Source organism: Triturus cristatus, chromosome 8 (genome assembly GCF_964204655.1).
Source record: "Triturus cristatus chromosome 8, aTriCri1.1, whole genome shotgun sequence".
Classification (NCBI taxonomy): Eukaryota; Metazoa; Chordata; class Amphibia; order Caudata; family Salamandridae; genus Triturus; species Triturus cristatus.
Genome location: NC_140591.1, coordinates 1,526,007,722 through 1,526,151,900, shown reverse-complemented (window position 1 = coordinate 1,526,151,900; position 144,179 = coordinate 1,526,007,722). Strand labels below are relative to the sequence as shown.

General features: G+C 45.7%; 1 protein-coding gene across 2 annotated transcripts; it reads left to right on the top strand.

Annotated features, from left to right (window-relative positions):
* The first annotated feature begins 49,175 nt into the window (after positions 1 to 49,175).
* LOC146806060 (chymotrypsinogen A-like) lies at positions 49,176 to 116,173 on the top strand. Of its 2 annotated transcripts, none has more exons than XM_085623366.1 (7): positions 49,176 to 49,313; positions 49,925 to 50,028; positions 86,614 to 86,660; positions 91,890 to 91,968; positions 94,089 to 94,269; positions 109,885 to 110,018; positions 115,847 to 116,173. In XM_085623366.1, exons 1-7 carry the CDS (start codon positions 49,262 to 49,264, stop codon positions 116,006 to 116,008), a joined length of 759 nt encoding a protein of 252 aa, XP_085479492.1. In that variant the 5' UTR covers positions 49,176 to 49,261; the 3' UTR covers positions 116,009 to 116,173. The 2 variants fall into 2 exon arrangements, with proteins under 2 accessions (XP_085479492.1, XP_085479491.1); XM_085623365.1 differs by having other exon boundaries at positions 86,614 to 86,693.
* The last annotated feature ends 28,006 nt before the right edge of the window (positions 116,174 to 144,179 follow it).

Below are 144,179 nucleotides of genomic sequence, written 5' to 3'. Positions count from 1 at the left end.
TAAGCCATGTATTCACTATGATACACTTAATCAGTCAGTTACACAATCAATTTTTCAAAAACAAATCATCCAGTTAGACACTTATATACCCATTTATTCTTCCATCGACCTTGAGATATACATATATAAAACATATTTAATTTTCAGAAAAACACACATTCACTGGATGATGTCATCAGTGATGTCATCAGTGATGTCATTTGAGATGTCATCAGTGATGTCATGAGTGATGTCACTGACCATGTCATGAGTGATGTAATATGTGACGTCATCAGCAGTGCATTGCGGGCGCGCGAGTTATAGTTAGCTGCACTAACTATAACGGGGGAATTTCAATGGTTTTGTACAAGTGAAAAGTCCAGCGAACCATAACACCTCTGAAACCTATGGTTTTTTCAGTGAATTTCTGAGGTTTTTTAAATGCTAATTCCTAACTATAACGTGCCTGAAACCTATGGTTTTTTCTGTGAATTTCAAAGGTCTTTTAAATGCTAATTTCTAACTATGCCTACAGAGATAGGACATGTGAAGAAAGAAGAAAGAATGGACAGAAAGAAAAAACAAGAAGTGCATAAAGAAGCAACAGAAGTCCTCAAAGACGAAGACAAGTGCAGGAAGAAGGATAACATGCAGAAAGAACAAAAAGAAGAGCTAACTGAGTCTGACTAACCAGTCCTAGAGCCAGTTCTATGTTAAAAGACACTTAGAATACAGTGAAAACACCTACATACACTAGGGAACATTATGCGTTGGGGTCCCCCTGTGATTAGCATGACCTCCTCTGTAAGCCCCTAGTATATAATAGGGCAGGGGGATTAAAACCACCTCTTAAAACAGGCCACAGGGCGTTTTTGCACACGTTAACTCAGGCCCCGTCCCCTCCCTTCACCACTGTGTAAACATGCCCTGTGTCCGTTTTTAGTTGGTAGATTAAGTTCATTTGAATCCTGAGGGTCCCTAGGGTCCAACTAGCCCACTAGGTACCTCCATTAAGTGCCACAGAGCTGCGTTGCAGAGAGGTGTAAAAAGTGGCACGGCCTGGACCACCTCTCTGCAATACAGCTCAGTGGCGCTTACTGGAAGCACTTGGTGGGCTAGTTAGCCCCCAGGTGCCCTCAGTATTGAAGGGAAATTATATCCCCAATTTAAAACGTGCCATAGTGCGTGTTTGCACACGTCACCTCAGGCCCCGTCCCCTCCCTTCACCACTGTGTAAACGCGCCCTGTGGCTGTTCTAAGTTGAGAGATTAAGTCCCCTTGAATCCTAAGGGTCCCTAGGGTCAAACTAGACCACTAGGTACCTCCAGTAAGCGCCACAGAGCTGCGTTGCAGAGAGGTGTAAAAAGGGGCTTGGCCTCAGAACACCTGTCTGCAGCGCAGCTCCCTGGCGCATACTGGAGATGCCCTTTGGGCTAGTTGGCCCTCAGGGACCCTCAGTATTAAAGAGGAATTAATTCCCCAACTTACAACTCGCCAGGGGGCGCGTTTGCAGAGTGCTGCAAGGAGGGGGCGTGGCCTCCGGCACGATGCCAGTCTTTTATTTATTTTAATTTTTTAAGAAGGGGGGCTGTGTGGTTCCCCTTCTTATTCTAATGTATTGGCCCTGATGACCCCATCCCCCAGGGCCTGTCTCCTAATTATATTTTTTTGACCCCAATCCCCAGGGCCGGCCACTGTTTTTTATTATTTAAAAAAAATATATATTTATAGACACACCTAGGACATGCTGGACAAACCGTACGTACCTATCACCATGACGATTTGCGCGATATTCATTAAAAGGCGACTATGCATACAATGAATCCACGTGGAATGTATTTACACCACTAGTGAAGCTCTGACATGTCTGATGCCCTACCGTGCCTAATCCCGGTAGACACCCTTGTCGTTTATTTATACAAACATGGGTATCTATTGACGGGCACATTTAATACACATGCACACCAAGCCATTCAAAGGGGATTCGACAAAAATTCGACCAAAACTATGCAAGAAACCCCCCTCACGGTTAATAAAACACACATCCACTGCCAGATGTGTAATACTTTTAATTTTACTCTCTGTAAAGGGGACGAACGTCACTTGAGAGTCACAGCGCACTCCTGGCAGAGCCCAATGCTGTGTTACACCCACCATTGCCTGCTGAGTGCCACACACCTCTGTGTTGTATTTCACTAGCTAGTGCATATGCTATGACACTCTCTAGCCCATGTGCACTGTAACACCACCCCGTGAATATGTCATGCCACACTTGTCTTCGCGCGTGCCTTCCTCGATGCCTATGTTATAACGCACAGTGCTATGCCATACATATTACAATCTGGGATCCATATCTTTGTCACAGTGCATATGCAACGTTACACTCCCCAGCACATATTTTATATTACAACTTTAGAGACTAGTTCGGTTACACAACACTGCCCTGTGCATATTACACTCCAAGGCGCATATCGCATAGCACGCGCTAGAGCCTGTGCTATCTTGCGCTCTCCAATGAATCTGTCATTGCGCACAATGTATTGCATATTATATTTCATGCCCGGTTCATCTTATATCACACTTTTTGGTGCATAGTTTATACCATACACTATATCTAGTTTTCATTTTCAATCGTGCTCTCAGGACTATGTTCTATATAACACTGTGTTCACCTACCCTTTTCACGGGCATTACATTTTGCGATAGGGGGTGGAGGGTCAGGGGGTGTTTCTGCCAAGTGAGCCCGGAGTCACAGTCACAAATGTCCTCTTCTTCCTGAATAAAAGTGAGATTATGCTGCATTCTTGTTCATATTTTAAGTAGTTCGCACAGACACACTCTTTAAAAACAATATAGTTCCTAATACCCGCCTTCTCTGAACAGTTAGCTTGCTGCCCCATCCCCCTCCTCCCTATCCTCTGTTGTGTGAATCCATGGACTAGCCTCCTCCCTCCTGCCATGCATGGTGTGATGTGCTGCCACTGCCCTCAATTTAGTATGATGTACCAGTCCACTCCTCCTGCCCTCCATTGCCCAATTCTATGCCCTATCATGGACCTCCTGCTTAAACTCTGTGCTTAGCTTGCTGCCCCTATTCTCCTTCCCCCTGCCCTCCGATGTCTTTGTGCATGCCCCTGCTCCATCCTTTTTGCCCACCATGTTCCATGGACCTGCCACTCCTATCTACTCTGAGTGTTCTGTTGAGCTGCCACTCCCCTCCCACCTGCCTAGCATTGTCAGATGACTGTAACCTGTCCCTGCCACCTCCACCCTGCCTGTCAAAAATGCCATGCCCCTATCCTCTTCCTCCTGTCCTGCATGGTCCATTGTACTGCCACACCCTTCTGCCCTCCCTGGTCTGTTGTGCTGCAACTGCTCCTCCTGCCTGCCCCGTGCGGTCTGTTGTGAGGCCCCTTCCCCTGAACTTTCTTGTCTGTGCACAGGTCCTGACCCTCCCTTCTATCCTCCATCGTCCTTTGTGCATGGCCCTGCGCCCTCCTTCTTGCCCATCATAGCCATTGTGCTGCCACTAACCCTCCCACTTGCCATGCATGGTCTTCTGTGCTGCCATGGCCCCTCCCACCTTCCCTGTGTGGTCAGTTAGCTGCCCCTGACCCCCTCCCACCTTCCCTCCATGGTCTGTGTGTATGCCATCACAGTCTCACTGTTGCTGTTCATGGTGTGTCTTGCTTCTAGTGCCCATCCTGCCTGACCTCCATGGCTATCTTGCTGCTCCTGCCCTGCCCCCTTGCCCCCAGCCCTCTGTTTACATGTGCAGACCCCTACTCCCTCCCTCCTGGCTTGTCTGTTCCATTGTAATGCCCCTGATCCGTCCCTCCTGCCCTTTATGGTCGGTTATGCTGCAGCTTTCTCTCCTGTCTGTCCATTATGGTCAGCTAGCTACCATTGCCTCTTGCCCCTATGTTCTCTGTTGTCCATGTGCATGGTCCTGTCCCCTCCTTCTTGTTTTCTATGGATTGTTGTGCTGCACTCCCGTCCCGCATGCCCTGTGTGGTGTATTGTGCTGCTGCAAACCCTGATGCCTGCCCTGCAGGGTCAGTTTGGTGCACCTCTCCATGTCCCTCCTGTCCTCTGTTATCCAAGTCCATGTCCCTACCCCATTTCCTTCCATGATCCAATGTACCATACTTGCGAACATTTTGAGCTTGGTAAGAGGGAGATTTTGAAAAAAAAACTGGGGTATTGATTTTCCCCTTTGAGTTACATTGAAAAAGAGGAGATTGTAGACAGGAGACAGATAAAATAAAGCCCATTTGAGCTTAAAAACATTGGACGTTTCCTGGCTGAATCGGGTCTGTTGGCATGTATGGTTGTACTACCATTGCCTCTTCCTTCTGCCCACAATGGTCTATTACATTGCCACAGCCTCTCTTGCAAGTCCTGTATTGTTGGTTTGTTGCCCCTGCCCCCCTTTCCACTGCCCTCCATAGTCTGCTGTGCTGCCACGGCCCTTCCTGCCTGCTCAGTGTGGTTAAATTGTTGCCTTTGGACCCTCCTACCTGCCTTCAATTTTCAGAGTCCGTGCCCCTGGCCTCTGCCTCTCAACAGTATCCTAATGAACAACTAGATTGCTAACATTCTATATTTAGTACAAAAGTGTGGAACGCCTGACGTCATCTTGATGTAATCAAAACTGTAATACCTAGAGCATTTCCTTTAGAAATCACATATATGAGAAGCTCTTATTGGCATCAAAATTATGGTTAGTGCTCTAAAAGACTAAAATAAGGACATATTTTCTGAGTTTTCAAATAGCGACAAAGCACTTTTAAATTATTTGTTATCTTTATGTTTTTTTATCCAGTTGACCACTTGATTAAATGTTGCACTTAGGGGAGAGGATGTGGTGTTACTTCCAGAACTGCAGACTTTGCAACTGGGGAACCAGGTTGGAGTTTCTGCTTCAGCTCGACATTCTGTGATTCTGGTCAAATCACTTAGTCTCCCCATGTCTACAACCAAAATTAATTTGTTCTTGTGTGATGTAACCAATGCTCATGTAAAGCACTCTAATACCTGACAAGTCTGCACTATATAACACTGCAAAAACACAAAATAATAAGTGTTTTGCACACTTCTGTCATTGGGCTATATTTGGGCTATATTTGGGCTACATCTGGGTGATTTTGGGCTACATTTGGGCTCTTTTGTCTCCGGTGGCCATCTTGGGAGATTTATTTGTTATGAAGTTTCCTAATTTCCTCATGTACTGCAGTCTCCTTAGTAGGAAATGCTTTCAGTTTTTTACTTTGATTCCATCATGAAGGTATTCAGATATGTCACACATTTGCCATAAATTCTGAAAGTTAGCACTCTAGTTGCTCATTAGATCACTGTAGTAAAACTACTGTTCACCATGGAAGTCTGCTCCTGGTATTAAAAGTGCATGTTTCAGTCTGCATGTCAGAATTTTTTAATGAAATAGAAGAGGATTTGAGAAGTCACTCAAAATGTGCCATCATTTTCTTTCTTCAGCATTAATCATAATTTCTATGGCAAAATGAACCCCCTCATTGTGTTCCTTTTTAAATTAAATGTTTTAAGTGTTACCAGTTTATTCCAATCAAGATGGCTTCAGGTGTGCCATACTTTTGTCATAATGAAGACAGTAAGCGCTCTAGTTGTTTTTAAGAACACTCTGGGACATTCTGTCATTGGGCTGTACTTGGGCTACATCTGGGTGATATTTGGGCTACATTTGGGCTCTTTTGTCTTTGGTGGCCATCTTGGGAGACTTATTTGTTATGAAGTTTCCTAATTTCCTCATTTACTGCAGTCTCCTCAGTAGGAAATACTTTCAGTTTTTTACTTTGATTCCATCAAGAAGGCATTCAGATGTGTCACACATTTGGCATAAATTCAGAATGTTAGCACTCTTTTTGCTCATTAGATCACTGTAGTAAAGCTACTACTCACCGGGGAAAACTGCTGCTGGTATTGAAAGTGCATGTTTCAGTCTGCATGTCAGAATTTTTTAATGAAATAGAAGAGGATTTGAGAAGTCACTCAAAATGTGCCCTAATTTTTCTTTATGCAGCACTAATCATACTTTTTATGGAAAAATGAACCCCCTCATTTTGTTCCTTTTTAAATTAAATGTTTTAAGAGTTACCACTTTAATCCAAGCAAAATGGCTTCAGGTGTGCCATACGTTTATCATAAGTAGGACTGTTAGCGCTCTAGTTGTTCTTTGGAACACTCTGGGAAGCTGCAGTAGAACACAAAGGAATCAACTGACAGTCTATGCCCTTGTTGGATGTACATGTTTTACTGAGAATGTCAGACTTCATTCTCACATGACTGAGAAAGATAATGTGAATTTACAGAAAATAAGCTCTCAGTTTAGCTTATAGATCACCTTCCAAACCTCTGTGGGAAAAGCATGAGAAAATATTTTTCTCTCAATCATGATATCCCAGCAGAAGGCTTTTTCACATGGTGAAATCACCTTAGAACATACCACAATTCCTAAAATGAGTATGGTACCATCAACAAATGATTTATAATGTAACTAAAGTCTTAAAACCTTCTATTAACTGCAATGCTTTTTAATGAGGTGCTATCATGTAAATTGGTTCCAAGATGGCTGCCAACACTTCTTGGATGAAGTGCTGACAGCCAATCAGATCTCAGGATGAGATGTGTGGTTAGGCTCCGCCCACATATATATATGATTTTACTTTTGATTTTCTCAGGAACTACTGAACAGATTGACACCAGACCTTCAAAAGGCACTTCCCTGAGCTGAGGACTACCTCTCTGCCAAATTTCAAGTAATTCTGTTCAGCCGTTCGGGCTGTACCTTGGACTAAAGGTCCCTATGGAAAATTGCATGGGGAAAACGCGTTTTGGGACCCCCTTTTTTTCTCAGCCCCCGCTTTACGAATCCCCCCGAGACTTTCAGGGTAGGAGCAGAGCGGAGCGCCCCACCTATTTTGAATATTTCGCGAGGAGTCGTCAACCGGCGCCAAAGTTATTCCAAATAGAATGTTGCGCATTTCCTATGGAAACACGGTCCTAACTATAACTATCTACTGGTGACTGCCAGTAGATAATATATATATATATATATATATATATATATATATATATATATATATTACCTACTGGCAGTCGCCAGTAGGTAGTTATAGTTAGGACCACGTTTCCATAGGAAATCTGCAACATTCTATTTTGAATAACTTTTGCGCCGGTCGACGAATCCTCGCGAATTTTTCAAAATAGGTGGGGCGCTACGCTCCGCTCCTACCCTGAAAGTCTCGGGGGGATTCGTCAAGCGGGGGCTGAGATAAAAGGGGGGTCCCAAAACGCGTTTTTCCCATGCATTTTTCCATAGGACCTTTAGACAGGGCTACAGCCCGAACGGCTGAACAGAATTTAATGAAATTTGGCAGAGAGGTAGTCCCCAGGTCAAGGAAGTGCCTTTTGTAGGTTTGGTGTAAATCTGTTCAGTAGATTCTGAGAAAATAGCCTTTAAATCAATATATATATATCTGAGCCAGCTTACGGTGCGCTTACGGTGCGCTTACCGTACGCGTACGGTGACGTGCGCGAGCGCGATTCTGATTGGCCGTTAGATCTTAGTAAACATTCGAATCGGTCTAAACCATTAAGCGGCGGCTGCCATTTTCTCTCTCGGACTCTGACAGGGGGTTGAAAAACAAAGTGAACAAACATGTAAAGGGGCTGTTTAGACAGCTCCCAAGCACCTAGCCATGTCGAGGGAGTCCTCAACGATCCCCCAAGTGAAAAAAAGCAATTCCCCCGTTATAGTTACTGTAGGCAACTATAACTCACGCGACCGTAATCCTCTGCTGATGACATATGTGTCTTTATGAAAAAAAAATATTTGTAATATATGTATAGCTAAAATTTAATGGAAGAAGACATGGGCAAATAAGTGTCTAAATACAGTATTAGCATCAGCAGAGGATTACGGTCGCGTGAGTTATAGTTGCCTACAGTAACTATAACGGGGGAATTTCATTGGTTTTTTATCAGTAAAATGTCCAGCTAACTATAACATGTGTGAAACCTATGGTTTTTTCAGTGAATATATATATATATATATATATACCAGCTCCGACGCTTGCAATCATTATGCACGCTTAGGCACTCACGGGGACTGTTGAAGTAATCTTTTAATAATTAGCAGACGCGTTTCAGCAGTAGCTTTCCTCAGTGCTTTTAAAAGATATGACAATGTCCAAATGCACGGCGCGTCTTTTAAACCCATAAAGTCTCACATGATTGGTGCTTTCAAATGGTGGTAACTGAGGAAGGACTTGAATGAAATTCACCTCCCCAGGCTGCCCTCTCAGCAAGACAATGTTCAAATTTATAATAACTTTGGCCATATCGACCGTTATTGCAAGATAGATGTTCGTTATGCAAAAGTCAAAGTTCTTACTGGTATGGCATGCCTGCTGTTATTCAGAGCATTTCCGATGTTTTCACCACCATATCGCCGTGCATTAAGTCCCCTCGCCAAGCCTCAGTTTGAGAACCAGGATAAATCCGGTGGCAGCAGTAAAATTACTAAGTGCCATGAATTTGAATAATTCACGACCTTTGGTCGACAGAAATCCTTTTGAGACGGTTTAAGCTCCTGTTACACATACAGCTCCAATTTCCACCAAACACAGGATTACGCCGAACTCTTAAGGTGGGTGCCATGAATTGTGAGGATGGAACTCACATTTAAATACCAGCTCCGACGCTTGCAATCATTATGCACGCTTAGGCACTCACGGAGACTGTTGAAGTAATCTTTTAATAATCAGCAGACGCGTTTCAGCAGTAGCTTTCCTCAGTGCCAAATGCACGGCGCGTCTTTTAAACCCATAAAGTCTCACATGATTGGTGCTTTCAAATGGTGGTAACTGAGGAAGGACTTGAATGAAATTCACCTCCCCAGGCTGCCCTCTCAGCAAGACAATGTTCAAATTTATAATAACTTTGGCCATATCGACCGTTATAGTTAGTGCAGGCAACTATAACTCACGCGACCGCAATCCTGTGCTGATGACTTCAGATATTACATCACTGATGACATATGTGTCTTTATGAAAAATAAATATTTGTTGTAATATATGTATAGCTAAAGATTAATGGAAGAAGACATGGGTAAATAAGTGTCTAAATACAGTGATGTAATATCTGACGTCATCAGCAGAGGATTGCGGTCGCGTGAGTTATAGTTGCCTGCACTAACTATAACAGGGGAATTTCATTGGTTTTTTACGAGTGAAATGTCCAGCTAACTATAACATGTGTGAAATCTATGGTTTTTTAAGTGAATATATATATATATATATCTCCAGACCAATCCCGCCTCAGGGCAGAAGTGGGTCTGACACTTGGTCGTGACCACTCCAGGTAAGTTTAATGTGAATTCGGCGAATGCCTTCTTAATTGCCAGCTTCGTGTTTGTACGGTTGAATTTTCGCGGGGCTTTCACATACTGTTTGCTGTCATCCTATTGGCAGTCCCTTTCAGTGAATGTAGGTTGAGTAAACGGTTGATGCAAATAGTAAAGCCCTGAAGATGTCAGCTGCGGGGCCGCCAATTCATTATTGCGCAGTCTTAAATGGCGGTAATTTATCACCTGGAGGTGTCCCGTTCAGCAGAAGTATGCTGCTCTCTCCCAGATACCTCAATCTTGTTTGAGCCGGGGGCGCAGCCGTGCACTTTCAGTACGTTTCCCAAAGAATTGTCGGCCATCGGGCGGAGCTCCAGACAGAGAGGCGTGTCAGTGTACAGCACCCACCACTTCCAAACATCCAAAACCAATCCCGCCTCAGCACAGAAGTGGGTCTGACACTTATTCGGGACCACTCCAAGTAAGTTTAATGCCACCACTTGGTAACTGGTACAAAATCACAATAAAAACACCTGGCAGACGTGTTTCGTCAAATGCCTTCTTCATTGGCAGCTTTGTGTTTGTCCGGTTGAATTTTCGCGAGACTTGCACATACTGTTTGCTGTCATCCTATTGGACCTCATTTGTCCAATCAAAGTGCTGCTGGTAGAGTCTCTGTCACAGTAAGGTTTAAAATGGTTGCTGGTCATTTAAAACCCCTGTATAGTGATAACTGTAAGTCCCCATACATAGCGCATGCAGGCAGTCCCTTTCAGTGAATGTAGGTTGAGTAACCGGTTCATGCATATAGTGATGCTCTGACGATGTCAGCTGCGGGGCCGCGCATTCATATTGCGGAGTCTTTAATGGCAGTAATTTATCACCTGGAAGTGTCCTGTTCAGCAAAAGTAAGCTGCTCTTGCCCCAATACCTCAATCTCTTTTCGGCCGGGGCGGCGCCGCCGTGCACTTTCATATATATGTATTTCATTTATATATATATATTATATAATAAAAGAATGGACCTGCACTTCTCTTGAATCTCATTGCACTTCTCTTGGCTCTTTCTGTGCTTCTATTTCCTCTTTTTGTGCTTCTCTTCCCTCTTTCTGCCTTTCTCTTTCCTCTTGCCTCTTTCTTTACTACTGTTGCCACATTATGTACCTCACTTGCCTCTTTCTGCACTTATCTTGCCTCTTTCTGCACTTCTCTTTGCTCTTTCTGCATTTCACTTGCCTATTTGTTCACCTTACTTGCCTCTTTCTATACCTCTCTTGCCTCTTTCTGCACCTCACTTTCCTCTTTCTGCACTACTTTTGCCTATTTCTGCACTTCTCATGGCTCTTTCTGTACCTCTCTTGCCTCTTTCTGCACCTCATTTGCTTCTTTCTGTACCCCTGTTGCCTCTTTCAGCACCTCAAGTGCCTCTTTTTGCACTTTTCTTGTTATTTTCTGCACCTCTCTTGCCTATTTCTGCACCTTACTTGCCTCTTTCTGTACCACTTGTGCCTCTTTCTGCACCTCACTTCCCTCTTTCTGTACTTCTCCTGCCCCTTTCTGCATATCTTGTGCCTCTTTCTGCACTTCTCTTGCCTCTTTCTGCACTTCTCTTGCCTGTTTCTGCACAAGCCTTGCTTTTTTCTGCACATCTCTTGCATTTTTGTGCACTTCTCTTGCCTGTTTCTGCATTTCGTTTGCCTCATTCTCCACTTCTCTTGCATGTTTCTGTACTTCTCTTGCCTCTTTCCTGCACATTTCTTACTCTTTATGCACCTCTGTTGCTTCTTGCTGCACTTCGCTTGCCTCTTTCTGCACCCTTGTTGCTTCATTCTGCACTTTCCATGCTTCCTTCTGCATCTGTCTTGCTTCTTTCTGCACCCTTGTTGTCTATTTCTGCACTCATCTTCCCTCTTTCTCTACCTTTCTTGCCTGTTTCTGCATGCCTCTTTCTGCACTTTTCTTGCATCCTTCTACACCTCTGTTGCTTCTTTTAGCAATTCTCTGGACTCTTTCTGCATCCTTCACGCCTCTTTCAGCACCTCTGTTGCTTCTTTCTGCCCTTCTCTTGCTTCTTTCTGCACCTATTTTGTAAATTTCTGCATCCCTCATGCCTCTTTCTGCACCGCTCTTCTGTATTTCTCCACCTCTCTTCCTTCTTTCTGAACTTTTCTTGCTTCTTTCTGCACTGCTCTTACTCCTTTCTGCACCCCTGTTCCCTCTTTCTGTACCTTTCTTGCCTGTTTGTGCACCTCTCTTGCCTCTTTCTGTACCCCTCTTTCCTCTTTAAGCACCTCTGTTGTTTCTTTCTACGCTTCTCTTGTTTCTTTCCACATCCCTCTTGCCTCTTTCTGCACTTCTTTTGCCTCTTTCTGTTCCTCTCTTGCTTCTTTCTGCACAATTCTTCCATTTGCTGTACATCTCTTGCCCCTTTCTGTACATCTCTTGCCTCATTCTACACATCTTTTACTTCTTTCTGCACTGCTCTTACCTCTTTCTACACCCCTATTGCCTCTTTGTGCACCTTTTTTGCTTATTTCTGCACTTCACTCTCCTCTTTCTGTACCCTGCTTTCCTATTTTTGCAACTCTGTTGGTTCTTTCTGCACTTCTGTTGCTTCTTTCTACACCTCTGTTGCTTCTTTCAGCAATTCTCTTGCCTCTTTCTGTACTTCTCTTGCTTGTTTCTGCACCTCTCTTGTGTCTTTCTGCACCTCTGTTGCCACTTTCTACACTTCACTTGCTTGTTTCTGCACCTCTCTTGGCACCTCTGTTGCTTTGTTCTGTACTTCTCTTGCCTCTTTCTACACCATTCGTGCCTCTTTCAGCACCTCTGTTACTTCTTTCTGCACTTCTCTTCCTTCTTTCTGCACTCCTCCAGCCTCTTTCTGTACCTTGCTTGTCTCTTTGTGCACCCCTCCTACCTTTTTCTGCACCCCTCTTACTTCTTTTTGCACCTCTGTCGGTTCATTCTGCACTGCTCTTGCCTATTTTGGCACCTCTGTTGCTTCTATCTGCACTTCTCTTGCCTCTTTCTGCACCTCTGGCTTAGAGGTAGTTTAAACCCCCTGCCCTATTATGTACTAGGGCCTTAAGGGGAGCTCATGCCAATCACAGGGGTATCCCAACCCATAGTTACCCTAGTGTATGTAGGTGTTCTCACTGTATTCTAAGAGTCTTTCATCATAGCACTGGCTCCCAGACTGGTTAGTCAGAGTCAGTTATCACCAGTACCAGTCAGCAAAAAGTTGGGGCACAGGATGACTTTGCAACAAGGCCTTTTTCTGCACCTTTGTTGGTTCTTTCTGCATATTTCTTGCTTCTTTCTGCAACTTTCTTTGTCTTTCTGGACTTCTGTTCCCTCTTTCTGCATTTCTCTTGCTTCTTTCTATGCTTTTCTTCCTCTTTCTGAACATGTCCTACCGCTGTAGAAATAGTTAGAAATTATCATTGAAAAACCTTGAAATTCACTGAAAAATACAATAGGTATCAGGGAAATTATAGTTAGAAATTAGAATTTAAAAAACCTTGTAAATTCACAGAAAAAACACAGGTTTCAGGGACATTATAGTTAGTTAGACATTTCACTTGCACAAAACCAGAGAAATGTGTCTGTTATAGTTAGTTCAGCTAACTATAACTCACGCCCCCGCATTGCACTGCTGACGATGTCACATATTACATCATTGATGAAATGGTCAGTGACATCACTGTTGACATCACTGATGACATCTCAAATGACATCACTGATGACATCATCCACATGATAATCTGATGCACCTCCTCATACCCTAATGTAACCTTTGATACACCCACTCTAAAATACAGACTACCATGTTCGAAACCATAGACATACCCATACCAGTTACTACTTATCCACTCATGGATTCCTAGGTTTATACACACATCCACTCATTCACCAATACAGTCACTCATACATGCAGTCACTCATAAATAGGCCTCTTTCTCTATCCCACTTCCCCCTTTCTGCATCTCTCTTGCTTCTTTCTGCACTCCTCATGCCTCTTTCTGCACCCCTCATCCCTCTTTCTGCAGTCCTCTTGCCGCTTTATGCACCTCTGGTGCTTATTTCTGCACTTCTTTTGTTTCCTTCTGCACCCCTCTTGCCTCTTTCTGCACCTCTGTTCCTTCTTTCTGCACTTCTTTTGTTTCTTTCTGCTCCTCTGGCTTCTTTCTGCACCCCTTTTGCCTCTTTCTGCACCCATCTTGCCTCTTTCTGCACCTCTGTTCTTTCTGTCTTCACTTCTTTTGTTTCTTTCTGTAGCTCTCATACTTCTTTTTGCGCCACCTTGCGTCTTTCTCCACCCCTCTTCCCTCTTTCCGGATCCCTGTTGCCCCTTTCTCCACCTCTGTTCCTTCGTCTGCACTGCTTTTGTTTCTTTCTGGACTTCTCTTGCTTCTTTCAGTACTCCTTGTTCCTCTTTCTGCACCCCTCTTACCTCTTACCTTTGTTGCTTCTTTCTGCACTTATTTTGCTTTTTTCTGTACTCCTCATGCCTCCTTCACACCCCTCTTCCCTCTTTCTGTACCCTTCTTGCCTCTTCCTGCACCTCTGTTCTTTCTGCACTTCTTTTGTTTCTTTCTGCACCTCTTGCTTCATTCTGCACCCCTTTTACGTCTTTCTGCACCCCTCTTGCCTCTTTCTGCACCTCTGTTCCTTCTTTCTGCACCTCTGTTCCTTCTTTCTGCACTGCGTTTGTTTCTTTCTGCAGCTCTCATGCTTCTTTCTGCACCCCCTTGCCTCTTTCTCCACCCCACTTCTTTCTGTACTTCTCTTGCCTCTTTCTCCATCCTTCATCCCTCTTTCAGCACCTCTGTTTTTTCTTTCTGCACTTCTCTTGCTTCTTTTTGCACATCTGTCCCTTCTTTCTGCAACCCTTGTGCTTTATTCTGCATCCCTCTTCCCTCTTTCTGCACCCCTCTTGCCTCTTTCTGCACGCCTGTTCCTTCTTTCTGCACTTCTTTTGTTTCTTACTGCACCTCTCTTGTTTATTTATGTATTCCTCTTGCCTTTTTCTCGACCCCACTTCTCTCTTTCTGCATCTCTCTTGCTTCTTTCGGCACCCCTCATGCCTCTTTCTGCACCCATCATCCCTCTTCTTGCAGTACTCTTGCCTCTTTCCATGCCTCTGTTACTTCTTTCTGTACTTATTTTGTTTCTTTCTGCACCCCGCTTGCCTCTTCCTGCACCTCTGTTCCTTCTTTCTGTACTTCTTTTCTTTATTTCTGCAGCTCTTATGCTTCTTTTTGTACCCCTTCCCTCTTTCTCCACCCCTCTCCCCTCTTTGTGAATCCCCTGTTGCCCCTTTCTGCACCTCTGTTACTTTGTACTGCACTTCTTTTGTTTGTTTCTGCATGCCTCTTGCTTCTGTATGCACCCCTCATGCATTTTTCCGCATCCCTCTTACCACTTTGTGCACCCCTCTTGCCTCTTTCTGCACCTTTGTTGCTTCTTTCTGAACTCCTCTTGCTTTTTTCTGTACTCCTCATGCCTCTTTCATACCCCTCTTCCCTCTTTGTGTACCCCTCTTACCTCTTTCTGCATCTCTGTTCTTTTTGTACTTCTTTTGGTTCTTTTTGCACCTCACACTTGTTTCTGCGCCCCTTTTTACCCCTTCTGCACCCCTCTTGCCTCTTTCTGCACCGCTGTTCCTTCTTTCTGCACTGCTTTTGTTTCTTTCTGCAGCTCTCATGCTACTTTCTCCACCCCCTTTCCGATTTTCTCAACCCCCTCTCCCCTCTTTCTGCACTCCTGTGATGCCTTTCTGCACCTCTGTTCCTTCTTTCTGCACTTCTTTTATTTATTTCTACAGGTCTCTTGATTCTTTCTGCACCCCTAGTGCCTCTTTTTACACCCCTCTTCCCTCTTATTGTATCCCTCTTGCCTGTTTCTGTACCTCTGTTGCTTCTTTCTGCATGCCTCTTGCTTCTTTCTGCACCCCTCGTGCCTCTTTCACACCCCTCTTCCCTCTTTCTGTACCACTCTTGCCTCTTTCTGCACCTCTTCTGTTTCTTTCTGCAGCTCTCTTGTTTATTTCTGTATCCCTCTTGCCTCTTTCTCCACCCAACTTCCCCCTTTCTGCATCTCTATTGCTTTTTATGCATTTCTCTTGCTTCTTTCTGCATCTCTCTTGCTTATTTCTGCAACCCTCGTGCCTCTTTCTGCAACCCTCATCCCTCTTTCTGTAGTCCTCTTGCTTCTTTCTGCACCTCTGTTGCTTCTTTCTGTACTTCTTTTGTTTCTTTCTGCACCCCTCTTGCCTCTTTCTGCACCTCTGTTCCTTCTTTTTGCACTTCTTTTGTTTCTTACTGCAGCTCTCATATTTCTTTCTGTACCCCCTTGCCTCGTTCTACATTCCTCTTCCCTATTTCTTCACCCCTGGTGCCTCTTTCTGTACCTTCTGTTCCTTCTTTCTGCACTTCTTTTGTTTCTTTCTGCACATCTCTTGCTTCTTTTTGTAACACTTGTGCCTCTTCCTGCACCTCTCTTTCCTCTTTCTGTACCTCTCTTGCCTCTTTTTGCACCTCTGTTCCTTCTTTCTGTTCTTCTTTTATTTCTTTCGGCATCTCTCTTGCGTTTTTTGCACAATTCATGCCACTTTCTCCACCTCTGTTCTCATTTTTGCATCTCTGTTGCTTCTTTCTGCACTTCTCTTGCCTCTTTCTCTACCCCTCATCCCTCTTTCTGCACCTCTGTTGCTTCTTTCTACAGTTCTCTTGCTTCTTTCTGCACCTTTGTCCCTTCTTTTCACAACGCTTGTGCATCTTTCTGCACCCCTCTTCCCTCTGTCTGCACCTTTCTGGCCTCTTTCTGTACCTTTGTTCCTCTTTTCTTTACTTCTTTTGTTTCTTTCTGCACTCCTATTGACTCTTTCTCCACCTCTGTTGGTTCTTTCTCCACCCCTCTTCCCTCATTCTGCACCTCTTTCTTGCAGTTTTCTTACTTCTTTCTGTACCTCTCATGCCTCTTTCTGTACCCCTTGTGTCTCTGTCTGTTCCCCTCTTCTCTCTTTCTGCACTCCTTTTGCCTCTTTCTCCAAATCTGTTCCTTATTTCTGCACTTCTTTTGTTTCTCTCTGCACCTCTCTTGCTTCTCTCTGCTTCCCTTTTGCCTCTTTCTCCACCCGCTTCCCTCTTTCTGCATCTCTGTTGCTACTTTCTGCACTTTTCTTGCTTCTTTCTACCCCTTGTGCCTCTTTGTGTACCTCTTTTCCCTCTTTCTGCACCTTTCTTGCCTCTCTCTGCACCTCTGTTCCTGCTCTCCACACTTCTTTTGTTTCTTTTGACAGCTCTCTTGCTTCTTTCTACACCCCCTTGCCTCGTTCTCCACCTCTCCTCCCCCTTTCTGCTCGCCTGTTACCTCTTTCTTCTTTTGTTTCTTTCTGTACCTCTTGCTTCTTTCTGCATCCCTTTTGCCTATTTCTGTATCCCGTTTGCTTATTTCTGCACGCCTCTTGCCTCTTTCTGCACCTCTGTTCCTTCTTTCTGCACTTCTTGTGTTTATTTCTGCAGCTCTCTTGCTTCTTTCTGCACCCCTTGCCTCTTCCCCACCCCTCTTTCTTCACCCATATTGCCTCTTTCTGCCCTCTGTTCCTTCTTTCTGCACTTCTTGTGTTTATTTCTGCACCTCTCCTGCTTCTTTCTGCATGCCTCTTGCCACTTTCTCCACCCCGTTCCCTCCCAATTGCATCTCTGTTGCTTCTTTCTGCACTTCTCTTGCCTCTTTCTCCACCCCTCGTCCCTCTTTCTGAACCTATGTTGCTTATTTCTACACTTCAGTTGCTTCTTTCTTCAGTTCTCTTGCTTCTTTCTGCACCTCTGTCCCATCTTTCTGCAACTCGTATGCATCTTTCTGCACCCCTCTTCCCTCTTTCTGCACCTCTCTTGCCTCTTTCTGTACCTCTGTTCCTTCTTTATTGACTTCTTTTGTTTCTTTCTGTATCTCTCTTGCTTCTTTCTACACCCCTCTTGCCTCTTTCTGCACTTCTCCTGCTTCGTCCTGCACTTCTATTGACTCTTTCTGTACCTCTGTTGGTTCTTTCTCCACCCCTCGTCCCTCGTTCTGCAAGTCTATTGCTTCTTTCTGCACTTTTGCTACTTCTTTTTGCACCCCTCGTGCCTCGTTTTGCATCCTTGTGCCTCCTTCTGCACCCCTCTTCTCTCTTTCTGCACTCCTCTTGCCTCTTTCTGCACATCTGTTCCTTGTTTCTGCACTTCTTTTTGTTTCTTTTTGCACATCTCTTACTTCTCTCTGTTTCCATCTAGCCTCTTTCTGCACCCCTTTTCCCTCTTTCTGCATCTCTGTGGCTACTTCCTGCACTTCTCTTGCTTCTTTCTGCACCCCTCATGCCTCTTTCTGCACCCCTTTTAACTTTTTTGCCTCTCTCTGCACTTCGCTTCCTTCTTTCTGTACTTCTTTTGTTGCTTTCTATACCCCTTTTCCTCTTTCTCTGCCCCCTTCCCTTTTTCTGCACACCTGTTGCCTCTTTCTGCACCCCTGTTGCCTCTTTCTGTGCTTCTTTTGTTTCTTTCCATCCCTTGCTTCTTTCTGCTCCTCTTGTGCTTCTTTCTGTACCTCTTGTGCCTCTTTCTTCACCCCTTCCCTCTTTTTGCACCTCTGTTGCTTCTTTCAGCATTACTCTTGCCTCTTTCTGCACTTCTCTTGCTTGTTTCTGTACCTTTCTTGCGTCTTTCTGCACCTCTGTTGCCTCTTTCTACACCTCACTCGCTTCTTTATGAACCCCTCTTGCCTCTTTCTGCACCCCCTCTGTGAGAAGGTGGCCTGATATATGCTGTCCGCTAGTTCTAGTGGGCACCTTGTATCAGTCCAAACAACCCCTTATGGTGAATGGTTAAAGACAACCTTTATTGAAAGCTATCCTAGTGGTAGCTATGGAGAGCAGCCTTCAGGCTAAGTCTTGAAGGAATGTAAAGCAGCTTGTTTTACCAGTCTATAATCTCTTGAATGATCAAATGAAAAGACAACCACACCAGGTATATATTAAAAATATATGTATTTAAGATAAAACACACCCCTCTAGTCTCTTTATGAGACTGGAGTTCAAAGTACTTAGTTTACAAGTCAGCAATTATCAGTAATAGCACAAATACACATTTGGGCCCTAGGGGCGTACCAAACCATATACCAAAAAAGTGGTATAAGAACTACGACTGAAATAGACACCAGGCCTATAGCCTGTAGAATCGCTGGGAACCCAAGGAACCACCCAAGGTAGTGACACAGGCGACCCACAGGGACTGTATGCAGTGTGAGAACACAACCGTGGGTTCCCGTTATCTTCTATTGGCAATGTCGTGGTTGGAAATTTAAAGATTAGAGACACTTCGAATCGAGTCAGGACCAAACCCTTTTGGACTTAAGAAGTTCTAGGGCTAGCACCCACAAGAGCACCGGAGTACTCGAGTTACCTCACCCAGGGAAGCCGGTGCATAGGTGTCTTTTGGTGGTGGGTCGAGTCGTTGATTTCAATGGGAGCCTGCAAAGAACTGCTGCTGCCGTGAACAGGAGAAGTGTCTGAAGAGATCCAAGCCTGGATATAGGATGGAAGGAACCTGAAAGCAGAGGGGACAGAGTCTGGGTCACTTGCCAGTGACCAAGCGCAGGACGGACCAATGCCCACAGATGTCGGGTGCTTCAGGTGAGTTGATGGATGTCTTGACTCTTCAGCCACAAGGTCCAGGAGGCATCGACAAAGTCCACGAGCCGGATTCGAGCAGTGCCAAAAAGTCTGTCGAGTGCTGCGGTGTCAGCGGCCAGAATTAACCCAACAAGCCTTGGCAACGGCAAGTCACTGGAATTCAGAGAAAGGACTGCGGTGCAGACCAGCAAGGTCTGAGGGACTCCCCCAGAAAGGGTAAGTCAGGGTACATCTGGAGCAACCAGGAAAGCCCAAGCAGAAAAGGAGTTGCCTTCATGGGGACCTACTAGCCAACGGGCTAGTGATCGCGAAGGAGCCTCAAGCAGTCACACTTGAAGCTGGCCCACGGGTCACTCGTGGAGTGGAGGCTAACAATCTTTGGTGAAGGAGATGCACAAGGCTAGGGCTACTTGGAGCCCAGAGCACAACTTTGAGGAGGACCAGGAAGATAGGGTTGTTGCAAAAGTTCACTGTGTCCAGGGGTCACGGTTCCACGTCACCCACGATAGCCACAGGCCTCAGCTTTGCTGTGGACTCAGGGTAGCCTCCGGGAAGTCTGGAAATCCACCTCTGGTGATGTAAAGACTTCGGCGTCCGGTAGGAGCTTCAGCGATGCAGACCAGTCAGTTGCTTCTTTGGTGCCTGCCAAGCAGGGGGGTCACTTCTTGACCCCAAGGGAGATTTCTTCAGTCTTTTAGTCAGGATAGAACGTCGAAGGTCCAGGATATATGTAGCAGAGTTTCGTCCAGGGTAATCTAAAGTCCTAGGGACTGGATTCCTATGTTTATAGTAAGTTTAGGGGATGGACTAACTCTAAGGCCCCACCTATGGGTGGGCCTGGAAAGATGGGTGGTTACACCCATTTCCTTTGTCCAGTTTTGCGCCAGAGCAGGGGCTGGTAGCCCCTGCAACCGGTTTGAACTGGGCTATGCACAGGGACAGCAAACGTCCCCCCAGTGCAAGACTTCAAAGCACCAGAGAGTGCTCCCGGCCAGCCCCAATACACATCTGCCTGTCTGGGGAAGTGGTGACACCTCCCTTCGACAGGAAACCTATTGTCCAGGCCCCCCTGCTGGAGTTTCGGTCAGCAGCAGGAGGCCAGACCCGTGTCTGTGGCAGAGGCATCCATTTTGTTATGCCAGGGCTCAGGAAAGTACTACCGGGTTTAGCCAGTGTGAACATGTCTCTCCCTCTAGAAGGGTGGAATGCTACCCCCACCACCAGAACTGGCAGGGGGGTAGTATTCCAAAGCATTTGACACCAAACACTACATGTTTTGATGCAGCCATTCCAAAGTTAGCATTTACAAGGTTATAATGCACTTAAGAGTATATGGTATGGCTGTATCACAGAACAGCCATAAGGAAGTATTTATGAAAGCTGCAGAGGGGCTCAGTTCATGCTTGGGCACCCTCTCACATAAAACCAAGCACTTCAGGGTTGTCAAGGACTGCCATAGGAGTGGCTTATAGGTTTATATGTGTCTGCATATAGGTGTGGATATAGGTAGCCTATACCACTGTAAGGGGTGCAAGCACACCCTTACCCAGGCTGCAGCACCAGACCTGTGGTGCCATTTTGGAGTGCTTCCCAGGGGTGGCATAATATATGCTTCAGCCCCTGGTAGGCCTCTGAGGTACCTATGCCCTAGGTACATAGTATACCATATACTAGGGGCTTATAAGGCACTCCAGAATCCAATTAGATATGTACCTAATGTACATGCAAACCATTTTAGAGAGGAAGCAGCTAGGCTGTGGTCCTGATTAGCAGGGCCACAGCCAGACTAAGGTCGAAAAACAGTGAAACACCAGCAAAAAGTGGGGGTACCCATGTGAAGCAGATCCTACTCTCCTACACAACCCACCCCAAACGCAGGGACATTAAACTAACCTTGACCAGTTGAGTCTTCATGTTCTAAGTGGAAATACCTAGAGAGTCCATCCGCATTGGCATGGTTACTCCCAGGTCTATGTTCCACTGTAAAGTCCATCACCTGTAGGGAAATGGACCACCTAAGCAGTTTGGGGTTTTCACCCGTTATTTATTTTAGCCATAAGAGGGGCTTATGGGCTGACTGAACAAGGGTGTGAGTACCAAACAAGTATGGCCTCAACTTCTTCAGAGCCCAAACCACAGCAAAGGCCTCCCTCTCAATGCTGACCAACGTTTCTCTCTAGGGGTCAGCCTTCTGCTTATGAAAGCTACTGGGTGATCCTGACCTTCTTCATTCAATTGTGACAGTATAGCCCCTATCCCCAATTCAGATGCATCTGTTTGAACAATGAACTTATTGGAGTAGTCAGGACTCTGCAGAATGGGAGCAGTGCACATGGCCTGCTTCAGGTCATCAAATGCCTTTTGACAGCTAGCTGTCCACTGAACCTTTTTGGGCATCTTCTTAGAAGTTAATTCATTCAAGGGTGTCACTATTGATCCATACCCTTTGACAAATCTCCTATAGTACCCAGTCAGGCCTCAGAAGGCTCTCACCTGAGTCTGGGTAGTTGGAGCAATCCATTCCATTATGGTTTGGATTTTGCTCTGCAATGGTTGAACCTGGCCTCCACCTACCAGGTGGTCCAGGTATACAACTGGACCAGGTGATCCTCCCAGGTCGAGCTAGAGACAGCAATATCATCTAGATATGCTGCACTAAAGTCTTCCAGGCCTGTAAGGACTTGATTAACCAACCTTTGGAAAGTGGCAGGTGCATTCTTCAAACCAAAGGGCATTACCACATATTGATAGTGCCCACTAGGGGTAGAAAATGCTGTCTTTGGCTTTGCATCATCAGCTAGTCTAACTGAGGGTTCAATCACACCCAGATCCAACATCTTTTGGACTTTAGTCAGGTTGTCTGTAGATCTTATTCTTCACAGGTAGACAGTCCCCAGTGTCCACGGCATGAGTGCACCAGGTGGTCTGACTTGGAGTCAGAGAAAACATATGTCTAAACTGGCTGAGGAGATTCCTGCAGTCAGTTTGCTGCTGGGCAATGAGGCTGCCTGCCAAGGATACACCATCAACTGACCCATCATCAGGGTTCTGAGAAAGCAGGTCAGGGAGTGGGTCACTCTCTTCTCCCGTCCTTCATCAGTAGCCATGAGCAAGCCCATGTCTGCCCTGTCAACATATGGTTTTAGTCTGTTTTAGTCTGTTGACATGAAGTACCCTATGGGGACTCCTAGGGGTTCCAAGGTCTACCAAATAGGTAACCTCCCCTTTCTGTTCAACAATAGTGTGGGGTCCACTCCACTTGTCCTGGAGAGCTGCTGGGGCCACAGGCTCCAACACCCACACTTTCTGTCCTGGCTGGTAAACAGTCAGTACAGCCTTTTGGTCATGCCAGGCTTTTTGCAGTTCCTGGCTAGCCTCAAGGTTTTTGTTTGCCTTTTTCATGTACTCAGCCATCCTGGAGCGGAGACCAAGTACATAGTCCACTATGTCTTGCTTTGGGGGCTTGAGAGGTAACTCCCATCCTTCCTTCGCCAAACACAATGGACCCCTGACAGGGTGTCCAAACAAAAGTTCAAATGTAACCAACCCCCTTTTGAGGCACCTCCCTGTATGCAAATAAAAGGCAGGGCAAGAGCAGGTCCCATTTTCTCCTAAGCTTCTCTGGGAGTCCTTTTATCATGCCATTTAAGGTTTTGTTGAATCTCTCAACTAAACCATTGCATTGTGGGTGATAGGGTGTGGTGAACCTGTAGTTCACTCCACACTCCTTCCACATAGCAGTCAAGTAACTAGACATGAAGTTTGCATTCCTGTCAGACACTACCTCCTTACGGAAGCCTACTCTTGAGAACACACTCAAGAGAGCTCTTGCCACTACAGGTGCTGTAGGGGAATTACCTCTGGGTACCTGGTGGCATGATCCACTACCACCAGTATAAATCTGTGCCCAGATGCTGTTTGGGGATCCATGGGACCAACAATGTCAATCCCTACCCTTTCAAAGGGCACCCCCACTACAGGTAGTGGTATCAGGGGGGCCTTTGTAGTACCACCTGCTTTGCCACTGGCTTGGCAGGTTACACAGGAGCGGCAAAACTCCTTTGTGTCTTCAGACATGTGGGGCCAGTGAAAGTGAGGGACTAATCTGTCCCAAGTCTTGTTCTGGCCGAGGTGACCTGCTAAAAGGATATCATAGGCTAGGGTCAATTGGAAGCCTCTGAACTTTAGAGGTATAACCAACCTCCTGGTGGCACCAGGCTTGGGGTCTCTACACTCTGAATACAGGAGTCCATCATGCCAATACACCTTATGGGGACCACTAGCATTCCCAGCAGCCTCAGCAGCAGTTTCCTGTCTGAGGGGTTCAAGAGAGGGGCAGCTCTGCTGCTCCTGGCTCAGATCTGCCTTGAAAGGCCCTCTGTCCCAAAGAAATCAACCTGATCAGGCGCAAGCTCCTCTGTGACAGTTGTTTCTTCAGGACTGTGTTAATCTCCCTCAAGAGACTGATCCTCCTTCTGAGTCAGGGGGGAAGGCTCTGTCTTAACCCTTCCGCTCCTCCTCTTGGATGGCACTTGGTCCATTATTCCAGAATGCAAGGCCTGTTCAGTTTCAGACATTTTGGCCTGTGACCTGGTCACAGCAAACACATCTGCAGGGATGCCCAGCATTTCTGCATGAGTCCTGAGCATTACTTCTGCCCAAGCTGAAGTCTCTAGATCATTGCCAAGCAAGCATTCAACTGGGGGTCTGCACTCAACACAACCTTCTTAAGGCCAGTTACCCCTCCCCAGGAGAGGTTAACAACTGCCAGAGAATGTTCTGTTCTGACACTGCTAGCATTGGTCACTTGGTACATTTCACCAAGTATAATCTGCCCAGGATCCACAAGATATTTTGTCACCATAGTGACACTTGGCCTGTGTCCCTGAATGCCAAAGCCTGTACTCCATTGATTAAAGGCTGTTGCCTGTACTTGCCCAAGTTACTGGGACTCACAGAGGGGGTCATATCCATGCCCACATCACAGACAAGAACAGCCTGAGTGGTTTCTCTGACTAGGCCAGAGCCCAACTCAGTACCCAGGGTCAACCCTACTAAACCCTTGGCTCGTGTACTCCCACTACCAATTGTAACTGCACTAGGGGGAGAAGGTGCCTTAGGGGCATGGGTGGGGGCTGGAGCATTCTCTTTGGACTTTGTTCAATCACTGGTCCAGTGTGTCTTTTGCTTACAGTCTTTTCACCATGGTTTCTTTTGGCCTTTCCCTTTGTTAGACTGTGAATCCCCACCTGAAGAAGATGTTGGGGCGCTTTTGAAGACTTCTGGTCCTGACCCTTCTCCCCACTATTGTCAGATCTCTTGGAATCTTGCTTCTTAGGGTGACCACCTTGGTTCTGTACCTTCTGCCTCACCCTGGTTCTGACCCATTTGTCTGCCTTCTTTCCCAATTCTTGGGGAGAGGTCAGGCAAGAGTCTGCCAGGTACTGGTGCAACAGCTGATTTTGACAGTTATTAAGAATTTGCTCCCTCATTATCAGATTGTACAATCCTGTGAAGTCACACACCTTATTGCCCAATAACCAACCTTCCAGAGCCTTAGCAGAACAGTCAACAAAATTCACCCTGTCTTGATTTTGTTCTTTTTGGGTATCCCTGAACTTTAACCTGTATTGTTCAGTGGTTAGGCCAAACCCATCTATCAGTGCACTTTTCAAGACCTGGTAATCATCAGCATCCTCTTCTCTTACATTGAGGAGCTTATCTCTACCTTTGTCTGCAAAGGAGAGCCATACAATTGCTGCCCACTGCCCTTGGGGGACCCTCTGTACTTTACAGACCCTCTCCAAGGCAGATATCCATTTGTGGATGTCATCCCCACTCTGGTAGGAAGGGACAATCTTACTTAGGTTTCTATGGTTATAAGACCTCTCCCTATCTCTAGGGAAGTTGCTGCCACCAAGGGACTCTAGTCCCTCCTTTTTTCTAGCTCTGTTGAGCCCTAGGGCTTCCTTATCTAGGGACATCTGCTGCTTTCTGAGGTTAAACTGAGCTTACTCATACTTCAGCAGATTCTCTCCCCTCTCCTGGGAGGTTTCCCTCCCTCTGTGAGAAGAAATAGAGGTCCCTACAGATAAGGTAGAATGGACAGACTCCCTTGAGAGAGATCTATCCCTTCTAACGCTACTTTCAACTCTTCCTGGAGGGACAAAGAGAGGGCCATTGTGCTCCTCATCCTCATCCTCATCCAGTGGAGCTGGGTTGACCAGATCCTGATCATTGTAATCAGTCTGGTTAGCAGTAGAGGTTGGGCCAGGGGAGTTTCCACCCATGGGTCCACCCTCCACTGCTGACCCACCCACTCTGCCTACCCCTTCAGGCCCTGAGAGATCATCCAGCCTGAGTATCTACAAGAGATGCTTGGTGGTTGGGCTTGTGCCTGTCTTCAGCTTCCTAATAGAACATAAGGCCCTAAGCAGAGCAAAGGTGAGATCCTCATGCTTATAAGGGAGAAGCCCACTGGCTTCAAGCAGGGATCCACTGGTTCCTGCCTGATTAGACATTACTAGTGTGGTGTGGTGTATTGCACTACCTACACTAGTGTGGCCTACTAAACTCTCTTGAGTTGTAGAAAGGGTGTGCTAAGCCCTTGACACACAAATCTAAGTTCAGTAGAACTTACTGTATACTAAGCTTGATATTATATGTACCTAAGGTACAATTAGTGGTTTTCAGTTGATCAATTCAATTGTGATTATCTGGTAAAACAATAGCAAGCTGGAATCCCACACGCTGCACACCAATGTGAGAAGTTGGCCTGATATACGCTGTCCACTAGTTATAGTGGGCACCCTGTATCAGTCCAAACAACCCCTTATGGTGATAGGTTAACCCGTTCTGTGCCCATGACGAGCTGGACTCGTCATGGAGCACAGTCGCGATGTGCCCATGACGAGTCCAGCTTGTCATGACACCCACCCACGGGTGAAGCGCTGGCGCTCCCCCCGTGAGTGGTCGATCCTTTTTTTTTTACTGGGCAGGCAGGGGAAGACCTTTCCCTGCGTCCCCCCGCCCCCCCGCGTCATCAATGACGTCAGCGTGCAAGCCGCGCTGACATCATTGGTGGTTTCCCCTTTGTTCTACGTCTCGCAGGAAGCCATTTGCTTCCTGCGCGTCGGAGAGGAAAGGTGAGTTTTGGGGCTGGGGAGGGGGGATCTTTGGCGATCAGTGTTCTAGTTAGGGTGGGGGCACTATTTTGGGGACAAAGGTCGTTTAGTTGAAGCTCGGCTTGTTTTAGAGGAAGTTCGGGGACGGAACAGGACTCGTGCAATGTCCTCTTTTTTGTGCTGGCAGCTGTCCCCACATCTCTTCCTATTATTCCCTCTCTTTTTGTCTTGCCATCACTTACTGAAAACCGTGACTTGAAGAAATTCACGGGTCACAGCCTCTTTCCTTCTTTCATTTAGTTGCTTCCCTGGGAAATGGATCCAAAAAAGTAAAACACTCTTCTGAGAAATGCCTTTTTTCTGACATTTTCTATTCCAAAGTGCAGCACTATGGAGCGAAATAGAAGGTTTTAAATATGAAAAATAAATACATAACTAAATAAAGCAAGGCAGAGGGGTTGCAAAGTGGCCAGATTGGTTTTATTTACATCCAAATACATCAGCATCACTTTAAAGAGTTTGCCAGTGAAGCGCTACTTTCGTTTTCTCGTCTTTCTTTGAACAGCATTGTTGTTCGTAGGTGGGAAAGTGTACCATTGCTGGAGGTGCTGCAATACCCGGTTGATGGGTGGATTGGAAAACACAATGTGTACCATGGCTCTGTGTTTATGGATGTGGTCTTTTTATACCATACTGCTTACGTTTTGTAAGGATATAAGCAATGGACATTAAAATGGTTCCCTTCAGGGCCCTCTAGTCATGTCCATAACTTTTCAGGTAAAACCACTCTCTGATTTCTGAATAGTGAGTGAGAGATCGTTAAGGTATCCATGTTCTTTCTGCTTACATTTCACATGCTTTACTTAATCGTGCATTCCCTGTGAGTGTTTGCTTTTACTTTTTTTTTTAGGCAGCATATTACTCTTATCAAGTGCATAATTTGTATTGAGCCACATCCAAGTGTTTATAGCGGGCCCAATTAGGTTATAGCTGAAGGCAGTGCGAGTTTCTCTCAGTGGGGAAGTATGGTGTTCAGTGGGGGAGAGGATGTGGCACTATGGCCAGAGCTGTCGAATTTGGAACTGGGGAACTGGGTTCAGCCTTCATGACCAGTCCACCAGACCACTCTACTGAGGGAGCACATTCCCATGCTAAACCGTAGAAGGCCCCACTAGACCTTAGAAGGCTTGATGTCTTAGCACAAGCAGGTGTACCCTAGTGGTGTCAATTGTGGGTTAACCTTGAAGGCCTGTCCACCACAATCCATACTGAAGTTCATCTCCAGTCTTGCGGGAAGGTCTACGAAGCAGCACACCCTAGAGCAACAGATTAGGGCGATGCGAACGGTGTGACCTCACTGGGTACCTATTTCGGGTGGGTGCGTAGTGTTTGCAAGTATATTATGGTTTGAAAAAAACGTACTGCCTCCTTCCTGGCCTCCAGCAATTTTCTGAAACAATAAAAATGTCATGATAACTTTGGTGATCAATGTTCTTCCTAGAGAGAGATGGAGTTTTGTCTAGTGGAAGGGTTGACTCCTGGAAAGGTAGCACAGAGGGTTAATGTACCTGCTGCAAAGAACATGTGCCATGCAGATCACAAAGGGCACTGCTTTAATGGGGGGACCATGATGAATGGTCATTTTATGTCAACTGTAGATGATGGATCCTTGAACAGTGTCATGTATGTGCATGTTTGCATTGTGCGGAGGGGATGACCAGGTAATTTTTCACGCAGCTCTCTGATGGATGTCACATGCGGTTTTTCTGAGTCCCCAGATAGATCATGCAGTCTGTGTGTTCTCTTTTGTACTGCCAGTCACCGGTGTATTCAACTGTGTAGCCTTGGACCGTGTCATGTATGTGCATGTAACTTGCATGATCGCTGTAACTATTTGCGGCGATACTACGTGTCTCTCGGACCTCATTCAAGTGGTCGCCGTCCTTTTTCCCCAGCAACGCCCCCTCCCCAGGGGCGGCAATCTGAGAGATAGCCCCGGGCGCCACAAGCTCTAACTACGACTCTGCCCCCGATGTCTCTTTTATGCATTCCTGCTGCGCGATCGTGCAGCAGGAATGGCCACTAGCGCCAGTTTTTTTTTTCTTTTTTTAGGTTTGGGGTTGTTTGTGGGAGCGGCCCCTTAGGCAAGAGTCGCTTCCCTTATGGCCACATTTTAAAAAAAATATTTTAAAGTGCAAACAAAATCAAAGAGGTTGCAGATGATACGTTACAAGAGGGAAAAGTGATGTGCGCATGTTACAAAAGAGTACAAAATACAAGTAGAGGTAAGATACTGCAATAAATGGCAGACACTCAGAAAACAAGAGCAAACGTTAAGTTACTTGAGGCAATGGTGGTAATTGTGAATGTATCAAAAGCAAACAAAATACAAGAGGTAGCAAACAATACGTTACAAGAGGAAAAGTGACATGTGTGCAAGTTACAAAAGAGTACACAGTACAAGTAGAGGTATAAAAGTGCAATAAATGGCAGACACTCAAAACTCAGGAACACACTGGGAAGGCACTTCTATAGGCATGGAGAACAGAATTTCCTATAATGTAAAGACTTCCTTCAGACAATAGAGAGGGCGTGAATTAAGTTTAGAAGTGTCTTTGCAGGAGTAGAACTTTGAGGTCAGTTTTGAAGGACTGGGAAGAGGGGGTGGTCCGGAGCTGAGGCTGAGTTCCAGATTCTTGCTGCGTTGCCTGTAAAGGATTGCTCCATCAATCTTTCCTTCTTGAAAGTGGGAGGTTCAAGCAATAACTTTTGCGCAGTACGTGATGGTCTAGAGCATTATATGCATATGTGACATTAATGTTTTTTTCTCCTTTTTATTCTAGTCTAAAGCTTTTGATTCCTGTTTCCGGTTTCGACAGTGGTTGTTCTGCAGTTTTGTGTAGTTGCATTTTTTTGGTAAGATTTTTTTTTTACTCCAAATGAGTAATATTGTAATGTTTGAATGAATGTTTTTGTAAGTGATGTCATAATGGCAGCATATTTAGTTAGTGGTTTTAGCATGAAATTCTTTGCGATGTGTTTTGCATAGTCTTATGTGTAATTTCTTTTCTCTTTCTTTTTTAGTGGGATATTGTTGATACATACTGTGTCTGTGCAGAGTAGGTGGTGGTGAGCAGTTTAGCTGCCTCTGGCAAGTGAGTGGTATTGTTTTGGAGTATATATGTGTTTTTGATAAAGGGGCTTTTTGTTTATTACTTATTGTACAAAGTGTTTGTTGTTGTTGACTTGTTTGACAAGTTACCTTTATTAATAAGCATTATGGCTAGCCGTAGAATGACTGCTCAACAGGTGGTTGGTATGCTTCTTGAATCTTCCTCTGAGCATGATTATGAGACTGACAGTGCGTCTGAGGGAGAGGAGGGAGGGGAAGATTGTGGCAGTGAGTTTTCTCTCCACATGGAATCATTGGATGATGAAGGTACTCTCAGTGCAGATGAAGGTACTCTTGGTGTGGATGAAGCAACTCTCAGTGCGGATGAAGTGCCTGTCTTAGAGGAGGAAACTGCTGTGCCGATGGTGCAAGAGGCATCTGGATTGCAGTCTGAGGCTTCTAGGCTTCCTACAGGAAGTGCTGGACTTTGGGTTGCCTGCCTTTAGCGGTGATGCAGGGTGTAGAGTGGATTGTGAACACTTTTTGCCTATACAGTTTTTTCAGTTGTTTATGGATGATGTATTTTTGGGTGAGATTGTTGAGCAGACAAATTTGTATGCTGAACAGTTTTTGAGGGACAACAGTGACAGACTTAGGCCCCAGTCTAGAGCTACCCGGTGGACTCCCACATATCTGGAAGAGATTAAGAAGTTTTTGGGTTTGACTTTATTGATGGGTGTGGTAAGGAAGCCAACCTTGGCTTCATATTGGTCTACTAGCCCCTTATTGGCAACTGCCATATTTCCTGCAGTTATAACTCGTAATCGGTATTTACTTTTGATACGTATGCTGCATTTTGTTGATAATTCTATGGCATTGCCACAAGATCACCCTGACTGTGACCGTCTTTTTAAGATTCAGCCCATTATTGATCACTTTGTAGATCGATTTTCTGAGATCTATACTCCAGGGTAAGAAATATCTATTGATGAGTCTTTGGTCTTGTTCAAGGGCCGTTTGGTTTTTAGGCAGTACATCCCTAGCAAGAGGGCACGCTATGGAATTAAGCTGTATATGTTGTCTGAGAGTAGGACAGGATATGTTTTTAATTTTCGTGTGTAGACTGGTAGAGATTCTACTATTGACCCCCCAGGTTGTCCGTCCACTTTTGGAGTTTCAGAGAAAATTGTGTGGGATCTTGCTAGAAGACTGTTTAAGAGAGGCCACCATCTGTACCTTAATAACTTCTATACTGCTGTGCAATTATTTAAGGAATTGTAAAAGTGGACACTTTTGCATGTGGCACAATCCGCTCTAACCGTAAAGGTTATCCGAAAGAGCTTGTTTGCAAAAAACTTCAGAGGAGGCAGTGCAGTTCCTTGCGTAGTGATGAACTACTTGCAGTAAAATTTGTGGACTGGAGGGATGTGTACATGCTGACTACCATCCACGATGAGAGTACTTCCCCTGTGGCTGTTTGGGATCAGGTTGCTGAAGTGCGCAAACCTGTGTGCATTCTAGACTACAATAAGCACATGGGTGGTGTTGACAGAGTAGATCAGAGGTTGGAACCTTACTCTGCTATTCGGAAGGCTTATGTTTGGTATAAGAAGTTGGCCATCCATTTCTTCGAATGAGCAAATTTCAATGCTTTTATTGTGTTCAAGGACTGTTCTCCTGCGTCGAAGTTGACATTTCTTCAGTTTCAGCACTCTGTGATAGCTAGCCTTGTTGTTGTGGAACAGGCAAGTGTTCCTAGATTTGGAGTGGTGAAGGATGTGGCTCGATTGAAAGATCGCCACTTTCCTGATTACATCTCTCCCATACCTTTAAAAGATTTTCCCACTAGGAGATGTAGAGTCTGTTGGCGAAGAGATAAGCGGAAGGAGTCTCGTTATTTCTGTCCTTCTAACCCTGGGCTGTGTATGCCTGCTTGTTTTAGAGCGTACCACACACAAAATAAATTTTGGGAGCTTCCATGAGTGGTAAAGTGACCTGCCTGGTCTGTATTGTTTAAAAAAATTATTCTGTTTCAAGGTTGGCATTAGTGCAATGTCTTTAGTTTCAGATTTTGTGTTAGAAGATTTGTATCTATTTGCAATTTGTTTGGGTGTTTTTGTATATAAAATCCTAAATGTGATGGTGGTGTGTGTAGGTTGGCGCTTGGCTGGAGGTGTGTGTGGACTGGCGCTTGGCTGGCGGTGTGTGAGTAGTGACTTGCTGCTGGTCACTACACACACTGCTAGCAGAGCGCCACTCTACGCAATCCATCAGTTTGTGTAGTTGCTGTGTCAGGAATGTGGGCGTGTGGAAGTGATGGCCCCTTGAATGGCGCTGTCTGCTGGTGTGAGTGTTGTAATGTGAACTGTAGATATTGTCGTAAACCCATGGGAGTTCATGGTGATGTCTCTCTTGTGAATTCCAAAAAGTTATTTTATCCACATTGTCCTGCAAACCTCAAAATGTCTGTCACATTTTCCTTGCAATATTGTTCCGAAATTCTCACGCTGTAGAAACAAACAACTAATTATGTCAAAACTATCTGGTTTTGCAAGGGGGTCAACTGTCTTTTTGGACCGTGCTTGGCGGCCATCTAGGGAAACCTACTAAACCCACACATTTCTAAAAACTGGACACCCGGGGGCTTCCAGGGAGGTAAGGTTTGCATGGCCCCCCCAACGTTTCCGTACCCAGAATCTCCTGCAAACCTCCATTTTAGCTGAAAAAATCACTTTTTTCACACATTTCTGTGTGGGAAAGTTGTGGCATCACTGGGCTCACTCAAATTTCCCACCACCCAGCGTTCCCCGGGTCTCCCGGTAAAAATGGTGCCTCACTTGTGTGGGAGGCCCAAGTACCCGCGACAGGCAAGGGTCCAAATTGTAGTGAAGCGACATCAAAATTGCCTATCTCAAAACCACCTGGTTTTGCAAGGGGGATCCCTTTAGTTTTTGGCCCGGTGCTTGGCAGCCATCTAGGGAAACCTACCAAACCCATACATTTCTGAAAACTAGACACCCGGGGGCTTCCAGGGAGGTATAGCTTGCATGGATCCCCCAACGTTTCCTTACCCAGAATCCCCTGCAAACCTCAATTTTAGCTGAAAAAATCACATTTTTCACACATTTTTGTGTGGGAAAGTTGTGGCATCACTGGGATCAATTAAGTTTCCCACCACCCAGTGTTCCGCTGGGTCTCCCAGTAGAAATGATGCCTCACTTGTGTGGGAGGCCCAAGTACCCGCGACAGGCAAGGGCCCAAAACGTAGTGAGGCGACATCAAAATTGCCTATCTCAAAACCACCTGGTTTTGCAAGGGGGGTCACTTTAGTTTTTGGCCCGGTGCTCGGCAGCCATCTAGGGAAACCTACCAAACCCATACATTTCTGAAAACTAGACACCCGGGGGCTTCCAGGGAGGTATAGCTTGCATGGATCCCCCAACGTTTCCTTACCCAGAATCCCCTGCAAACCTCAATTTTAGCTGAAAAAATCACATTTTTCACACATTTTTGTGTGGGAAAGTTGTGGCATCACCGGGATCACTTAAGTTTCCCACCACCCAGTGTTCCGCCGGGTCTCCCAGTAGAAATGATGCATCACTTGTGTGGGAGGCCCACGTACCTGCGACAGGCAAGGGCCCAAAACGTAGTGAGGCGACATCAAAATTGCCTATCTCAAAACCACCTGGTTTTGCAACGGGGGTCACTTGGGTTTTTGGCCCGGTGCTCGGCGGTCATCTAGTGAAACCTACCAAACCCATACATTTCTGAAAACTAGACACCCGGGGGCTTCCAGAGAGGTATGGCTTGTGTGGATCCCCCAACGTTTCCTTACCCAGAATCCCCTGCAAACCTCAATTTTAGCTGAAAAAAATCACTTTTTTCACACATTTCTGTGTGGGAAAGTTGTGGCATCACCGGGCTCACACAAATTTCCCACCACCCAGCGTTCCCCCAGGTCTCCCAATAAAAATGGTGCCTCACTTGTGTGGGAGGCCCAAGTACCCGCGACAGGCAAGGGCCCAAAACATAGTGAGGCGACATCAACATTGCCTATCAAAAAATGTTTTGGGCCCTTGCCTGTCGCGGGTACTTGGGCCTCCCACACAAGTGAGGCACCATTTTTATCGGGAGACCTGGGGGAACGCTGGGTGGTGGGAAATTTGTGTGAGCCCGGTGATGCCACAACTTTCCCACACAGAAATCACTTAAGTTTCCCACCACCCAGTGTTCCGCCGGGTCTCCCAGTAGAAATGATGCATCACTTGTGTGGGAGGCCCAAGTACCTGCGACAGGCAAGGGCCCAAAACGTAGTGAGGCGACATCAAAATTGCCTATCTCAAAACCACCTGGTTTTGCAACGGGGGTCACTTGGGTTTTTGGCCCGGTGCTCGGCGGTCATCTAGTGAAACCTACCAAACCCATACATTTCTGAAAACTAGACACCCGGGGGCTGGGTGGTGGGAAATTTGTGTGAGCCCGGTGATGCCACAACTTTCCCACACAGAAATGTGTGAAAAAAGTGATTTTTTCAGCTAAAATTGAGGTTTGCAGGGGATTCTGGGTAAGGAAACGTTGGGGGATCCACGCAAGCCATACCTCCCTGTAAGCCGCCGGGTGTCTAGTTTTCAGAAATGTGTGGGTTTGGTAGGTTTCCCTAGATGGCCACCGAGTACGGGGCCAAAAACCCAGGTGACCCCCCTTGCAAAACCAGGTGGTTTTGAGATAGGCAATGTTGATGTTGCCTCACTACGTTTTGGGCCCTTGCCTGTCGCGGGTACTTGGCCCTCCCACACAAGTGAGGCACCATTTTTATCAGGAGACCTGGGGGAATGCTGGGTGGTGGGAAATTTGTGTGAGCCCGGTGATGCCACAACTTTCCCACACAGAAATGTGTGAAAAAAGTGATTTTTTCAGCTAAAATTGAGGTTTGCAGGGGATTCTGGGTAAGGAAACGTTGGGGGATCCACGCAAGCCATACCTCCCTGGAAGTCGCAGGATGTCTAGTTTTCAGAAATGTGTGGGTTTGGTAGGTTTCCCTAGGTGCCGGCAGAGCTAGGGTTCAAAAACTACAGCTAGGCACTTTGCCAAAAAAGGGTCATTTTTCACTTCAAAATTGAGGTGTGACCATGTTGCGTTTTGCGCCATTTCCTGTCGCGGGCACTAGGCCGACCCGCACAAGTGAGGTACCATTTTTCTCGTAGGACTTTGAGGAACGCGGGGTGCGTGGAAATTTGTGGATCCACGCAGATTCCAGAACTTTCCATCACAGAAATGTGGGGAAAATGTGAATTTTTTGACAATGTTTTAGGTTTGCAAGGGATTCTGGGTAACAGACCCTGGTGGGAGGCACTCAAGTCACCCCATCCTGAATTCCCCTGGGTGTCTAGTTTTCAAAAATATATAGGTTTGCTCGGTTTCCCTAGGTGCCGGCAGAGCTAGGATTAAAAAACTACAGCTAGGCACTTTGCCAAAAAAGGGTCATTTTTCACTGCAAAATTGAGGTGTGATCACGTTGCGTTTTGTGCCATTTCCTGTCGTGGGCACTAGGCCGACCCGCACAAGTGAGGTACCTTTTTTGTCGTAGGACTTTGGGGAACGCGGTGTGGGTGGAAATTTGTGGATCCACACAGATTCCAGAACTTTCCATCACAGAAATGTGGGGAAAATGTGTTTTTTTTTGACAATTGTTTAGGTTTGCAAGGGATTCTGGGTAACAGACTCTGGTGGGAGGCCCTCAAGTCACCCCATCCTGGATTGCCCTGGGTGTCTAGTTTTCCAAAATATATAGGTTTGCTAGGTTTCCCTAGGTGCCGGCAGAGCTAGGGGTTCAAAAACTACAGCTAGGCACTTTGCCAAAAAAGGGTCATTTTTCACTGCAAAATTGAGGTGTGACCACATTGCGTTTTGTGCCGTTTCCTGTCGCGGACACTAGGCCGACCCGCACAAGTGAGGTACCATTTTTCTCGTAGGACTTTGGGGAACGCGGGGTGGGTGGAAATTTGTGGATCCACGCAGATTCCAGAACTTTCCATCACAGAAATGTGGGGGAAATGTGTTTTTTTGACAATTTTTTAGGTTTGCAAGGGATTCTGGGTAACAGACCCTGGTGGGAGGCACTCAAGTCACCCCTTCCTGGATTCCCCTGGGTGGCTAGTTTTAAAAAAATATATAGGTTTGCTACGTTTCCCTAAGTGCCGGCAGAGCTAGGGTTCAAAAACTACAGCTAGACTCTTTGCAAAAAATGTGTAAATTTTCATTGTGAAAATGTAGTGTGTTCACGTTAGGTTTTGAGCCATTTCCTGTCGTGGGCACTATGCCTACCCACACAAGAGAGGTACCATTTTTATCGGGAGACTTAGGGTAGTTCAGTTTTGTAAAGCAACTGTTATTACCTATTGATTTTAGATGCATTTCTCCCTTCCAAATGAAAGACATTGTGTAAAAAAAAAGTCATTTTGAAAAATGACCAATAATTCTCATGCTAGTATGAGTATTCCCAATTTCGAAAATGTGCAAATATGCACTGTTTCTAAACTCTGTAATTTGTTCCCATTTCAGAAATACATAGGTGTCTTTCATACCGATTTTTCCATGTATACATTTTCCCACAATAATTGCTATATGCCCGGAACATAATAAAAAACCATTGCAAAATGCTGCTCAGTTTTTTACTCTGGGTTCGTTGGGCTCTTGGTGAACCTACTAGTCCTATATATCCCCACAACCAGGAAGGTCCAGCTGATGTAACAGTACATTGCTTTCAAAGAGATGTCATAAGTAGAATAAGTTACAGGTGAAAACGTTGACACAAAAGGCTGCTTTTTTCAACTAATTTTTAATTTTTCCTATATTTAACTGGTAGTTTCTATAAAGAATCCTTGATGGATCTACACAAATGACCCCTTGCTGAATTCAGAATTTTGTTTACTTTTCAAAAATGTATAGCTTTCCAGGATCCATTATTGCTTTTGTACCCATTTCTACCATTAACTGGAAGGAGGTTGAAAGCACAAAAAATAGCAAAAATAGGGTATGTCCCAGAAAAATGCCAAAACTGTGTAAAAAATGTTGGTTTTCTGAAAACTTCTGTAATTACCTAAAAGCTGGAGAAATGGAATTTCAGCCCCACAAACCCTTTTTGATTCCATTTGCAGAGAAAAACCCAGACGCTTTCATTTGCAGCCCGTTTTTCCCATTTTTCACAAAAAAAAAAATATGTTGTTGTATTTTGACTAATTTCTGGAAACCCTCTAGGAGAATCCACATTCCCTTGGTACCTTTAGAATCCCCATGATGTTGGAAGAAAAGGACGCAAATTTGGCATGGATACCTAATGTGGTCAAAAAGTTACAGGGGCCTGAGCGCGCACTACCCCAAATAGCAGAAAAAAGGCTTAGCACAGGAGGGGAAAAGGCTTAGCAGCGAAGGGGTTAAGAGAGGGAGGCGATTGACCCTCCCTCCCTGAGCTGTTGTGATGCCCAAGGGACCTCATCCACAGGGGCCAACATGTAAATGAGGAGAGATGAGGTTGCATCTCCCCTCCTTGAGCCTTATTAGGCCCCATCCCCTGGACCATATTCCTTATTTAAAAGGGATGGAGTCTGCCCTCCCCGAACCTTAATAGGGCCTGGGGACTCCATCCCCCGGGGACTGAACAAAACTTCAAAGAGAGTGGGGCTACGCAGCCTCCGGAGTCTCTTGAGGCCCCAATGTCCCCATCCCCTTGAGCCTACTCACAGACTGTGCCCTGGGGAGCTCTCTACTGGGACACAATAGTTTTCCTTGCCTGCATCAGCACAGGTAGGGAAGCATATGTTTGCACCTACACAGCAGGAGCATTTTTAAATCTCCCCGAGAGTGCCGGAGCGCGGGCAGGAAAGGTATATCTGCTCTCACTAGGAGGGAGCTTAAATATATTTACTATTATTATATATAATTTGGCTTTTGAAGTGGGGTGAAGCTTCTAGAGGTGTGCCGTTGAAGTACAGAGATTCCCAGCCTTGCTGGCCCTGGCTCCAGATTATTTACACGGGGTCTGCAGACCTTTGTGTGGATGCAGGACACAGCCTATTCAAGTGTAAGTGGGAATGGGCCCAGCTCCTCTCACCCATCTAGCCAATGATGGCCCGCCATTCATACCTAAGCTCTCCATTGTGAGTGGCTATCTAGGAGGAATACACAAAGCCCAACTGTCACCCACACCCAGTCATGTGACCCAGAGACAGGCTTCAGTCACCAAAGAGCCAAGGCAAGAAAATCCTAACTTTATAAAAGTGAAAGTGGCGTTTTCAGAAATGTAATTTAAAATCCAACTTCACCATAAGCTGGATTTTAAATTATGATTCCAGAGACACCAAACATGATCTGGGGACCTAATCCAATTTGGAAATTGCACTTATAAAATGTAATAAAGTAACTTCAGTATTATCATACGGGAGAGGTGGCCTTGCAATAGTGAAAAAACAAATGTAAGAGTTTTTGAGTACTGGAACATGTAAATATGAAAAGTACATGTCCTACCTTTTTAACGCAGTGCACCCTGCCCTCTAGGATGTCCAGGGACTACCTTAGGGGTGACTTACATGTATAAAAAAAAAGGTTTGGGCCTGGCAAAAGGTTTATTTTGCCAGGTCGAAATGGCAGTTTAAAACTTCTCACAGAGAGGTTGCAATGGCAGGCCTGAGACATGTTTAACCCCTTGCATGCGTGGTAAATTTTCACGCTGTGCGGGCAATTTACATAGTGAGTGGGATTCGGACAGCCCCCGGCCGTCGTAAGCACACGCCCACCGTGACTCATAACGGCCGGGGGCCATCATGAGCATGCAAGGGGTTAAAGGGCTTCTTAAGTGGGTGGCACAATCAGTGCTACATGCCCACTAGTAGCATTTGATTTACAGGCTCTGGGCACATGTAGTGCCACTTTATTAGGGACTTATAAGTAAATTAAATATGCCAAGTGGGTATAAGCCCATTTGACCATGTGTTATGCAAAGAGCACAAGACCTTTAGCATTGATTACTAGCGGTAAAGTGCACAGAGTCCTAGGGTCTAAGGATACCTATGTAAATCCTGTTGTAAAATCCCAAGATCAAAGTTGAACAATTAAAACATACCCAATGTAACACTTCCAATGTACTTTCCTGTGATCTACCATACGTCCTGATGTGCCTACCTGTGATGTCTTATCCTACAAAATAAGGACTGTGAGGTAATGGCAACAAAACGAACAAGTACTCCCTTGCACTTGGTACATGAGGCCTAATTCTGACTTCTGCATGTTACATTGACAAAGGTGAGATGCAGCATGCATAGCTTAGGTCCAGATGCACTAATACACTTGCTGCAAAAAACTGAAAAGTTTGCTAGCAGTAATTTTGTGACCAGGATGGAAGTTTGCAAACTAACCAATATACCAATACGTCGGTTCCCAAAAGTCTGAATCAGAGTGGGTTGCAATCTGGCTTTCCTCATTAAAATCGATGAGGTAGGCTGCAAATTGTGACTCTTTCCAACTGGAGGTTCTCACATGGATGTCATCCTGCAAGAGTCAGCGGATCACCATTTCTGTGATTGATGTCATCCTGCAAGAGTCAGCGGATCACCATTTCTGTGATTGCCTTTAAATAAAGGAACTTTTTGCTAAAGCAACCCGTTTTACTTAAGGGAAATGTGAATGCTTTTAAAAAAAATCTTTATTAAAAGTTTCTTGACCACTGCCTATTCCTCCTGAAGCTTTTTTCAACATTCACAAAAGTGAAAGGGTCCAAAGAAGAACCCTCCCCTTTTGCGAATGAGGGAGCACAGTAAGTTGTGGATGGTAACTTTTCAATGGTTTGCAACCAGAAATATGGCAAAAACAAATGGATGGACATGAGTAGGAAATTGCTATTTGGAAGGGACGCCTACAACATCCTCCTTCCTAATAACAATTAATTAACTGTTTTTAAACCCATTTTAGGAGTCTGTAAAATGTTGCTAACTTGTAAAATGGGTTTAGTACATAGTAAAAAACGTGTTTGTGTTTTTGTGGTCGCAAACTCCGATTCAGAGTGTTTACAACCTTAAAAACATTTAGTACATCTGGCCTATAATCTATCTAGATTTGAAGTGATAAATGTGTGATATTGAATGAAAAGTTTTATTATGTAGCACTTAAAGGTTGCAATTAAAAATCTTCAGAAGGAATTTTACATATTGAAGATTTACCTCTTTTAGGCCCTACTTGTTGTCTTGTAGTACAGAATACATCTATTTGTTATTGGGACTTGTCTATTGGGAGTGTCATTAAACTCCTGCTTGTGCTCATATGCCGGCTACAGCACCTCAATGACCAATCTGTACTCCTGCACACACACAAGCTGCCTGTGGCTGAAGCTGCAAACATATGCCATTTAAAGCCATCAATTACTAATCTACCTTCCTATGGTTCCTTTGATCACATTTTAGCCTGTTGGTGTTATGCTTTACATATGTTGATATCCTCTCGTTGTAAAGATGATGGGGTGCAGCAGTGGTCAAAATATGCTCGCCTAAAATGACCAACTAGAATCTTTATCTTTCCCACATCATTTTGCTCACAATCTCTTCTGTCTTTGCGACTGGTGAATCACACCAATACCACGCTGTTTTCAGATATGCATCTTTTCAGATATGACCAAATAATGCTTATAAGAGTTTTATCATACATTGTAATATTTTATACCATTAAAAAGATGTTTCTAAAGATGCTTCAACAATATGTTTTAAACTATGAATACCTTTGAAGGCACGTGTCAATGACTCTTTTGCGGTGGGCCAATCTAATTTCACCCTGTGGGTTAATAAGTTAATAAACACCATGTTGTATGAATAAATATTATGTTTTCTATTTTTGCAGCCATTCAGCGCTTGATGCTATTAACTCACTCCGACTCCCTGACAATCCACTGAATTGTCAAGAGAATTGTTTCTCTTTGTACAAGTTTGCACTATGATTTTTTATTGTTTTAAACAATATATATATATATATATTTTTAAAAGCAAACAATAACAAATGCTTTCCTTTGTTCTTTACCATTAAAATAATATATGGGGGGCGTGGTCTCGCCGCTGAGGATGTGAGTCGCGCATTGCCGAGGCTCCGGGCCGCCGCCGATGAAAACAGCCTCTAAAGCAGGGTAACGGCTGTGTAGACGGCCTGGCCGGGGGGGACCGGCTGGCTACAGAGTGCGGGCAGCTGTCTGGCGACTTGGGGATCCCTGGGCTGAGCGGTTACGAGGCGACACGGCGTTCGAGGAGAGGCACCGGCGGGAGAGAGCGCGACCGCCATCTTGGACGCCCTGACCCGCCGCGCTGAGGAGGGGCTGAGCCTCGCTTCCCCGGGAAGGGAGACGCCGGAGGAGCAGCGCTGACAGGTGGCGGAGCGGCGAAAGGACCGGAGCGTGCCGGCCCCTTGACCCTACGGGCTGGACAGCGGGAGAGACCAGGTTTTGAGGGTGGAGACGGCCGTGGCCGCCATCTTGTGGTCCGCGTCTGGCCCTGGACCGTGGTTCCGGCTGCATGACCGGCAGCGCCGCGGTGGAGGTCGGCGACACTGAGGCACCGGACCTGGGGCAGATCGCCGATGCTGGTTTGGGAGCGCTCTACAGCACACATTGCGCCTCGCTGCCCACGTGGTGCTGTTGTCGTGTGGCGGCGCTGCTTGCCCTGCTGCCTGTGCCTCGTGCATCTGGGGAGCCTGGTTTGGACCCGCCGGGCCTGTGACGGCATACCGTGCTTCTAGCTGGCGGGGAGACTGTGCCTGGGAGCGCCAGTGAATCACGAAGTGCGGGAGCGAAGAGCCATCGGGAAGCCGTGAACGGTGCAGCGGACGTCTCCTGTAACGCCCAGACCTGGTAGGCCGGGACCTCCCGGGAGCGCTGTGAGTCTGTTGGGGACCGGATCAGTGGCGGGGCCCGGAGGTGACAGCGGACGGCGCTGAGTGTGTGGGACGGCCTGGTGTGGAGGACCATAAGCGGTGGCCTGGCGGGCGTGATCGGCGCCGGGGGCTGAGGGACGTCGGCCTCCACCTTGAGAGACTAAGTGGGAGAGGCCTGGTCCATGCGGCGACTTGATGAGGGAGGCGCTCGAGAGAGAGTTTTGTTCAGGGTGAGCCTGGACCCCTGTGAACTGTTGCCCGTGTCCCTCTACCTGCACCCCCAGACCACGAGGTGGTAGGCTGGTTCTGGGTTGAGTGGGGACTGTTGCCGTACCTCGTCCTGGGAACTTGCTGGAGGCCTATGATGCAGGCGAGGCAGCCATTCCTCGAGCTGTGAGTCGCCTCTGGAGTTGCTTTGCGGCCCTCGACACGCAGCGTGGGTCTTAGACGGCGCAGGAGCTCGGACCCGGAGTTGGCAGTGGGTCCTGCGGAGGAGTGCAGCTTAACGGCCGCAACTGGCGGGCCTTTGCCTGGGCTCTGTCGGACCTGTAGTGGACAGTCGGTTGCGGAGCTGTTCTGAACTGGGACTTGGCTTGCAGGAGGGGAGAGGCCCGGGATACCTCGCTGCGTGCGATCTACGTTGACGGCTGCCTCTGGCTTCCCTGCGCTGTGGCATCCTCCTTGGTCTCGCCTCTACAGCGCTGTGCCTAGAGAGTCTACTGGACAGCGGCGCCCTGGGCCACAGACTCATTGACTGCGTTCCTCCTTGCGTCCCATGGTCTTCGGGACTGGAAGATCCAAGTTGTGCACTCAACGTGCGATCGCGGGGCTCGGTGTTGCTCAGTGGTATTGCTCCCCCAGGCTGAGAGGCTGACCCCAGGCGCTGTTACACCATGACCCGCACGAAGCCGGGGAAGGAGCCGCCGGCGACCCTCAAGGACGCCTCTGTCAAGGACTTGTGGAGCAAGCCTAGCACTGCACCACCGGGTGCGGAGACATTGGGAGCAGGTGCTTCTGCGGAACCCGTCACGCAATCCTTCATGACGGCATTCATGCAGAAACTCAAGTCAGAAATTAGGTCCCTCCGCACGGAAGTCCAGGCGTGTGTAAAGGAGCTTCGGAGGGATGTGGGGGAGCTGGGAGGCCGAGTGGATGACTTAGAAAAGACCCTGGATGCGCGTACAGAAGACCAAGAGCATTTATGGCAGAGGCTGGCAACCTTGGAAGAGCAGCATGTTGAGCTCCAGATCAAACAGGAGGACTTGGAAAATAGGGGGCGCCGGAACAACATACGCATCCGGGGGGTGCCGCCTGGGGCAGAAGGGGCAGATATCATGTCCTTCGTGGCGGACCTACTCCATGACATCCGAGGGGACGATGATACTTCGCCACCCACCCTGGACCGCGCACATAGGGTCTCGGGACCGATGGGGAGGCCAGGACTTATCCCTGACATCTTGACACGGGTCCATTTCTTTGTTGAGAAAGAAGCCATCCTGAAGGCGGCCAGAGGCAAATCCGAAATCCTCTGCGGGGGTAAGCCCATTCAACTGTTTCAGGACTTGGCCCCCACAACTCTCCGGCGCCGGAGGGACTTCCGACCCATCACGGACAAACTGAGAGAGCTCAACATCCGCTATTAATGGGCCCATCCCTTCGCCCTCATGTTTCAGTGGGAGTCCAAGCGGTGGGTGTTGCGATCATACAGAGAGGTGGCTCAGCTACTACAGATCCCTGATACTCCACCGGCCAGCCCTTCGCGGCGCCCTGCCAACCTCAGAGCCCCTTTGAAACCACAGTGGTCCACAGTGCGACGCCCTCGACACCCTTCGTCACCGGAGGGCAGCAGATCCTCCCGAGACAAGCAAGACATTATAGAACACATAAAATCCCTGGAGGGTGTCTCCTCGCCGGCCGGCTCACAGGCATCTGCTCTTAAATAAACTATCCCATTGCGGACCATTCATCCCGATTATGGCTTTACAACTGAGACGACTGGTGGCGCGGTCGACCCTGGGCTGCGTTGATCTCCCACGACTTGACGTCCTTGACGCCTCCCTTGGAGGCGCACCTTTGCCTATTCTTCAGCACGCTGCCTGTCCAGCTGGGGCGGCGGCCCGGGAAAGACCCTCGACGCCATAGCTTAGTGGTTCAGCGATGGCACACCCCCACTCCTATTTCTGGGAGAGTGACATCTCCGGGACAGCCTGTGCCGTGGTGCCTGGCTACTCCCTAGACTGGAATAGGCTCTGCTGGCCCTGTTGGCCGATTGAATGTTTTCATGGTTTTACTTGTTCCTACCCGTTCCCCTCTTTGCCCCCTCTTTTACTCTCCTCTTGGCGGGGAGGACCTGCGCATGGGTGGGATGGCCACACGGGGGGAACTCCACTAGGGATCCTACGACAATGAATACCACATCTTCCTGGAAGATTCTCTCCCTCAATGCGAAAGGGCTCAATTCTCCCAACAAAAGACGCCAAATATGGCGCTACCTGCTCCTACAGAATCCCGATATAATCCTCCTCCAGGAGACCCACCTCCTTAAGTCTGATGTGGGTCGGATGGCGCACCCACGCTTCCCCCTTCAGTTCTGGTCCTCAGCTCCCTCTAAGACAGCAGGAGTGGCGATCCTGTGCAGGGCAGGGATACCCCGGGGGGACGCCAAAGTTCTTAGGGATGTTGAGGGTCGGTTTCTACGGGTGGAGGTCCGGCGAGGAAACCGCGCTCTTACTCTGTGTAATCTATATGCCCCCAATCAGGGTCAGGATGCCTTCTTGCATAGGATAATCAGGGAACACCTTGAGCCAGTGAACACCGACCTCATAGTCGGAGGGGACTTCAATTGGGTGTGGGACGCGGGGCTCGATCGCTGTGGGGGCGCTTTTCACGGGGTGGGAGCCATGGCCACGGCGGTGAAACACTCCCTAACCGCCTTAAACTTAGTGGATGTCTGGCGGTATCACTCCCCGGGGCTGCGGGACTACACCTTTTACTCCCATGTACACCGCTCCTACTCCCGCATAGACCTCCTCCTCATATCACACTCTTTGCTCAAGGACTGTCCTAGCGTGACGCTTGCGGACGCGAGCAGCTAAAGCACATATAGCGAAACTGCAAAAGGCGGACGGGTCCTGGGCCGTTGCGGAACCGGCAAAGCTCCAAACGTTCCGCGACTATTATGCGGCTCTCTACACTAGCGACTCGCCTGCGGCGGAGCTGATCTCTGAGGCCTTAGACACATGTCACTGGGAACCATTGAGCGAGCATCAATCTGGGCTCTTGGAAGACTCTATCACTCCGGCAGAATTAGCTGGCGCCCTGCGCGACCTCCCGCTTGGCAAAACACCTGGCCCGGACGGGCTCCCGGTGTCGTTCTATCACGCCTTTCTGCCGCAATTACAGCCGTATCTTCTGCGCCTCTTTAATTCCTTCGCGGAGGCGGTTGGGCCCTCGGCAGACATGGCAATGGCCGACATAACCCTTATTCCGAAACCCGGGAAGGATCATACTTTGTGCTCCTCTTATCGGCCCATCGCCCTGTTAAATACGGATTTAAAACTATACACTAAAATCCTACCCAATCTCATCGAGCCCAATCAGGTGGGGTTTATACATCAACGTCAGGGCGCGGATAATGTGCGCCGTATTGCGCATATCATTGGGAAGGCTAAGCACTGGAGGATTCCGGCCTGCCTACTATCGCTTGACGCTGAAAAAGCGTTCGATCGGGTGGACTGGAATTTTCTCCGGGCGGTTCTGCGGAAAGTGGGCTTGGGCCCTAAGATGGTGGCGCGCATTATGGCCCCATATATTTCGCCAGTAGCCAGGGTAAGAGTTAACGGCCAGCTCACGCAACCTTTCCCTATCTGTAGAGGCACTCGGCAGGGCTGCCCTTTGTCACCTCTGCTGTTCGCCCTTGTGGTGGAACCCCTTGCCATTATGATTCGGCGGTCCCCCGATATCTGCGGTATATCTCTTCGCGGAGTACAGCATAAGATCGCTCTCTTTGCAGACGACCTTCTCCTCACCCTTTCTGAGCCCTTACGCTCGCTGCCGGCGGTGCACTCGTTACTCCGAACCTACGAATGCGCCTCCGGGCTTAAAATTAACCATGCAAAATCCTGGGTCCTCAATATTTCGATCCCGGACGGGGAGCTCCCGGCGATCCAAGCTTCGGTCCCGTATCAGTGGGCGGACACATCAGTGCGATACCTGGGTCTTAATTTGACTCCAGACCTGTCCACCTGGACACAGGCCAACTCGCAGGAATACAAACTCTCTGTCCTAGCCGACTTACGGGCGTGGAAGGCCTTACCACTCTCTTGGCTTGGCCGACTCAACACAGTGAAAATGTCGATACTCCCAAAGGTCCTCTATCTTTTTCAAACACTGCCGACTCCAATTCCGGAACATCAAATCCAGGGGCTCCAACGCGAGCTCACCGCATTTGTATGGGGGGGGTAAAAAACCACGTTTTTCAAATAAAATCTTGAACCTCCCCCGGGATAGGGGTGGCCTTGTCTGCCCTAATCTCCTCGATTACTACTGGGCGTCGCATCTCCGCTGTGTTCTGGAGTGGGGGGCATGGGAGAGTGAGAAGGTGTGGTTTCACATGGATAGGGCAGTCACCTGTCGCCCGCTGTGGGACCATGCTTGGCTGCCCCGGGAGGCACGTCATCGCAGCGCTTACATGGCCGTCCCTACCAAAACGGTCCTTGAGATCTGGGATAAAGTGGCAGTGCGTAGGGGCCTGACCACCTTTCCATCCCCACACACCCCGATTGCTCGAAATCCACAATTCCCGCCGGCATGTCGCCCACCCCACTTCGCAAACTGGACGGAGTCAGGATGCAGGACGATACGGGACCTGTTTCTCGGTGACTGTCTCAAATCCTTTGCTCAGTGCAAGCAGGAGTTCGGGCTCCTAGAAGGTGACAAATTCCAGTATATACAATTGCGCCACTGGATACAAGGCTCTTCCCTGACGCAGGCGGCCACGCGACCTTATACGCCGTTCGAGCAGCTAGCATGCGCCTTCGGCACCTACAAGGGGCTGATATCTCGCATATATAAGGTGCTTCAACACTCGCGACGGCCGGACCCCCACCCATACCAATTGAGATGGCAAAACACTACTGGCTCAGGTGTTACCCCTTCCCAATGGGCCAGGCTCTGGGGCGACATCCCCAAAATCCTGCGCAGCATTCCCCAACAGGAGTCGGCTTACAAAGTGATGACCCAATGGTACTACACCCCCGCTAGGCTTCACAAAATGTTTCCCAACTCATCCCCCTTATGCTGGCGTTGCGCCCAGGCGCAGGGAGACTTCACACATATTTGGTGGACATGCCCTCTTCTGAAAATCTTTTGGAAGGAGGTTCTCAGCCATATAAAAAAGGTGCTTGGGTACCCCCTTCCGGAGGATCCGCTTGTAGTTCTTCTGGGCATTAGACCAACAACCCTGCGAGCCATGACGGGCCGTGATCGGCACCTTAGCCTCCACATGCTGGGCGCTGCAAAACAAACAGTAGCCCTTTATTGGAAGAAACCAGAGTCGCCTTCAGTAAACGTGTGGTTTACCCGTCTATGGCATGTGGTGGCGATGGAGTTTCTCACGGCACGTCTGCAGCTCCGAGACGCCAAATATAGGAAGCTCTGGAAGCCTCTGGTGGATTATCTGGGGCGACTGGAACATGCTCGACTGCAACCACCACGGCTTCGAGCCTTGAACCTTTTTGATGATGTGATAGATCCCACGGACCCGGGGGGATTCTGGAAACCTGTGGAGGGTGTATAGCATACGCCCCTTGCGATCGCCCTCCTGGAAGAGAGGACCTTGCCTCTAGTAGATTAAAACCTGTAGCCTTCACCCGACGACGACAGTGGAGCACACACCCCTTCCTCCCCGCCAAGCTTGTTGCCTTTCGTATTGTACAACCCCCTCCCTTTTCCCTTGTTTTGCCCCCCTGGTTGGTTGGTCGCCGCTTTGGCAATCTTTGATGCAGGGACTAGGGCGGTTTATCTGCCCTGGCGCGGCCGCAGGGTAGTGAGGATAGAGCGCTCAATCTCTTGTTGCTCTCTTGTAGTGGCAGGCCTGCTGGTGGCCGAACTACATAGCACCCTGTATGTCATCGATGAAAGCTATTGGGCCTACACAGCGCCTACCCTGGACGATATCAGCCATATCAAGCTGTGACTGTTGCATTGCACGATTGGGGCGCCATTGAGGACTCATTTATGCGCTGCCCGTTCGGCTGGCCCGTGAAAACTGTGACACACTGTTAGCCATGATTGTCCTGTCCTCTATGCTGGATGAAGTCAGTGCTGGCGCAGCTCAGCCTTCATTGCAAATGTATAGCAGCCAGGATGCCTGAGATTTCTATGATAAGGGGACAGGGGCCCGCGAGGGTGCAGCGGGTGCAGTCCAATCTATACCGGCTAATTGAGCAATGATACAGTTGTATAAGCAGGTTTGCCGGGCGGGAGGCCTACTGAGGGCACGATGCCGCTAAGGCGGGAGATTCTGCTTATAGATGTCTCTACGGGGACCGGCTTATGGGTTACAGATAGTTTTACTCGTACTCCTTTATGTGCCTTTGCTCCTGGCAATGAGTAGTCATCTGCTGCCGGCCTCTATGGTTGTAGGCGAGTAAGCTGTGTATGGACTCTTGCAAGACCTTTAAAATCAATAAAAGTTGGTTATAAAAAAAAAAATTAAAAAAAATAATATATTAATTGACTCAGAAAAGTCTACATAAATTTAAAAAAACTCCTTGCCATAGCGAGGCTTATCGGCTTTGTCAGTTCTCGTTTTTTGGACAGGGAGCTGCTAGGGGTACTAGCTAGCAAAAGTATTTGAAATGATTTCCTTACTGTAAAGAGGTATAAGAGTATGTCTGTAACTTAAGTGGTAACTGAGGTGCACGATATGAGCTGGTGGTTGCTGGCGGGGGCCAACAGCACTCATTTTTGGGGACGGGCACACATTTTTAGGGCCCGGTACCTATTTTCCCTCGTCAGACATAGATGGAGAGCAAGAGAGGGAAAAACACACAAAGTTGGAAGACGGGGGACGAAAGGGATGGAAAAGTGCCACAAAGGAATAGAAATAAACAGGAACCTTTAAGAGTGACATAAAGGGTAAGGGAGTGTCTATTAATGGATTAAAAAGGCATGAGGTGGATTTAGGACTACACAGCCTTCGAATTCCGTGCACTGACATTTTATTGCAGCAGACACGGATTTCTAAGCAGAGCTTTAGGCCCTGGCACTCATTCTTTTACAAGTTAAGCGCTCATCAGTAATGAACTGGTGCTCAGTCAGAGGATCCCCCTGCAAACTGTCCACTTGGGTCCAAGAAGGAATCCGTGTGTGATCTGAAGAGCTGCTGTCAATGGAGATAGTGTACATGGGCTTGAGATCTGGGCAGGATTTGTTTATAGGTTTGGTGATCACGTTTTGTTTTAAATGCAAAGTCCTGAGGTCCTGGGGCCTGGCATGCTGAAAGTCTATTTATCAGCCCTGTGTAGCTCCAGAGCAGCTGCTTCGGATCCACTGATGCCCGCGCTGCCTGCGCTCACCTTCGCAGGGGAAGAGAGGTAGCCCCTTGACTCAGGATTCTGCAGCACACCTTCAAGGTCCCAATAATAGAAACTGTATGCAAACCCATGCGCAAGAAAACTGAGACATGTCAAATGCAGATATCAATCAGAAAAGCTTTAAACAGCAGTAGCCAATGAGGACAATTTCTATGGGCCAGGACGTGCTTCCGTTGCTCCCCTGTGAGAACTTTGGTGCCTGAGACCTTCGGTGCCTGTGAGACCTTTGGTGTGCTCTTACAGGTTAGCCATCAAAGGTTCCCGTGGGAAGTAGGCTATTAATGCAGCGCCCTTGCCAATCCAACAAAAACACCTGCTGCTCCTACACGCCATGTTTGTTTGACTTTCCGCGAGAGAGAACCTTGTGGCTAATCAGAAGTCAACCTTGCACCCTACTGATCACAGTGTCTCCACGACACGTTCGGGCCTTATATAGAAGCCGCAGGTCACACGGGCGCCTGCAGACCCTGAGTGAAGCCCCCACGGCACCATGACTCCCCTGGCTCTGCTCTGCTCCCTGGCCCTGGTCAGCGCCGCCCTTGGTAAGTGACAGCAGTAAGACGTCATCATTGCTGACTGCTAGGGAGCCCTCGCCCCAGGCCAGGAGGTCATCTCTGGTTCTTAGTGTCCAGTCTCTGAGTCACAGCAGTTTCACTTCTCTGCCAGAGCCTAAAGGGCTACCTTCCAAGCGGGGTCACTTTTGTCTTCAGAAAGAGAAGGCCCTCTGTTCCTAACCCTAGATCAGTTTTTGAGAGATCTCTGGCTTAGATAATTGTTCAAAAACACAGTTAACCTGCGGTCTTTCGTTGAAGGACCTGTACAACCCCGAGTTAAACAGAGTTTGTGTAAGAACAAGAAAATGTTCAGGGGCAGAAGAGTGTCTTGTTGTCCATCTAAGCCAGCAGAGGGCGCAGGAGCACCCCAGACCTCCCTCTATTCGTCAAAGAAGACAAGGGATAGCTTCTCGCGCCTTTTGACGGCCGCTGAGCAGTTCCACCCTGCTGCTCAAAAGTACGTTCGTAACACGCACATCTAACGCGCTCCGTGGAGGGGCCCCTAGTAATGTTTCACACTGCAATGTCTCTAGACTCAAAGTAACTCTTGTTTCCTTTACACACGACTGAAACGAACAACTGTGCCCTTCCGTTTCTAGGTTGTGGGATCCCACAGATCAACCCGGTGCTGAGCGGCTTTGCTCGGGTTATAAAGGGTGAGGAAGCCGTCCCCGGATCCTGGCCCTGGCAAGTCTCCCTGCAGGTAAGGACAAGTGTGCAAGCTCATGTGGAGGTGATGTTGTGTACCAGCAAGACGGCGCTCTATGCAGGGGCGTAGGAGACACTAAAATTCTGGGGGGGACAGGGACAACCTTGTGCACTTTCCAGTGACCCTATACAAATCACCGCCCGTTAAACAAATACAATTGCATACTTTCGAAGTGAAATATTGAGAAAAGCAGGCATGTAGTCACGGTTTGCATGTATGCTTTATTGTTATTTACATTCATATAGTAATGACCAAATGTTTAAAAAAAACATATATATGAATCTTGCATCTTAATGCACAAAGCAAACAAAGGCCGCTGACTTAGGGTGGGGGCGTCGTGTTTGCAAGTGCATTATGGTTTGAAAAGTACCTGCTGCTGCATTCCTGGTCTCCAGCAATTTTCAGGCAACAATAAAAATGTGAAGATAACTTTGGTGATTAATGTTCTGTTTTTGAGAGAGATCAAAGGCTTGTCTAGTGAAAGTTTTAATTCAAAAGGTAAGTGAGTTACTGCTTTTGTCTGAGATATTCTTTTGGTATTTGAAGTTTATAAGTTAAAATCCTAACATTGAACAGTGAGCTATTAACCGTCATCAAAGAGCTGCATAAAAACTTCAATGTATAGATTAGAACGTTATGATTTTTCCCCAGTCTTTCCCTATCCTAATGTTGGAAAATGGGTTCATTAGGATAGAAATCAATTCTGATTATTGAAGAGAACCCCCCAACCATGGTGTTATGTTTTACATTCTGAGTTTGTGTTTCTCTAGTGTTGCAAAGCCGCCCTGGGCACTCCCCAACTTTTTGCTGACTGGTACTGGTGGTACCTGACTGACTGACCCTGGCCTCTGCCTAAACAGCCAGTGCTATTCTGAAAGAGGCACTTAAAAATACAGTGAAAACACCTACATACACTAGGGTGCACTATGGGTTAGGGTACCCCTATGATTGGCATGACCTCTCCTATAAGGCCCTAGTACATAATAGGGCAGGGGGATTAGAACTACTTTTAAGTCCCTAGAATATAATAAGGCATGGCAGTTTAGAGGCCAGCAGCCCTTTCTGCACTTGCATGTGTGCACTGCTGAAGCCTGAGGTCAGTTTAAAAGTAGCCCTGTGTTATAGGGCTGCTTTTAAAATGCAAATTGTGCCCAAACTCGACTTTGGGGTTTGGGAAACTTACAAATTTATCAACTACAATGTTGGGGCAAAATTAAGTGGAAAAATGTTTTCCACTTAACTATGGCTGTATCATATTTGCCACATAATACATCATCTGCTGCATAATCTAACGATTTCCTCCAAAACAATTTTGTAGCTCAAACGGATCCCAAATTACTAAAAGAAATGTGACTTGTGTTGCTGTGAAGTTTAGGGCCCTTTGCAAAGGTTAGTAAAGAAAACAATTCCTAAGAAAACAATTGGTCCCAGACACTCCTAATGACACTCAAGTTAAAACCTGTAGGAGAGTGTACTATGCAATCAATTCATACAACCGAAAATTTATAATGTAAAGGCACATTCAACAGGGAAATCTCATAGATAAGAGGCCAACCAAAGTCAATTAAATTGCAAACATCAATTTATTTCCCGCTGAATCATATTCATAAAATGCAAACTTAGGGGCTGACTATGATGGCAGGCGGACTTCAGTACCACCGCCATCGAATCGGGGAATGGGACCGCTGGCCTTCAAGGTGGAGGCCCCACGATAGGCATTACAATGCGACTGCCACTACGGTGTTCGCAGTGCCTATCTTTTACATTGCAGCAGGTGCTGCTGGCTGCATCATCCGCCGCAAAGTTAAAAAAAAAGGAACATGATAAATATATCGGTGCCTGCCACATGGTGCAGTAATATGTTATGGGGCATCATAGATGCCCCTCAGGACCCATGTCTGGGGGCCAGGGGTAAAGGTGCCTGCTACGGGCCCCCAATGTCTCTTTCGCCAGCATTTCCATGGCAGGTGAACCGCCATTGATAAGCTGGCGGGTAAGGGACATCGTAATCCCTGCTGCGGTGCATGGTAGGCACCACCAGCATTGTAGGAACCACGAGCCCCTCCACCACACCGGCGGGCTCAAGAAGCCCGTCGGGTGCGTGGTGGTTGGTCTTTCCGACCGCCAGGTAACCACCCGCCATTGTAATATGGCGGGCTGTGATGCAGTCACCAATGGCGGTGGGACTGCCACCGACGGGGTGACGTGGCGGTCCCACTGCCATTATAATCAACCCCTAAGTTTGGTGTGCATGCAAATCCTACATTGCCAACCCCTGGCAAGTTGCACTGCTAGTGCTGGAAAAAGGCCAATGGAGGTACCAATGGGTGAGGTGGACTGGCCTCAAGGGTCTTGTGACCTCAGTGACAGATTCACTGTCGATCTAAGATGTGCTTCTTCATATGCCTGCCCGTAAGACTGGAAGTGAACTCCAGTATGGATTGTGGTGGACAGGCCCACCTGCGGGTGCTAAGACACCTGGGCTTTTAAGGTCTATCGGGCCTTCTAAGGTGTAGCATCGGCATAAGCTCTGTCAGGAGTGTGGTATGGTGAACTGGTCATTAAGGTCTGAACATGGTTCTCCAGTTCCAAATTCAGCAGCTCTGGCCAGAGTGCCAGATTCTCTCCCACACTGAACACCATACTGCCCCACGGAGAGAAACTCGCACTGCCTTCAGCACAACTCAATTGTGCTGCGACTAAATTCAAATTATGCACTAGACAACAGTAAAATGCTGCCTGAAAAAAAATGAATAACACCCTGGAAAAAGCAAACACTCATAGGGAATGCAAGAATAGGCAAAGCATGTGAACTGTAATCAGAAAAAAACATGGTTACCTTAACGGTTTTAAACTCATTATTCAGAAATCAGTAAGTGATTTTGCCTGAAAAGTTCAAGACATGGCTACAGGACCAGGAAGGGACCCCTTTCAATGTCCATTGCTTATATCCTTTCAAAATGTATGCAGTTTGGTTTAAAAAAGACCACATCCCCAAACACAGAGCCGCATTTTATAAGCTAAAATAATTAAAAAGTTGAATACGATCATATTAAACGTTTCCACTCTACCCATCAACCAGGTATTGCAGTCCCTTTAGGAATGGCGCACTTACCCACCCTGGGAAAACAATGTTGTTCAAAGAAAGAAGATAAAAAGAAAGTAGCGCTTTCACTGGCAAACTCTGTAAAGTGGCGCTAATGTGTGTGGGTGTAAATAACAGTCTGACCTGTCTGCTGTCCACTCTGTATTGCTTTATTTAGGTATTTAACTATTTTTTCTCTCCATTCCGAGGTTTTTCTTTTCAATAGAAAACGGTCAGAAAATGAGGACATTTACAGCCAAAGTGTTCAGCCTTTTTTGGATCAATTTCACAGGGGAACAAATAAAGAAAAGGAGAGGCAAGAGAGAGTACCTCAAGAGCTGCCTCTTGAAATCAGCACGTAAGCAGGAGCGAGACAGAAAGAGATGGGGGAATAAAGAGAGGGGGGCAGCCGCCAGAGGCAGATCAGGAGTAGTGGACACGTCCTTGCCATGAAGGAAAAGAGACAGTGTTTATTTTTTCTCCGTTCTCTCCCCTTCCCAGAACGGCTGAGCCTTCCTGCAGCATAACAAAAGGCAGAGGGCGGGTGGCCTCTGACTCCAGGCAGGTAAAGTGCAGGGCCATTAGGTGGCGCTTTCGCGTGCTAATGGCCCTGCGATAACAGAAGGGAGAGGGGAAATTCCTTTGTCCCCTCGTCCCCCCCCCCCACCCTTGTCCCCCGTGTCCCCCCCACTCCAAAATCTGGGGGGGATATATCCCCCGCGTCCCCCACACTTCCTACGCCCATGGCTCTATGCCGGGGGCTACTAGCAGAACCCCCAACACCGCACGAGTGCCCTTCACGGAGGCCGTGGCGGCCAATACTGCGCACTCTGCTGGTCGTGCTTTAGCAAGGCTGTCCTGCTGCAGGCTTATAAGGGAGAATGTAACACTGGGGCGCGTGGGCGGGTGCTTTTCATGTCGCTTCTATACTAAATAACTAGGGGAGGGGCCACAACTTTGAACACCTTCCAGGGATAGAAAGAGGGAGTATGTTTGCAACTTTACAAATGCTTTTTTGTATGCATGTGGCACTACAAGGGTGGCCTTTGCATAGCTGCTGACAACTGACAGCGAACAATGACATCGATGTGCCTGAATTTTTTTCTTAAATGCTTTAATGAATGACCTTTTTATTTCCACCGAGTTTGTCACCAACTAAAGCTGGAGCCTCGGGGGACCCTCAGTTCTCCTGTCCAGACGAGGCTCCCTGCTAGTGAAGGCCCCGTGGGTTCCTCTGGCCCCCTCCTTCCAGTGTCGTCCAGTACATTTATTGATGGTACAGACCTCCGGACGCTCTCCTTTCTCTAGGAGCTCGAAAGCTGTCGCTGCTACTACGCCAGTCCTCCTAAACGCAGCGCCTCCTATCAGCGCAGCACCTGAGCAATGCATATATTCCAACCATGTCCTCATACCTTCCGATTAGTAAGGAAATACAGAATTACTTTCTCACCGCACATTTTACCCCAGAGGCCAAAACAAATCACATTCTGGTGCCTTTCTAAATGCAAAATTACACAAAATTGCCAGTGAAGCTGTTTCAGTGAGTTGTGCGAGGCGAGCTCCTGGGTGGTGACATCCAAGCCTACCAGACCGTGCACGAGACACATGTCCTAGCAGTTCGGAATGGACGGTGCCTTTGGGGGCAACTTCCGACCTCAATTTGCACATGGTTGTTCCATTCTTTATTGGCGAGGAGAAGGTACAAAAGAAGAAGAAAGGCTTTGAATTCCATGTGTTCAATCCATAATTTTCACTCATCACTTTACTGCAGGGTTTTACATAGGGTACATTTTTAGGTTTCGCCTGCACAGTGCTTGCGCTGTGCTTGTGCAATCCCTTGTATTTAATATATCTTAAAATGGGGCTGTTATCAGTTTCCATGGCCGAATTACTGTGTTCATTCGCTTTTGTGTGGAACTTTTTTTTTAACTTCCCTTGGCTGAACGTATTTATGATACTTCTAAATCTGCTCACTATGTTAAAGCCCCATTCACTGACAAAATAAGATCTCTTCCCATGGAAAAGGGAGACAGCTTCTAAAAGTATGCTGGGATGCTTCCTTTTTTTAGGTCTCGCATAGGCAGCGCATGCGCTGCCTCTACGAGGCATCAAGTAATCTCTATGTGTTGGAAAGCAGCCGGTAGTTTCTCCTGCCGCTTGCCATTTGCTGAATGTTGTCATAGCTCCTGTTATCTGTTTTTTTACTGGCTGTTGATGGCAAACTGACTCTGTGTAGTCCGGAAGCAGCGGCCACTAACTACAGTTTTCGTCCGCTTTTGGCTGGGTGTTCGCACTCTTTCTTTGTCTCGCGCATCTCTGCCTGATGTAAACATGGCAGCGGCATTAACTGTATTGTTTGACTGTGTGGTAGTCATTTTCTCCGCTTCAAGGTGCATGCGCAAGGCTGCGGCAGGAGCCGGTGTGCACGAGGGGCGGGCAGTGCATGCTGCTTGTTCCTTTTTCTGGCGTGCCACGACTGCGGGTGCATCCTCTTTGCTTTCCACCCATTGCTTCTTCACTGTGTACATCCTACATCTCGCTGCGGTGTGAGGCCGCAGGATCCCTCTCCTCTCCTTGCTTTTTGCTCACTGTCCCTTCCCTCTTCCTGGGCCTGTTTTTCCTGCTCTCTAGACCGACAGCGGCCACTAGCCACCCCCTGGCCTTGGGAAATGACGCATGATGCCCTCTACTAGCACCCCTCAAGCGACACGTACCTGTCAATCACCACAGCATGAATGTCCAATACCCTGTCTGGATGGTGCCTCGTGGGCACGTTGTCTTGCATCCATACTGCTGAAATAAATATTCCCTGACGTCCGTGAGTTCCGTGCCTGTCCTGGAGTGTCTTATGCCTCAAATGTCAATTAATTACCTGTCACAAGTAACTGCACATTTATACGATGTTTTTTACAAGTCTCTACTCAGCACAGCCGGGCTCAAGCTTTCAATGGCGGCAATTAAATAGATAGCGCTGTAATCAAATTACTTTTTAGCTTGTTCAATCAGCTGTGCAGATGACTCTCTGTGTAGGGCTCTCGTTAGAAGGAGGATGTAATTCATTCACAGCTAGGGAGTATGTGACGGCAGATGTGATACAGATGTGATTGACAGGCAAACATGACTGGGTGCCTCCTACCTCCGCAAATTACGTATGCATGTTAATTTTTTTAGAAGGTGCCTCTGGCTTCTACGGTGCATAATGTAATGTTGATGTGGTGTGTGACACCCTCTTCTGTCCAGTCAGCTTTGTTTGAGGAAGACAGCGGGCCGCCCTGCCTCACACAGTAATGTGGGCTATTGGCGCATTTTTTTGCACTTTCGTCACAAACAATACCCCAGATACCAAACTGTGCCTGTGCAGCCGGCTTTAATCAACTTCACGGATGACCGGCTTGGGAGGTGTGGCTTTTACCATGTTGGGAAGTTTTCATCCTTGCTATATACGGAAGATGGCCGCCAAATTCTTGCTGCTGGTGCTTGGCGTTCTGCTGTTGGTGTGCTGCGGCCTGCCACCCTCCAGTGGACAGAAGAAGGTTAGTGAGGAGGAGGATACGGCCTCCTAACACTGAGATCTGACAGCTCGAGACTCGAAATTGATGGCCTCAATGGACTGTGTCAATGCAAGGTGCTCCAGGGCACTTGCTTACATGAGTGTTCTCTGTGGTACCCCTATAAAGAGCTCCACAGTGCTCTCCACATAAGCTTAATTGCTCTGGCTATCAGGTGGGCTGTTTGCACTGATTTTATATTGGCTGCAGCGTGGTGCTTGCTATGTTATACATGCCGGCGCTCCCAATTATATTTAGGAAATAATGTGATTTCACCTTTCTCCCTCTTAAACGTCATTTCACTCAATTGCAGGTTAATGGAGAAATACATTTCATGTAATACATCCTCTTAATGTCCCTCACAGGTGTCACAAATGTCATTTATTGATACCAGTGCGTGGCTAAGTTGTCCTTGTAAGAGTTAGGTGTGAGCCAGTGATTTATCTAATGCTTGCCTTGATCGTTGTGTTGCAAGATGGTCTACCATGCCATTAAGCCTTGTCTGATTTTGGTACAAACTGGCGCCTATGTGCACATTTGCCTTGGCCAATTTGAGGCATGCTAGAGTTTTAACTACTGAATTGTTTTAAACATTAGGTGGACTCTGACACTCGAATGCATGGATGGCACATACCGCGATGTTGCTTTGGCCTGTGTGAAATGTATTGCAGTTTACCCGACGTGTACACTTACTCCTAGTCAAGGGTAGTCACTACTCCTCCGCTCGTACTCAATTAAGTTTTACAGACACAGGCGGAGTAGCTTTCACAGCGTATTTACTTTCCTTTATTTCATACTGGCAAACCAATTAATTTGCTTTTCCGGAACTGCTGGGCCAGCAGCTGATTGTTCTCCCGTACCCAAATCACCTCTCTCCCAACCCCCGCTGTTCACTTGCTCTCCTGGTCTAGCCTCTCATCTCCCCACCCTGAGCCACTTCCCTTCCTGCTGTCTCCTGAGCGCCGATCACTTGATTTACAGCCTCAATATAGCTTTAACTATAATTTACTTTAAAAAAAAAAGCTTCACTGCAAACGAAAAAACATGTGTAAAAACATTGCCACTACTTAATTGCTGTCTCTCTGCTCTTACTGTCACTTCTTTCACTTCGGCACACTGTTCCTCCTCTTTACCAGAGGCTCTTAGTTTCTTAGTGGACTCCTCATTTCACCTCAGACTTTCACTGTCTTCTGATAGCACTCCCCTCTGGCACTCCACGGGCTATCTCTCCCATCATCACCCTGTCCCTCCTTTCACCAGAAACTCTCCACAGGCTGTTTTTCCGCTCTGCATGTCATTTTGTCCCTCCTTTCACCTTCTTACACTGTCCCTCCTTACAACGGAGGCTCTCGGCTTCATAGTGGACTCCTCCTTTCACCTGAGCCTTTAACTGTCTTCTAATGCCACTACCCTTCGGTACTTCACTAGCTTTCTCTCCTCTCATCATTCTGTCCCTCCTTTCACCAGAGGCTCTCGTTTCTCAGCCAATCTCTCTTTTCATCCCAGCCTTTTAGTCTCTCCATCTCATCCATTCGGTCTCTCTATACGGCTCTCCCACCAGTACTTCATACCAGTCTCTTAGCTCTACTTGTCACACTGTCCCTCCTTTAGGCTCGCTCTTTTTATTGCCTATTACCTCGTTCTCCAGTGTCGCAAGCTCATACCAATACCAATAGCAATATGAAAATATAATTACTCTACTGCAAATAAAAATGCACAAGTAAAAAATATTGTCATTTTCAATGCCAATAGCTCCATCTTTAACAAATGCGAGACCTATTGCATTGTAAATGCTTGTTATTACTTAGTTGTGTAAAGCAGATGCTTTCGCTTTAGAACGTTTGTGGCATTTTCTATTCCTGCCTCAGTACCTTTCTTTGCACTTTTTAGGCATTATCGGTTTGATTTTTTCAACTTAATTTATTAGGTCATTATGATCAAATTCTAAATGTTGCAATAACCATTGCATGTGAAACATAAAGTTAATATACAATAACTATGCTATGTGTCACTACTAACCAGGTAGCCACAAGAGCAGTTACCTTGCAAACAACAGGGTCTTGATTTGAATAGTGCAGCAGGTGCAATAGCACCGTGCCGAAAAGTTGTCAGAACGCCTCTAAACACATACTATTTCTATATTTCAATCAATCAATCAATCAATCAATCAATCAATCAATCAATCAATCAATCAATCAATAATTTATGGTTTTGTAGAGCGTACTACTTACCCACGAGGGTCTCAAGGCGCTGAGGGGGGTAGTCAGCAGCTCCATTGGGGTCATTCGTAGAGCCAGGTCTTTAGGTCCTTTCTGAATTGGTGCAGTGTCGGGCTTCGGTGGAGGTGATAGGAGAGTGCATTCCAGGTTGAGCTGCCAGGTAGAAGGATCTTCCACCTGCTCTGGTCCTATAGAAATGAGGGACGGTGGATAGGGCGAGGTCGGCTGAACAGAGGTTTCTCTTGGGGGTGTGGAAAGAGAGTCGGTCGTTGAGATATTGGGGTCCGGTGTTGTAGAGGGTTTTGTAGGCGTGTGTCTTCTTTCATCGGGGAGCCAGTGGAGGTTGCGCAGGTGTTAGGTGATGTGGTTGTGTCGTGGAATATCGAGGATAAGTCTGGCTGCAGTGTTCTGGAGTTTGCGGAGGAGTTTTTTGTTGATTCCGGCATGGAGAGCTTTACCGTAATCCAGTCTGCTGGTGATGAGTGCGTGGGTGATGGTTTTCCTGGAGTCGGGGGATCCACTTGAACATCTTGCGAAGTATGCAGAGAGTTGTGAAGCATGTGGAGGATACAACATTGATCTGGTGATTCATAGTGAGTGAGGAGTCGAGTATGATGCAGAGGGTGGGTGGGTTTTCGAGGGCAGGGGGCCACCAGGTGTTGTCCCAGGTGGAGGGTGTGGAGCCGAGGATGAGGACATCTGTTTTCTCTGAGTCGAGCTTCAGGCAGCTGCTGCTCATCCAGGTCGCAACAGCTTTAATCCCGTCTTTGAAGTTGTGCTTGGTGATGTCAGGTTCCTTGGTAAGGGAGAGGATGACCTGGGTGTCATCGGCGTAGGAGACGATGTTGAGCCCATGGTTTCTGACGATGGTTGCGAGGGGGGCTATGTAGATGTTGAAGAGGGTGGGGCTGAGGGAGGATCCTTGGAGTACTCCACATCTGATCTCTGTCAGTTCTGAGAGGAAGGGTGGGAGTCTTATTCTCAGTGTACTGCTTGAGCGGAAAGATCGCATCCAGTCTAAGGCTTTTCATCAGATGCCAGCATCATGGAGTCTGGCGGATAGTTTGCGGTGGGAGACAGTGTTGAAAGCTGGCGATAGGTCCAGAAAGATAAGGGCTGCCGTGTGGCCTTGGTCGAGGAGGGCGCAGATGTCATTGGTGGCGGCGAGGAGGGCGGTCTCGGTGCTGTGGTTGCTGCAGAATCCAGATTGGGAGGTGTCGAGGATGCTGTTGATTTCTATGAAATTAGCTAGCTGGGTGTTGACGACCTTCTCAATGACTTTGGCGGCAAAAGGGAGCAGTGAGATGGGCCTGAAGTTTTTGAGCTCCGTCGGGTCTGCGGAGGGCTTCTTTAGGAGGGGGTTGAGTTTGGCGTAGCTTGGGTGCGATGGTAGTGGTGGCCCTGTGGAAGATGTGCGGCGAACAGGGTCAGTAAGTGCTCCGGAGTGGATGCTCTTTATTGTCTTTAAGGTGTCTTCTCTGGTGAGAGGGGTGCAGGTGAGAAGGGTCTGTCGCATTGCATAGCTTGGGGTGGAAGTTGAGGCGGTGCTGTGGTGTTGGTTGTCAAAGTTGTCGTAGAGTGTCTTGATCTTGAGGTGAAAGAAGGAGATGAGTTTGCTGCAGAGGTCTTGGGAGGGAAGGACGTTGGTTGCTTTGCTGTTGGGTTTGGAGGTTTCCTGCATGATGGTGAGGAGTTCCTTAGAGTTGTGGGCATTGGAGAGGATTCGGTTTTTGATGAAGTTTTTCTTTGTTGATTTGATGAGTTGGTTGTGTGCTGTGATGGCTGCTTTGTAGAAAGTGTGTACTTCCGGTGTTTTGCTGTTTCCCCACATCTCTAGACATCGGCAGGAGCGCTTGGATTCTCTGAGGTCTGTGGTGAACTAGTTGGCTTTCTTGTTGTGTCATGTTGTGGTGTTCTGTTGGAGGGCGAGAGTGTTGACGCAGTTGGCGATCCATTGGTGGAGGTTGCTTGCCGCTGTGTTGGTGTCTGTCGTAGATGGGGTAGGAGTGCAGGTGAGAGCGGAGGTGAGGTGTTCTTCTGAGACTTTTTTCCAGTTTGTACATGGGGGTGCAGCACGCACTTGTGTGCAGTGTGTTTCGTGAAGGAGAAATGGCTGCAGTGGTGGTCTGTCCAGAGCAGTTCTGTGGTGTGGCTGAAGAGAATGTTGATTCCTTCAGCGAAGATGGGGTCGAGTGTGTGTCCTGCTGTGTAGGTGGGGTTGGAGTCAAGTTGCTTCAGTCCTATGTTGATGAGGTTCTCCAGGAGGGCGGTGGTGTTGGGATCGCTGTGGTTGTCCAAGTGGAATTTCAGGTCTCCGAGTAGTAGAGGTGAGAGCGTGGGGTGGGATGTGGTCGGCGATGACGTTGCCATAGGGGGTGCGGGGTGCAGGAGGTCAGGAGGCGAGTGTTCTGCGGAGCGTCGGTCTGGGGTTGGGCTGGATCTGGAAGTGGATGTATTGCATGAGGGGGGCGAGGTGTTGTCTGAGAGGATAGTTGTCAATCGGAGGGAGCTTTTGTGGATGATGGCGAGGCCTCCTGTACCGTTGGGGTGGTATTTTCTCAGGATCTTGTATCCATCATAGATGGCGGTTGTGTTGTCGGGTGTGGAGCTGGCATTGGTCCAGGTTTCTGTGAGGAAGGTGATGTTGGGTGTGTGAGTGTTGAGGAGGTCCCAGATTTCTACGACATGTCTGTGCAGGGACCATACATTGAGGAGGATGCAGCTCAGTGGCTTGTGTGTGGTGGCATCCGGCGGGTTGGGGGTCACTACCTGGGTCTGGAGGTGGGTAAAGGTGCGGCAGCAGTGTCGGCAGGAGGTTGAGCCTTGGGTGTTGCTTGGCATTGAGAGATGGCAGTTGTTGTTGCGTCCAGGGTTGAGTGCATGGAAAGAGCTGGGGTCGTACTGGCAGGGGATAGCTGGAACAGGGTCCCTGGCGCTGGTCAGGGTCTGGTCACTGATGGGTGCAGACCCCACAGTAGGGGGGATGGTGACAGGTGGGAGGCGGGATCGGGAGTGACATGCTGGGGGGAGGGGCCACGGGGGCAGCAGAGGCATGGAGTGCGTCGGAAAAGGAGGGGGAGGAAAAGAGAAAGAAACTAGAGGCAATGGAAGGAAAAAGCAGAGGAAAAAAGGAAATGCAATTAGAAAAAGGCAAACAGAAAAAAAGATGACACACACAGAGCGGACTAGCAGATGAGCAAGCTCTTCCACTAGACCACCAGGGATGAGGCGCAGGCAGGAGCCTGCAGGTGGAGGAGGGCCTTGAACACCTACCTGATACAAACAACAATAGGTTCTGTCGGGTCGTACAATTTCTTTGAAAATATTCGCATTTAAGTAAAGCAATGAATCTGAGAACGGCGCTAGAACACAATTACAGTAACAAAGTTATTCATGATTTTAAGAAGAGGTATGTTTTACTTAAACTTTCGAAGATTCAAAACAATAAAAGTTTTTTGTTCACAATACAAAAGTACCATAAGAGTAGGCTGTCTGGTAATTCAATTAATGAAGCAACGCATGTGAAAATGAGTCGCAACGGGGCCAAAAGTTGTCATAATTCCACTAAACCCCAAATATTGTTATATTTTACTACTAAACAGGCAATTTCAAGTGCAGTTATCTTGCACGTAACATGGGCATTATTTGAATAGTGCATCAGGTGCAGTGGCACCGGGACAAAAAAGCTCCAGGCACCCCACTAGACACTTCACATTGCTATATTTTATTCCTAAACAGGCAACCTCATGTACAGTTACCCTGCAGAGAACAAGGCTATGATTTGAACGGTGCATTAGGTGCAGTAGGACCGGGTCCAAAAGTTGTCAGAACTCCTCATAATATTGCTATATTTGACTACTAAACAGACAGTCACCATTGCAGTTACCTTGCAGTTAAAAGGGACTTGATTTGAATGGTCCGGCAGGTGCAGTGGCTCTGGGGTCAAAAGCTCTAGGGACCCCACTAAACCCAGATTATTGCTAAATTTGACTACTAAACAGGACAGCCATAAGTGCAGTTATCTTGTAGTTAAAAGGGGCTTGATTTGAATGGTGCAGCAGGTGCAGTAGCACCAGGAACAAAAGCTCTAGGCACCCCATTAAACACCTAATATTGCTATCTTTTACTACTAAACAGGCAGTCACAAGTGTAGTTACCTTGCTGACAACAGGGTCATGATTTGAATGGTGCAGCAGGTGCAGTGGCACCGGGCCCAAAAGTTGTCAGAACTCCTCTAAACAACTAATATTGCTATATTTTACTACTATACAGGCAGCCAAAATTGCAATTACCTTGTTGTTAAAAGGGGCTTGATTTAAATGGTGCAGCAGGTGCAGTCGCACCGTGCCAAAAGTTTTCATAACTCCACTAAACACCAAATATATCTATATTTTACTACCAAACAGAGAATCACAAGTGCAGTTATCTTGCAGGTAATAGGGTCATTGTTTGAATGGTGCAGCAGGTGCAGTCGCACCAGGTCCAAAAGTTGTCAGAACTGCTCTAAACACCTAATATTGCTATAATCTAGCAAGCACTAAGGTCATGATTTCAATAGTGCTGCCGATGCAGTGGCACTGGGACCAAAAGCTCCAGGATACCCAATAAACACCTAATATTGCAATATTTTACTACTATACAGGCAGACACAAATGTAGTTATCTTGCAGGCACTAGGGGCATGATTTGAATGGTGCTGCAGGTGCGGTGGCCCGGGGCCCAAAAGTTGTCAGAACTCCTCTAAACATATAATATTCCTATTACATCAATTAATTATATTATTTCCCTCTTTCATTAAATTTTTCAAAATTTTGCTATCACTTACCCAGACTATACCACTAGTAACAGCACAATATATCACCTTTTTGTACATAAAAGATTCAGAACACTTTAACAGGATATCTGTAACTTATATTGTAAATAAACAAGTCAGAACACTTTAACAGGATTTCTGTAACTTATATTGTACAACTACTCAGCAAGCTACAACGTACAACAAAAAATAGCTTATTATTATTTTTTAAAATTATTTTTATTTAGTTTTTATTACGAAACAAAACACCAAACAAAGCATGAATACACAATACACAGTGAATATCCATTCATAGCAGCATAGTTAGGCAAAATATCATCAGCCGGTGAGGCTGTGGCCAAGTTCGACTAGCCTGGGCGCAAAAGGGATACATGGTCTTATTTACAACGCTTGTGGATACCAGCAGTAATGCAAACAGTACATCATTTAATGCTCCTTCCTCGGCCTTTCTGGCGGGGATTCCCCATTCCCTTCTTCCCCTCCCACATCGAGCTCATAGTATTCTATACACGGTGCACATATTTTCTGAAATTTCCGCGGGCAACCCCTAGCGTTGTATGTTACTTGTTCCGCCACCATATACAAATCAAGACTTGCCCTCCATTCATTCAGAGTAGGTAGTTGCGGGCCCCCCAATATTTAGCTATGTCCCGTTTGGCTACCACCAACCCCAGGGTAGCCAAGATGAGTCTGTGTAGCGGGATGTCCACATCCGTAGGAATTCCCAGAAGGAGAAACGTTGGTTCCACCTCCAATTGGATTTCTAATATATTATTGAGCTCTGCCACAGTCTTTCCCCAGTACGTTCAGACTGTATTAAATTCCCAAAGGGTGTGTATAAATGTTCTACAATCCGTGTGACATCTAAGACAATCTGGAATCGGGGCTCTCCCTATTTTATGCAATCTTGCCCTGTCAAAATAGGCTCGGTGCAGTATTTTGTATTGGATGAGGCGTAACCGTAGTTTAATTGCCACCTCACGTGGATGCATGAGTGCTACTTCCCAGTCAAGATCGTCCATGACCCAAGTGGTTCTATCCCATTTAGCTCAGAGGGTACCCAATTTGTCCGGCATGTTACTGAGTAACATTTTATAGGTGTATGAAATAGCTTTAGCTGGGATCTCCTCCTGTAGGAGTCGACCCTCTAACGGGGCATATTCCGGTATTGTCTCTCCATCCAGCCCTTCTGCCGCCCATGCATGCTTCAGACGGAGGTATGCGTACACCTGAGTGTCATGGAGCTGATATCTGACTTGGAGTGAGCGAAAGTAGAGATAGTGCAGGTGTGTATGTTCCCTAAATTGCAGCCTTTGCAGCCTATACGTCGAGTGATCCCCATGTACGTGAATCCTTTCATTGATTACAATGAGATGGGATACTCTATAGTATGGCCTAATGTCTGGGTGGGCCAGGCTCTCATTATATGGGTTCCTTTGGAGTGTTTGTTCTGCAATGCGTGGATGGGCCCCATCCCAGAGGAGTAAGCGCAGTTCATTATCTATACTTTTAAACATGTTTCTGGAAGTTTGCTGTAGGTGTTTTGCAGCACATAGAGCAGCTGGAGAAGTGCAATCATTTTATCCATGGCGGCCCTCCCCATAACCGTCAGTGGAAGCCTCCTCCATCGCTTAACATCTTCCTGGAAGTTGGAAAAAAACCTGCCTAAGGTTGCGAGCTAGGCTAGTTGCCCCATCCGTGGTAACATAGAGACCTAGATAAGTAAAGCCCTCCGTTGACCAGCGCAAGCAGCTAGGGTAGGCCTGTGGCTCCACCACCCCCCCCACCGGGTACAGGGTGGATTTACTCCAATTAATCCTATACCCGTCCTTGCGCCCATAGTCCTCAAAGATTTGTAGGATTTGAGGGAGTGTATCCTTTGGATTTGTTACATATAATAGAATGGCATCCGCATACAGTGAAATGCGTTTTTCGTCCAGCAGACGGGCGTCATCCACGAAACCACCCAGCCCCAGGACAGCTCTGATGACGCAGGCCAAGGGTTCAAGTATAAGGGCAAATAGTAAGGGGGAAAGGGGACATCCCTGCTTAGTCCCCCTTTGAATCGGCCAGGTGCTCGAACTCTAGCTTCTGGATTTGTGTATAGTAGCCCCACCCACTCCCTAAACTCAGGGCCAAATCCGAATTTCTCCAACGCGCATCTCATAAAAGGCCAATGGATGGTGTCAAACGCTTTCTCAGCGTCTAGAGACAGGAGCAGGTGAGCCTCCTCTTGATCTCGGACAGCATTCATCCAGTTTGCCACGCGTCTCAGATTGTAGCGTGTGGCTCATTTTGGCATGAAGCCGGATTTGTCTCCATGTACCAGGGAGGTGATGACAGTTAAGAGACGTGTCGCAAGGATGGTAGCCAGTATCCTGGTTTCTATATTTAACAATGAGATGGGATGGTAAGACCCACACTCATCCGGGGGTTTCCCCGATTTGGGTATCACCACCACCGTTGCCATTCTAAGGTCCGGTGAGAGCATCACGCCTTCTTTGGAAGCCTGAAACATTTTAGGTAGATGTGGAGCTAATAGGGTACTGTGCGCCATAAAAAATTACCACAGGAGCCCATTAGGGCCTGGGATTTTCCTGGTCTTTAGTCGACCAATGGCCTCTATGACCTCTGCCAGGGTAATATCCTCCTCTAACCTATCCCTCTCGGTTTGTGCGAGGCAAGGGAGTTCAATCTCTTCAAGATATTGGGTTATTTGTGTTTCATCCATTAGCATCTGTGGTGCATATAGTGTTAAGTAGTAACGGGCAAAGGCCCCTGAAATGTCCTGGGGTGTGGTGTAGGTATGGGCTTGTTCCCTAATGGATGTTACCCACCTCGACTCTTGCTCCTTCCTGCCCAACCATGCCAACAGTTTGCCTGCTCTATCCCCGGTCTCATATAGTCTATGCTGAACTGCGAGTTGGTGTGCCCTCGCCTCCTCAGTGACCAGTGCCTGGTACTCACTTCTGGTGATATCAATTTGACAGAGGATATGGTCGCTCAATGTGGGGAAACTACTTTCAAGGTCCACTAGCCTGCGCTCCAACTCCAAAATCTCTTGGGTTTCCCGCCTCTTTTTAGGGGCAATAATATTTTGGGCCCAATCACGCAACACTGCCTTAAAGGCCTCTCATAGAGTAACGGCTGACTGCACCAAGCCAACATTTTCCTTAAAATAGAGCTCAGCTTCTACCTTAAGTTCTTTGGCCACCGTCTCATCTTTTAGTGCCCAAGCATTCAATCTCCAAGAAGTACCATGACCTCCCCCACGCTTTCCCACACGCAGGTAGAGTGGCAAGTGATCCGAAATACCCCTAGCCAGATATTCCATTTCTTCTACTTGCACAACCTCTCCAGCTGGGGCAAAGAGGTAGTCCAACCTTGAAAACACCCTGTGAGCCCCAGAAAGGTACGAGTTTGCACATGTAGATGGGTGGTGGCGCCTCCATAGGTCAGTTAACCTAAGGGCCGCCTGGAACCTTGCCAGGGCGGTATCCTCGTATGACCCGGATCTAGTCAGTGTACGATCCAAAGAGGGATCACTCCCATCATTAAAGTCACCCCCAATAATGTGTGTGGCAGAGCTGGACTGCAATAGGAATTCTGTCAGTTTATCCAGTGTACGTTGCTGGAGGCGTGGGGGAGCGTAGACACTAACATGTACCCACGTTGTGTGGTTCCATGTGCCCTGAACTGCTACATATGTGCCATCAGGGTCCTCCCATCGTCGAGTGACTCGGAAGGGGGGTGATTTCTTAACGAGGATCGCCACTCCCCTCGAACCTTTGGTAAAGCCCACGTGTGCCAAGGTTGTGTATTGCCCCCTACCCAAAAATGAACAGTGTGGGCCCATGAGATGTGTTTCCTGTAAAAATATTACATCCGGTTTGAGCCGTTTAAAATAATTGGATACTAACCCACGCTTAATTTTGTTCCCCAACTCATTGACTTTCCATGTCAGCACTGTGTATCCGCCTGCAACCATTGTGGAAGGAGAGTCAAAGCATCCCATCCCCACCCCGAGTTCCCAACAACGCCCATAAAGTGCCCTGTCTTCTCAGTGTCAGTATTCAGGCAAACTATCTGAACAAAACTACCCCACTTCTTCCCAATAGACATACTTCAGAACATTCTTCAGTGTCCAAAACACCCCCTCTCCACGGACCTCTGGAGTCTCACAGCATCTCTAGGTGGGCATCTGGCCCAAATTTGTCATTCCTCTTCGCCATTGCTTTGACGCTGCAGCAGTCGGGGGTCGTCTCCTGGAATATCTGGTCCGGAAGCCTCCAGTCGTTTATACTCTCAAGGAGAGGATGTTAACTGTCCGCATCCCCAGATTCATTCCTTTCGGACTGATCAGAGTCTCCATTGTCACTTGATTTCCGGGAGGGCCGAGACATGTGCTCCTGGGCAGTGTCCTCATCTATGTCTGATACGGTGGCTCCCTGTTCCTTCCACCTCAGGGACTTCCCCAACGGTAGCACTCCACTTTTTTAGCACTTGTCTCCGCCGTTTTTCCTTAAGTTGTTGCACGCTGGGGCTCGGTCTTTTGTCAGTGGGCAGGGCCGCAGCCGCCGTCAATCCACATTGCAGCTGAGGCCGTTCTTCGATCCAGGACCACGCCTCCTCTGGTGTCTGGAAGAACTGTGTGGTATCCTGAAATCTAACTTTAAGTTTGGCTGGGAACAGTAACATGTATTGGACCCCGAGGGCTCGAAGCTTTGCCTTGGTGGGATCAAAGGTGCGTTGTAGCTTTTGGACATCTTACGAGCAATCCGGAAACGCCATCACTCTTGTGTTTTAGTATTTAATCTCCCCCTTCTTGTGTATCTCTCTGAGTATGAGATCTCTGGCCTGAAAATTCAAGAATCGAGCTATCTGTGGCCGAGGGGGTGTTCCCGGTGACGGACGGACATTGGGCATTCGATGTGCTCTCGCCATGACGAAACATGATGAAAGCGGTGTCTCCGGAAGAGCATCTCTAAGAAAAGTCTGCAGGAAATGTCCTGGATCAGAGCGTTCCACATTCTCCGGGAAACCTATAAATCTTAGGTTGTTTCTGCGGGTTCTGTTTTCGGCATCAACGACTCTCGAGACCACATCCTTCATAGTCACAATGAGTCCCACCATGTCCTTACGTGTGGATCGTGAGGTTTCTTCTAAATCAGAGATGCGCTTCTCTGCCTCTGTGACCCTTTCGGAGACCCTTCTCAGGTTTCGGCGCAGGAACGTGACCTCGGTCTGTATTTCTGCCATCTTTCCTTCAAGGCTCTCTCGGGATGCATGTATGGCCTGTAGGATCGTGTCCGCATCTGAGAGGGGGGCAGGACCTCCCTCTGCTCCCCCCGTCTCTGGAAGGATTTTAGTAAAACGGTCCAGCTTCCCTTGTTTAGATGTCTTAGGTTCCTTATCCTTAGCCAGCTTAGGCGCCCTGGTAGCCATCCACTGCCGTCCACCTCTCCCAGTTCATGCAGCCAGCGTTGTTGCCTGGGGCGGATTCCCTGTGTGTCTCCCCCTGGGCTATCAGGGAACTCCCAGTATGGCAGTAACCCCTTAGGTGGGGCCTCAGAGGTCTTGCAAGGGTAACCCTTCACGTCTCACAATGTGGTGGTCCAAATACAAGTGGGGGGTCTCACTGGGATCTCCTCTGCGCTTACTGGTGTCACTCACCGATCTACCAACCAGTAGCTCCCCCACTGGTTGAAAGACTCTTCTGTGCACTATCTGCCCACTGGGTATCTTGCAGGGCTATGCTCGAGGTGGCTCGCCACACAGTACTAAGTCAGGACGGCCCGCCGCCCCTCCCGCCACTCCGCTCTGTCCCACACAGTTCCTTGTCTCTGGGCAGCATCTGCTGACCCAGCGTGAGTGGCAACTGTGCGCCGCACCGCACCGCAGTGGGCCCCTGTCGGCGTCCAAGACCACCGCAGATAATCTTCCATACAACACACTATGCCCAAGGGTCTCTGCGGTCTTCACAAGCCCCACCGGGAGAGGAGTCTTTAATGCGGGGACCGTTATTAGGGAAACAGAAGTCGGGGGGCCTGTCTGGATCCCTCGTCACCATGGGCCCATCTCCTCTAGGCGTCTGCCTGCAGTCCAGCGGCTCTGATCCGCTTCTGACCGTGTCTTGCAGATGAGCCGATGCCTCCGGCCCACTATGTGACAGCTTCACTTTGGCGGGGGTAGGAGGAGTGGCACGCCAACCTCCCCCTTGCTGAGTCTCCTACCTGTCTCTTCTACTAGGGGCAAACTGCGGCTGGGTCCGCACAGGCCGTCGGAGTCATTTTGGTACTAGTGAGAGTCCCCCTCCTCCTTCGACTGTGCGGCAGGTTCCGGCTGCCACGCTCTGCTGCTGGAGTCTCTCGCGACCGACTGTGGGCCTCAAACCTCCGCTGCTGTTGGGAGGGGTGGGGATGCATCTCGGCACCACCCGTAGCCTTGGCGGCTGTCCTTTCACAGGGTTCACCACTTTTGCGCACGTCTCCGAGCCGGCCTCCACCACCAGTCACTCTCGGCCAGCCGCCATCTTGCAGAGGCGCATATCGGGTGCCGCGCCAACAAAGCCTCAGATCTCGGCAGAACGGAGCTCCACACACCCCAGCGGGTGCCCTCCCGACTGCTGCCATTCTCCGACAACTCTCACGTTATTTCAGGGCGTCGAGGATCAGGATTTGTGCAGGATTAAGTATGGGGCCAGCAGAGCTTGCGAAGAACGCCGCTACCTAGCCATGTTTGTGGCCATGCTCCCTCAAAACAGCTTATTATTAATCACCTAGGTGGAACCTAATGTATTTACTAATGATTGTGACTCATTTTATCACTCCTGTGACTTTACACTGCCACTTCTTTTCACGTGAAGATATGCATGCTAACCTCCTTTAATGATAAATGCTGAGCACTGGTCACATGATCTAAGACAGAAAACGAGGAATCATGTATATTTTTCCGAATAGACATGCACCGTTTGAGCCGGTGTATTTTGCTCATTTTATGGCCTCATATTCCATTTGCTCTACATTTTTTCCACATACCTGTTCAGACCTGCCTGTTTAGCTAACTGTCCATCCTGCTATATCAATATATTTGTATATTGTTTTAAATTTGGAGCATGGCACAAGGCAAATTATCCTGGGCGTTATAAGGGATTGTACTCTGGAATATCGGGTTCAAGGATACTGAAATATTGTGGCACGCAAATTTCATAGCCAGAATATCAAGGGATAAAAATATCAAAAGTTATGGCCATGTAGAGAAGTGTTGATTTACTTTTTTTTATATATCATCAAGGTACATGTGGAGGTAGTCATAGAAAATCTGCACATACGTATCTTTAAATATTTTGTCACCCTCAATGTTAGTGTCCCGTGAAATTCTGTATTTGATAATCGGGATACACACCACTTGGATGTGAGGGTGTCACTTTTATATGAAGCAGTGAGTCTTTGTTTCTTTGTTTGTTTCTTTCTCTTGCTCCCTCTCTCCTACTTGCTCAATCTCTCTCTGACTTTCTCACACAAACACGCCCCCCAATCCAGCCCTAACAGCTTGGGTTATACATGCCCACACAAACACCACACACACACTATCCCTTTTGGTGCCCGAAATTTTAATTAAAGAAATAAGTTTAAGGATGACCTTGCCTTTTAAAATATCCTAGCGGTTTTTACATGTATTTTGTATGTAAACTCAAGTGCAGGCGTGGCCTAAACAGGTTCGGTTCTCATTGTGAGCATCTGTAATTTTATTTATAAAACAGATTGAGGTGCACCTCAGCCAATATTTTGTAAAAAAGAATCCAAATCCGTTTTGCTGAATGTTCTTGTTTCTTCTTTTTATTTGCATTTACATATCAAATCTAAATATTACAGCAAAAGGAACAACCAACGCGTTTTCATGTGTCTTTTGAATATCATCAGAGAACCAATAGCCATTCGGCAGCCACACATTCTCATCCGGATCTCATTATGTGATACATAGTAACATCCAATGTGCATTTGTCCTGTAGTAAGAATTGGGCAGGTCCGCCCCAAAATGGGTTCCTTGATAAGCACCAAGCGGCCTTGCATAAATGTCTCCTCACATTGCATCCACGCAAACGTAGCTCTTCAGTATGGATTATTTTCAAAACTTTTAGATTAAATTAGACCAGGAAAGATCCATGAATCTAGAGGACAGATTCTTCCAGAAGGGAGATTATTTCAATGCAGATGCATTAATATTCCCATACAGGGCAAGGAAATCCCAAAAGCCACACTTCCAATCCCCAGCTTCCGCACTCTTCACTTTCCTCCATATTGTATTGTATTGTAATTGCATTTATATAGCGTGTAATACCCCAGACAAGGTGTTGGAGTGCTTTTTTTGGTGAGTAGCAACCTACTCCGGAAAGCAAAAAGTGATGAATTATTATGGGGGAATGTGAAATTAATTTGAGCAGTGGACATATTAGTCTCTTATTTTGGATTGAAAAGGATAGTGGAGGGATAGAAGAGGGAATGGGTGTACACTTATATAGTGCTTGCTAGCCCTGATGGGGTGTTGAAGCGCTTTTCGGCGAGTAGCACGCTACTCCAGAACCCAAAACCCCAAAATGATTACTGGTGAATTATTACAGGGAAATATGAAATGAATTTCAGCGGTGGTCATGTTAGTCTGTATTTGGATTGAAAAGGATAGTGGAGGGATAGAAGAGGGAAGCGTTTGCATTTATATAGCGCTTGCTACCCCTGATGAGGTTTTGAAGAAGTTTTCAGTGAGTTGCACGCTACTCCGAAACCAAAACAGGATTAGTGGGGAATTAGTATAGAGAAATATGACATTATTTTGAGCGGTGGACATGTTAGTCTGTTATTTAGATTGAAAAGGAATAGTGGAGGGATAGGAGAGGGAAGGGTTTAGAACGTTTTTTTGTGTTTTTTTCAGTTCATATCAGTAGGAGGAGGTTTGGGATGAGTAAATTGGTGGTGGAGGGGGAAGAGTCAGAGGGAAGGTTTTAGAAAGGCTTTTCTGGGAGATCTGAATAGTAAAAAGGGTATGAGATGATGAAAAGAGGGATAGAGGCGGGAAGAGTCTAGAAAGGGTCATTTTGGGGATCATAGTAGTAGAATGGGGCAGCTGGGACGAGTAAATTATGTGGCAAGAAAAGCCAAATTATGCAGCACTTTTGGTGATAGTATTCATTATTTTGTCATTTATATGCTTTTTAAGACTGTGTGAGCATTAGTTGTACCTCATTAATAACAGTTTAACACACAAGGTTCAACACACAAATAAAGCAATAAGTTAAAGAAAGGTGAACAGTCAACCTTTGTAAGGTGCCTGTCACTGTGCTGAAACATGTGTTGCCACATTTTTACAAACTTTTGAACCATTTGAGCTAGAAACACATTTTTCTGTTAAAATATGAAGCCATTTTGCTGCAGATGATGGATTATGTAGGCAAAAACAGCAAATCTAACGTTATGAAAAAATTACCGAGGATGCGAAATCGCATAATTAAGTGGCCCTGAATATATGCCTACTCCTCTAGAGTAGGAGGAGGGGACTTTTAGTCCTGCCCATTTTCCCAGGATATTTTTGTCCTCCGATGTGAGGGAGGGTCCATGTGGGTTTCCTGGAGCATTGATATATCCGTGAGTAGGATAAGGCCGCCACCTGTTGTGTAGGGTCTTCAGTTCCAGGTGAGAAAATTGCAATGCTTAGAATCCACAATTGTGCAAGTCATCCTGCTAGGTAAAGGGGGGTGAAGTTTCTTTCAAACCTCCGATAATGAAGGCAGTGAGCAGGTTCCTGCTTTGGTCTCGTTTTGCTGTTCTCTACAGGATTTGACCAAGAGCACTGCTTGTTGTGGACCCTTAAAAAGCCTTGTTTATCTTTGTGAGCTGTCTGAAGTCCCACCAGGCAAAGCAAGGGTATCCCAAGCGGTTTAATGGTGGTAAAGGCCCTGCAGGAATCTTGTACTACAAGCATAAAATCCAGGTAGGATGAGATATCTTCTTAATGCTTCTCTTACTTTGGCAACTGTCCCTTCTTCATTCAAATCTGCTATCGTTCTTCCCATTCTTAAAAAACCTAGTCTTGACCCCTCTTTGTTATCTAATTTCAGGCCCATTTCTCTGCTCCCCTATCTTGGGAAGATCCTTGAAAGCTACGTCACTACTTGCTTATCCACCTATCTCGAGGAGAATCGTCTTTTGGCCTCCCACCAGGCGGGTTTCCGCCCTGGCCACTCTACAGAGGGTGTGGTGCTGGTGGTCATGGATGAACTTAAGGGGAAAGCTGATATCAGCCTCCCCCAGGCTCTGGTTCTCCTCGATCTGTCCGCTGCATTTGACACGGTCGATCATGCCATTCTTCTCGACCGTGTCAGCGCAGCGGGCATTCAGGGCACTGCCCTCTCTTGGATCGCGTCCTTCCTTTTAGGCAGGACGCAAGCGGTTCATCTTTCCGGATTTTCCGCTCCCCCTCGTTCGGTCACCTGTGGGGTGCCGCAGGGCTCTTCTCTTTCCCCTCTTCTTTTTAATCTCTATATACGCCCTCTTGTCTCGTTTCTTCTCGAGCTGGGGGTTTCCGTGTATAACTACGCTGATGACCTCCAGCTTGTTTTCGATCTTTCATCCCCTCTTCTTTCCCTTCCTAAATTTTGCTCTACTCTAGTTTTTATTTCGCAGTGGATGAGCTCCAATCATTTGAAGCTCAATCCGGATAAAACGGAGCTTGTCCTCACCGGTGGCCCTTCCAACCCTTGGTCCCCTATTCATTGGCCTCTTTCTTTTGGTCCTCCCCCGGTACCTGTCTCTTCTGTCCGGACTTTGGGCATTAAGATCAGTCAAGACCTGTCTATGCACTCACAAATTAGTTCTGTTGTTTCTTCATGTTTCCTTTCCCTTCGTATCATTCGCAAGATCTCTCGGTTTTTCTCGGTTGATGCTCTCAAAACTATAGTCATCGCTTTAATCATCTGGTGCCTTGACTATGGGAATGGCCTGTATGTTGGCATCCCGGCCTATGAAACCCGCCGTCTTCAGGCCATCCAAAATCAGGCGGCCCGACTTATTCTTCGTTTACCCAATGTTCTCACATCACTCCTGCCCTTAGGTCTCTTCACTGGCTCCCAGTACATTTCAGATCTTTTTTTAAACTCGCTTGCCTGGCCTTTCTGGCTCACCATCGTTCCGCTCCACAGTTCCTTAACTCTCTTATCACTTCTCATGCCCCTGCTCGCACTCTTCGTTCCTCATCACTGTCTTTGCTTCACATTCCCCGCTTTCGTAAATCTCGTACCGGAGGTACCCGCTTCTCGGTTCTGGCCCCTCGGCTTTGGAATAGCCTCCCTCTTGCTATCCGCTCCATCCCCATCTACCGTCACTTCCGCAAGGCCCTCAAAACTTTTCTTTTTTCTCAGGCTTTTCCTGGCTAGTCCTTTTGGGTCTTCTCTGTGAGTATGTATGAGCCCCCAGCGCCAGGAAGCCGCATTGGCCGCAGTGCGCTTTACTAAATTCTTCTTTTCATTTCATTTTCATTTCAGATAGTTTTGCCTCTTTATTGGAGGTCTTTCAAATCTCGCACCATCTTCAGAATTCGATCTCTAATCTGAAAGTTTTTTGTGCTGCCAGCAAACTCAGGGGCATATCAACAACAACCGGCGATAATTATCTCTAAGCGCACTTAGCGCTAGGATAATTATCTCCGGCTAGCGTGAATTTTTATCGCTGAGATAGCGTGCTATTAGCAACGCTTATCTCAATAGCGATAAAAATACTCACGCTAACAGGCTAAAGTGAGATTATCGCTGGAAACCCAGCGATAATCTCACGTTACCTTGTTGATAGGGACAGGCAAACTTAGCCATGATATCCTTCTTCCATAGGATATCATGGCTAAGTCTGAAAAATACCAGACGTAAAAAAGCAGCGTTAACCGCGGTTAGCGCTGCTTTTTTTGTCTCTAACAGTGTTAGCGACATTCTTGATAATAGGAGAAATGTCGCTTAGCGACATTTCTCCTATTATTTTACTCTGGAATGCCCCCTTTGCATCTCATTAGAGATGCAAGGGGAAGCGTAGAGTAAAAGGGTGCTAACATGCAATTTTGCATGTTAGCACCCTGTTGTTGATAGGGCGCTAGTTTTAACTCTCTTTTTTTGGCTTTTAAAGCCAAAGGAGCAGAGATAAAGCCCTTGTTGATATGCCCCTAAGTGCACACAATACTACAGGTTCGAAAAGCGGTAAGCCCTGAAAAGCATGTCCGTCAAATGGTGGCATTTTCTCTGTATCTGTTGATTTCGCTATGCAGGAGTTGTTATGCCGGGATCTGGTTTTCAGGTCTCCATTTTTGGCCTTAATTAGAGATAGTATTTTGTATATTTTTATGTTTTTCACTATTGTTTGAGCACTGGCTTCGATAGATTCTGTCAGACAGTTGCAATGTTTTCCTAGCCTGAAAGCCATAGCGCCTATACAGACTTTCTATCTTGTTGAAGGTGAGGCTTGACTGCACTCCTGAGGAGGGTCTTCATATCCACATAGCCTTCCGATTACAGCGGGCCCCTCCAAATCCCAGATGGTCCAGGTTCTTGTGCAGGATATCTATGAAGTGTTCCTCATGACTGAACCTGGACAATGCCGTCCTCATCGCCTCACATCTCTGGGAGTCACGTAGGCCCATGCTACAGCATTGCTAGGCCACGCCTAATTCGCCGCCACCACAGCGCTGCGCTCCGGTTCCATGAGAAGTTTGTCCGATACTGCCGCCTCTTTGAGAGATTTACTTGCTAGATGGCAGACAATATATATATATACACACACCCTCAGCATGACAATCTAGAAAATAACTTTTTTGGTTGGAGGTCAGCCAGTCCTAGAATTGTCTATACAATGGAGGGGGGTGTTGGTGCCCAGATGGAATGGGTGGCGAGCAGGGGTTGGAACCCAGAAATGAAAATCCAAGCCCCCTTTAAACACAAGGCTAAATTAGCTGAAGTCCTAAAGGCGGGGGAGGGGGGGGCAGTTGCCACCTTTTATTTTTATTTATAAGATTTTTATGTAGCAAGTACTAGGCCTAATGGTATTGAAGCCTTTTAGTCAACACAGCAATACCGTTCAATGGGTTGGTCAAAAGAAGAGCACACAGCAATATAAAACTGGTGAAAGCTTGAAAGCCTGCCAACAAGGAAGGAATCAAGCCGATCCCAAACTTGTGAGCATGTTGCAGTACAATTTGTGATGACATAAGCATGTGTTGAAGGACGTGCGTGATAGGTCCACTTCAGAGGGAATCGACAAAATAGGACTGTATACAAGCAAACACCACAACATAAATCAGTTGTCCACTCCATGCTGTGACTGACAAGCAAGAAGACAGAAGGAGGACTGAAGCAATTGATAAAATGCCACAAAATTACAAAAGCATACTCAAATCAGCACACGGGTCAGATTTGAAGAGCAGGAAGAACCTCTGCTTAGAGCCAGTCAAAAGGTGGCCAAAACGAAACCAGTAACAGGAGAACTGCCCACAGTTACTTGCAAATATTGTGCAATTAAGGGATTCTTGGAGAAGTGATTTTTTACCCTATATCTCTGCAATACCAAAGCCTAAAATGAGAACAGCTATTCTAAAATGTATAAATGATTTTATATCCCCTTTATTCTTGCCTTGAGGTGGCTAAGGCATGTAAATGGAATTTGGAGGGAGGTACGTAAATGTGGAATAAGCGTGAAATGTTCCAATGCACTTATTTTACTAGAATGTTTTTTTTCACGAAAGGAAATGAAGAAGTTTATAAAGCTGGTTTTAAATGAAAATAGTGTAAATACGCTATTGGAAGCAAGTACGGGGCATATTTACAAGCTGGCGATAAAAAATTATCGCCGCTTTTGCGTCCGTTTTTGGCTAATTAGCAAGGCCACGCTAACGCGTGAAACCTTGCTTTAGTGTCGGGATTCCTAACGCCCATCTTTGCATCTCTAATGAGATGCAAAGTGGGCGTTCCTGACCTAACATGACAGGAGAAATGTCGCTAAGCGACATTTCTCCGATCATCAAGCCCCACGCTATGAAGCATAGCGGCAGGAAAAGTAGCGATAATCCCTGTTATCGCTACTTTCCTTACGCCTGCTTCAGGACTGACTTAGCCATGATATCCTATGGAAGGTGGATATCATGGCTAAGTTTGTGAGTCCCTATCAGCAAGCTAACGCCACACTACGTGAGATTATCTCTGGGTTTCCAGCGATAATCTCACGTTAGGCAGTTAGCATGAGGATTCTTATAGCTGAGGAGATAAGCGTTGCTAATAGCACGCTATCTCAGCGATAAAAATCCACGTTACCCGGCAATAATTATCCTCACGCTAAGAGCGCTGAGCGATAATTATCGCCGGTTGTTGCTGATATGCCCCTAAATTCTTATTCACAATGAACTTCTTAGATATTATTTGGGCTCTCAGGCTATTTTAGAATTTCAAAATCGAACAGCTTATTTTAGGGCGGTGGGTGTAATGGAATAAGTTGATGACTCAATGTTATTTATTGACTATGGTCTTAATAAACTTATATTTGACATAGTAGTAGCTAGTGAACCTCAATACAAAAGACCTAAAGACCAATCAAAAACCACTAGAGGCCATTTCACCTCAGATTTCCAGTACAAGTGAGAAAACTCTTGATCATTAAATTAGAGAGTCTTGCCTGAGGGCCGCATGTTTGTATCAAGTATTAGTGTCCAAATGGCATTTATGCGTTGTTTTCTTCTCATCAGGGGAAGTGCTCTGGACTGACTCACCTCAGATTATTCAACATCCATTGCTTTAGATTTTTTTTCAACAACCCCAAAAGAGAAAGGTGCTCATTGCAATGGCAGAAAAAGAGCCACCGCTGGGCCGGCGGTGGCGATTGTTCCGCCATCATCATGAGATTCACCCCCGCCACATTATGATGCCTGTGGGTGTCACTGCGGACGGAAAGCCCGTCCGCCACTTTTCTGCCGGTATCAATCGTCACGATTGCCTGGTGGATCGGTCAGCATGCTCACAATGGCAAAATTATGATGCCGGCGGAAGCCAGCCTTTCCGTGGCGGTTGAACCCCCATTGAAAGGCTGGCGAAGAATGTCTTCAGGGGACCTTTGGGGGCCCCCCTTGTGTTGGGGAGAGGTGTGGTTGTACTGGGGGTACCCATGGTACCCCTACATTTCCCTGCACCAAGTGGCAGGCACAGTGTAGTGCCTGCCACGTAGTGCAGTGAAATGCACAACATGCTCTTTCTAACATCGCATCGGTGCTGCTGTCAGCAGCCACCGCCGCAATGTTAAAGGTGTGGAATCCGACTGCAGTGGTGGCGGTACCATCATAATTGTATGTGTGGGACCTCCGCACGCATGGCGGTCGGACCCAGTCACCGTTACTCGTAATGAGTCCCATAGTCTTTGCCGAGAATGTTCTGCAAATCTTTCAGTCTTTAGGCTTGTGATCGGGGTTCAGGCAGTAAATGCATCTCATGTGTGCCAGGCTTCTTATTGAAGAGGTTTCTATTTTTAGAAAAATATTACGTTTCTCACCTAATCCGAAGGTAGTGGTGAATATCTGAACAGATATAACACATACATATTATGCACCTACACAGATGATGTGAGGTGGAGGGTAAGGCACTCTCTCTTCATTGGTTGGAATTTGGGTTCTTTGTATTGAGGTTAACTGGCTACTAATTTAACACTGTATTAAGGTCAGTTATTGCAATAATCAATTGTCAGACTGTGCATAAGCCAATGAGATCTGTCTATCACCAAGGAAATTCAAAAGGAATGCCTGTCTAATCGAGAGATGGAGCAGCATATATTTTGGAAATCTATGGACATGGGTATTGAATATAACATTTAATACTTCTGTCTAGAAGTGCAGAGCTTAGTCAATGTAAACTAAATACCCTCACACCAGACAACGTGCATCAGACCTGCGTTCCTCCTGATTATGAAATCTAGATGGTTTGTAGTACTAGTGCTATATTACTTTAATCCAGGTATGCCTTCCTGAAGCTCTTCTAGCTGTATAACATGCTCAGGTAAGGAACTCATTCCAGCCGTCATCTGTAACATCCCTACCCCAGGTCGGATTCTGTAGTGAAGAAGCAGGCACTGAATCAGGTTTGACAAGTTTAATCGTAGTAGGCTACACGGCAGACAAGAGACAAGGGCAGTTCACCGTCCAGCTCTAACCACCCACTAAACCTTTTTGAACAAGGCAAAACCCAACAAAAAGGCAACTAGGCAACAGTGGAATATTCATTAGAAGATGACACAAGCAATAGAACATTGGGCTACAGCATAAGGCTAGATCATTGAATAATAACATGCAGAGAATACAACATATCCTTCTTTCTCAATAAATAAAAAAAATAATAATAACAGTAAGACAATAACAAGCAAAGAAATTAGCAGTGATACAGAATTTCAAAAATTCAAAGACAGTACCTGCTGGGAACAATTTTAGGTCTTGGGCTTCTCCTAACAGAAACCTTGGCAGGCACAAGACATCACGACCTAGCGAAGAACCAGACTCCTCAAGTGGGGTGTTCCTGACGGTAACAATCTTTCCCACATTCCACCATTTTCCTCCCTCAACTTGAACAGCATTCCTTCCCACCTTAATGACAGTAATGGGCGCACCAAACTTACTTTGCCCCTTTTTAGCATGTGTGGGAGACTTTATACGTACTAAATCTCCCATGACCACAGGGACAGTCCTTACAGCTCTCTTCTTGTCATACCAAGACTTTTGCTTTGACTGAGAAACAGAAACATTCTCTTTGGTGAGATTCATAAGACATTCTACATTAGATATGGTCTTAACCCATTTATTCATCCAGGCAGGCTTAGAGCTAGTGTTGGCTCTCCTTCCCCTTAGCAGCTCAAACGGAGATATTTTGTAGTAGAATGAGGAGTTGTTCTGTAGAACCAGATCATGTTGTCCAGGGATTTCACACAACATCATAGTTTCCAGATTTGGTGTATTTGATACAGTCACCCACCACTCAATTCATGCGCTCGACAAGGCCATTGGACTGGGGGTGATAAAGAGAACTTTTTATATGTTTGATGTTACAAGACTGCAAAAATGACTGGAAACTGGCACTGATAAATTGTGTTCCATTGTCTGTAACCATGGCTTCAGGAACCCCTTCTCTCAAGAAAACTTCTTTAAGAAATAGTATGAAATTTGCAGAGGAGGGGTCCATGACTAGTTTGATCTCAGGCCACTTGGACCCATAATCAATGAGTATAAAAATGAAACGACAACCACCAGGCAAAACTTCAAAAGAACCCATGATGTCCAGACCAACCTTGACCCATGGTCCGGATGGACAATCGATGGGGAGGAGGGGTGGAGTCGCAACTTTGAACCCTTTGTCAGCTGACCAGCACACAGCACATGTTTCTACTACATCATTGATTTCAGCATCCATTGAGGGCCACCAAAAGGTCTCACAGATGTGTCGCTTAGTGAGAGTAGAGCACAAGTGTCCATCATGAGCTTTGGAAATGATGCTCTTTATGAGGCTCAGCGGGGGAATAAGCTTGTCTGAGCGTAATAAGACTCCACCCTCCAGAGATATCTATGACTCAACCTTCCAATCCAGTTGGAGAAGTGGAGAAGAATGTGTTCTCTGGGCCACCCACACTTGACATAATCGCACACTTGCTGCAAAATTTCATCCTTGCTTAGAGCACTCAATCAGTTTTCTTCTGAGCCAATATCATGTTCCTGTAGATCGAGGGAAGCTACAAAACAATCATCCGAGTCTGCCTCACAAAAATATTGAAAACCATGTTCCACTTCCCCTTTTTTCAGTGGAAACCGGAAAAGAAAATCAGCCCTGATATTTTTGCCACCAGAGATATGTATGATATCAAATTGGTACTGCATAAGGCGAGACACCATCCAGACAATCCTGGGGGAACAACACTTTCTAGTACCAGAACCAAGGATACTGACCAAAGGCTTGTGGTGAGTCCTCAAAAGGAAATTTCTGCCCCATGCATATGGGCGAAACTTTTCAATGGCCCAAAGACAAAACAGGAGTTCCATCTTGATGACGTAATACTGGAGCTCCCCATCTCTTAGGACTCTAGAAGCAAATGCGATGGTGTATTCGTCATTGCAAGGATTCTGGGTCAATATGGTCCCTAACTCAACTTGGCTAGCATCAACAGTTATGCATGACGGTAGATCAGGATCGTAAGGTTTAAGTGCTTCACTGTTGCCGAGACCTTCTTTCGCACACTGGAGAGCAGATGCACACTCATCAGACTACGTAAACTCAACACCTTTCCTAAGATGGCAGCTAATGGGGCGTACAATGGAAGCATAATTGGAAAGGAATTTGGAATAATATTCCAAATGACCAAGTAGTGACTTGACTCCAGTCTTGTTAACTGGCGTAGCAGCATGAGTAATGGCATCCAACAGGCCTTTCCTGGGTTTAATTCCTTCACCAGAAATAAGATGTCGGAGATACTCAATCTCCTCACTGAGAAATTTTCACTGCTCTGATTTGACCTCAACACCATGCTCATGAAAGATCTCCATAACTCTACTAAATAAGGAGTTATGTGACAGCACGTCTTTGTAATGGATCAAAACATCGTCCTGAAACACTAAAACTCCCTCAATGCCACCCAGTAGATTTTGCATGATGGGTTTGAACACAGAAGCAGCTGAAGCTAGCCCGAAGGGCATACGTTTGTACTGAAACATACCCAGGAATGAGACAAAAGCTGTGAGGGGGTGTGAATCGGGATGCAATTCTATTTGATGATAGGCACTGGCAAGATCTAACTTGGAGAAGTACTTTGAGCCTCTAACACACGCAAAAAGGTCACAAATCTTGAGTAGAGGGTGGGAGTAGACCCAAATCTCTTTATTTAAAGACCTTAAGTCAACGCAAACATGTAACTTCCCACATCTCTTGCGTGCAACGACCAAAGGCGAAAGCCAAATGGAAGACTCTATAGGCTCGATGATGCCTTGAGCGCACAAAGACTTAAGCTCCTTTTCAAGATCATGCCTGATGTTAAAAGATATACCTCTTAACTTGTGCTTTACGGGAAGGGCTCCATCTTTCACAATGATCCTGTGTTTGAAACCCCAAATCATTTCCAGTCTATCACTAAGACAGAAGGAAACCTTTCTTTCCACACACACTGATGATACTCCTCCGAAACTACAAGAACTTGTTCTTTTGAACCTGGCTTAAGAATCATCCCAAATAACCCTTGGTGGTAACAAACTACAATGTTTAACCCCTTGAGAGTGACATAAACTTTACCTCTAATCGTCCTCCCTTTGAATACCAAAACATCCTCAATGTAACCTAAAAGTTCAATTCTCCATCCTTCATGTGAAACAGGGGAGCAGTCAGGAGGCTTGAGCGTTCTGCCTCCCTACGTTTCTTTGAACAGTTTGTGCGTTATCATTGTGATCCTGGCACCAGAATCGACGACAAAAAAAATGTAGAGACTTACCACCAGCACAAATCTCGACTATGGGATCAACACAGTTAGATGGATCACCTTCAACTGGCTCAGAATCACACACATCCGTGACAACTGAGACTACCTAGGAGCTACAACCTTTTTCTGATTTTTCCTCTTTAAGCATACCTTAGCAAAATGACCTACTTTTTTGCAGTAATTGCATACCACATTGACACCTGTACATTTCCCACCCTTCTGATGTGGAGGGTTCCCACAACGATAACACATTTGTTTTGTGTTGGAACGGTCTGTCAAATTTATACCAACTGTACTCCTTGGTGAAGAATACCGAAAATCAATCTGTTTACCCTTTACATTTCCTATTGCAACATTTACAGATTCAAGAGATTTGTCTTCTAGTTCTTTCAGAGAAATCTGGGAGGTCTCAATACTTTTCGCAATTTTGATTGTCTCATCAAGAGTGGGGTTACTTAAAGACAACAACTGTTGACGAATATTTTTGTCTTTGCATTGGCAAACGAATTGATCTCTGATCAATTGATCTGTAAATGTCTCAAACTGACAGAGAGAGGCCAGTCTGCATAACACAGAGATGTAGGAGTCAACATCTTCTCCATCACTTTGATGTCTTTTGAAGAATTTGTGACGCAAGACCATTAAACTAGGTTGTTTATCGAATCTGGTTTTGAGTTTTGTTATCGTATCTTCATAATCATCTACGTCATCACCTGGAAGGTGAGGTATTTCAGGTAGATGTTTAAATATGGACCTTCCCTCGAATCCTAAGGAATGAAGAAGAAGACATTTTTTGCGTTCACTGCTGAATCTGGAAGCTCCTATTGCTTCAAGATAAGTTTTGAAAGCATCAAACCAAATCTCCCATCGAACAGGGGGTTCTCCTGGACATTCTAGAAATGAAGGAGGAGGAGTAACAGACTGCACAGTAGGCCTGGGCTAAAATTCCGTTCCGCTCGCGGAAATTGCGATAATTTGACATTTTCGCGTTCCGCGGAGAGCGCGAAAATGTCAAAATTTCCACAATCCGCATCTTACCGGAAACATTTTTCTTGCTCACTCTGTAAAAAAATAGATTCTCACGTGCGCACGATCACTTTACCTTAATCCCCGCGTTCGCCGACAAGTTTTCCCGATCCGGTCGCATTCTCCACGAGATGTTGGATTGTTGGTAGCCATTTGTGCTGTCTCGTGACAGTTCGCACCCGCATTAATGTCATTTGTCGCGCGATCACGTCATTCGTCGCGCGATCACGTCTTTCTTCTCGCGATCATGCACCGCGAGAGTATGAGATGGTTGAGATCACGCGCCCGTGAGCAATCGCATGGGTAAGTTGGCGAGCCGCAATTACGCAGAAAATACCGTGAACGGGCGGGAAAAAAACTTCTGCGTCTTCGCGATATTTCCGCGTGTTTGCGGAGATTTTTAACATTTTCGGGATAGTTTGCGAAAGTGAATTTCGCCAATTCCGCCCACCCCTACTGCATAGTACTGTGAAGTACTAAAAGATAAATAGAGAAGAGTTTTGCAGAGAGAAAGTGAAGCAAGAAATGAGACAGAAAGGGTATTACTGAGTAGAGGGAATAAAAAGTGGAAATCAGCACGAGGAATAACTAGATGAACAAAAAAAAAAAAAAAAAAAAACACCAAACTCAATGCACCATAGGCTTGTGAATTACCATGTAACAAGTCACATTTGGAAGAAAAAAAATATTTAAACCAGAAGTGTGCGGATCACTGTGTTTAGACCCGCTGTGACGTACAACAGGAAGTATAAGCAGGCAAGAGGTGTGCGGATCACCGAGTAGATATCTGTAAGCGAAACTAGAATAGCAAAACAAAAATGGCAGAAATGGTGTGCGGATCATCGCAAAGAGATCTGCAAGAGTAAACAACTGTAGTGGTGTGCGGATCAGCACGCTGTAAACTGTATACAAAACACCACAAGGTGGTGTGCCAATCAGCGTGGCCGACTTCGAGTGCAACGCTGCAATGTTAAATGAAGATAGAATGTTGCCAGGCAACAAAAATTCTAGTTGCTGGGTGCCGATGAATATACATACCGGAGAATCTCAGTGACATCACAAAGGTGATGACAGGCAGAGTCAGGCACGACGTGCAGCCAGAGATTTGTGCGTGAAATTTGACGAGTAAGGCCAGGCAGAGTCAGGCACAGGTTTGGGTCTAGTGCGGAGCATGCGCAAAACGAATGTCAGGCAAAATCAGGCAGGACGTTAGGCCCAAACTAAACACAGTTCATTCGCATAGAAGGAAACGAGAAACCAGACAGCTTGAACATGCACTATGTGATAACAAGCGGCAGTAAGTAGAAACTGCCCTTTTGAAAAAAGGCACGCACAGTATTGAGGAAAGAGATTCTCTCAAAATGGATCACTATGCTTGGCGTCGCTTTACGAGAAATAGAGGCTGGGCTGACGGGAGATCCGGGTGAAGGTAAGGAAAGTACGATTAAGCTGCCTTATCGCCGTCGAAGATATGTACTTCATATTTTCAAACGTAGAGATGATGGATGACAAGATGCACACGCAGGGTTCAGCGTTTTACCTTGTAGCCAGCTCGTCGCCACAATTCTGTAGTGAAGAAGCAGGCACTGAATCAGGTTTGACGAGTTTAATCGTAATAGGTTACACAGCAGACAAGAGAACAAGGCAAAGCCCAACAACAAGGCAACTAGGCAACAGTGGAATATTCATTAGAAGATGACAAAAGCAATAGAACATTGGGCTACAGCATAAGGCTAGATCATTGAATAATAACATGCAGCGAATACAACAGATTCCCATCGTTTTCATCCGAGAGATCCCACTTTCTTAAGTGGCCTGATAAACATTATATTTATATATAAAGGTATACAGAAAATATAAAGGTATATAGAAAGGTCAGTACCACCAGATCTGACACTGGGTCTTGCAACCATTCATTAAACCTGCTGTCTCCACATGCCTTTTAATGAAAATAAGTGGTACGCAGCAAATCACATGACATCACACATGCATGGATGCATCACCTTGGATCATGAATGTCAAAACTCACAGTAAGGTCAGTCCTATGTGGTCATTTTGTACAAAAAATATTTGGTATGTACATAAGTTTGTTTTAGGTGTAAACCAAACTATTTATGCAACAGATAACTGACCTTGAGTGAACGTAGAGTATAGGTTTGACAGGAGGTCCTGTTGAACTTGGGAACCCACGCCAAGAGATGGTGTAGTGCCAAACGAGGTCAGAAAATCATGGATGCTCGCTCGGGAATGACCCCAAGTGCTGGATCTTTCTATCAGCATGCATGCTGGTATAAGCAAGGTTTCTCTTCAAGGGACCACATTAATATTTATTCTGATCATTATTCTGGATGACCCACTTGCATGTTGTGTTTATTTTGCAGGAAAAGGACGGATGGCATGTCTGCGGTGGATCCCTCATCAGTGCGCGGTGGGTCGCCACCTCTGTCACATGTTCAATTACGTAAGTGGGCAACATTTTTCATATCAAACATCAGCAGCTATAACAGGCTTATCTAAGATCTTTTCAATTGTGGTAGGGCTATAGTCATTACTCAGGTATAGAATGGCTTTAAAAATGGTTCTGCATTCAAAAGTTTAGATTTTTGAAGCTCAGACTTGCTACAGAAGGTAGGTGCTTAGGGTTATTGTGATTTTGCCAGAAAGGAGCAAAAGCATTTGTATCAAAGTAATCCCTAAAGCCTGAATCATTTCATTTTTTAACTGTTAAACAATTTTATTCATTTAATATAATTTGCATATAATGAAAACAAAAGTGTTTGATGTGTAATAAATGGAAGTGTGAAATTTAATAAGTGTTTATTGTCTACTTTATTGTGACCTATCTCAATGAAAACAGTGGCTTAACACCGAGTCTAATAAATGAGTCTATCAAATAACTCACAAAGCATCATTACAAAGAGCAATCATAGTAAAGCCCCATTATTTTAGGCTGTACTTGGAATTACCTTATTACATTTTATGAGCATAATTCCCAAATGGGAAGATAAATGTCTCCAGAATCCTGATTTAAAATCATAACTTATGGTTAAGTCAGATTTTAAATTACAATTCTGAAAATGCCACTTTTAGAAAATCAACATGTTCTTGCATTAGCCATTTGGTGCCTGCAGCCTGTCTCTGATCACATGTCTGGGTGCAGTTATCAGGTGGCTTTGTGTATTTCACCTAGGGAGCTTAGGTTTGACTTGATGGGCCATCCTGGCAGGATGGGAAGGGGGAGATGGGTGCGGCCTCACTTACACCTGAATAGGCTGTGTTCTGTTCACACACAAAGGGCTGCCTATTCCCCTGCAGGGAGTATGGAGCAAGGGCAGGAAGGTAAGACATATGTGTACTTCAAAGGCGTGTCTTTGAAGTCTTCCCCGCTTGAAAGGCACCACTGGGTATAAGCACTGGACCTCATACACCACCACTTCAGTACACGTCTGGACCTGTGAAAACTCTGCCAGGAAGAAGGACTGATGTGCTGCTGAAAGGACAGCCACACTGCTGAACTGTTACTCTGCTGGACTCATACATTGCTATGTTGATCGGATGCCTGCTGTCCTCCTTGCCTGGGTGAGAAGGACTGAACCTGCATCTCTTGACCCCAAAACCCAGAGAGACTTCAAGGGCTAGTTGGCTGGCCTCCTGATTCGAGCCTCAGAGACTTAAGAGGCTTCCAACAAACCTATATCTGCACTGGGACTCTGCTATCTGTGAGTCTATGCTACCATGTGGTGCCACCCCAGTCCTGGACCACTTGGAAGTAGTCCTAAGGTGCTTACCACCAGAACTGGTACATCTTTTGTGGCGCTTCCTCAAACTGAACTGATGCTTCTTCTCGGCTAAGCGGCACTTCCTCTGGCAGAACTGATGCATTGCTGCTGCTGCGTGGATTGGGTCTGCTGCAGAAGGTCCGCATCACCCTTGCATCTTCAGAACCGATGCATTGCCGACAGTGCAGCACCTCTCTGACCCAGGTTGTTGCATCCCTCATCGAAAGCAGTCGTACCTCACACCGCCAGCCTCGCCACATCTCAGAACCAACGCATCACTTCGACTGTGGAACGCTTCCTCACCTAGGATCCACGCAATGGTCTGTGACCAGGATTTAAGGTACTTTGTTTAGCAGGCCTAAATGGGTCCATGTGGTGGGTCCGTGCTTCATCGTGGTTGGCCTGAACTTGTGACTTTGCCCCCGTCTGGCGCAACCATATATCCCTTGTTGGTGCGTTGTGCTTTTTGGTGCTATTTTACATTAACATTTTGAAATTCAATATCTCCGGCTTCCCTGATTGGATTTTTGCTGTTTTGGTCTTGTTTTATTTATTAAAATCTACTGTACTTTTCGAAATCTAGCATAGGATCTTTTCCTGTGCTGTTGTCACTGTTTTTACTGTTTGAAGTGTTGCACAAATACTTTACACATTGCCTTGAAGTGATGCCTGACTGCTTTGTGCCAAGTTACCAGAGGGTGAGCACAAGTTCATTTGGGGTTTGCTTGTGCCTTACCCTGACTAGGATTGTGGTTGTTGCTTGCCTAGGATTCACTCCCACAGTCAAGCAGAAACCCCATTTCTAACAGTGAGCAAAGGAACAATGGGTAGGGATGCTACCCTGAGCAATCACCAGTGGTTAGACAAGTTGCAAGCATTCCTCCCATCACCTTTTGTGTCTCTCAGAGGACTGCCCTGCTACCTGTGGCCTGCTATGTACTTCAGGGGACTGCCTTTCTGTATCAAGAGGACTGACTTGCTGCCTGAAACCTGCCTTTCACCTTCAGAGAACTGCCCTGATGCATAAAACATATTTTTTTGCTTGCACCCAGGACTACCAGAGTGACTCCAAGGGCTGATTGACTGGCCTCCTGAGAAGAGCCTCAGGGACATAAAAAGATCCACCTATCTTGAACCTGAACCTAGAACCAGCCTGAGTGAGCCTTGATCCTACAAGTTGTGACCCTCCAGTCCTGGTGCCAAAGGTGCCCAGCTATCCCAAAACTTGGGCCTTAGAACACTGTCAGCCAAAAAGTGCTCTGAGAACTGAGAGGAGACTAGAGCCTACCTGCATGCTGATGTGCCCAAAGTGCATCACCAAATGGCCTGACTTTGCAGCAGCTCCCGCTATGTTCTTTTCCACAACAGCAAATACTGTTAAGAGGCTCCCCTTCAGAAGAGTGTCTGACTTCATAAAGCCCTCGTTGGCTGCAGCCTGCAGCTTTGGCCCACTGGGGATTGTCGACTTCCAAAGAAGAGACCAAGTCCAAATGTAGAAATTGTTACAACGTGTTTCCTTTTTCAGTTATTTGGAAATGTTAATTTCTCTCTTTATTACACTTGGTAAGGTCCTCCGTGCCACCCCTTGTTCTGATCTTGGTTGGCCCCGGGGTTCCAGGGAGGCTACCTTAGAATGTTGACAGGAGAGTGAGATTTCTGGTGGAGAGAGGAGTTGAAGGAATAAAGCCTGTTCTTACCTTTGAAGACTTCGTCTTTGCAGCAGCTCCCGCTACGTTCTTTTCCACAACAGCAAATAATGTTAAGAGGCTCCCCTTCAGAATGTCTGACTTCATAAAGCCCTCGTTGGCTGCAGCCTGCAGCTTTGGCCCACTGGGGATTGTCGACTTCCAAAGAAGAGACCAAGTCCAAATGTAGAAATCTTCCCAAGGATATCGTACAGTGGCTCCATAACGACAACTCCTCCTTCACAAACACCACCAGCTTCCTTACCCCACTGACCTTTACCTTCTAAGAAATGTTTTTAAAACATTTTTTCTAAGTCCAAATGTAAGTAGAGTCCTGGCCCAATCCCCTTTGTGTATCCAAACAAAGTTTCATTGTGTTCAGCCATAACTTTCAACTTTGCCTTGGTCTCGCATGACTAGAAATCTGCGGTTGGCACTTTGATCTTTTAGGCACTAGATTTCTTTTAAAACATAAAAAATTCATAACTCTGGTTCTACTGATTGGATTTTTATTGTTTTGGTGTTAAATAATTTACTACATTTTACTATATTTTTCTAAATTGATGTGGGATTTTTCTTGTTTTGTGTTTTCACTTTATTACTGCTTGAGTGCTGCAGACATACTTTACACATTGCCTCCAAGTTAGACAGAGGGTTAAGCAATGTTAATTTATTGACTCTTGTGGTACACTCTGGCAAGGAGTGTGATTGCTGCTTGACCTCACACCCTTCCTCAACCAACAACCCGATTTCTCACAGTGCTCATACAATATTGTTTGGAAATCGGGTTTCAGCAAATATATATCGCTGCACATTACCCAATAAAGTGGCTTTCGTTGTTTTGATCCTATTAACACTTCGGCTTACATCACACTTCAGTATTACAAAAATGTGGTTCATTTGGGCTTTTTAACTGCTGCAATGCTCATGAATAGGTATTTAAATGTTGTGGTGTGTTAAAGAAACTGACATTCTATAGCCTTTCCTTTCTCACTCCCTATACCCCAGCAAGTTTGTCATGTAGTTCATGTTACAAAATCTTCTAGCTTTTAAGTCAAATAAAGAATATTCAGCAATTATTCAAACGATGAACGCCTAATCATTGACCTCTGTCTTTTAACACATAGCAAATGTGACAAGATAAAAATAAAATCTTAAGGCATCTTTATTGATTATTCACATTCTGAACTCCAGCGTGTTTTACTTTAGGGTGACTGCAGAGGCCCCCGCATCTCTACTTTCAGCACCTGTGCTCCCTCTATTGAAGCCCCCACTATGCCTGTCATTATTACCCTTGTAGAGCTGGAGAATATGACGTCTGAGGCCCTGGGTCTTCACATATAGGTCTCCAATGGCCCTTGCCCCTGGCCCTTCCTCTGGGGGATAAATGACAAATCTGCTCTCAAATACTACAGAGCCAATCAGAACAGCCTAACCATTGATACTTGATTTGATTGGCTGAGAGCAGAAACTCGTATTTTTTAAAAGAGCTCAAGCTCTCGGACCTTTTTGTGGTCCAATAAAGTCTCGTGGAGAGGTTGCATAAACACAAGGATTTTATACATGTTAAGCAGAAAATGTATTTTTTGTAGTCTGATTTTTATGTTTTTAGGGTGGTGTGCACCACAAAGAGGTGACTTGTGATTTCATGAATTTGGGTGAAAATGCTTGTCTAGCCCCATTGCTATATACAGCTTGGTCATCATCATGAAAAACATGTGCGCTAACTGGCCAAGTCTAGGTAGATGTCTAACTATGTAATTCTTTTGGGTGTGATCACAGCTGCAGGTGTGTGGCCTTCGGAACTGACATGCAAAAGTCCGTAGGGTAATTTTTATCTCCGTCCTAGCATGCAGCTGAGAGCTTTTTTCGAAGGGTATGCGAAGTGACAAAGGGGTTTCCTCCTCACTTTTGTAAAATTCTTGTTTAAAGCTTTATAATCTTCATGAATTTTGAAAAACCAAAGGGAGAAAAATTGCATAAAAACGTGGTTGAATTCGGTGAGCTCCACAAGTTTTGCCTATTAAGTAAAGTGCCAACCTTGCCAATTTGTCCAACACCCAGATGTTTAAGCGTTAAGAAGGTAACCAGATCAATATCGCCCATCACGCGCTCTGTTATGAGGTCTGAAAGATCTACAGGGGTCTCCCTGAAATCACAATGTAACTAACAGTGAGACTTTTTCCTTGCCAGAACTTCCCACCTTGTGATTCTTGGAGAACACGACAGAGGAAATAACACAGAGGTCATTAAGACAGTGGGCATTGCCGAGGTGAGAACAATTAGCATGATTTCCACTGAGCATGTGCTGCGCTCTGGTGTTCATTGTGTCTGAGTCTGTGTCGGGTTTCAGTAGGGTCTGTTTCACCATGATTTTAATGGACTGTCAGACGCCTGAAGCAGTCGCAGGGCTTCAAATAGTGGTGGTGGTTTGCTGGCATGCCCTGCACATGTGCACCACTTCACATGGGGGCATTTAAATGCTCCTAACCTCCAGAAGCTCTAAACCTGGAGGCTAGAGCTCCCTCTTACTCTGCATCCATCTACAATCACAAGTATCAGGATTGTGTGTTTTTTCTGACCCGCAACACTGAAAGCTAGAAGTTGCTGTGTTTCCTTTACAACACTTCCTTGGCTCTTGTTACCAGCATCCTGTTTTTGCCTTCCATCCCTACTCACCATACACACCCCTCTGTTGAATAAAGTGGTTCTGTATCTAGCTCCAGCCTGTTGGTATCCTCGTCTGGCCTAGTAGTATGCGGGCACTGCTGGTTCACCCTTCTGCAACCTGTTCCAATGCAGAATGTATTTGTCAGCTAAACCCTTGTCCAGTGCTCAGTTTGCCTTTCCCTTTCCTCTGCCGTGAACTCGGGTTGGTGAACTCTCTTGTTTGTAGGCACACTGCACTAGCTAGGAGCTTTCCCCACAGAGCTGTTTTTGCTTTAGGTAAACTGCCGCCCATTGTAGCAAATGTTGCCTGTGTTTGGCCCACTGTCTTCTTTTGGGCAGTGGGCCTCCATGTCCTAAAACCAGATGGTTTAGTCCATGCCTGAAATTCCTCAGCTGTTTCCTCAACACAAACGTTTTCCTCACCATCTGTTTTCTCAACTTCTGGTCTCCAGCTGTGAAAAGTGGTGTCCTTGATGACTGTGCACAGGGTCTCCTAGAGGGGTCACTCATGCTGCTGTTACCTGCAGTACAGCCAGTTATCCTCAGATGGGCCTGGGAGGCTCTCATCTCTCCCTCAGCATCCCTTCCTCAGCCCCATTTATGGGCCTCTGCTTAAAGTATAAGAGTTGCCATCTCTGATTGCTGTTTGCATCAGCTTCTCAGTAGATGATATTTCTCACTTGGTGTATGCATAATATTCACATCAGAAATTAACGTGTCCCCCAAACCTTGTTCCAGGATTTCACTGCAACAGTGGCGGCTGGTGAACTTTCACATCGGAGAGGCACACATGTATTCATTCTGTATGGGAGAGGGCTGCCCCCAGAAAAATACATAGGAGGTGGCAGAATAAAAAAAAACATGCAAAAGAGCAGTTTATGGTGTCAGGAAAGGGATGAGAATAGTACAAGTATAAAGAAAAGAGCAGCGGGCCACAGTAAAAAGAGGGAATGGGAATTCAAATGAAAGTAGAAAGTGAAAGAACTGGAGGAGAGGCATGAGAGATGTAGAGAAAGGTAGAAAGAGAAGAGACGACACAAAATAAAGAAACCTAATTTCAACTTAGTGAAGAGAAACAATAGCCAGAGAATAGACAGCAAAGAATGAAAGTAAAGAAAGGAGAGGCACCGAAATTAAGACAAAAAATGATAGAGATAAGAGAGAGTAGAGATATGTAAGAGAGGACAGAAAGTGACACATTGGGAAAAAGAAGGATGTGCGGGTGACGGAAGAAAATATATCCTCAAGGAGCTATGGAAGGGAGCGTAGAGAATGACACAGCCATAGGAGAGCACCCCAGGCACACACACCCTCGCTCCACTTCATAGAATATCACCAAATCCAAGAGTGCCATGGCCATCTTATCATGGTGAAGAACAAAAAGACCCAGGAGCTTCCCATTGAAGGTGAAGCACTGCTAAGCTAGTCCTGGACCCTGGGATGCTGGTCTGACTGAGAAATAAGAGTGAGCCGGGCTTAGCCTTCCAGCTAACCTAAATAAGCTGAGTGGAATCGAATATATTAGAGTGAGACCACGAATTATCTGTTAGACCAGCAGTACTGACCATCAAAAGGCTTAATATAATTTATAACAGTTGTGTTACAGCTGCAGTACTGGCCCTCAAACTGTTTCATATAATGGAAAATAGTGACAATGGTGTTAGACCTGCAATCCTGATCATCAAAGGGCTTTATGTGTTTTCTCTCCTTCTTTCCTTACAGGTGTTTGTTCACCACGACTGGAACCCACAAACAAAAGAGTTTGACATAGCTCTTCTCAAACTTGCAACCCCCGTTGGTTTCACTAAAACCGTTTCACCAGTCTGCATCCCAGAAGAAGAGGAAGAGTACACAGGTTTCGAACTGTGTGTCACTACAGGATGGGGCCTGGTCCGAAACAATGGTAAGGAGATGTACATATTTCTAAGAAGCCTAATGAGGACACTTCTTAGAACTTAATAAAAAGTCCCCTCACTCCCACCAAAAAGCTCTCTGAAATGCTCTGTGGTCTGCAGACCACAATACCTTTTTATCCATGGCTATACAAGACCATCTGGGGATGGGAAGGAGACAGAAATTACGTAAGATCTGCAAGTTATTGCATGATCTATGAAAAGTATAGGCTAGATTACGAATTTAGCAGTGAGCAGGCATGTCGGTGGCAGTCTCCCAACCACCCTATTACAATTTGGGTGGTCGGGTGGCAACAGCCACACCACAGCCATCAGGTAACCGCCGTTCCCTGGCAGAGTTGCGGCGGTCAGGAGGCTGCAGTATGCTTGGCGGGACCACCGTGATCCCGCCACGGTCCCACTAAGCATCTTACAAGTTTCCTCTCAGCCGGCAGTGTCATGAAGGTTCCTCCTCCATAAACACCATGGTGGAGAGGAAACACAGGGGGCCCTGAAGAATCCCCTGTGCCTCTTCCACTTGGGGATGCACACAGGGGCACCGCATGTGCCCCCTTTGTTCATGTGCCCCAGTTCCTGCACGGCCTGAACTTTTAAATCCAGACTGGGCAGGAACTGTTTTTGGTGTTCCCATTGCAGTCCCCATTTTTAGAGGCACCGCAGTGGGAACGTCAAAAACCAGCCTGCCAGACAGGAGGAAATCCTAATCTGGCAGGTGGTCTGACCATGTCTTTGGTAGTGTGGTGGCAGAGCGGATCCGGCACTGCACCACCAAAGTCGTAATCGGGCCCAATGTAGGACAGGTTGCAGACTCCTAAATATAGAAAAGATGTATAATTTAATACACAAATTCAGTGAAAAAACTTATCTTAAAAGACCTCATGTTCAATCTACTATGGTGTTTTCCTCATTTATGCCTTCCAAGAAATCACAAATGTATCGCTGGCATATATGATCTTACTGGTATTGTATCGTAATATTGTTTACAAATTTACGATTGACACAAATTTTGTGTCAAACAAATCATGAAGTCAATAATATTGTGGGGCAGAATATTGCAGGTAAATATTAAAGGTAAAAATATAACTTCTTAAGTATTTTATATCTCTTTGAAAAAAATGGTTGTATATAATATATTTTGTGATTATTTTGTTGGGATTTATTATTAGCTGTGGTATAATTTGTTGTTATTTTAATGCTAAGTATGTCTAATCACATTTTGACCAGTTATTTATTTTAGTTTTGTCAATAAGTTTTTTGTTATTGTTTTAATTTATTTATTTATAGTTGAGATGGGTTCACAGGAGAACTGGGTGGGAAGTTTATTTATTATTTTATTTAACTGTTTGTATATAGTTTATTTATTTTATAACTTTTACTGTGTTATTGTGATAATTTATATTATAAACATTTTTATTTTTAAATTATTTATGAGATTTTTAAACAAGTGGCAATTAATCATTTGAATTCATTGTCTAATTGGCTTTGTACATTATTTCATTGGTTTTAACCATTTTTATGTTAACTAATAGCATTATCATTTTAGAATTTTTTTCTAAATAATTACATTTATCGTTTTATTGTGTTTAATTCATGTTTATTTTCACTTTTTCCAATAATACTTTTATTTGTTTTTGTGTATATTGGATTTCTTGAGTGAAAGAGTGGGAAGTATTTGAAATCTTTTATTTTTAATGTTATTAGTTTGCAAATATGTTTATTTTTTTTGCAATTAAAATGTTCATTTAGTAATTTTAGTTTTTTACATTTTATGTAAATTATATCATGTTAAAATAATAGATATGTTTTCATATATTTGCTGGAATATAGACTTTGCTCAATTATTTCATATATATATAGTTTAATTTAGGAGCGGGTATAATAAATGTAAACCTTTGACAGTCCAGCACTTTTCCTACTGTTGCTTATTCTCAAGAGGGAATAGTAAATCGGACCCCTCACACGTCCATCACTTTCCCTACTGTTGTTTATGTTGGAGTTGAAATAGCAAATCTGACCCCTCCGAGTCCCACACCATCCCTGTTGTTGCTCAAGTTGGAGTGGGAAAAGTAAATTTGACCCCTCTAAAGTCCAACACGTTAACTACTGTTACTCAGGTTGGAGTGTAAATAGTAAATCTGACCCCTCAAAATTCAAACAACTTCCCTACTGTTGCTAAGGTTGGAATGGGAAAAGTAAATTTGACCTTTCCAAAGTCCATCACTTTTCCAAATGTTACTCAGGTTGAAGTGGGAATAGTAAATCTGACCCCTCCATATTCTACCACTTTCCCTACCGTTGCTTAGGTCGGAGTGGATACAAAATTTTAACCCTGCAAAGTCCAACACTTTGCCTGCTGCTGCTTAACTTACATTTGAGTGGGAATATTAAACCTGACCCCTCCAAAGTCCATCATTTTCCCTACTATTGCTCAGGTTGCATTAGGAGTAGTGAATTTTACTCCTCCACATTTAATTGTTTAACTTGTTTTTTTAAAGAAAAACAAATCAAGTATTTTGTGATTTAACTTTAGAAGTTATTTTAATCTAAATAATTTTTATTACATTTTTGGAGTATTCATTTCCTTATTCAAATATCTTTTTAATTTTAAGAATTGTATTGTAATTTTAAAGGAATTGTAATACCTTTTTCTGGTGATTATTATTAAATATTATTAGCATGTTTATCCTATTGTTTAGGTTTATTTAATAATTGTATTTATTTAAAATTATATTTAATATTTTTATATTTTTATAAACAATATATTTTGTATGATGTTTTTAAGTTATAATAATTTAAAAAATTTCTGTAATCTAATATTTATATAATTGTTTAAAGTTAATGTTTTTAATTGTTTAAGTTTATGTACTGCCAAATGTTTTAAATTCTAAATACGTACCATTTTTTTGAATATATTTTAGTCTAGTATATTTTTGTAGTCAATATCTCTAACTTTATTTATAAAGCAGATAAAGTTGATTTTTTGTCCTTGATATTTTTTGGTTCAATATTTTTTATCACAAGAGTTTTATTGGCGATATTGTATCATACAACCAGTTTTATTACTTTGAGCCTGATTACGAGGTTGGGCGGACGACACAGTATCGGTCTGGAACCACGCGACCTTAGGGCGGTCGCAAACATCCATTATTGAATGGAAGCTTGTGCGGCGGGCGGAAAAGGCCCCATTGCGGAGGGCCGGGGGCAAGGGGGGCCCTGCTAGAGGCCCCTAAAGACACTTTCTGATAGCCTTTTTAAGTCTGAAAGTTTGACATGAAATGTCTGTCAGAAAGTGCCATCATAATCCCGACAGTGGCGCCAAGCCTGAACCCGCTGTCTTAAGGTGACTATGCTGGCATGCGATGCTCACCACGTCGGAATCCCCCGTTGTTTTAATTCCGACCTTCGTCATGCTAATACGGCGGTCGGAATGAAAATTACGATATCAGGTGGGAAGCCTCCAATGGCTGATCGGAGGCTGCCCAACATCGCAATCGGGCCCTTTGTGTTTATCTGCTACGAGTGTGGATAAATCTTCAGTAGTAATCCCACTCAAGGGGTCGGAAGTGCGAGTTACAAGGCATGGATAACCAAACAAGTTTGTGAAAGTTCACAAACATTTAGGTCTGTTGGCATTACCAAACTGAAAACCGACCATTTCCCACTTTGCAAATGGTCCAAAAGTTACCCCAGTCAAGGGCTTGAGTAATTCACTTCCTAAATTGGAAGGAGAATGGATCACCTAATTTTTGCTGGTATGCAGGAGATGGGCTGTCTCCAAGGCGTATAATGTTTTCCTTGTGGAAAAAATATGTATGTTTGCTAAGGGGTTTTAATTGCCCATGTCCTCAAATCAATAGCTAAATAGATAGCTTTCAGCATGGACTAACAGGTGCCCATGGGAGCGGTTGCATGCCGTTCTCAGTTGTACACCTGAAAGCCTTCATCTGGCACAGCTTTCCACATAGTCCTGGCAAGATTTGTGAGTTCCCAGTAGTAGTAAATTTGCACCCATACAAAGGTATATTTCTGCGGGTGCAGATGTACTAGTTGTTATGTGAATTGGGCCCATTATATGAGAGATAGAAAGTAGTCATTACAAAATTGGTTATTGGCACCACACACACCAATAACCAGCCACAGGCATACTTTTAGAGACAGAGTAATTTAGCAATAGGTATTCAAATAAATGCATTTCAAGCCAGTCATTGCACCTCTAGACACATCCTTTGACCTATGGGCTTGCAATTTTTCCAATTTGTAGGCACTGTTTGATAAAACTGCCATAAAAATGTTCGTAAAATATTTGTTATATCCACATTGAGTGCCTGATTATGACTACCGTGGTCCATAGCCCTGCCGTGGTTGCAATGGCGGTCCGACCCCCACCACACTGCAGCACTGTGCACTGCATTACAAGTGTGACGGTCGGACTGCCAAAGGACTCCTGCAACCGCCGGGGATCCAGGATCCCGCAGCACTCTTGCATCGGTCAGAGGCAGTAATATGCTGACAGTGCTGCAGTGACAACGCATAGAATATTATGAGTTGCCTTAATGCCACCCTTTTAATGGCATGAAAAAGGTGGTAGTGAGGCAACAAAGGGGGACCCCTTGTGCCTCTGTGCCTGGGGGTGCATACAGTGGGGCACATGTTGTGCCCCCCTGTGAATATGCACCCTCAATTCTTGCACAGGAAGCAATGCATGACATAGCATATTTATACCAGGTCTGGTAGCTTAGTAGACTAATGCATCCACTGCAGGGACCAGTGTTCGACATCATGGTCACAGGTTCAAATCCTGATGGGTCTACCCATACTTTCTTCCTTTCTGAGGTCGATAAAACGAGTACCATTAAGTTGGGTAACAACAAACACCTGTTATTCAGCACCAAGATGCCCCTTTGGAGGTGAACGCGTGCTTTACATATACACAAGTTATGTTAGGTTATTACTTCCCTGCAGGAGCTTGCTGCAGTGGTCACACGGCGCTGCCTGTCTAAGGCTCACCGTGCGCCCACCAAGAATTTGAATCATAATCTGGCAGGTGGTATGAGAATGGCTTTGGCTGTCCTCCTGCAGAGCACTGGCGTGGCGCTCTGCAAAAGGACTGAAAAAGTCATAATCAGGCCGTCAGTCTTATTGGAGACATTTGTGAAGATCTACCAAAGGGCCAAAACTTATGGAAGAATCTCACAAGTGTTGAACTCATGTTAATTGTATTCCCATATGGATAAACCAGTTGCATCCACAGCACAAATCACTGCGTGGATGTTTTAGAAACCTGCATGAATTTAGGGAGCCAGCTCCTGTCCACAATTCTTTTTGGTTCGTGGAAACTCCATTTTGAGGGTTTTTTCTGAAAAAGTGAAAAAAATAGGTCTGGCATTCATGCGAGTTTGATATGTTGGCATTGTAAATGACAATGCCTTTTATCTATGTCATGGGGTCTAAAACATGAATAAAAGGCATTTTCATTTACAATACTAATAGCTTAAACTCTCGCAAATTCGAGACTTATTGCATTGCAATAAAGGGCCTTCTCGACCACTTGTTAGATTGTAAATAACAGAGGAAGAGACCGGCCTGCCACGTCTTCAAAGTAGTGATACATAGTGCAGTGAAGAAGATGTGTAAGTGTTGTAAGTTACACAGACACAAAGTGTGAACTGAGAGTTACATATGATCCAAGCTATACACACTAACAAAGCACTCCAACACCTTTCGCTCTGTGATTACACTGTCACGGCTCAGGAGGAAGAGCTGGAGGGGGGCTATTTCCCGCCTTCTCTGTGATTTGAGTGGGCAGTGTGACTTTGTGTAATGTCATTGCTATTTTTGGCCTAATAAAAAACACTCCATCTGTAGTAGGACCCTGGCAGGGTGGGCTGTGCTTTATGGCAGGCATGGAGGGAGGAAGGGAGGGTCTCGGCTTCAGTTCCGGCCTCGTACAGTGCCCCTGCTTTTACAAGTGAGTGAGAGGCACTGAGGTGGTGGTATTGGTGGTGTTGGTAGTGGTATTGGTGGTGGTGGTATTGGTGGGGCTGGTATTGGTGGTGGTGGTGGTATTGGTGGTGGTGACATTGGTGGTATTGGTGGTGGTGGTGGTGGTGGTATTGGTGGTGGTGGTGGTATTGGTGGTGGTGGCATTGGTGGTATTGGTGATGGTGGTATTGGTGTTGGTGGTATTTGTTGTGGTGGTATTGGTGGTGGTGGTATTGGTGGTAGAGGTAGCAGTATTGGCGGTGGCAGAATTGTTATTGGTGGTGGCGGTATTGATATTGGTGGCAGTATTGGTGGTGGTACTAGTATTGGTGGTGGTGGTATTGGTAATGGTGGTGGTGGTATTGATGGTTGTGGTGGTACTGGTGGTGGGGTATTGGTGGTGGTGGTGGTATTGGTGGTGGTTGTATTGCTGGTGGTGGTGGTGGTATTGGTGGTGGTGTTATTGATGGCAGTGGTATTGGTGGTGGTGGTGATATTGGTGCTGGTGGTGATATTGGTGGTATTGGTGGTGGTGGTAGAGGTATTAGTGGTAGTATTGGTGGTGGTATTAGTGGTGGTGGTGATGGTATTGGTGGTGGTGATATTGGTATTGGTGGTGGTGGTATTGGTGGTGGTATTAGCAGTGGTGGTATTGTTGGTGGTATTGGTGGTGGTATTGGTGGTGGTGGTATTGGTATTGTTGGTGGTGGTATTGGAGGTTGTGGTATTGGTGGTGGTATTGGTATTGGCAGTGGTGGTGGTGGTGGTGGTGATATTGGTGGTGGTGGTGGTATTGGTGGTGGTTGTGTTGTTGGTATTGCTGGTGGTGGTGGTGGTATTGGTGGTGGTGTTATTGATGGCAGTGGTATTGGTGGTGGTGGTGATATTGGTGCTGGTGGTGATATTGGGGGTATTGGTGGTGGTGGTAGAGGTATTAGTGGTAGTATTGGTGGTGGTATTAGTGGTATTAGTGGTGGTGGTGGTGGTATTGGTGGTGGTATTAGCAGTGGTGGTATTGGTGGTGGTATTGGTGGTGGTGGTATTGGTATTGTTGGTGGTGGTATTGGAGGTTGTGGTACTGGTGGTGGTATTGGCAGTGGTGGTATTGGTATTGGTGGTTGTGGGATTGGTGGTGGGATTGGTGGTGGGATTGGTGGTGGTGGAATTGGTGGTAGTGGTAGTGAGAGTGGTGGTGGGATTGGTGGTGGTTGTGGTGGTGGTGTTGGTATTGCTGGTGGTGGTGTTATTGGTGGTGGTGGTGTTATTGGTGGTGGTGGTGGTATTGGTGGTGGTATTCGTGGCAGTAGTGGTGGCGGTGGTATTGTTGGTGGTGGTGGTATTGATGGTTATGGTGGTACTGGTGGTGGGGTATTGGTGGTGGTGGTGATATTGGTGGTGGTGGTGGTATTGGTGGTGGTTGTGTTGTTGGTATTGCTGGTGGTGGTATTGGTGGTGGTGTTATTGATGGCAGTGGTATTGGTGGTGGTGGTGACATTGGTGCTGGTGGTGATATTGGTGGTGTTGGTGGTGGTGGTGATATTGGTGGTGGTGGTATTGGTGGTGGTTGTATTGCTGGTGGTGGTGGTGGTATTGGTGGTGGTGTTATTGATGGCAGTGGTATTGGTGGTGGTGGTGATATTGGTGCTGGTGGTGATATTGGTGGTATTGGTGGTGGTGGTAGAGGTATTAGTGGTAGTATTGGTGGTGGTATTAGTGGTATTAGTGGTGGTGGTGATGGTATTGGTGGTGGTATTGGTGGTGGTGATATTGGTATTGGTGGTGGTGGTATTGGTGGTGGTATTAGCAGTGGTGGTATTGTTGGTGGTATTGGTGGTGGTATTGGTAGTGGTGGTATTGGTATTGTTGGTGGTGGTATTGGAGGTTGTGGTATTGGTGGTGGTATTGGTATTGGCAGTGGTGGTATTGGTGGTGGTGGTGATATTGGTGGTGGTGGTGGTATTGGTGGTGGTTGTGTTGTTGGTATTGCTGGTGGTGGTGGTGTTATTGATGGCAGTGGTATTGGTGGTGGTGGTGATATTGGTGCTGGTGGTGATATTGGTGGTATTGGTGGTGGTGGTAGAGGTATTAGTGGTAGTATTGGTGGTGGTATTAGTGGTATTAATGGTGGTGGTGATGGTATTGGTGGTGGTATTGGTGGTGGTGATATTGGTATTGGTGGTGGTGGTATTGGTGGTGGTATTAGCAGAGGTGGTATTGGTGGTGGTATTGGTGGTGGTGGTATTGGTATTGTTGGTGGTGGTATTGGAGGTTGTGGTACTGGTGGTGGTATTGGTATTGGCAGTGGTGGTATTGGTGTTGGTGGTTGTGGGATTGGTGGTGGGATTGGTGGTGGGATTGGTGGTGGTGGAATTGGTGGTAGTGGTAGTGAGAGTGGTGGTTGGATTGGTGGTGGTTGTGGTGGTGGTGTTGGTATTGCTGGTGGTGGTGTTATTGGTGGTGGTGGTGTTATTGGTGGTGGTGGTGTTATTGGTGGTGGTGGTGGTATTGGTGGTGGTATTCGTGGCGGTAGTGGTAGTGGTGGCGGTGGTATTGTTGGTGGTGGTGGTATTGATGGTTGTGGTGGTACTGGTGGTGGGGTATTGGTGGTGGTGGTGATATTGGTGGTGGTGGTGGTATTGGTGGTGGTTGTGTTGTTGGTATTGCTGGTGGTGGTGGTATTGGTGGTGGTGTTATTGATGGCAGTGGTATTGGTGGTGGTGGTGATATTGGTGCTGGTGGTGATATTGGTGGTGGTGGTAGAGGTATTAGTGGTAGTATTGGTGGTGGTATTAGTGGTGGTGGTGATGGTATTGGTGGTGGTATTGGTATTGGTGGTGGTATTAGCAGTGGTGGTATTGTTGGTGGTATTGGTGGTGGTATTGGTGGTGGTATTGGTATTGTTGGTGGTGGTATTGGAGGTTGTGGTATTGGTGGTGGTATTGGTATTGGCAGTGGTGGTATTGGTATTGGCAGTGGTGGTATTGGTATTGGTGGTTGTGGTATTGGTGGTGGGATTGGTGGTGGGATTGGTGGTGGTGGAATTGGTGGTAGTGGTAGTGAGAGTGGTGGTGGGATTGGTGGTGGTTGTGGTGGTGGTGTTGGTATTGCTGGTGGTGGTGTTATTGGTGGTGGTGGTGTTATTGGTGGTGGTGGTGGTATTGGTGGTGGTATTCGTGGCGGTAGTGGTAGTGGTGGCGGTGGTATTGTTGGTGGTGGTGGTATTGATGGTTGTGGTGGTACTGGTGGTGGGGTATTGGTGGTGGTGGTGATATTGGTGGTGGTGGTGGTATTGGTGGTGGTTGTGTTGTTGGTATTGCTGGTGGTGGTGGTATTGGTGGTGGTGTTATTGATGGCAGTGGTATTGGTGGTGGTGGTGATATTGGTGCTGGTGGTGATATTGGTGGTGGTGGTAGAGGTATTAGGGGTAGTATTGGTGGTGGTATTAGTGGTGGTGGTGATGGTATTGGTGGTGGTATTGGTATTGGTGGTGGTGGTATTGGTGGTGCTTTTAGCAGTGGTGGTATTGTTGGTGGTATTGTTGGTGGTATTGGTGGTGGTGGTATTGGTATTGTTGGTGGTGGTATTGGAGGTTGTGGTATTGGTGGTGGTATTGGTATTGGCAGTGGTGGTATTGGTATTGGTGGTTGTGGGATTGGTGGTGGGATTGGTGGTGGGATTGGTGGTGGTGGAATTGGTGGTAGTGGTAGTGAGAGTGGTGGTGGTATTGGTGGTGGTTGTGGTGGTGGTGTTGGTATTGCTGGTGGTGGTGTTATTGGTGGTGGTGGTGGTATTGGTGGTGGTGATATTGGTGGTGGTATTCGTGGTGGTAGTGGTAGTGGTGGCGGTGGTATTGTCGGTGGTGGTGGTATTTATGGTTGTGGTGGTACTGGTGGTGGGGTATTGGTGGTGGTGGTGATATTGGTGGTGGTGGTGGTTGTGTTGTTGGTATTGCTGGTGGTGGTGGTGGTGTTATTGATGGCAGTGGTATTGGTGGTGGTGGTGATATTGGTGCTGGTGGTAGAGGTATTAGTGGTAGTATTGGTGGTGGTGGTGGTGGTATTGTCGGTGGTGGTGGTATTGGTGGCAGTGGTATTGGTGGTGGTGGTGATATTAGTGGTGGTGGTGATATTGGTGGTATTGGTGGTGGTGGTATTAGTGATAGTATTGGCGGTGGTAGTATTGGTGGTATTGGTGGTGGTATTGGTGGTGGCATTGGTGATATTGGTATTGGTGGTGGTGGTACTGGTGGTGGTACTGGCGGTGGTGGTATTGGTGAAGGTGGTGATATTGGTTGTGGTGGTGATATTGGTGGTATTGGTGTTGGGGGTGGAGGTATTAGTGGTTATATTGATGATGGTATTGTTGGTGGTATCGTTGGTGGTATTGGTGGTATTGGTGGTGGTGGTGGTATTGCAGGTTGTGGTATTGGTGGTGGTATTGGTATTGGCGTTGGTGGTATTGGTATTGGTGGTTGTGGTATTGGTGGTTGTGGGATTGGTGGTGGTGGTGGGATTGGTGGTGGTGGGATTGGTGGTGGTGGGATTTGTGGTGGTAGAAGTGATGTGGTGGTGGGATTGGTGGTGGTGGGAGTATTGGTTGTAGTGGTATTGGTGGTGGTATTGGTGGTGGTAGAGGTGGTGGTATTGATGGTCGTGGTGCTGGTATTGGTGGTGGTATTGGTGGTGGTATTGGTGATGGTGGTGTTGGTGGTGGTGGTGGCATTGGTGGTGGTGGAAGCGGTATTGGTGGTGGTGGTATTGGTGGTGGTATTGGTGGTGATGGTATTGGTGGTGGTGATATTGGTGGTGGTATTGGTGTTGGTGGTATTGGTGGTATGGGTGGTGGTGGTATTGGTATTGCTGGTGGTATTTTTGGTGGTGCTGGTGTTGGTGGTGGTGGTATTGGTGGTGGTATTATTAGTGGTGGTGGTGGTATTGGCAGTGGTGGTATTGGTATTGGTGGTTGTGGGATTGGTGGTTGTGGGATTGGTGGTGGGATTGATGGTGGTGGGATTGGTGGTGGTAGTAGTGATGTGGTGGTGGTATTGGTGGTGGTGGTATGGGTGGTGGGGGGATTGGTTGTAGTGGTATTGGTGGTGGTAGAGGTGGTGGTATTTATGGTGGTGGTGGTGGTATTGGTGGTGGTGGTATTGGCGGTGGTGGTATTGGTGGTGGTGGTAGTGGTATTGGTGGTGGTATTGGTGGTGGTGGCGGTATTGGTGGTGATGGTATTGGTGGTGGTGATATTGGTGGTGGTATTGGTGGTGGTATTAGTGGTGATGGTATTGGTGGTGGTGGTATTGGTGGTGGTATTGGTGGTGGTGGTATTGGTATTGCTGTGGTATTGGTGGTGGTGGTGGTATTGGTATTATTAGTGGTGGTGGTGGTATTGGTGGTGGTAGTGGTATTGGTATTGGTGGTGGTGGTATTGGTGGTATTGGCATTGGCAGTGGTATTGGTGGTCGTATTGGTGGTGGTAGTGGTGGTATTAGTGGTGGTGGTATTGGTGGTGGTAAGGTTAGTGTTGATAGTGGTGGTGTTGGTAGTGGTGGTGGTATTGGTGGTGGTGTTTTTGGTATTGGTAGTGGTGGTATTGCTGGTTGATGGTATTGGTGATGGTTGTATTGGTGGTGGTATAGGTGGTGGTGGTAGTATTGATGGTGGTAGTGGTGGTGGTTTTGGTGGTGTTGTTTTGTTAATAAAACAGACTTTCTAAAACAACCCGTCAGGTGGCTTTAGTACTAGGCCTGGGCGGTAAATTCCGTTCCGATGAAGGAATTTGCGGAACTTGGGTAATTCTGCGTTCCGCATAGAATCCGGCACTGGCAAAAATTCCGCGATCCGCGGCATCGTGGAATTTTTTGCTGGTTCGCGCTTTCAAAATGCGTGTTTGCGAGATATTTCCCCCGAGCACGCAGTGTTCCCGAACAGGAAAAAAGCATTGCGGACGGGCGGAACAAGCAATTCCGCGTGTTCGCAGAAGTCTGCGTGCTCGCTGAGATTTTTTACCGTTTCGCTGAGCTTTGCGTAGAATTCACATGACTTAATTTGCTAATCATTTCTAAATCCATTTTACTTGGATGGGGAGTTCAAACAGACACGAAATAATATAATATCGAGTTAAAGTGATTGAAAGCAGTAGCCCGTGTACGGGGGCGGCCGCGCACCTTAAAATAACACAAGTGGTTTCAGTTTCAGCTGAAGCAGCGCATGTCCGGCCTGCAGTAAGAGAAACTCAATAAAGTTAATAGTGCTTACAGACTAAATAACAGGTCCCATGTAACAACTGAAGTAAAAGGGCCAGTCGCCATGGGAGGGTACAAATTAAGACAAAGCTGTACTAAGGAGGGACAAACAAGCCTATTAACGAATCTGAAGGCAGCATTTACGAAAGACAATGACACAAGCCAATGAAAAATATGGGAGGAGAGTGGGCGCGGCTTCTCTCCCATACTCAGCAGTCTCGCACTGCTTGCTAGGCTAAAAAATTATGGAAATCTTTACAGTTGTGTCTCATTGATGAAATAGTTAGATCTGTCAACCACAATTGGAAAAAATAATAAATAAGATTGGAAGATGGAAAATCATTTTCAAGTTCCAATTCCAATTACTGGATCCTTGGAGAATCTGCATATCCAGGCAACCTCATTCACTGGATTACAAATACATTTTTGGTTGCAACAGACCTGTCTGGATGAAAGGCAGAGAACCCTGCCTTTGAAGGCGCAAATAAAGGGTTAAGGAATGTATCCCCTGACCCCAGAGGATCCTGGAAACTGGCATTTTGTACTGGATATGCAGGTGCAGAGGATATGAAAATCCAGATCGCAGATGAAATGAACCATGAAACAGGAACTTGACGTAGATTTGTATACCCCAACTCAGCCACAGATTTTCGAATCCTGATTTTCTTAAAACATACACAGAGCAAACTGTGCATGATGCAGTATTGTGTTGTTCAGTGAACACAGTGTACGCATGGTTGTGCTCAGGGCACAGCTAACCTGGTTAGGGCAGGTGCATAACCTGACTGCAGGCCAGGATCTTGGCTTAGAGGCTGCTGTGTAGTTATGCACAGATTATTTGTGCAGGGGCTAGTGCATTACCAGTGTGTGGCCAGTCTCTGGTCGGGAGGGTGCTATGCAAAAGCCATGCATAGATTATCTAGAAGGACAGGGCTGGCATTGACCCTTGCCTTTGCAAGGCAGTCTTTCTCCTTTATCTAATCTGTGCAAAGATATCTAGTTGGGACATTCACATTGGAGCTTAGCATCGGTATTTATGTATGTTAGGATATCTGTTACTTCAGACTATAACTACAACATCTTTCCTCTTTGATCTTTGTGAAGAAATCTGTTTGCAGACAGTTATTACACTATTATTGTCTGTATTTTAATCATGTGAGTTACCTCATTGATTTTATGGAAGGATATCTATGACTATAGACTGTAACTACAGCATATAAACCTTATAAGGATATCTAGTGGTTGACAAGAGTATTGCAGGGTTTCATCTGCACCAACTATTTTCGGATATTTATTACTTGTGAGTGGAACTGAAGTGACCTTTCTTCTGTCAGTAATCGTTGTCAGGATATCTAGGGTCCGATTTAGAGTTGGGTGGATGTGAGTCATCTACCACAGACAACAAGTGCCCCATCCACCCTATTTAGAGTGTATAGATGACTAGACCCTCAAAACAGGGTGGACGGGACAACCACCAAACTATAAATCAGGTTCCGAGTTCCATATAATGGCGCTACAGATGTATATTTAAACTTAATTACTGTGAGGATATGTACTACCGATGATTGGAACTGCATCCGCTTTTTCTCTCTTTATAAGCTGTAGGAACATCTAGCTGCTGAAAGTGACACTGCATGTTTTAGTCTCCAGGCATCTCTATAAGAATTATGATTCGGTAACATTTTGACATTTCTTCTCGGTATAATTCTAAGGTCACCTATTTGCTGAATGTCATTCTATTCGCACGTGATGAATGGACTGATGGTATCAATTATGTCATCTGTGACGTCACTTATGGCATGCAAGCTCATGTGTAGCGCTTTGGGGAACATTTTTCATTTGAATCCAGCACAAATCTAGGAAAATGTCATGGATGATACCTGAATTGTTGTACGCCAAGTGCAGTAAACATCCATGACTAGAAAACTGAAAGAGGGATTTTAAAATGTCGCAAAGTTTATGAAAAAGAAAATCATAGTGCAATATTGCGAAAGGGAGTAGGTGCAATTCTACAGATTAAGGATGTAGGGCCAGATTTCGAGTTTGCATGTGGTATATCCTAATGCTGTTGCAATAAAGTGAACGGGGTCAGATACATATAAGGACTTGTCTCCCTGCCCTTCAAGACTGTGGATTTATTTCACTTCCAGTTATGGTCGGTCCGGTGCACTGAAATCCAGCGCCAGTTGTTCTACCCTAAATTAGCGAATGACTGTTGCTGCCCAGGGGCTCATTGGCAATAATTTCAAGAGTTTCCAAGTGGCACCAGTTGTGCTCCACCGTTGGACTCTAAAGAGGAGGAGGAATTGCGAAATTGGAGGGAGGGACTTCTGCCATCTTTTGTCATTTGCCCTACAGCTACAAAACACAGAGCACACTCACCTCATGTTTTCATATGCATCTTTTCTGGAGAATAAAGCCTGTTTCATAACAAGTGCAATGCATGCCAGTGCCGTTAAACTTTGCATATTATGCATGTATACATTAATCTGGATGGGAGGGGAGGGCATGTGAGGTAGGCAAGGTTGGATTGGGATACAAAATCGGCCCGGGGACACCAAAAGAAAAAAGTGACCCACATTTACCTATCGACTTTCCACAAGACGCTGCTTCAGCGAAGTTTTATGAAAAGAAATGGGGTGGGGGGCATGTTTTATTAACTTCACTTAGATTTAAAAAAAATGCACAGATTAGTTCACACTGCTGAGCCTCACATGAATGCAAGTGAGACAACTTCTGCTCAGGCCTCCTGCTCCCGCTCAATCAGCATACAATAATGGGCCGGCCCAGCGAGAGAAAGGGAGTGATACCTCCACCCATCTGCCTCTAGAAAGGCCACTCAGGCACCCACTGGGCCACTGGCGGCACCCTAACAGCACAGACAGCCCCCAGGCTGCCCAAAAAGCAGCCCGCAGCTGGAACTCGGCCACCAGCCCTTCAGCCATTTCCCAAATGCCCGCGTTACCTATCCAACCCTGCTTTAGGGTAGGTCTTTCAGTCACACCATATGAATGCTACTGACGTATCTTTATGAAGCAACTCCAGCAAAGAAGGTAACCAGAATAAACAGCCAAGTGAAAGGTTTTCCAGGCATTGCAGGAGACAGCACAGCAGAGAAACAGGAGATTGCGGTGCATTTGTGGCTTTGCTGACTCTTAACAGTGCATCTGAAAACTTTTATGAACAGCAGTTAATGAAAAGAAAACTAAAATGTATTTCTGCAATCTTTTTATAGTGGGTGATGACATTGAACAATGAAATCTAGCAGCACATAAGTTTAAGCTTCCTCATTTTGCCGTTTTGTGTTGATGTTATTGAGTTTCGTGCAATGCAGAGCCAAGCATAATTTCCTATTCTCTTGATGTTCCATTTTCCACAGCGCTTTTTATTCCAAACAAACTGCATCAGGCGGCTGTTCCTCTCTTGATGAACATAGACTGTGAGGCCTACTACGGCAGTGTCATCTTTGACTCCATGATCTGCGCTGGAGGTGCAGGCTCGGCATCATGTGCGGTGTGTATAGCTCAGGCTCTGTTGTGTCTCACACCTGTAGACTTCCCTTTAGATCTTTATGGAAGGAGGCCTCTCTCCACTAAATGTCTGCTGCGGGATTCCTGGCTGCAAATTATAAGGCAGCAGACACCAGGAGACTTCCACCATGTTGAAATTGGATGTTGGTACTCACAGCAGGATTTTACACGGACATCTGGTGATACACACCCATGCACCCCACACTACAGGCGTGATTTTGATGTCTTGTGGAAAGTCATCCAACAGACTGTCGAAGGCTTTGTGCCTGACATCGAGGGTTTCCCTCTGACCTCTGTTTTATAATGACGGCAGTCAGAGGAAAACCCTTGGGGGGATTCCAATGCCTGCCGGAAGAAGAGTGGAATTGTAATCCCATGAATGACGGCGAAGCCAGCTTTGGCTCTGTCGTCGGGATTACAATGTCGGTTACTGACAGCCTTTCCATGTCGGCCTTTCTGACATGGAAAGCTGTTGGAAAGTGACTTTTGGGACCCCTAGCAGGGCTTCCTCCCCCTTGGCCCTCCACTATGGGGCCTCAGGGACACCTATGTTGCCTCCCTAAACATCCCTGCACCGTGTAGCAGGCACCGTGAGGTTTGCAAACATCCATCTTCTAATGGCAACTTGTGCTGAGGGTCTTTTCCGCCTGCTACACAAGCTGCCATTGGAAAACAGATGTTTCCAACCGCCCACAGGGCAGTCGCAACCAAATTGTTTGGTCGGAACCGATGACCAATGGTCGGGCGATTCCGATCTGCATCGATGTCGTCCATCCGACATCGTAATGATGCCTTATGTCTCAGGAAATCTGCAGGCCCCTCCGGCCAAAGTACATTACAGCTGAAAGTGCATGCATGGCAAATTGGGGAACAATATCCAGGGACTGCCTAAACTCTGGTTAGGAGTTAGGGGGATATGGTTACTACCATCTTTGCACCCTAGAACACCAGGATCATCTTTAGCATTGTCCTCTCTGTGGTGTGTAAATGCATCTTGGTGAAAAATGACTCCCAGGCGTTCTCCTTGTGCCATGGTGGGGGTGCTTGTGATCACATAAAGGTACCCCAAGAATTGCTATGACGCCTGTTGTACGCGCTCCTTTCCACGCACTTCCTAGGATTTCCACACGCACTGGTGTGCAAGCACTGTAGTACCAGTAGTACAAAGATAGGTATCACAAGGATTGCTCATTTCCCATGGCTACAGATGTCTTGCTTCTAGCTCTACCTTCCATGCTTTCAGAATCACATTACTACCCCTTTTATTATGGGCGCGAGACTCGTGCATCAGCTGCTGTGTTCGGATCTGGAGAAGTTAGTACATCGCTCATGGTTAAAAAGAGCTATATTATTGATAACTTGTTAATAATTTATTATAAAGAAGACAAGCTTGTAAAGCCATAATGGAGACAGGCAGCCTGATTCCAGTCCTCGTCCGTGTTTAGAAGTGTACTTTATTATTTGGGGCCATTCTCTTTTTGACTGCAAGCTGCATTGCCGATGCAATGCTTTTAGTCCTCACCTTTTTTCCAATGTGCTCTGTAAACTGACAGGAGATGTCCTTATTGTCCTGATTTTGGACTTGCTGGTATTAATAAGTAAACCTACCGGAAGCCTTTAAAAAGTGGACATTGCAAGAGCGGTCTTAAGGGGATCCTTCAGATCTCTTAGGTCTGGCACATCCACTACGATCCACCATGTCTGGGTCATCAACATTGATGCCTTTGTTGTACATCTCAGAAGCAGGACAGGGGGAGGGATGCAAGGTTTGAACAAAAGAGAGGCTGCCAAAGCGACTGGAGGAGCATGGCTGGTGTGGAGGAGCAAAGAATGGGCAGTACACAGGCAAGACAGAGAAAGGGGCTGTGAGATAGTGGAAAAAGGAAGAGAGGGAATGCTTGGAATGAGAGGGGACAGGAAGCAGGTTTCCAGGAGACAGCAGTCTCACATAAAGGTAGAAGGTCGTTAAAATGTCCTTCTTGTCGTAAAATGAGAGAGTATAGGAACGAGAAGGAGTCGTGATCATCGCCGCAGTACCAGGAGCAGGGAAAGGTAAAGGAGCGTCAGGCAGTCTATTTCAAAGCAGGAGCATTCAGACTCAGTACTTTGGAAGCACCATAGCACAACCCCCTTGTAACCTGCAGGAAGCTAGGGGCACTCTGTATAGCACAGCCTGTCACTTACTTACTATGAAGGAGTCCCTGGGCTGTGCCTGCTGGAAGCTTGCATCACAGGATCTGTGGGGAGTCTGGAACATCTTCCTCTGGGGGGTGGAGAGGGTTCCTAATGTGAAGTATCACACTTTAAGTCAGATTTTTCCCAAACACTGAGTAGTATCTGGTAGAAAAACAATGACATACAAATACTAGAGAGACATTGGGGCATATTATCAAGCACGGCATTAAAATTATCACCGCTTTAGCGGCAGAAAACTGCAGCTACAGCGGCGATAATGGGCTTGATAATATGCCGCAGAGAATTCCAATAGAAGCCAATGTTGAAACCAGATAATTCTAACGCCGTTTTTTGATAATATGCCCCATTGTTCTTTCTGTCAATCATTGTTTACTGGTCTATTTGAAATTGATTTCTGCACTAGATAAAAATGTTTTTGCTCAGAAGGTTGAAAGGTGATACTCCAATTACCACCCCCATCGTGGTTTTCCACTGGACTTTTGAAGGACAGTTGCTATTATTATTATTAATTTAGAACTTGTGGGCTGCTTTGGATTTTGGCGGAGAACGTTCTCACACAATGGTGATGAAGTACCTTCTTCATCAAACTGAATGTCTGCCTGCCTGATTTACAAGCCGTATGTTCGAGCGGCTCCAACACTGACATGCTCCTCTGGCAACCCAACAGAGTTGCCAGAGGTTCACATATACCTCCATCCAACTGATTTAGAGTGGACAGTATTATGTATTTTTTTGCTGTTTGTCACCGCCAGGTAAAATCTAGTGATTAGAGATATAAAAAAATGAATGACCCCCACAACATATGATGCCACTCTCATGGTGTGGGGACCACGAATTTGACTTTTTTCAAAAACTACTCTCACTTTGGGAATTAGTTTTTGGTAAAAGTAAAAAAAAAAAAAGTTTGACTTGCGGCCGTCATGTTTGACAGACCTGTCCGTCAAACTTTGACAACACTAACAGGAACCTCCTCTACTGTAGTTCCTGCCAATGTTTAGAGTTGTTCGTAAGGCTGGCAGACAAATCGAAATGTGGTGGACAGAGGACCATTGGCATGATGGGAGCAAAGTACTCTGCCATACTGAGTGACTTACCTTCACTCGCCAAACTCAGCGGTTCTCCTTTTATTGAGAGTGATAAAGGCTGCTGGAATTCAAACCCGAGACCATGAAGTTAACAACAGATTCTTGGAGCAGGTGTAATAGTTCACTGAGCCACCAGAACCAACAGAGTGTCAGATGGAAAGCAACACACTTCCTACGCCTGACTATTTTTCCAGTGATACCTGCACCCGGAGCTCACAAAAGTTTATACTGAAAGGCTGATATGGGAAACGTTTGAAAGGGGAAAAATATGTTGACGCAGGCTTCCTTTACCCCCGAAGTTGGATAATATTGGGTCCCTCGAACCAGTAGTGATTGATATGTGCTCTGTGGATAAAAAATGGCGCACACAGAAAGACAGACTGTGCAGAGACAGAGGGGCATATTCACAAGCCCCTTCTGCCACGGGAACATCACTTTTTTGGACTTTCCTGTGGTGATAGGGCCAGAGCCCTATTCTCAAGGCAGCGTTAACTTAAAGCCACGTTAAGTGGCTTAACGCTGCCTTGAGAATGGGGTCCCTTTCACGCTAAACTTAGCGTGAAAGGGGGCGTGCAGTGGGTGTTGCGGTGGGCGTACCACCGCAACACCCATTGAGTTCAAGGTCGGCTCTAGGGCGGTACGACTGGTGCCACCGCACCAGGTGCTGACTCTTCAAGGGGGCGCCGTCCTTGGAAGTATTATATAGCTTTAAAAGCACCTGCTGCTGCATTGCTAGCCTCTGGCAATTCTCATCCAGGAATAAAAATTTCAAGATAACTAAGGTGACTAATGTTCTTCCTGGAGAGAGAAGGAGTTTTGTCTACTGGAAGTCTTAACTCATTGTGTGGTAGCACAGAGGGTTTATATGCCTGCTGCCAAGAATGTGTACCATGCAGATCGGAAAGTGCATATATTTTAAATCAGTCAGTGCTTTTGTCAGAGAGATCCTTTTGTTACTGGCAGTGTAGATGTTAAAATCCTAACATGGAACAGTGAGCTAATAACTGTCAAAGAGCTGCATGCAAACTGCAAGATATAGATTAGAGCTTTATGATTTTTCCTCTGTCTTTCATTATTCTAATGTTTCAAAAGGGTTCATTTTGGTAAGACTAAAAAATCCCTATTATTAAATGTAACCCCAAACCATGGGGTTATGTTTTCAATTCTGAGTTTGTGCTTCTCAAGAGCAAGCACTCTTAAACTAAAATGTCTACCGGTATGTATGTCAAGTGACTCATACACCTTGTAGTCTTCTGGCTTATGTAACATTTCCTATACACTGATTTACACACCTATGATTCATTGGCTCTATGTAGTGTGTGTGTGATGGAAAGTGCTCTGACACCCTACACTGGTATAGGAGGTGCTATTCAACTAATTAAATACATGTGAGAAAGAGTGATTATGGAGACTTGAGGGGGCACTGTGAAAGGGTGGTAGTGAGGGAGTCTGTGGGGGGCACCATCAAACATTGTCGCACAGGGCGCCACCAGTGCTAAAGCCGGCCCTGATTGAGTTTGACGCTACCGTCTATTATCAAGGGCGGAGATAATAGGTTGCAGCGCCAAACCTAAGACCTGGAAAAATCAGGTCTTAAGGGGGCTAAACGAGGAGAAAAGCGTTATTTCGCCTCGTTTTTGCTTTTTCAATGTGTGCTGCATGCAGCAGGACACATGAAAAAAGCAAACTGGCATTTTAGGTTTGTTAATGTACAGGAAGGGACACCATGTACAGGAAGGGACACCTTCCTGTGCATTAACAAACCTCCCTGCCCGCAGACACCCTTCCGCTCCGGTGCAAGGGTGCCTGTTTTGGCTTTAAGTCCTGAGACTTAGCGCCGTCGGTGGGGGAAACGCCAGGCTGCACCACATTTTTGTGAATAGGGTGCAGCCTGGCATTTCCGAAGTGGCGGTGAGAGGCCAAGGAGGCTAAAGCCTCTCACCGCCACTTCTTTGTGAATATCCCCATAACACTTGTGGGCCTGCCTATGTTTGTGTGCATAAGCACACACTTAGTTTAACACGAGCAGGAGTTTGAACATATATTAGGGAAGAAAACAGGAATGTGGAAATACTTTTACATGCAAATGTGCATTTAGGTGCAAAATAATTTTAATGTGTAAACTCACCACGGTTCAGTGGAGGGACTTTTAACTGTACAAAAAGTAATTAGAAGAAAGGCCATATTTAGGTTCAAAATCACTTTTACAGTTCACAAACACAGGTAAGAGGAAGTTCAACTTTGGTGCAATAGAGTGGTATCAGATGCAGGAGTAGAACGGCATTTTTGTTTAAAATCACTTTATAGTGTAAAAACATCATTGGTACAACGTTGGCTGGGATTAAAACTAGAAGGTAAAAATACATTTAGTTGAAATATCACATTAAGGTGTAGAATTACCATTTGTTCAACATGAGCATGTGCAAAAGTACATTTTGTCACAAAATAAGAATATACGTAATCAGTGAGGGTATTTGTACCGGAGTCTGAGTGCACGTCCTCTGACCTTCTCGTGCCCTCTTGTTTGCAGGGTGACTTTGGAGGCCCTCTGGTCTGCGAGAGATATGGCGCCTGGTACTTGGTTGGTCTGTCGTCATGGACGAGTCCTAACTGTTCTTCCACTATGCCTGCGGTGTACTCGCGCCTGACCTGGTACCGAGAATGGATTGATGAAATTGTCATGTCCAATTGACTCCAATGAGAAGAGCGCGCTGCCTGTACACTGCCCACAGCTGCTTACCCCGTTCTTGTGAGGGGCTGCCCGTTTCCATCAATGCTGTGCTACTTATGTGACTGTTATTGGCTTACCTGTCAGTGTTAATTCTCAAAGAACAACGACCACGCTGTTTCCTACTCACTCATTGGTTTCATTCCTTCATGCCAACTGAAGTGTATGTCTGCCTGTGTGAATGCCTGTGTGTAGTTCAGTGTGCACCTGTAGGCCTGTGCCTCTCTTTCATGTCTATATATTTTTAGGTCTCGCCTGGCGTTAGCAGCGTGCATGCGATGCTCTCGCCATGCGAGGGCTTCTTGGAATCAATACGGATTCCAAAGCATTCAGAGGCGGACTTGAAGCCCCGCCCATCTTTTTAATTCGCTGGTGTCATCCTCCATGCTAAACGCTGGCTCATGATTGAAAAGGAGGCTTATTAGTCCCTCCTTGTTACCCCCTGTCCACTTTTGGCCCCGCCCACCGGGATTGGATCTCTCACTTGCGGCGTTACACGGTCTACTTCATTAGCTGGGACAACCTCTTTCTTTGTGATTGTGCCTGCAAATTGCAGTCTGTGCCCGCCCTGTAAAGAGACGTTCATGTCCCCCAGCATGGAACTCCTCTCAGTGTAAATAATAATCGATGAAGATGTTCGCTGCAATCATGCATCACCCCGGGGCTCTTTAAATATGTCTGCCCGTGAATATAAACATCGTGCAGGCCCGGACAATCCATCATCTTCCGGGACAAGGTGAACATTCCGCACAGGCCCTCAGGAGTCACGCCACGTGATTAGCGTGGAGGCGAAGCCGCCCTTGATGGAATCGCCACTCCCCCCTCCAAAATCTCTCCTATACAGTACCGGCTAATGCATGGGAGCAACAAGAGGTAAGCCCGCTGCAACTTAAATCTTAAACGCTTTTGAAAGAAGTGATATGGGATGGGGTTAAACAGCAGAAGCAGCGTTTCACAAAAAACTTGCCAAAATCCGTGTAATTCTTTCCTCGTAGTTGCCCATGCCTGTCCCCCTGCTGTAGTTTCCTTAATGATGCTGCGATAACCAATGGAATCGCCGCTCCCCCCTCCACCCCCTCTACTATACAGTACTGGACAATGCATGGGAGCCACAAGTGGTAAGCCCGCAGCCAATGGAAACTTAAACGCTTTTCAAAGAAGGATTCTGGGATGGGGTTAAACAGCAGAAGCAGCATTTCTCCCAAAAATTGTAGAAATCGGTGTAATTCTTTCCACGTAGTCATCCATGCCTGTCCCGCAGAAGAGTAATGCGGGGATTGCATTCTTCGCTTGTATTTTGCTGTACGGTTTATTCCGTGGAATGCGCAGATGTGTTTCTGTCCTCCCTAACTTCCCTCTAGTAACAGAGGCACGCTTTAACATGGGGCTTGAAGCATAAACGAAAAGTCCCCCCAGACCCAACCCTAAAACTGCTACTGCTAAAGGAACACCCCGCCCCCCCCCGAAAAAACAACTTCAGTTAAAGGATACCTGCCCCCACACAAACTGCATAGTGTAAAGTGCGAGGTGTGTGTTGGGGTGGGGAAGGTTGGGGTGGTGCTGTGCTTGTCATCGCTGCTCACATATATATTGCCATTATTATCGCTTAAATCCCCTGCTATGTTGTGTGGTATTTGTGTATTTACTTTGCAACCACCTTTCAATATGGTGGATATTTTCATCTGTTAAAGTGGTTCTATGATTGGCACGTATTAGCTCTAGCTTCGCGTGTCCTTTATTTATCAGGCCAGCCCCCACATGCCCTGTAAGGTGGATGCAGCGGCACATCACTCTAATTCGGAAGAGAGCTGCCTGCACGTTGTTGCGAGTTCCTAAGGTGCGTGTGCCACGGCATTTTGTTTTTAAACCTGGTGACTCCATTACGTCTTCTACATGAGTACATGTATGTTTTTTTTTTCATTTTTAGGTCTCGCCTGACCCAGCGCATGCGCTGCTCTGGCCAGACTTTTTGCGAGGGCTCAAAAAATGCTACCATGGCCAGCCTAGAGCTACAGTGCATGTGCGCGGGCGCGCGCTTAGGAGAAGAGGCTGACAAACCTGTCATGCTCATTAAGCGCCTGCAAACACTTTCACTTTCGCCTGCGATCACTTTTGCGGCACCCCTTTGATGTCCTCGTTCAAAGAACATCAAACATCAAAGAACATGTTGTTGTGTTAATGCTTCACTGCGCCCGTTTGACTTCAATGTGCTTTCTCTTTCCACAAACTCGATGTTTGTTTTCCTTTATTTTGTTAGTATTACTGTTTTGTGACTTAAAGAACATTAAGGAAATTTTACTGTGAAACTGGACAACGTTCACAGTGTTTATTTCTGATCGCAGCGGCTGCTTCATGTCCGTTGCACCATTCAGGGAGTCCTTCCGTTGGCGCTTTCATGAGGACATGATGAGGAAGCTGGAAACTTTTGGCACATTCTCTTTAAAAGCACAGCATGTTGGCGACTGGTTAATCGATTAGACCTATGTAGCGCTTTAGATCTCAAAGCGCTATGGTGGGTGCAACAGTTACAACTCATGAAATATGGGGTGCAACTCACAAGGAGGGGGCAGGTTTGAGTGCACATTGGCTGCAATCGAACTCTTAAGATGATGGGCTGTGTGTATCCATTATCAGCACTCAGTCTTCGCTAAGTGATCTTGTTTGTTTTGTTGTTGGGTTAATGCTTTGCTGCATCCGTTTGACTTACAACATGCTTTCTCTTTCCACAAACTCAATGTTTGTGTTCCTTTATTTTGAGATGCTTTTAGTATTACTGTCAGACACACAACCACAACCACCCACACAACCACACACACAACCACAACCACACACACAACCACAACCACACACACAAACACAACCACATGCACAACCACACAACCACACGCACACACAACCACACACAACCACACATACAACCACACACACACACCACCACACACACAACCACACACATACACACAACCACACACACACAACCGCACCCACAACCACACACAAACCCACACACAACCCCACACACAAACAACCACACACACAACTACACACATAACCACACACACAACCACACACACAACAACACCCAACCACACCCAAACACAGACACAACCACACACACAACCACACAACCACAACCCCACACACACACAACCACACACACAACCACACACACACAACCACACCCACAGCCACACACACTCAACCACACACAACCACACACACAACCACACACACAACCACACACACAACCACACACAAAACCACAACCACACACAAAACCACAACCACACACACAACCACATACACAACCACACACCCACAACCACACACAACCACACACACAACCACACACACAACCCCAACCACACACACAACCACACACAACCACACACACAGCCACACACACAGCCACACACAATCACACACCCCCACACAACCACACACACAACCACACACAACCACACACACACAACCACACACATAACCACACACACAACCACAACCACACACACACACACACACAACCACACACACACACAATCACACACACACAACCACACACACACAACCACACCCACAACCACACACACAACCACACACACAACCACACCCAATCACACATCCACACATCCACACACACACCCACAACCATACCCGCACCCACAACCGCACCCACACATAACCACAACCACACACACAACCACACACACAAACACACACACAAGCACACACACAACCACACACACAACCACACACACACACAACCACACATAACCACAAACATACACACAACCACACACAAACAACCACACACAACTACACACACCCAATCACACACCCAACCACACACCCAACCACACACACAACCACACACACACACAACCACACATAACCACAAACATACACACAACCACACACAAACAACCACACACAGCTGCACACACCCAATCACACACCCAACCACACACCCAACCACATACAACACACATAACCGTGACCACACACCCACACACACAACCACACACAACCTCGACCACTCAAACAAAACACACACAACCACAACCACACACACACAACACACACAACCACACACAACCTCACATCCACGCACACACCCACAACCACACCCACAACCGCACCCACAACCACACACACACAACCACCCACACAACCACACACACACAACCACACACACATACAACCACACACACACACAACCACGCACACACACAACCACACACACACACACAACCACACACACAGACAACCACACACAACCACACACACAACCACACACACAACCACACCAAGCATTGGCATAGCCAATAGGTCTCGCCTTTGGGACCTTATAAGTGTTTAGCCACGCAACAGTTGATGTGGTTGCACCAAGGATATTGTGCTGCATAACTTAATACTTAGAAGGTCCCAAAAGCGAGACCTATGCTTGTTAATATTTGTTTGGTGTTCTGCTGGTGTGAGCAGTACAAGAGAGTTACCCTGTAATTTTATTGCCAGGCTACTGTGCTACAAAATGGTAAAAACTGGTAATGTAGAACATTCTTTGCTCTCTTGCGTGTCTGTATGTGGGTCTAGGTGCGAGTGTGTATGTATGTGTGTCTGTAAGTGTGTGTATGAGAGCGTGTGTCTGCCTCTCTGCCTGTCTGTAATTCTGTCTGCCTGTGTATCTGCGTGTCTCACTGAGATTGTGAATGAGTGTGTGTGGTTTGTGAGCGTGTGTGCGGAGGGCTCTCTGCATGTGTGTCTGCCTGTGTGTGTTTGCATGTGGAGGAGGCTGTGTAACTGCCAAATGGTCCTTTCAGAGCACAGCCGCTGGAGCTTCCTTTGTTGTTCCAAATCTGGAGTACACAGCACCCAGGGCTGCCAGCGCCAAACTCCTTGTGCAATAACTTGTAATAATTTTATCGAAAAGCCTGGGCAGCTGTTTGATTTATGTTCAGTCGGTGGTGCCTTGTTTACCTCACCACCCCCCCTCGCCCATAGCTCAAGCAAAACACTTAAAAGGTTCCAAAGGCTATGCCAATGCTTGTTTTTGCCTGGGAGTGTTCATCTGTTTTGTATCTGCGCTTGCGTGTGTGCGTGTATTTGTGCGTTGTCTCTCTGAATTTATGTTGTTTCTGTTGGTTTATGTGGACATTTCAGTGTGCTACTCCTACTAGTGCACAAGCCAGGGTTATAAAGGGCGCCAACAGTATTATGACGTCTCAATGTTGTCATACATTTCCTTGCCTTCTTGCCTATTTCTGTTGAGGGGCTGTAGTGTGTGTTTGCTTCCCCATTTCTGTTCGTGTGTTTGCGCCTGTGTATCCTGGGTGCTCATCTAGGCCAGCAACTGTTACTGTGCTTTTAAAAAGGTACAGCTATCACAGGACTCATTTTGTACACTCGACTGTCGGCTGTATTTAGAAGAGGGTTGATAACGGAACGTCTAATAAAGAAATATATATCCATTACGTCATTTGCAGTGTGGTGGAATGCAGACCAATAGCGGAGCAGCCAATAACGACGTCATTAGATAAAAATAAAATAAACAACTCTTATGGAGCACCTGAAGCCACTGAAGACTGTGTCAGAGAGGCTGTCAATTGAGGGTGGCTGGTGTGGTGTCATTTCCACTAGCGCACTTTCTCTCTTTGTTAGCCACGTGGTCCTTGGTCAGCCTGACAGAAAAAGTCCCGAAATGGCCCCCGCACTCTGGATGTGTTCTCCTGGTATGTGGAAGGTATTGGTTATTATATTATTTCTGAAGAAAGGCCCCTGCTGGTAGATCCATCTTCATCAAAATCATTGCTGATTACAGGGCCGCCTTTGGTATGGCAAACTTGCCACCACGGTTTTCCTTTCTCAAGAAACGTCTCTTGCTGGGTATGCAGGTGCTACTTGGGAGAAAAAAAAATCCCCAAATTAGACGATTTAGATTCCGCCAGCGTGCTGCAGGTGCTGCTGCCTATAACACAAAGGCATTTCGTCCATGAAGGATCTGCCATATTGATCTAAATCATCAGGATGGGTCATTTGCCATGGATCCAGGATGATAGTTGGGAGACCAATGGTAAAGTCAATTTGTAAAATATTTCTAATAGTGAGTTCAATTTGACTCCAGAGGTATCTCATATAGTCACAGTACACAGCATGTATTGTAGATCAGCCGCATTTCCTGAGCAATTGCAGCATGTGAGGAAATGAGTTAGGCCACGCTTATTAAGTTTCTTAGGTGTCCAGAAAGATTTATGAAGGACCCACAGTTACATTGGTATAGTGAAGGGGGGAGGGGGAACGGGCAGACTTATGTTTCATCGAGTTTTCATGGATACAGTAACACTCTTTATTTCTCAAAGGAGAGCTTTACAATTTCATGTGGATATAGGAGGTATCTAAGGAAGTTGTTCCATTGAGTAATTTATATATTCCTGCACTATGTGAGTATGAGAAGCAATTTTTGTGAGGAAATTGATTGTGTCTGATTCATGTAGCCTATTGATTCTTCTCAAAGCAACTTTTTGCCTAAGAGATTTGAAGAAGTCCTGCTGGACTTAACCTCATTTTCTGCCTAGACCCTCCTGTTTTCTAAACCTGTTTCTGTTGGCTTTTAGGACTCTGCACACTTTACCACTGCTAACCAGTGCTAAAGGGCTTGTGCTCTCTACTTTAAAACATGGCAAAATTGGCTTACACCCAATTGGCATATTTAATTTACATGTAAGTCCCCAGAAAACTGGCACTACTCCTACCTAGCGCATGTGCACCTAGTGGGTCTGCAGCACTGATTGGGCCATCCACTTAAGTAGTCCATTAAACATGTGTCAGGCTCCAATTCCAGCCTATGTGTACTGTCCAAACTGCCACTCTGACCTGGTGAAAGAAATCATTTTTTTTCACAACCGAGACATGTAAACCTTAAAATTACGTCTAACTTTTTAAATAAACTGCACCCTGCACTTAGGGCTCTGTAGGGCTTACTATAGGGGTGATTAGTGTGTATTAAAAAGGGAAGTTTAGGCCTGGCAAGAGATTTATTTTCTCAAATAAAGTTCGGGGGGAGAGAGAAGCAGAGATTCAGTTAACTTCCAAAATCTGCTCTGTTTTGCCTTTCCTGCAAATTAGTCTTCCCTATGTTTTGCCTTTTCTATTCATTTTTTCAGCCCTCTGTTTTGCCTTTTTCTACTTGTTTCTTTCCCCTTCCTCCGTTTGCCTCCTCTCACTATTCACTTCCTCCCCTCACCCAGCATCCTGCCTGCCCCCCAGCACCTAGTTAATGGAGGCCGAAGTACGACCCCCATTGAGCAGGTCCTCGTGCCAGCTCCCCCTGAGACTTCTCCTGTCCAGCTTGCCTGCAGTCTGCTACCCTCTGCTGCCTGTCTACCTGCTGCCCTCAGTCTGTGCCTCCTCTTCTCGTTTCTTGCTCTGTTTTGCCTTTTCTGCCTTCTGTTTTGCCTTTTACTGCTCATATATCTGACCTCTATTTTGCCTTTTTCTGCTCGCTTTTCTGCCCTCTGTTTTGCCTTGTCTGCTTGTTTTTCTGCACTCTGTTTTGTATTGTCTGCTAGTTTATCAGCCATCTGTTTTGCTCGCTTTTGCTCTTTTTGTCTTTTCTGCCCTATGTGTTGAGTTTTTTTCTCGTTTTTCTGTCATCTGTTTTGCCTTTTATGCTTGCAAATTTTTTGGCCCTCTGTTTTGCCTTTTTCTGCTTGTTTCTTCCCTCTTCCTGCCGTTTCCTCAAGACCTGTCACAGAGGAGCTAGCACGACGGAGACCTCGTAACTCGGGTGCCCAGATACCCACAGGGTTGATGGTGCTGTCCTCTACAAATGCTGATTGATTGATTGGTTAGTAAATGTAATTTATGGGAATATTGGAACTTCTAAGCCTTTGTCTCATAGTATAAGGTGACAGTGTTTAGCTAACATCTTCCTGATCAGCCAGTGACCAGTAATATGTTGTGTTATAGGTCTGATTCTCTTTATCTTCACATTTTTGTAACATATTTTTTTCCCTCCTTTTTGAAATGTTCTTTTGTGTTACATTTATGACTCACACATAAATTATTTTCATAAGGCATACTTTATATCACAGGGGTGGGATGGTTCAATGTTGCATGCAATAAGTCACTGGCTGCCATAATCTTTCTATGTGTTGTTGTTGTTAAACCTTTTCCATTACGACAAACACATCCAAAATATGATTTGCTCTTGTGAAGTTAAAATTATTTGGATTCATAGTCAGATAATTGATGTATTCAAGAAGAAGTTGCAAAAAGAAAATTGGACGGAATGCAGAACAATTTCATACATTCACCCTAGTACGTACAGAGATCTGGGCCTAAATCCATCGTTTTTTTGCTCACCATGCTATTCCAGTTTGCACCCAGCCATCTGCAAATTAGTCTTGACCCTGTGCCCAATGGGAACAGTCCAGCTGGAACTGCCAGGCCATGTCCTCCCTGGACTGGAAACAAGGATCCTAGGACCGGTTTTGGGCATATCTGTCCCACTCGGGGTGACAAATGCAAAAAGAACAATTGATGGACAGAATGCAAAACAATGTCATACATTCACCCCAGTACAGAGATCTAGGCCTAAATCCATTGTTGCTTTGCTCACAATGCCATTCCAGTTTGGACCAAGCCATATGCAAATCAGTCTTGACCCTGTGCCCAATGGGAACAGTCCAGCCCAAACTGCCAGGCCAGGTCCTCCCTGGACTGGAAAAAAGCATCCTAGAACCGGTTTTGGGGTTTCACCCCTCATCAGCCAGGATAGCTTTACTCCAGTGGCATGGAGAGCGCAGGACCCACGTCTGGGCATACCCATCCCACTCAGGGTGACAAATGCAAAAAGAACAATTGATGGATAGAATGCAGAACAATGTCATACATTCATCCCAGTACAGAGATCTGGGTCTAAATCCATCGTTTTTTTGCTCACCATGCCATTCCAGTTTGGACCCAGCCATATGCCAATCAGCTTTGACCCTAGGCCCAACGGGAACAGTCCAGCCCGAACTGCTGGGGTCCCAATCTCACTACACCACTGGATTCAAGCTAGCCTGGCTGATGTTATGTTATGACTATTTTTAAAGCGCAACAATTACCCGAAGGTGTCCTGGCAATGAACCACTAATTCTCTGAGAACAAACGAACGACGAGGGTTAGCGAGTAAAAATCCAAGTTTTCAGTCCTCTCCGAAAGGTGAGTAGGCCTGTGACATTTCTCAAACTGGGTTGAAGCTCATTGCAAGCTTTAGCTGTGAATACTATGATGAATGGTGATGCCCTGTAACCGGTCCCAGGATGCTTGTTTCCGGTCCAGGGAGGAACTGGCTTGACAGTTAGGGCTGGACTGTTCCCACAAGGAACAGTGTCAAGACTCATTTGCATATGGTTGTGTCCAAACTGGGGTGGTGTGATGAGCAAAAGAATGATGGATTTAACCCAGATCCTAGTGACTGGGAGTGAATGTTTGCATTGTCCACCATTCCGTCTATCAATTGTTTCTTTTGCATGTATCACTCCAAGTGGGAAGGGTATGCCCAGACGTGGGTCCCATGCTCACTACACCACTGGATTCAAGCTAGCCTGCCTGATGAAGGGTGATGCCCTGAAACCAGTCTCAGGATTCTTGTTTCCGGTCCAGGTAGGACCTGGCTTGGCAGTTCGGGCTGGACTGTTCCCACAAGGAACAGGGTCAAGACAGACTTGCAAATGTCTGGGTCCAAACTGGGGTAGTGTGGTGAGCAAAAGAATGATGGATTTAACCCAGATCCTTGTGACTGGGGGTGAATGTTTGCATTGTCCAGCATTCCGTCCATCAATTGTTTCTTTTTCAAGAAGTTCCCAATCAACTTTCCATATACTAAATATATAATCAATGAATCTCAGCCAAAGAGTCATATGTGGAAAAAATCACAGTCAGTTCAATAACAGGCATGTTCCTGTTCCCACAACATTCTTATGGTACTTGAATATGAATGGGAACATTTACACCGATATTTAAAACTCAATATTATGACTGCATACCTGCCAAACAGTCATACACACTTTGCATTTTCCCCAATAGGCTGTAACACACAGCATGGTGGGGAACATGCCCAGGCTCCCAGTCCCCCAGTCCCCATCTGAGTGCCGAACCACGGCTCTGAGACCAATCACAATGCTACATTTCAGCGTTGTGATTGGCTTAGGGGAGCCTGTGTGCTTCCTGCTCCCTGCACTCGTCGGGCAGCAAAGCTGAAGAAAGACGGTGGCTGTGAGAAGGTAAGTGGTTTTTTAAAAATAGTTTGCCCCTCTGCTCCTCGCCCCAGCGCCCTGTTCCCTGCCAGCCTCCACTGCCTAAGAATGCCACAATTTAAGATGTTGTATTATTTTGATGGTCACCAGTTTTGAAAAATTGGGTTTTTGATTGACAATACCAAAAACCACAAAAGTCACTAAAAGAACCTGTGCTTAACTCTTTAGTAGCTAGCCACAAAAGCAGTCAGGCTTATCTTAGAGACAATATGTGGAATGTTTATGCAGCACACAAACACTTAAAAAGTGAAAATACAACAGAAGAAAAATTCTAAACCAGTTTAGAAGAATAGAATACATTTTAATATTAAACATAAAACATCCAATAGGAAGGACTGGGAACATTGAATTTCATAGTTTTTAGTGAAAAACGTGCCAAGAAACTGAAAGCGCCACTTGCCAGCTTCCACTGCTACTAGGTAAGGCAGCAAGGGGAGGGCATAAATACATTAAAAATATATATATATAAAAACCATGACTTACCTGATGCTGCATCCGCTCTGTCTTCCTCCTCTTCCCTCTTCTGAACCTTGGACTTGTGGACACTGCATAGGCACCCCAATGCCAATCCTAGTGCTTCTCTCATGCTGGGAATACTATTCTCAGCATTAGAGAAGTACTTGGTTTGAGCAGCCTGGTTTGCCGCTCAGACAGTGCCTGGAAGCATGTGGCTTTTCTCCACCCGAATGTGCAACAGAGCCGGGTGGAGAAATGGTCAGTGCCCATGACGGTTTGGCCAGCCCAAAAGGCCGGCCAAACCGTCATGTGCACTTAGTAGTGCCCACAAATCCTTCTCCTGAAGCTCAGGAAGATAGCCCGGTATTTGCCTTATACCTCAGGAGGAGCTCTCACTGATGTCAGTCAATGGTCTTGGGGATCAGGACTCACTCAAGCAGAGGCCACAAGTAGTGCTCAGGCAGGTCCAGGCAGATCCAGTTGCAGCTGGTCAGCTGGGCTGTGGCAGCAAGGCCTCCTGGAAGCTTCCCATGGTCTTGTAGCTCACACAGGAGGTCAGCCAACTGACCCTGGGAGGCACTCTTGGTATCCTGAGATCAAGGCAAGCACGTCTAATCTTATATCTTTAGACAGAAAGGCAGTGTTTCAGGCAACAGGGCAGTCCTTCTGGTAGCAGAGTAGCCCTTCTTCTGAATGTTCGACAAGTCCAAGGGTGTTCAGTTTTGTGGTTTTGAAGGTCCTCTTTTCATACCTGGTGCCATTCTTTATGAGAGGAACATCCTGGCCTACACCCAAGCTGTTTCTGGTATTTTTCTTCCCTTCCTCTGGGTTTGGCTTCAAACTGTCCTGGTTGAAAAGGGCAGGGCAGGCCTGGTATCAGGTTCCTTTGTGTGAGCTGTGGTCAAGGTCCTTTGAATTGTATTCAGGGCAGTGTATAGTTCCTACCCAGCCATCCTGCCAGGAAGAATCTCTTGCAGCTGCACGCAGGTACCATTGTTCACTGTCTGGGCCCAATATATATCCTTGATGGGGGAACCATAAACAGGCGTAGGCAGCTGGAACCCCCTAAAAAGGCCTCAGATACTTAGGGCTGGAAAACAGCATCTTTCTAAAAGTGGCATTTTCAAAATTATACCCTAAAATACAACCATATCATTAAAGAGGATTTGAAATTACATATCATTTGAGTATAAAGATCATTCCCTTATTTGCTATCAATATGAAGTTAGCACTTATTAAATGTAATAAAGTATCTCAGTATTACCCTATGGGAGAGATAGCCTTGCAACAGGGGAAAAATGTAGGGACGTTTCACTGTCAGGACATGTAAAACTAAAACACACATGTCCTACATTATAAATACCATTTAATCTACCCTATCAACCTTTAAGCCATACCTTAAGGGTTGTGAGAAAGTCATCCTTTTTGCGCTGATCACCCACATGTTTTTAGTGACACTGGTGATAACTGGCTCTGACTGTGCCCTGAGCTTTGCTAACCATTCCCAGGGCCAGTGCTCTGATGAAGGAGTTATATGGTAATTAGATATAATTACAATTGGCAATGACTGACCCCTGTAAGTCCCTAGTACAGAATAAGGCAAGGGGTATTCAAACTACATATAAGTCCTTAGTATTATAAATTATATTATATTATATCTTTATTCAATTTCATTATAAAAGCCATAAAAGCACATCAATTTACAGTACATTTAGTCAATACGTTCCAAACAGGTAGTGGGGAGGCCAAGGGAAGGAAGCAAATTTCACATCCAGTGCTCCTCAGGAAATATACTATTAGTTGTATGATGTCTAAAACGTTTTCCTTGTCCATCAGTCAAGACAACATTCCCCTCTGGCTGTTTCATTTTTGTAGGTGACTATAGATTTTGCTATAGTATTCGGTTCGCTAATGTGCTAACGCGGTTATTTAATAAAGTGCCTAGTGATCATACATTTAAAACATCTATGAAAAAGTCATAATATAAGTCCCTAGTATATAGCAGGGCATGCAGGTTTAGAGGCCCAGTAGATCTACTGCACTGGAGAGTACACTCTTAGGTTGCATGCTGTCATATTTAAAGGCAGCCCTGCTTTGCAGTCTGTCTTTAAACGTGCAATATATGCAAATTCTACTTTGAAATTAAAGGTACTGCCAAAGTGGTAATCTAAGGTCTACCCTAGGTGCCCCAGGGACAGGATGCCATGTAACTATAAGCAGGGACATTATAAAGGGTGTTTATTTGCCCTGGTGAGGAAAAAACTGCCAATTTCATTTTTCCCAATTGTAGATACATAGCTCCATAGTCTAACATTGGAATGTTTGATTCAAGTATAAATATTGCTAGGAAGGAGATGTCATTCAAAGATCAGTAATGATAAAACCAACAACTTGCCACTGTTGACTTTATCACAACTAATACACAAAAGAAGTAATATAACTTTCCTTTCTGTGAGCCGCAATCCAGCCTTCTAGCAGCCTCTCCTGATTGTTCAGCCTTAACAGGCTTAGCCAAACTACTTTGATGATATGATAAGTGGCCTGCACAGGGACAGAGGATATCTGATTGGGGAGCTCTGCAGCAGCAGAGAACAGGCCAAGATGGGGGCTGGGTAAATCAAACCAGGCCCCAAAGAGAGCAGGACAGTAAGGAATGCCAAGCCTACCCTTTCTTCCTGTACCCCCAGCCAGATGGCAGTCCCAGGAATGGAATTTGCAGAAAGTCTGGAGGGGGAGTGTCAATGAAAATGAGTTACACCAGTATATTGTTTTTTTTTAACCATTTTTTTTCAGTTTCATATTTGCACCATACAATGTTACACAGAGGCGTAATATTATGACAATATGCATTTTTATGTCACAGAAACAGAGACAGTGTATCATTGTACAAAAAACGAAGGAAGTCGTGGTTCAGATCATCAACTTATGTAACTAGTCAAACTAGAAACAACCTGCGGCGACACTATGAATATGCTGGACATTTCAGGATGTTGACTAAAAGAGCCCCCTCCTTCTATGTTTACTCAGAATGTCCACAAGGCTGCCATTTGTCTATGAATTATCGTATATTATCCTCCAGGCTTGAGGTAATCCACTGCACCTGGGAAAACCAAGCAGGCACTGCAGCATCAGGATGATCAGTGAGAGAAAAAGAAAGAGACACATTTATACATTGGTGGGTAAGATATACCACTTCTAAAGAAGAATTAGTGTACACTAGTCTGGGTGGCCTTCACTATATGCTTGCAGGCTAGCTAATAGAGCATCCCACTCTGCAGCTGTGGGAAATTTCCATAGATCTCAAGCTTCTTCCCACCTAACTGCTACTGCCTCCACAATTCCCCATTTAAGTCTCACTTTGCACCAGTGGGTCTCTGGATAGTGTCTGAGCTTTCCACTACATTTCTATAAGCCTGCATGTATTTAATAATGCTACATCGATAAATCTATTTCTAGCTTTGGAAGCTTTAGGGTGTCTGAAAAGACCAAGCAATTGTCTTTCTAAGGTGCACACCTCTGTGTGGCCGGTGAATTCCTTAAGTGCCTTCAAAACCGCTTCCCATACTGTTTAGGCCGCTGGGAAATTCCAGAACATGTGTCCCATATCAGCCTCCTGCGGTAGGTAGCATGGACATGTGGAAAGGGTCCCAAATATGTGATTAAGTGATAGTACGCTAGAATATTATGCTGGATATATTAAAACTTCACATTCTGCTATACTTTCCTGGGGTAATGAAGCCCTCTTTCCCATTCCTTGGGTGTCAGGGCTCTACCAACATCTCTCTCCCAACATCTGTGAGTTCCTGCCAGCGGATCTAGTGTAGTATATGTAAGGGCCTGTACGAAACATGTTATGAGTGTATGCCCACTGCCTATTATATGTAGTGTGTGCACTAATGGATGTTGGTCAGGTTCTGAGTCCGTTATGCCTCATAAGATCTCCATTGCAGCCAACAGTCTGGCATAAGCCACAAAATGACCAGCGGGCAGGCCATACTTTTCATACAAACAATAGGACATGAGCACGCCATCCTGGAATAATGCACCTAGTGTAGTGACTCCGGCCATCTCCCAAGCCTCCATCTCCGTCCTACCTAATCTCCCAGTACACTGGGTTATAGAATTGAGGGGGATCTCCAGGGAATGATGGGCCACATGTGGCATAATTCACAGACTGTGCTGAAGGCAGCAATGCGCTATCTTCAACAACCTATTGGCATTGTGTGGGAGGTTGGCCAAGGGCAGGACCAGCTAGTGAATCAGACTATGTGGCCGATCAGGTGGCGGAAGGCCGAGCTCCTCCGTGAGGCGGCCTGCAAGACAGTGCCCTGGCCATTGCAGTTACACTGCTAAATAATAATATTCAAAGTTTGGCTCCCCAAATCCCCCTTTCACAACCAGTAGTTATAATTTGTGGAGTGCAACTTGCTGCCTCCCCTTCTTCCATATGGAACTGCCCAGTGTAGAGTTTGAAATGTAGATTTTGGGAAGTGGACCGGAAGGCTATGAAAATAATAAAGCAGCAGGGGGAGAATTACCATCTTAGATAAGGAGATCCTACCCTGCACCGTAAGCGGCAATGCATTCCAGAATGTCATCTGGGGGCGCAATGAGACTACAGTCTGAATTAGATTGCCATCTATTAAGTCTTGAGTCGAATGATAAATGTTAATCCCTAATTAGCGAAACGTGTGGCATTCCCAGCGCAACAATTGTGATTTCAGCAAGTAGTTCTTTTTGGGGATAATCTGGGTGTCAGGGAAATAGACAGGACTTAGTCCAATTCACACCTAACCTGGAGGCAGTACGGAATTCCTGTAATATGAATGTCACCGATTCCCTTTCAGATATCACAGATGTAAATGAGGAGGTCATCCCCATGTAATGAAACAACATGTGTCCCATATTACATCAGTATATTGGTTTAGACAGTCTTACTCTACAGGAGAAACATTCTCCATCCTGAATTTAAAATGCAGTGCTTTGTGGGACAAAACGTTGCCACACTTTGAATAAGCTGCCATGCTTTTGTGTGGAACCCTGCACTTCTTTCAACAAGGGTGCCCCCCTACTTGCCACCCCAGATCATTGAGTAAATATGGGAAAGTTGCATAGCAACTCAGATCTGCTGGCAGAAACTATAAGCAGAAGAAGGAATGCCCTGGTAGAACCCTGGTCTGCACCTCAAAGTATTGCAATTATAGGGACTGCTCCTGCTTCACACATAGAACTACAACCCTGAGAACTTTCCCTGGCTTCAAAAAGGAATAAGGAGTGGACTTTCTGAGAGCAACAGGTTAACAGAGCTCCCCTGCACCATCTCCCTCAAGAAGTCCCCAGTCTGGAGTGCGTCCAGTGGACTTTTAAGTACTTGGCCAGGTGCACTGTGGAAATTGTTGTCCCAAACTTCCAAAGACATTCTTAGAGCTTCTAGCCCCTTGGATTTGTGTTTGGACACTTTGAACCATCAAGGAACTTCAGGAAGAAAGTGAGGTTTGGTGCAATGTTTGGAAAAAGCTCTGTAAGGTGACTGACTCAGTTTCAAAAGTCATGCTGGCTAACTTCAGCGGCGAACCGGCCTGGATTTAGGATTTGTCCCGCTGAAAGCTCAGGAGCTCCAGACTTCCAAGATGTGACCGGGGACTCACAGAGAAGCAATCTGACAAAGTTGCATTGAAATCGACCTGCTGGAGGGTACCGCTCGACGTTGGGAGAAAATCCTCTAGAAATGTTTTTAAGTCTAAAGGTGAAATTTGGACCAGGGCCTCCTGCTTAGCATATCCAAAAAGGGCTTCATCGCAGTCGGCCTCAAACTTTGAATTTGTTCTGCTTAAGCATGACCAGATGTCTCGAGTTGGCGCTATATGTTTTTAAGCAATAGAAAGTGTTTAATCTTTAAAATTACACATCTGTGATTCCCTGATTTGTATTTTTGTTGTTTTGGTGCCATGTAAAAACATATATATATATTTCCTCGTTTTTTTAATATGTATGGGATTTTTATTGTGTGTTGTGTCTTACGCATTTAATGTATTGGTGTTTTTTAAATGTGTTACGTACCCGTCTCCTGAGTTAAGCCTGCCTACTTGCAGCCAACTACCAAGGTTTGAGCCAGGGGCTAATGCATTGAGACTTTGACTGGACCTTATATTGTGTTGTTGGCCTTCTTGCTAGTGGTGGGTGCATACTTACCCCTACAAATAATCCGCTTTCCAACAGGGGTGACGTATAAGTATTAAAAAGGAAGGTTTAGGCCTGGCATTAGGTTTATTTTGCCAGGTCAAAATGGAAGTCTAAAACTGCACTATAGGAAACGATGGCAAATCTGAAACATGTTTTGCAGTGATATATTAGTAGGTGACACAATGAGTATTGCTGCCCACAAGCCGCTTATAATTTACGGACCCTGGATACATGTAGTACCATTTATTAGGGACTTATTAGTAAACTAAATGTAACAAATAGGCGTAGTCCAATTTCACTGTGTTTGAAGGAGATATCACAAGCACTTTAGCACTTGTAAGCAGGTGTAAAGTGCACAGGGTCCTAATGTCAATAAAAAGGAGTTCAGAAAAAATCAGGGAGTGAAGGCAAACAGTTTGGGGGAATACCACACCAAGAATGTCAGGACTTACAACTGCTTTAGAATTTTTTTATTTAATTAGGATGTTTGTAAAGTGTGGATGTTTGTGTCCAGAACTTTGTTAAAGATTTTGAGCCACTTCAGATTATTTATCAGTACATAATGTAGGAGGGTCCTACTTAGAGGTGGTTTATTTCATGGTGGAATTGTAAGCATGACTGTTGGTTTATGCCATTATGCCGATCTCAGGAATGTGTGTAGTTCACTTTACTATAGAGCATTGCCTGATGTCATCAGTAATGACCTCATTTGAGATATCATGAATTCTGTCAAATGTGAGGTCAAAAGCAGTGCAAGGCAAGGTTGCAAGTTAGAGTTAGCTCAGTACACTATAACTGATGAATTTCAGTTTAAAAACAAATTATAGTGTTTACATTATTTCACTGCCTAACTATAACGTCAATTTGACCTTTGTTTTTTTCAGCATATATAATCAGCAAGTAAAGGAACTTTATAGGTAGGCAAGAATGACAGTGATAACGTAATGTTGTAAAGCCAATAAATCACTGAAATTAGCCAGTTATAATTTAGCGAGCTAACTATAACTTGAGTTATGCACTGCTTATGACGTACATATTACATCACTCATGACATGTTCAATATCATCATTGATGACCTCATCTAACCTACTGCTGTTTTATTTATTCTCCCAATAAGTGGAACCTTTCAAATATATAAATAGGTACTAAATGGCATAGAATCATGTAAAATATAAATATACTAACAACATATGAGCATATACAAAATAAATATACTGCATCCCACTCCCTCTATTTACCCAAGCCTTACTTGGACAAACACCTACTACACAAAATTGTTCACAAAAATCCCACTACTAGAAAACCAAGTATCATTTATGTGGCCAAGCCCTTACTTTGCATAGCTTTCACACTGTACGAAACCCTTTGCAAGAAGTCGACATGTAGTGAGAAACCAACCACACATGGGTTTGATGGAAGCCTCTATGCACAGTCTTCATTCTGTGTGCAGTCCTTCACAGAGAGCTCATTCCATCCAGACTCCCAAACCCCAATAGGTGGCCAAGACCCCACAACACACATTTATGATGTTTTGCCATAGGGCAGTGGCTCAGGTCTTCCTGCTGTGCTACCCATGGCAAAAGAAAAGGTCAGTTATGCACCGTATCTATCAGATACAGTACATCCCTGTCCTTTTCCCTGCACAGGCACTCATTGGGCTGCTGTGCACCAACTTAGGCAACCTTGCACCATGGTGCAAGGGTGCCTACGTTGTGGGATGACTATTTTAGTGCAGGAAGGGGAACTTTCCCTGACAAAAACAATCACATGAGTCTTTTGCATCTTTCTGTTTGTGGTGCAAAATGCACCACATATAGAAAAAGGAAAAACGAGGGGAAAAAAGATATTTCTCCTCGTTGTACCTCCTTTACACCTCCACTGGGGAGGCGTATGTTTTTGGCACTGCCTCAGATTTATGATTGCTTTTAAATCTGGGGCAGTGTCAAAAAGTCATGGATGTTGCTGGGAGCGCCCCAGCAACACCCATTGAACACCTCTTTAACTCAGAAAACTTTGTTAAAGGGAACGATGTTTAAGAGGCCACACTAAGCTCAAGGGGCCTCATAAATGAGGCCCAGAGTTTGCACTGTAGCAAACCCTTCACCAGTAGCTGACCTCTTATAGGCAACCAACCAGACACAGGTTGGAAAGTTCCTGTTGTGCACAGTTATGCCCTGTGAACAGCTGTTCACAGGAGCTCACCCTCTTCAGACACCCAAGGCCAATTACGCGACCAAGCATGTTGCAAACACTTACACTCAGGCGCAGTACTAAGACAGTGGCCAATTTGGTCAAGCTGTAGTTTGCTAGATTATTATTATTATTATTATTATATGTTCTTATATAGCGCTCAACTACCCTTGGGCATCTTGGCGCTTGCCTTGGGAACCCTTCCTGGTTTTTCCCTGTGAGATAACCCGTACTGGGCATCCCCAAGGTGAAAGCCAGGCATCCCGCCGCGGGGGGGCCGTTGTGGAGATTAAGCAAGCTATTGCCCAGAGTTGCAGCGTGGGACCCATGATTAGAATAGGCACTGAGGCGAGAATATCCAGTCCGCGGAATTTATAGCCCGAGACCCTGCCGCGACAGGAATCGAACCCTGGTCCCGGACCAGTGCTCTGCATCGAGGTCTGCCGCTCTAACCATTGAGCCACACTTCTCCACTTCCCTTTCAGTATGATAAAGATATGATAAAGGTATGGCAAACTGTTATTGAATGATGTCATCAGTGATGTCATCAATGGTGTCATTGTACTTGTCAAGAGTGATGTAATATGTTAGGTCATAAGCAGTGCAGGGCCTAAGTTATAGTTGGCTTGCTGAACTATAACTGGCCAATTTCAATATTCTTTTTAGGGGTTAAAATGTTATGTTGTCACTGACAGTGTTGCCTAACTATAACATCCCTTTAACCTTTGTTTCTTCAGTGAATTTCTAAACCTGTTAGTACCTTTACCTACCCATACCTAACTATAACATCTCTTTAACCTCTGTTTTACTTTTGCTTTCAGTTGTAACTTACTTTTATCATATATGCAGAATGTTAGCACTCTGGTTGTTCCCTAGAACACTGTGGGAAAGCTGTAGTTGATCACTAATTAGTTGGCTGCTGCTGGTGTCTTTAGACTCAGACTCTTCAGACCCCGGCGCAGGCCCTAGTACCTCTTCCAACAACCCCAATTTTTTAGGGAGAGGCCAACCATTTGGAGGGGACAGACCGAGGGGCAGGGGCAGAGGGAGGACCAGGTACAACTTTCCCCCAGGCGAGCGCCAGACAAGACGCAAATTCTACCAATGGGGGTACCAGTACTAGACATGGTACCTTTCTCCACAACACAGGAAGCAGACCTCATGCCTATTTTCAATCTGTCAAAACACCAACTGGCTTCCACAGATATCACCCTACTGAGCAGAGGTCTTTCATATGTAATAACGGAAAAACCCAACTGGTTCACAATACAATCTGAGATCTTCCAGTTTTTCAGAAAAGTTAGACTGAATGCCTTTTTTCATAACAAAGATACTCCTCCCAAAACTGATGCTACAGGACTACGTCCCAAATCTACTTTCAATCGCCCCAGTGGATCCATGCCCCCTGAAGTCATTACTTTTGAACACCTTGTACTAAAAGACCTACATAAAATACAACAAGAATACAGGTTTACCCCTTTCAATGTGAGCCTAGATGAAAAAAACAGTCTCAAGAGACTCAAAGAAATGGATGATATTGTTATAAAACCATGTGACAAAGGAGGAGGTATAGTCTTACAGGACAAAACCTCATACGACAACGAGATCCATAGACAGCTTAGCAACACCTCACACTACGAACTCCTGGCACGCAACCCTTTGAGAGAAATCAGCGACCTGATTCTTAATGTGACCAAAAAGTTTTTATAATATGAAGGCTACGTTAGCAAGAATGAATTCTTCTTCCTCAATAATAAAACCCCATGGACACCAGTACTGTACACCCTTCCCAAAATACACAAAAATCTAGAGGTACCAGCAGGTAGGCCTATTCTATCCGGCTGCGGCTCAATTCTAGAGCCCCTTGGTAGATACATTGACTACTTCATAAATGGTATGGTACAAGACACCACCACATATGTAAAGGATACCACTCACTTCATCAATTTGATAGAATCACTACCCTTTAATCCTCAATCAGAACTCTTGGTTACTCTTGACATTAAATCGCTATACACGAACATCCCTCAAGATAGAGGCATAGAAGTCATCAAAAAGCATCTCAACCTCCGTCCCTCCCCATATCAGGTACCTACAGACTTCATCACATCACTCCTGGAAATAGCATTGTCTAAAAACTACTTCCTTTTCCAAGAGAAATATTACAGACAATGCAAAGGTACATCTATGGGGGCAATTTTTGCCCCCAATTTTACCATTCTGTTTGTAGACGACATTGAGACTAATATCATCCTCAATATGATGAACCCATTCCTTCAAAACATTTGTGTATGGCGCAGATACATAGATGATGTGTTCATGATCTGGGTTGGCACTAACTCTGAACTTAAAGCCTTTTGCTCCTGGCTCAACAATGCACAACCTGATCTTAAATTCACCTACAGCTATGACAATACCAATATTGACTACGTGGATGTCACCATCAAAAATCACAATCGTGAACTTTATACCACCTTGTTCAGAAAGCCTACTGAAAGAAATACCCTCCTCCAATACAGCAGCGCACATCCCAGGGCACTGAGAGATGGACTACCGTATGGCCAGTTCCTCAGAATCAGAAGAAACTGTAAATTCAAAGAAGATTTCTTCTTAGAAGCCAACACACTATGCAAGACGCTCACTGACAGAGGCTATCCCAAACGCCTAGTAAAACGTTCCATGAAACGGGCCTGGTACTCACACCGTGAACACCTGCTTCAGCCCAAAGTCAAAACAGCATATTCCAGAATTACATGTGTGACCACATTTTGTCCTGTGAGTAACAAACTGACGAAAATGATCAAAAAACATTGGACAGTCCTAGCGCCACTAAATCTCGCAACAGGCACCCCACTTTTTTCATTCAAAAGAGGTCGCAACATAAAAGACCATTTGGTTAGGGCCTACAAACCTACAAAAAGAGATCAGACTATACACCCCTACCTCAATCTTCCTCCACTGCAAGGGCACTACAAATGTAACAACTGCATGGCATGCGAGTCCACTACTAACACCAAAGTATTTGAATTTGAGAACTCTAAGTATACTTTACAGTCTTTTTCAAATTGCAATTCACAAAATGTAATCTACTGTATTGAGTGTCCATGCAAACTGAGGTACATCGGCCAAACCACACAAAAGATCAAGGCAAGAATCGCCCAACACAGGAGCAGAATCCGATGTAAGATCACGACGGCGCCCCTCCTGGAACACTTTATATCAAAAGGACACTCTGAAACAGACTTCACTTGGCAGGTCATTGAAACCCTTCACTCCAATGTTAGGGGAGGAAACCAACAACAGATCCTCAACCGATTGGAATGCAAATGAATGTTTAATTGCTGCACTATTGAACATGGTCTCAACTCGATTAATGAATGGAATGCCATACTATAAACATTTGACTATTTATATCTGCACATTTTGACCTCAGCCACCTGATACCACTATGTACTTCTTGCTTAGTGTTTTCCTAACAGATGTATACACACTTCCTTATGTTTGCTACCCATTGGTTCATGTGCTACCCATTGGTTCATGTCTAGTTTATATGTTGCCACAGTAATTGAATATCAGTGAGTACATTGCTAGACTATATGCCTTAACTGATTTTGAGGTTGGTTTTTAATTCATATAGCAACTACCTCAGTAGGTACAACACATTAGGTTGCTTAAGAATTAATTCTGCTATCATGTGCCTGAAACAGTTGTTGCACACACATTGATTTATTTTTTCCTATGACTTTCTTCTCTTTTCTTACTCAGCTGAGTTAGTACTTTTCCCTCATTCCCTTACTTGATTCCTACTGACAGCCATTTCCCTTCAGCATGCTCCCTTACACACAACCGTTCGCAGGTGTGTGCTAATTAGCTCCGCCCTGCTGCTGGTTCACAGCTGACACAGCCCTTAAGTACTTCCTGGCTCACTCTGTCTCCCTCTGTCACTAAACGTGAACAGCCCAAGCAGCATGACGTTCTGAGCTCCTCTCCCAAGACTTTCCAAATATGAACTGGGAGTGACTTTAACTGTAAGTACTATGACTGCGCATACGCTTTTACCATCATTTAATCTTTACCTTGGAGTTTCTGACCCCCCACCCTCCTTTTGCCCTTAACAGAAACTTATTGGCAGCAAATCATTAAGCACAATTTATACAGCTGACCCTGACTTTCAAGTTTACACAGTAAGTGTTTCCTTTTACCACTTTCCTTGCAAGCACCCTTCACGGATGCACACCAGTTTCTAATTACTGCTCTAACTCCTTTACAGCACGTGATATTCTCACGCTCGTACCTTCAGCGAATTAATCTGGGTGAACTTTGTTACATTGAAGAAAGTACTCTAGCAGGTGATGTAATCCAGGAGCCATAGGTGTAGTTAAGTAGATTTATTCATAGTAAGTAGGATGGTAAAGAAGGCCCCACCGGGAGCAGCATCCAGCTGCTCAGCACCATCTCACTCAAACTGACCACACTTCAAAACATGCATCCACGAACATTCCGATGACATCACACACACAGGCTGAGCAGCAGGAAGAAGGAGAAGACCAGAATACAACAAACTCGTCTACCCTCAACTATTTTCTGAAGCCCTCAATTGCTCTTCCTTGCGCTACGAATAATTGCATCAGTAAGTCTACTCTGAGTGTTCTTCCTCTCCCCCTTCTCTCATTTAGCGGGTTGCTACCCAGCTTCATCTGCGCTCTCAACTCTACCTTCCTACTAGCGCAAATTATTCCTTATACTCTCACCTATGCTTGCGTATTCACATGCAGCATTTTCACCATTACTGGTCTTGCGCTTCTGAATCACTACTATTTATCTTCTCTTTTCCACCGTTTAAATACTTTCACCACTTGTAATTTACATCGTTGACTTTCGCTTCCGAATTGCCTTTAAATCATGTCTTTCGCTTCTGTATTTGCCTTAATTCATGTATTTCCACACCTACCTTGACCCCTAGACATGTTCAACAGAATAATTCAGCAGTAATATATATTTATATATGTCATTATGTTTTTTATAAAAAGGAGCCTCTGATTGTATTAATTATACTACATGTAGGGATCAAACTATAGCTTATTTATTTGCCCGTTTTTTCTCATTTTAGATTCAGCTTGCTCACCCGTTATATGTCCTGATGATGATCTCGAACAGTTGAGATCGAAACGCCGTTGACCCTTTACAACAAAACTCTTCCTATTCTATAAAGTTGCTTGAGGAGTTTTACACTATTGTTGTCAATGCGATGCCGTTATTTTAAACTTCACCATCGCTCTGCACGTCACGCCTCTTTCACTTATTGTGTGAGCACCTGAATTCTATTGTTGTGGAATTAAATGTTTCACATGAACTGACTTATGTCCCTATGTACATTATTAATTTTTTTGCTCCTTTAAAATAATTAATCTTCATCTCTCTAACCATAAGTGCTCTCCTTAGGATCACTTTATTATTGGACCTTTTGGCCACACCCGAACCATTGTTTTTTTACCGCATATTTCACCCCAGGTTCACGTACTGGGGTACCCTTGTTTTTCTTAAAGCTGGTGTTGAAAGTGCAAGTTTCAGTATGCAAGCCAGAATGCTTTACTGAAATGGATGAGGGAGATATTTAAGAACTCATAAAAATGCGTCTTAATTTTGCTTTTTACAGTACCAAACATAAAGTATATAACAAAATGAGCCCTATAATTTTGATAATTTATAAACAGAGGCAAGAACCTGCTCCCCGACAACCACCAATATCCAGTTGAAATATAGTCCTTCTGTCTCAGTACAGCCACAAGTACACAGAAGTGTTAGTGCCTTGATGGGGTCTAATTCCTCTTAAGCTCAGAATGACTCACTGAGGTGTCACAATTACGACACAAACATTAACTGGGCTCCGAAGATGCTCCAACTTGGAACCCCTACAACTGATGACTAGGCCTGGGATAAAATTTCATTCTGTTCGCGGAAATTGCGATAATTTGACATTTTCGCGTTCCGCGGAAATCGCGAAAATGTCAAAATTTCCACATTCCGCAGCTTAGCGATAATTTGGTTCTTGCTTGCGCTGTAAAATAATACATTCTCGCGCGTGCGCCATCGCCTTACCTGAATCCCTGCGTTCGCCGACAAGTTTTCTTGATCCGGTCGGGTTCTCCATGAGATGTTGTATTGTTTTTAGCCATTTGCGCTGTCTCGCGACAGTTCGCGCCCGCAGTGACGTCATGTGTCGCGCGATCACGTCTTTCTTCTAGCGAGCAACCACATGGGTAAGTTGGCGAGCCGCAACCATGCAGAAAATCTCGCGAACATGCGGGAAAAAAACTTCCGCATCTTCGCGATATTTCCACGTGTTTGCGATAATTTTTAACATTTTCGCGATAATTTGCGAAAGTGGATTTCGCAAATTCCGCCTACCCCTACTGATGACCTGACTACAAAGCTGTCTTCTTGTTCTGAGCTCCTTGATCCATTGCATTCTAGTGATGGAACTCAAATAATGGCAAGGCCAAATCAGCAAACTATTCCCCGAGCTCCACAGATGTGCAATGCTTCAGAGAGATGTCATCATACCCTCCCGCAAGGATCAGAAGAAATGAATTCGACGTTTTGTGTACTGATGTGGAATGTGGCTGGAATAAGATCTAAGATGGTACTTCCCCACTGGATTGAATATATTGAAAAATTTGACACCTGGGCAATTACACCGGTCTACATCCCCGGGTTATGTTACTTTCTGTCGACCGGCTGTCACTGGTAGACCAGGAAGACCAGCGGGGGGCTACTGACCTGAATTAGGATAGATCTGCTATGCACAATTAGAGAGATTAAAATCAATAACCCCAATATACTTGCAATTAGCCTCAGAGATGGAAATGGTAGGATGGTGGACATATTCAATGTCTACGCTCTTGGGACCAAGGCCCGGCACATGTTCTCCAACCTTCCAAGCACTAGAAAATACTCTTGAGGAGATGGAGATATCAATACCTCTGATAGTTGCAGGAGATTTTAATTGTACATACGAACCATTATGCACAATGGATATATCTGATTGTGACCAGGTAGAGGCAAATTGGCATGTTCCCCCCCTCGATTTACCACCAATCAGAAAATGGACACAAACTGCCCTGCAGATCCAAGCCATAACTCTTGGTTACGGGCTTAGGGCAGCAAATGGTCATACCAACTCTGATAAGATGGGAGCCAATACTTTTAATAGGACATCTAATCTGAGCCGAATTGACTATGTTCTGATAGACATTAGGTTGTGGCCAGAAGTACTGGATATGGTGATTGGGGAAACAGCTGATAGTGATCATAATCAGCTCGAGCTTTCTATGACCCCAATCTGGAGTAAAACCAGTGACACTTCAGAGATAATGCCCTCGTCTAAGGATTTATATCCTATGAATGATAATAGATGATTAAAGTGGGTACGGGTGGTGATCGACACCGTTAAGACTGAAGCTATAAATCAAACCCTTCAAGAAAGCATTAATATGCCTCACAATAGAGTTGAACAGCAAAATGAGTTCAAAACGGTCACAGACATACACTCGACCTTTTTTATACAGTTAGCTTCCCACTTTACTTGCTCGAGACCTCGTCGTAAGAAGACATTAGTCAACTCACAACATTCTTGGTTTAACCAACAATGTGAGGAACTAAGGTCATATTTGGCAGCTGAGATTAAAGCCAAGAATCCTAATAATATAAGATCGGCGAGAAGAGTATACAAGAAAACTCAGAGGGAAGCTAAAAAGGAGTGGGTGGAAGATCGCTGATCAATGTCGCTTATAAACAGAAGGATCAAAGACAATTTTGGCTACTTGTAACAAGGGGAGATGCTGAAAGACCTAGATCACCCACTAACAATATCACTGGGGCCGCATGGTTTGACCATTTTTCCGGTATTTATTCTGGACCAGGTGTGACCATCACTGGAGGTTCTTCCCTAGAATTAACCAATTTGCAGCCAAATGTTGATCTTTTTACTGTAGCTGATATCACAGAAAGTATTAACTCTATACTTAAAAACAAAGAGGTGTCTTTCTAGCTGATATTCCCAAATGGTCTAATTATATATGGTTACTAGCCTATGGCATTGCTGCTGGGGCCCCTATACCTCCTTCTTGGAAGGGAGTGGAGGTCATTCCGGTCTACAAGAAGGGGGACCGATCACTGCCCTCAAATTACAGGCCGATAAGCTTAATAGATGGGGCACAGAAAGTTTTCTCCCGTGCCCTGCTTATCAAAATCACTGATTTGATGGAAGAAAAAAATATATTATCTCCCTTCCAAGCATGGTTCAGGAAAAAAGTTATTACTATCAACCAAGTCTTCCGCTTCACCCTTTTGGACTGGAAGGCTGTGATACTAGAGCAGGGCAGTCTGTACACTGCTTTTATTGATTTGAAGTCAGATTTTGATCTTATCCCAAGGGCCTCACTTTGGCAAGTCCTACAAGATCTGGGGCTCCCTCATAACATTCTGGCACTTCTAATACGACTCCAAGAGGGAAATTATGCTAAAGTAAGATGGGGAGATCAAATGCAACTGACCGACTCAATAGGAGTTGTAAGAGGGGTGAGGCCGGGCTGCATTCTAGCTCCCACCTTATTTTAGCTTTTTATAAATCGGGTGGTGAAACATCACACAGATGCTCCCTCATTGGGGAGTGTCAAAATAACTTCTTTGCTGTTTGCGGATGATACGCTATTAATCTCTAAAACCCAGAGTGGCCTTCAACTGCTATAAGATCGCTTCATGTCTTTCTGTGAGATGAGACGTCTAGAAGTCAACACCTCAAAAACAAAACTTCTGCTAATGAATCCCCACAAATCTTTCAAAGGGAAATTCACATGGGGGGGGATCTCATTGGAAAGGGTGGATTCCATCGTATATCTTGGTGTAACTCTCACAGAAAAAATTGCATGGAAACAACATATTTCGAAGCAAATCCTACAGCTGAGAAAGACTTCTGGGGTCCTAATTTTAGAACATAGGACATC

Excerpts from the sequence above, each read along its gene's own strand:
- LOC146806060 (XM_085623365.1), top strand. The coding sequence starts at position 49,262 with ATGACTCCCCTGGCTCTGCTCTGCTCCCTGGCCCTGGTCAGCGCCGCC. Across the intron at positions 86,694-91,889 it reads TCTGTCACATGTTCAATTAC|AACTTCCCACCTTGTGATTC; the intron begins GTAAGTGGGCAA and ends TTTCCTTGCCAG. Across the intron at positions 94,270-109,884 it reads GGGCCTGGTCCGAAACAATG|CGCTTTTTATTCCAAACAAA; the intron begins GTAAGGAGATGT and ends CATTTTCCACAG.